We start from the raw sequence: 117,583 nt of genomic DNA on the forward strand, positions 1-117,583 counted from the left end.
CCTGATCCAGAATATAAAGATTCTTTCTACTGCGGACAGCCAGCTAAAAGGAACGTTAGGAATGTAGCAAAAATATTTTTTTATTATGTGTGTCTTTTTAAAAAAGTTACTTCATTTTTCTCCATAATCTACCAGAGAATAAACCTTTCTCAGCTTTCGGTTTGGGGAAATGACTAAGAGTCATTTTCTGATTCTTCTGTTAAAAAAAAGAAAAAGGGGGGGGGGGGGCACTTGAAGTCAGCACAGAGTGAGAGAGCACTCACAGGAAGACACGTGCCCTTCAAAGGCGACTGTCCCAGCGCTGCTTCTGGAGCGAGTCTGGCAGAGCCTCGCAGACCTTCCTCAGAGCCACGTGCAGACGAGCAAGGTAAGTGGGGTGGACGGGGCCATGCTCAGGGCTCCAGGCCAGGTGCTGGTTTCTAACAGGTGCCAGGACTTTGGAGGCGCTGGGAGCTGCCAGCCGCTCACCCAGTCCCATCACTCGGGCATCTTGGTCAGTCTCGTGCTCACATGTGGCTCCTGTCTTGGAGGTCACACGCGATCTACCTGGACCCACACCCTCGGAGCCCTCATCTGATCAGTACTCATTTTTGCTCACATCTGGCCTAGGTCCACATGCTTAGGCTACACAGACAATGTTCATTGGACATATAAACTTCTCTGCTTCTCGCTTTTTTGAAGACTCCCAGGCCAAGAAAGACCTCACAACTCGGGGCAACGGAAGAATTTCAAACATTTACCAATGGTGTTTGCTCTTGTGTGTTCTCCTGATGATAATTTCCTAATTTCTCGGCCTCTTTTACTGTATCTCTTCAATTTTCACTGGTAAAATGGTGCAGAAAGACTAGAATTGTTTAAATGGAGTTGCTATTCATTTAATACTTTTTTTTTCCTGGAGACCCTGAGTGCACCAGGTCTTCAGCTTTTGTTTGCTGGAGTAAATCAAAGTCTCTCTCTGGAGAAACACAGAGTTTAGGTGTTTGGGTGTGTGGTGGTGAGGGTGGGAGGCAGGGCGTAGCTCTGAATTACTAAACAATGGGAAAAGGGTGTGTTTTTTTTGTTTTTTTTTTTTTAAAAGGGTACGGTCTTTTATTTCAATAGTTTTATTCATTTCAAATGGGCCGGGTCTGGCCCGCGGGCCGTAGTTTGCCCACGGCTGCTTTAATTCTTGGCAAATCTTGTCTTGCAAAGGGAAGTATCATGAAAGAGTGTTGGTCTTGGCTTTTTTTTTTTTTTTTTAATATATTTTATTGATTTTTTACAGAGAGGAAGGGAGAGAGATAGAAAGTTAGAAACATCGATGAGAGAGAAACATCGATCAGCTGCCTCCCACACATCTCCCACTGGGGATATGCCCGCAACCCAGGTACATGCCCTTGACCGGAATCGAACCTGGGACCTTTCAGTCCCCAGGCCGACGCTCTATCCACTGAGCCAAACCGGTTTCGGCGGGAAAAGGGTTTTAATAAGAGACATCAGGGTGCCAATAAGAAGGAAGTGAGAGGCGCTGGCCAGGTGGCTCCGTTGGTTGGAGAGTGGTACACCAAAAGATTGCGGATTTGATTCCCGGTCAGGGCACATGCCTAGGTTATGGGTTTGATTCCCCATTTAGGGTGCATATGGGAGGCAACCAATCAATGTTTCCCTCACATTGATGTCTCTCTCTCAAATGAATAGAAACATATCCTCAGGTGATTTTTTAAAAAGAAAGAAAGAGCCCTAACCAGTTTGGTTCAGTGGATAGAGCGACGGCCTGTGGACTGAAGGGTCCCAGGTTCGATTCTGGTGAAGGACATGTACCTGGGTTGCGGGATTATCCCCAGTGGGAGGTGTGCAGGAGGCAGCTGATCGATGTTTCTTTCTCATTGATGTTTCTAACTCTCTGTCTCTCTCCCTTCCTCTCTGTAAAAAATCAATAAAATATATTTTAAAAAAATAAGAAAGAAAGAAGAATATAGCCAATAATATTGTAATAACTATGCATGGGGCTAGGCAGGTACTTGAAATACTGGGAACCACTCCGTAATGTATATGGTTATCCAATCACTATGCTGTACATCTGACACTAATACATAATAATACTGAATGTAAACTGTAATTGATAAAAAAAAGAAGGAAGCCAGGGGAATTGGCCTTGAGTCAGAAAGCCCTCATCCCTGAATTGCTCTGATTTACACATGAACATGTGTGTAACTTTAAGAAGGTTTTAACCTCTTCATCTCCCAATTTAGAGAGGAAACACAGTAGTTGGGGAGATAGAGATTTTATTTCTGGCTTTGATGTGCCTTTTCTAGATCTGTCATACCAATTCCCATTCTGATAGGATTGATTTTCATATATGGCTTTCATGAAAAGACCAAAAATTTCCCCCAGTTTACACAGCTAAGTACTGTAACCTTCTGAGGGGCCTTGAGAACAGATGTGGTGTGATAGTGTCAAACTGGCCGGGGAGGCTAGCCACCCAGGCCTGGGAGGCCAGGCATGTTCCCACCTGGGATGATGCTCTAGAGCAGCGGTTCTCAACCTGTGGGTCGCAACCTCTTTGGGGGTCGAACGACCCTTTCACAGGGGTCGCCTAAGACCATCGGAAAACACATATATAATTACCTATTGTTTTTGTGATTAATCACTATGCTTTAATTATGTTCAATTTGTAACAAGGAAAATACATCCTGCATATCAGATATTTACATGACGATTCATAACAGTAGCAAAATTACAGTTATGAAGTAGCAACGAAGATAATTTTATGGTTGGGGGTCACCACAACATGAGGAACTGTATTAAAGGGTCGCGGCATTAGGAAGGTTGAGAACCACTGCTCTAGAGCGACCATGAAACTTGGCAGTGGTGCTCTGGAACCCACTTGCCCCAACTCTCACGAGCTGATTGTTAAACGGGAATTTTGTGAGGCAGGCGGTAGCTTGACCTTGGCCATGGTGGGAGTATTTGCATCATGCATGGAAACCAGCAAAAACCATAAATCAGAGCCCTCCCATCTCCAAAACCCCCAGACTTCCTTTACCAGCATATCACTGGGACTTGGAACCTGAAGAGTAAGTTCTGTTCAAAGCTGTGTGGCCTTCAGAAGTCACTTAACCTCTCTGAATCTATCATGAGTTATCTACGCCATGGCTCAGTATGCTTGATTGGCTTAGAGTGCCAGATTTGTGTTGGGATGGTGGGGTGCTGGGGACAGGAGCATTGGAGTGGGATTAAGTGGTCAATACCAATGAACATGGTTTGAAATCTATAAAGTGCGAAGTATACAGGAGGAATTAGAATTTTTATACAGCCCTGGCCAGTGTGGCTCAGTTGGTTGGAGCATCATTCTGTCCACCAAAGAGTTGAGGGTTCAATTCCAGGTTGGGGCACATACCTAGGTTGTGGGTTTGATCCTGGTCAAGGCTTCTATGGGAGGCAAGTCATTGACGTCTCTCTCTCTGTCTTCCTTCCCCTCTCTGCAGATCAATGAATATGTCCTCGGGTGAGGATTAAAAAAAATTATTTTATATGTAAAGGCAAGTGACCAACCTGCCTTCCTTTTAGCTTAATGATTACCTGAGCAATTACTGAATTTTTGGAGTTACAATCTAAAGGGGCAACGTGGGTAGATTTTTAAATCTCTTTTTTCTTCTTCCCTTTTTTATGTGGGAAAGGCCCTCGGTGCAGTGCTGTTGGGGATAGCTGCTGGTCTTTTCCTTCCTGCACGTGACTTCAGTAACCCCAGACGATCTTTTAGCAACGTGTCCTCAGCAGAGGGGTAAGAACAGTGGCGGGGCTGGAATCTGGAATCTGCCTGACTCCGAAGGGCAGGATTATTTCATTTGGCTACGCTGCCCTCCAAGGAACTGAGCCCTTCGACTTGGGAAGGTTGGAAAGGATGTAGGACGATTGGGGCAAAATACGAAGCCGGTGTTCTCTGCATTCAGCCATGTTTTGATTTGCTTTTGTTCTTACCAAGCTCTTGTTTGCCCTTCTCCTCATTAGCTTCGTCTGGTTGGCCTCAGGTCTGCCTTGAGGAGCCTGTCGACTTGAAAATGAACGTCACAGGTACAACAGACCCCACCCTCACGGATGAAAGTATCTACAGCATTTACTATCATGATGACAATTTCCCCGAGCCTTGCACCAAAGAAGGCATCAAGAAATTTGGGGGTCTCTTCCTGCCTCCTCTCTACACCTTGGTCTTTCTGTTTGGGCTGCTGGGAAACTCCATGGTGGTTCTGGTCCTGTTCAAGTACAAGCGGCTCAGGTCCATGACGGATGTGTACCTGCTCAACCTTGCCATCTCGGACCTGCTCTTCGTGCTCTCCCTTCCTTTCTGGGCCTACTACGCGGCAGACCAGTGGGTTTTTGGACTAGGTCTCTGCAAGATTATTTCCTGGATCTACCTGGTAGGCTTTTACAGTGGCATCTTCTTCATCATGCTCATGAGCATCGATAGGTACCTGGCGATCGTGCATGTGGTGTTTTCCCTGAGAGCCAGGACCGTGACTTACGGGATCATCATCAGCTTGGCCACGTGGTCAGTGGCTGTCTTCATCTCCCTGCCAGGCCTTCTGTTCAGCACTTGCTACACAGAGCGCAACCATACCCACTGCAAAACCAAGTACTCGTTCAACTCCACGCAGTGGAAGGTCCTCAGCTCCCTGGAGATCAACGTTCTAGGCCTGGTGATCCCCTTGGGGATCATGCTGTTTTGCTACTCCAGGATCATCAGGACCCTGCAGCACTGCAAAAACGAGAAGAAGAACAAGGCGGTGAAGATGATCTTCGCCGTGGTGGTCCTCTTCCTGGGGTTCTGGACGCCGTACAACGTGGTGCTCTTCCTGGATACGCTGGTGGAGCTGGAGGTGCTCCAGGACTGCACCTTGGAGAGGCACCTGGACTACGCCATGCAGGCCACAGAGACGCTGGCTTTCGTCCACTGCTGCCTGAACCCGGTCATCTACTTCTTCCTGGGGGAGAAATTCCGCAAGTACATCATCCAGCTTCTCAAAACCTGCAGGGGCTCTTTCGTGCCCTGCAAACACTGCGGGCTCCTCCAGAATTACTCCCCCGACGCCCCCAGCTCATCTTACACGCAGTCCACCATGGATCACGAGCTGCACGACGCGCTGTAAACCATGGAAATGCACCACCACCAACAAAAAAACAGAGTTAATATCCTTCCCAAGTTAAAAGTTTACCTACAATTGTATCCTAGGAAGAGTTCCCTGAGCGAGGGTGAGGGAGAAGATGTACATCCACTGCAGAAAGTGGGGCCTCTCGCCCTGCGGTCAGCTGTCCTCTTGCCACGTACAAGTTCAATGCGGCAAGAGTTCACGCGGCCCGCAGCAGGCTAGCCTGCACGATCGGTTAACCTGAGGAGATTTCTGAGCAGCGTTTCAAAGAGAAACAATATTGGAAGACATTCATTCCCTTCTGACCTGGACAGATGGGGTTCTCCTGAGGGAAGAGAAGAGAATTGACTGGTGGCGTAAATTGCTACTTTCTGCTGAGGGAAATGGGCTCTTCCATGAATTTCTAGCTTTTGCAGAAAAATATAGAAAACTTTGACAGGCTGTGCCAGGGTTTTTTTTCCTGATAACATATCTGAAGCCAGGTATATGTGGAAATGAATAGCGAAGTAATGAACGGAGATCTTGATTCTTTGAATGTAAAGGATTGTTTGTTAGTGGAAGCCGAACTTTTTACGCTTATTCCAAGTAGAAGGAGATGAAGGCATTAGCATGGTCTGATTTCTAAACATGAAATCCAAGGCCATAAAAAATCCAAACATACCTGTGGAAATTCCAATGTTTTGGTTTAATTGTAACAGATGAACATCCAAATTTTAACAATAATACCCAGTCCCTGATACTTTTATTTGCGGTCATGTACTTGTTTACAAACAGTGCCTTCAAAACTAAAAACAACAAGAACCACTGAGGTATGACGGTGCTTCCTTTGTTCTCTTGAGGTGCCTGCCATCGAGGGAGGCAAGAAGAATCAACTAAAAGTTATTGTTGATGTGACACCAAAAATGACTGTCAAAAAACAGTGAAATTTTGCAAAGTGTCATCCTCTCTTTTAAAATATTAGCCCTGGTTCTTACATTTTGCATGACTCAAAAGTTAAGTCATTTCTTAGGTAATTTTAAGCATGTAATTAGTCATTTTGCACCATGAAGAGAAATCTCTGTTCTTACAGCCTTACTTAACCACAATTATGGAAAGACTTCAACAAAACCTGGGCATAATTGTAATATAGGGATACTTAACACCCTTCCAGAAACAAAGGCCTATCTTGCAAACCATTCACTGAATGACGCAGTTCAAACCGCTTCTGTAAGTTGACACATTATCGCATGCTCTGCATTTAGAAAGAATGCATTTCCAGATGATTTATTTTCAGGAAAGTGATTTGAAAAGGGTACGTCGATGTTGCCTTCATAGAAGAAAATAAAATAAAGTAAATGTGTACGTAATCCCACAGAGCCTCTTTTCCTGGTCATGTTCGGGCTTGATCTGATGTGGATGAGGATCCAAGCTGCTGAGGTCCCGTTGCCTCATCCTCCCCTCATCAGCCACACGCCCAGGATGATATGGACGTGTCCCTCCCGGGGGAGCAATCAGAGGGTTTGCTGCTCAGATCGCCCCTTGGGGTGGGGGGAGGAGTTGCTTTCTTCTTCCAGTGCCCTTGGAGATCAGTGTGGGTAAGAAGGGAGGGCGGGCCAGGTTCCTCGGTAAAGTTTCCTTAGAAAACCTCCACATGGTGTGCGAGGACCTGCCAGATCCCAGCTTGGCATTCACTTGATCTCGGTGACAGGAATTTCGGGACACCCAAAGACAAAGACTGGCCATAGCGGTTTTACTGTCCCTTCACCCCCCATCACATGCAGTGCTGAGCAAGGGTGAGAGGCAGACCGCACAGCTTCCAACCCTCCACCTGGGGTGGGGCCATCCATCACCTCAGGTCACTCAGGGCTTCCCCTGTTCCAGAGCTGGGGGACATTTCCTCAGGATGGGACTGTTGAACCTCTAGTGCCACCCAAACACGACCCCCTCGGAACACGGGAAAGAACGTTCCTTCCCATTCAGTAAGAGAAACCGGGAAAAGCAAGCCGCCATGATTTCTACACAAAGGTGGGTTACACCGGTCGGTTTTCAGACATTGGATCCCTTCCTTTCTTTTTTTTTTTTTTTTTTTTTTTTTTTTTTTTTAATATATATTTTATTGATTTTTTACAGAGAGAAAGGGAGAGAGATAGAGAGTTAGAAACATCGATGAGAGAGAAACATCGATCAGCTGCCTCCTGCACATCTCCTACTGGGGATATGCCCGCAACCCAGGTACATGCCCTTGACCGGAATCGAACCTGGGACCTTTCAGTCCGCAGGCCGACGCTCTATCCACTGAGCCAAACCGGTTTCGGCAAGACTAGGTTTAATTTGTTGAAGAACAGTAAGAGCAGGTTTGCTTTGGGGGTGATGTAAAGGTTTTGGAACTGGATAGAGATGATGGCTGCACAGCGTTGAGGTGAATGTGCTAAATGCCATGGAATTGTACTTATTTATTGATTTTTAAATATTTTTTTATTGGTTTGAGAGAGAGAGAGAGAAAAAAACATTGATTGGGGATCAAGCCTGCAACCCAGGCATGTGCCCTGACTGGGAATCGAACCAGCAACTTTTTGGTGCATGGGATGACACTCCAACCAACCGAGCCACACCAGCCAGGGCTTGTACATTTTTAAATGGTTATTTTTATACTATGTGAATTTTACCTTAACACCACCACTAACAGCAATAAGAATAATAGGAAATTGCCCTAGCAGTATTTGTCTCAGAGTAAGCACTCAAATGATTTTGAATAAATAAATAACATCTCCTAACCGGTTTGGCTCAGTGGATAGAGCGTCGGCCTGTGGACTGAAGGGTCCCAGGTTCGATTCCGGTCAAGGGCATGTACCTTGGTTGCGGGCACATCCCCAGTAGGGGGTGTGCAGGAGGCAGCTGATTGATGTTTCTCTCTCATTGGTGTTTCTAACTCTCCCTCTCCCTTCCTCTCTGTAAAAAAACAATAAAAATATATTTAAAAAAAATAAAAAATAAATAACATCTGTTTCCCCCCAAAATGTACACAATAAAATAATCCCTAAAAAAAGAAGAAACAATCTGTTTCCCATGAGAAGAGAAATACAGGGTGATGCCAAAGGGTCTTCAGACCTTTAGGGAGATTTTTCCCAAGAACCTCTCATAGCAATTTGGAACATTTGATGTAATTAATTCAGATGTGTGGAGTGTCTGTTTTGTGCCAAGCAGAATGTGAGGCTATGGAGAGAATAATAGGATAAAGGAGGAAGCTCTCCACTCACTAAATTTACAGTCTAATAAGGGAAACCACAAACACAAGGTCCACTCTTATGCAAGCCGGACGGATATGATATAAGAATTGGGAACATACTTTGCGACCCAGAGGAAGGAGAAATTGATTCAGTTTCAACTTTTTATAATACAATTATCTTTTGAAGTAGGCCTTGTTAGAGGAGCTTGATTAAAAATATTTTTTAAAATTGATTTTAGAGAGGAAGGGAGAGGGAGAGAGATAGAAACCTCAATGACAATCATTCATTGGCTGCCTCCTGCACGCCCCACACTGGGGAATGAGCCTGCAACCCGGGCATGTGCCCCAACCGGGAATCAACTGGGAATTGAACCCTGACTTCCTGGTTCATAGGTTGATGCTCAACCACTGAGTCACACCTGCCGACCTTTTTATTTTTAATTTTTTAAAATATATTTGTATTGATTTCAGAATGGAAGGGAGAGGGAGAAACATCAATAAGGAGAATCATTGCTTGGCTGCCTCCTGCACCCCCCCCCCCCCCACTGGGGATCAAGCCCACAACCCAGGCATGTGACCTTGACCAGAATCCCCTCAGTCTGCAGGGGTCGATCCAGTGAGACAAACCAGCCAGGGCTTTTTTTTTTTTTTTTTGAGAGAGAGAGAGAGAGAGAGAGTGGGAGGGAGGGGGAGAGAGAGAGAGAAACATCAATGTGAGAAAGAGACATTGATTGGTTGTCTCCCACATGTGCCAGGGCCCGAGCCTGCAACCGAGGTACATGTCCTTGACTTAATTGAACCCAGGACCCTTCAGTCCTCGGGCCAAAGAGGAGCTTGATTTTGATGAATGGAAGGGAGGAAGGACAATCTATTCTAGACTAATGAAATAGCATATGAAAAGGCAGGGTAGTGAGAGCATATTGTGTGTCCAGGGAGTCCTGAGTAGGTTTTTGTAGTTAAAGTGATAATGTGCAGGGCGGGGAAGAGGAACAAAGTAGGGAAAGATGAGAGAGACCACAGAGGCTGCAGTTCTGAGCTACTGAGTCAGCGGCCAGCCCATATTAGGCTTGAGAAGACGTTAGTGACTGCTGAGGTGTGCTGTCCTTACGCCCTCTGTTAGGACTGGAGCATGCATTCTCCAGCTCAAGGAGCCCTGACGGATGACACTCAGCTCCTCTCCTTTCCAGACTATCCTCTCCGGGTGCAGCTCACATCCAGTGACCAGACCGTGACTGGAACAAAACATTTTCCTTCTTGCCTTAATTTGGGACAACTCTGAAGAGCCCTTTCTACTCCAGAGCCCCCCATAAGATCAGCCGAGACCTCTGCTGTAATGACCTTGCCGTTCAACTTTGCCTGCTGTCTAGTCCTGCTTCCTTCCTGCCCTACAGGTGCTGTTCCCTAGAGCAGTGGTCGCCAGCCACTAGTGGACCACTGGTGGTCCGTGAGGTCCGCAAGGTTGGTGACCGCTGCCCGAGAGGACTCCCCATCAAGTCTCCTGGATGCTAAGCTTGTCTCAGAGTCTGTTTCCAGGAACCCCAATCTAAAATGGGGCTTTTGGATCACACAGGGGGACAAGTGGGCGCCTAATATAAATGGAAATTGACCTCAAGTGTGGAAAAATGAAGAGGCATAATCTTGGCATTAGGGATGTCCTTCACTCATTGCCCTCTGACCATCAACCCCAATTTGACTCTTGGTCCCCATGCTTCCATTACTCAGTCTCACGTTTGCTTCCATAATTTGTCTGCCTCAAGCCCTGAGGCACCTACACACTCTCTTTCTGTCATGTCTCCTGTTGGTCATGCCTCGGTCACCGGACATCCTATATCCTTCACCGATCAGTGACTTCCTCAGCTTAAATGAATCAGACACAGCTCTAGCCATTTTTGGGGTCACAGTACTCCATACTCCTTAAAAGTTTACAATGGGCCCTAACTGGTTTGGCTCAGTGGATAGAGCATCGGCCTACGGACTGAAGGGTCCCAGGTTCGATTCCGATCAGGGGCATGTACCTTGGTTACGGGCACATCCCCAATGGGGGATGTGCAGGAGGCAGCTGATCGATGTTTCTCATTGGTGTTTCTAACTCTCTATCCCTCTCCCTTCCTCTCTGTAAAAAATCAATAAAATATATTTTTTAAAAAAATTTGACAATGGCTCCAGATTACCCTTTTATTTTTTATTTTTTTTAAATATATTTTATTGATTTCTTACAGAGAGGAAGGGAGAGGGATAAAGAGTTAGAAACATCAATGAGAGAGAAACATCGATCAGCTGCCTCCTGCACGCCCCCCACTGGGGATGTGCCCGCAACCAAGGTACATGCCCTTGACCGGAATCGAACCCGGGACCCTTGAGTCCGCAGGCCGAAGCTTTATCCACTGAGCCAAACCGGTTCTGGCCAGATTACCCTTTTAGACAATAAGATCACTAAGTGCATTCATATGTTGAAACTCATTTCAGCCTCTTCTTAAAGTAGATTAATTTGGTTTCATTACCCCCAAGAAACTGAGGTCCAGGGGAAACTATATATATATATATGTTTAATCCTCGCAGGAGGATATTTTTTCCATTCATTTCCAAAGAAAGAGAAAGGAAGGGAGGAAGAGGAGAGAGAGACAGACAGACAGACAGACATCGATGTGAGAGAGACACATCGACTGATTGCCTCCCACATGCACCCTTACTGGGGGCACGGAGTGAACCCACAACTGATGTATGTGCCCTTGACTGGAATCAAACCCCCGACCCTTTGGTCTGTGGGCTGACACTCTAACCCCTGATAAAAACCTGCCAGGGCAGGGGAAACATCTTAATCATAAATTAGACTAATTCCTAACTGCCTATCCCAAAGCAGTTTTTCAATTGTTCTTTTTACTGAATGAGTGACTTTCCTTATCTCTTAATCAAGTTCTCTACACCGGCAATCAGGTTTCTATTTCAGCACGCAAAGTTCACCAGTCCTCGCTCCAAAATCCCCATTATATTTCTAATAAAACTTTATGTGACAGAGTTCAAAGACTGAATTGCCCCCTAGTTCCAGAAATTAGTGGGCGGTCTTTGGGTCAAAAATTACTTCATTAAGACTTTTTATGAGCATAGCTACAGAAGTCTACATTTTCACCTTCTCTGGGAAACTGTAAAATAACAGCAAGAAGAATGAATTTGAAAACCCACAAATTCCATTCCAATGAATGCATAAGTGGAACAACAAATCAATGTTTCTCTCGCTCCACAAAATAACTTGTTTAAGAATGGTCATAACATCAGACTTAATGGTGAAAGGCTGAATGCGTTCCCCTGAAGATCAGGGACAAGACAAGGACCTGTGTTTTTGCCTCTTCTGTGTGTGTTTTACTCAAGGTTCTTGTCAGGGGGGAAAAAGGCAAGAAAAACACACGTCAAGATTGGAAAGGAAGAAGTAAAACTATGTCTATTTGCCAACAACATGACCTTTTATGTAATGAATTCTAAGGAATCCATTAAAAAACTATTAAAGCTAATGAATGAATTCAGCAGGGTGCAGAATACAAGATCAATATATAAAAATCAATTACATTTCTCTAGAGTGGCAGTGAATAATCCAAACATGAAGTTAAGAAAACAATTCCATTTATAATAACATCAAAAATAAAATACTTGGAAATAAATTTAACAAAAGAAGTGCAAGATGTGTACACTGAAAGCTAGAAAACATCACGGAAATAAATTAAGGCAGACCTAAATATGTGGAAAGACATTCTGTGCTCATTAATTGGGAGATTTGATATTTTAAAGATGGCAATACTCTCTAAATTCATCTCTAGATTCAATAAAATCCTTGTCCCAATTCCAGCTGGCTTAAAAATAATTTTTTTTTCTTTCAGAAATTGACAAGCTGATTTTATATGGAAGTAAAAGGGATATAGAAGAGCTCAAATGATCTTGAAAGAGAAGAACAAAGTTGGAGGAACCACACTTGTCAAATTCAAAACTTACTGCAACGCTACTGTAATCAAGACAACGTAAAATGGCATGAAGATAGACACATAAATCAAGGAAATAGAATTGGGAGTCCAGAAATAAACCCTCATGTTTATGTCCAATAGATTTTTTTTTTTAATATATTTTATTGATTTTTTACAGAGAGGAAGGGAGAGGGATAGAGAGTTAGAAACATCGATCAGCTGCCTCCTGCACATCTCCCACTGGGGATGTGCCCACAACCCAGGTACATGCCCTTGACCGGAATCGAACCTGGGACCTTTCAGTCCGCAGGCCGACGCTCTATCCACTGAGCCAAACCGGTTTCAGCTCCAATAGATTTTTGACAAGGGTGCCAAGAGAATTCAATGGGGGAAAGACTGATTTTTTCAGCAACTGATATTGGAGCAACTGGGTATCCACATGCAAAGAATGAAGGTGGACCACTACCTCATTCCAACCCAAAATTAAAATGGATCACAGAACTAGTAAATGTAAGAGCTGAAACTGTAAAGCTCTATGATTAATACATAGCTATAAATCTCATGAGCTTGGGTTAGGCAAATTTATAGAGACAAAAAGTAGACTAGTGGCTGCCTAGGGCTGGGAGAAGAAGGAGACGGGGAAATAACTACTAATGGGTATAGGGTTTCTTTTTGGGGTAATAAAAAGGTTCTAAACTTAGATTGTGGTAATGGTTGCACAGCTCCGTGAATATACTAAAAACCATTGAATTGCACATTTTTAACAAGAACATGTTATGGTATGTGAATTATAGAAATGTTTAATATTGTTTGTATTATTCATAATCACCAAACAATGGAAATAATCCAATTGTCCATTAGCAGGAGAATGGATAAACAAACTTGGTGTATTCATGCAATGGAATCCTACTCAGCAAGGTAAATAAAGGGATCACTCGCATCCGCAACAACATTGATATACCTGAGAAATGTTATGTTGAGCAGAAGAAGCCAGACACAAATGGGCACATATCGTATGATTTTATCTATCTGAAGTTCTAGAACAGGCAAAAACTAACCTAGGGAGAAAAGGATTATAACAGCAGTTGCCTCTGGTGTATGGTACAGTGTTAATTGTAGAGGCATACAGAGGAATAATCTGGGTGATGGAAATTTCTTATATCTTATTGGGTGTGGGTGACCTAGGTAGACATATTTATCAAATTTTATTATACGCTCACAAATCTGCATGTTTTGTGGCATGCAAATTATACTCAATAAAAGAAGATAGTATTGCAGAAAATAATAGGATTAAGCATCTGTGAGGAAGAACCACAGTTGGGAAATAAAACCAAAGGGGTGAGCAAAGCTGAGACCTCAAGTCTGCTGGGTCTTGGGGCCTGAAGCTGGTGGCAATCTCCAGCAGTTTAGATCCTGTGGGGTAACTGCTCCAGACAACATGGAGGGGGCAGGGCAGGGCTACCCTACCTCTGAGAGGAGATGGAAAAACTGCTGGCTGGAAATTGTAGGCCTCATTAGGTGGGAAGATAAACAAAAACTCACAACTAAGATTTGAACCATGATTCAATGATCAGATCTGTGATACCCCAAAATCACTACAGGACTCGAGATCCAAACCACCAACATCAGCCTTATTTACAGGCAAAAGAAAAGTCCATCATTCAAGGAAGAAATGTAATTCTATCACAGTGAACAAGATTAACAATCAGAACAAGAGCTCACTTGAGGTGAACTCAATATAATATAATAGTGTGAAAAATACTTTAATACAAATATTCTGATCTCTTTTGAGGAAGTAATAACACCCACTAACAAAGAACAAAATATTTACTGACACCAGGCAGGGCTGATTCTACCCAAAGGTGTTAGGAGTGATATTACATAGGTGTCAACAATCAAAATTTTCTCCTAGAACTGATCTTAATTTTTTATTTTTAAAAAAATATATTTTATTGATTTTTTTACAGAGAGGAAGGGAAAGGGATAGAGAGTTAGAAACATCGATCAGCTGCCTCCTGCACACCCCTACTGGGGATGTGCCTGCAACCAAGGTATATGCCCTTGACCGGCATTGAACCTGGGACCCTTCAGTCCGCAGGCCGATGCTCTATCCACTGAGCCAAACTGGTTAGGGCTTAATTTTTTATTTTGAAACCCTAGTTCTCCCAGGAATAAGAAACTGAATCTTAGTCAATTCACTGTTTTACCCACTTCCACTTCCCCTTCCCTCAGTAAATTTGGTGTTACAATTTTGGGAGAGGACTCTGGTCTTTGTCATCCTTGATGTCAGCACCTGCTGACAAGCATCTTGCCCTGTGTGGGTCACAAGCACCAGTCCAGGAAGTGACCTGCTGAGTTGATCCACGCTCACATACAGGACTTCCACAAGGCTACTTCTCCGATCCTATGGCACTCCTCAGGACACAGGACACCATGTATTGTCTCCTCTGTGGTCTCCAAGGGCTTAATGGGGTTCTCTAGAGCCTTTGCTTGCTTCATAATGCTCTAGCTGGTATGAGAGACCATCTACTGCTCTCCACCCCATGTCTGCCTCATGGGAACCCTTGGTCCATGTGCCTACATCCATGTGTGCTGTCTCTACACTTGCATCCTGATGGGGAATTCAGGTATCTTGCTTCCTCCTCAAGCTTGACCTTGGGAATAATGGCTCAAAAGCCCTATCTCCTTAGATCGCAAAACCTTAGTGGGCATTCTACTGTGCTTCCCAATCCTGAGGGCTAGGCCATGGGACTTGTCTCGAGGGTGCTCACTCTGACTCCTCTCTGTTAGCCTCATGCCTCTCAGGGCCCCTTCCTAAGAAGTTGGACCCGGAGGAGAAAGACAAGCATGTATCATTTCAGAAATACAGATAAGACATGTTTAATTTAAAAATGATTAGAGCCCTAACCGGTTTGGCTCAGTGGATAGAGCGTCGGCCTGCGGACTGAAGGGTCCCAGGTTTGATTCCGGTCAAGGGCATGTACCTTGGTTGCGGGCACATCCCCAGTGGGGGGTGTGCAGGAGGCAGCTGATGTTTCTAACTCTCTATTCCTCTCCCTTCCTCTCTGTAAAAAATCAATAAAATATATTAATAAAAATGATTAGAAATTCAGGGGAGGGAATGGACAATGAAGAGAAGCGAAGATAAGAGAATGGCCAAGCAATGTTCATGATGGTAGAATGTCTTGTAAAAACTGGGATATCTGATAGTTAACACTATTGAGCTTATGCTGTTGCAATGTAGACCGCCCCTTGCCCCAACCTCTTCAAAGCTTCTGTAAAGTTCTAGAGATAAACGGCCCAATGTGGGTGAAGATCTTATGAAACTCAAGGGACTCAGTTCCACATTTCAGTCAATCTACTGCAAAGAATGTGTGGGATGGTGAGATCATGAACTGAACAGTTCCGTGGAAGCAGTGGCAGAATGTCTAGCCAGAGGAAACTGAGAAAGCAAGCCCCATCGGAGTTCACAGAAATCTTGGGAAGGGTCTTAAAGACAGATCTTATCTAGATTTTTAAAGAGAAGGACACCTCAGCTGAAATCTGTGTTAGACATGTCTAAAAGAATGCGGGAAACACATGGACCCACGCTCACTCTGTGAATGTCACCACAGAAACATTCTTTCATGCAGGAAGCATTGATTGAGGGCCTCCTATGGGCTAGATGTAGTAATTCAAGGAAACGAGAATTAAAATTATATGAGACTTGTCATGAATTCTCTCTGCGTCCGTGGTAAACAAATAACTACAATATTATGAGCTGAGTGCTATAGAGGGGGATATAACCTGAGAAAGAATTAACAGCCCCGGCACTAATAAACATCAGGAGAACGTAGCTCTAGGAGGCCATGGGAGAGTTTGCTCTCTGTCCTATCCATTTCTTCTTCTGCCATCAAGACTCTCAGAATGTTTTATCAACATGGTCCTATTCCACAAGTCTGAATTTCTGACACAGTGTCCTTGGCCTAATTACAAAAATGTAAGTTTCTCTTTTTAAAAAATTATTGTTGTTATCATTAACGATTGCTTTGTGAGCACAGGCCTACACTGCAGATGCTCCACCACCACCACTTTAAGCTAATGAGAGCGTAAAGGTATCACAACAACAGGAAACTGCCCATTATCTCAAAAACCTTTGGGTGAGATTACTGCCTTGTCTTGATTTGCATTTTCCATCTTTTAACTTTCAACTTTTTGGTATCCTTATGTTTTCATTTGCTTTCTTGCAGACAACATGCAGTTAGGTTAAAAAGACTCATTCTGGTGATTTTGCTCTTTTAATTATTGTATTTAGCCAGTTTATAGTGTGATTACTGATATATTTGTGTGTAAATCTTATTTCATGGATTCTACTTATATTACCTATTACAGGTTTCTTTCCCCCTCATTTCTTGCCCTTTTTGGAGAGTATATTTAAAATTCGAAAGTTAAAAAGAAATCATTTACCTTTGCCCTTATTACAGATATTACCCCAAAAAAAACCTCCAGACCAACCACAAAACTAGAAGACTTTATTTATGTTGTTCCTGTCTTATAATTCTTTGTTTGTGTGTATTGTAATTCAATATTGTGAGATTCACTAGTCATTGTTATTTGTGAGTTTAATATTTGTGTACATTTATGAATGGATTTAGCACTCTTTTTTCTCTTTGCTCTTTTTTACGTTCTAGACTCACCTTCTTTAGTCACTTTTCTTCTCCCTCAGGTATATGCCTATATATATATTATTGATTTCAGAGAGGAAGGGAGAGGGAGAGAGAGATAGAAACATCAATGATGAGAGACACTGGGGATCGAACCCGCAAACCGGGCATGTGCCCTTGATAGGAATTGAACCTGGGACCCTTCAATTCACAGGCTGATGCTCTATCCACTGAGCCAAACTGGCTAGAGCTGGTTCTTTTTAAAAATATATATATTTTTTAAATTTATTTCAGAGAGGGAGAGGGATTGAGAGATAGAAACATCAATGACGAGAGAGAATCATTGATGGGCTGCCTCCTGCACTCCCCAAACTGGGGATTGAGCCCACAACCAGGGCATATGCCCAGCTAGGGAATCACACCGTGACCTCCTGGTTCATAGGTTGGCGGTCAACCACTGAGCCACGGCCAGCTGATAGCAGCTTCCCTTTTCAAAGGAACCTCCTCTTTCATCTTCCTGTCTGTGTCCATGTTTCACAGCAGACTGTCTCCTTCACCTTTGCATCCTGAGCCCTGCACAGCGGCTGGTCAGGAGAAGAACCAAGTTGTTGAACTGAACGGAAGGGGATGCGGGGAAACGACGGTGTGTCCTGGTGGTATTTCTTCTCCCTTGGTCCCTCAGGTTCCCTCAGGACCCCTTACCTCCTTCTGTGGAGGAGGGTGACGGGGAAGAATCACACTAGCATTCGGTAAGCACCTCCTAGATGGCTAGGTGAGGTGCTTTCATGATTCATCTATTTGATTTTTTAAAAACACACACTTAGGAGATCAGGAAATTGAGGTTTATAAATGAGATGATGCCAATGGTAAGTGATGGAGCAGGAGCAGGAGCCTGCTTCTGTCCCCAAGTCTGTCCTGTTTCACGTGGAGACACAAGGCTGCTGGCTTGGGAGCTGAGAGGACTGAAGCTGTGGGAGGCTGCCTCACGCGTGGGAAATCCCCTGGGAGTGGAAGTAGAGCAACTGTCTAGTGGGTAATCAGCGTAGGATCTTCACTGGGCCCTTACAGACAACCAGACGGCTGCCGGGTGTCCAGTTAACAAACCCCGGGGCCAGAAGGCTGGAAGGCAAGGGACAACCCAGAAAGGGATGCTCAGTCAGACCAAGAGCAGGGGCTGGGCTCCCACCCACGGCAATGACCTGGACACTGACCGGAATTCCCTCTCAGCCCACGAGCTATTGGTCTCCGCTAGCTGTCTGTTCTGCCACAGACCAGACAGAATCCCTCACACTGACTAAAAGAGTGATTTCAGAAAATGACTTTTTTTTTCTCATAAGGCAAGAAAACAAAGAACATACAAGATCATTTCCTAGTGGTGTCATCTGACAGACTAATATTGCTTGTTGGGGAAACAATGAAAAAAAAACCCAACTCAGATGAGTGGTAAACAATTTCATTCTGAATAAGCTGGATTTGCTGAGAAACAAAGATCAACAGACAACTGACAAAAAGAGAGAGGCAACGAACAGCCTGAGGCAGGGCAGGAAAGAGGAATCGAGTGGGCTCTGCTCACTCGCGGCTCTTTCTTTCCTCAGAAAAGATGTTCTGAAATTGTTCAGCAGTTTCTTCAAAAGTTAAACATACAGCCTGGCCGGGGTGGCTCACTGGTTGAGCATCCTCCTGTGCACCGAAAGGTTGCTGGTTCAATTCCTGATCAGGGCACATACCTAGGTTGCAGGCTCAATCCCCAGTCTGTGCGGGAGGCAGCCCATCAATGTTTCTCTCTCACATTGATATTTCTCTCTCTCTCTCTACTTCTCCCTTTCTCTCTCTCTAAAAATCAATAAAAATATTTTTTTTTTAAAAGAGAAATCTGGAGGGACTAAAGGCACATCGTATTTTGAGAATGACATTGTAGAAGGTATGTCCCTCAGAGGGAGTATTAGATAGCTGACGGGTTGGGAGTAGAGCCCAGGGTGGTATTTATGTATTAAAATCCTGTTTTCCAGAACATGACATCCTGGCCGAGGGAAGTCATGGTGCTGTAGAAAGTGAAGAAACCCAAAAGATTGCCTCACGCTGACAAGACAAAACACCCTGGCTTTGGATGGGGACAGACCAGATTAGAACCCAGCTTGCCTCTTGCCGAAGCTTTAAAAGTTTCCATCTGTTGAACGGAGTGGATCCAGAGACATGGAAGCATGGGACAGAGTGCGGGATCTCGGCGGGAAGGCGGGGCAGGGTGGGTGGGTGGGAGGTAATCAGCCAAAGACCTTGTATATATAAGTGCATAACCCATGGACACGGACAATTAGGTGATGGAAGCCTGGGGCGGGGGCGAGGCGGGCTCGAGGGGATTAATGGGGGGAAAGAGGGGACATATGTAATACTTTCAACAATAAAGATTTTAAAAAAGTGAAGTTTCCATCTGTAAAATGGGCTTACTGCTGCCTCCCTTACGGTGGTCCTGAAGATCAGACGAGAGCATGAAAGGGAAGTGCGCACTCGACGTGGTGACCCCGCTCCACTGCCGAGCCTTCCGGAGACTCCGCGCCGGCCTCTGAGTCCGGGGAGGTGCGGTTCACCTGCATACTTAATGCTTTAAAAGGAACCATCTCTTTCTTTCCAAAGCTATTCCTGCACACAGTTCTTAAGCATCATCACTTTCCACATTTCTGGTAATTTAGCAGTGGAAGGAAGAGTAACGAAATGAGGCCTGGATCTGTGTAGCGCCTCCTTGACCCAGGTGCTGTGGAAAACAGTCCTTCATCAAGTGTCTGTCTGTCTCCACTGCTGAGCTGGCACACCCAGTTTCCAGACTCCCTGTTGACCCCCAGATCTTCGTTATTGATGTCTATGAGACAGGGAGACATATACCATCATGAAAATACGTTGTAGACCAGCCTCAAAACCTTTCCTCTCTCCCTCCCTTAAAAAAATGTACATCTTCTCTGTAAAGGATTTAAAACACAGGTAAGCAAAGAAACAGTGAGCAATCTCTTAACACCCAGATAGGATTGTATTAACATTTTTGTTTATGTAGTTCCAATCCTCTCCTATGGGAACATAAGCCTGTATTGATATATTATGTATGCAATGCGTGTCTGGACACTAGAACCAAACAATCGGGGTTCAAACCCTGTCTCTACCACTTACTGCTGTGTGTCCTGGCAAATCTGGGAAGATGACAGTACATTCCTCAGAGTTTCTTTCGAGGGACAAGTGAATTAAATATGTAATACTAGAGACCTGGTGCACAAAATTCATGCACGGGTAGGGCCCCTAGTCTTGGCTGGCAATCAGGGTCCATCGGGGCCTTCTGGCTGCTGGCCGGGGCCTTCCTTCATTTCGTACCGCCCCCTGGTGGTCAGCGCACGTCATAGTGAGCGATCGAACTTCCAGTCTCCTAGTTCAGTGGTCGGCAAACTCATTAGTCAACAGAGCCAAATATCAACAGTACAATGATTGAAATTTCTTTTGAGAGCCAAATTTTTTAAACTTAAACTATATAGGTGGGTACATTGTTATTAACTTAATTAGCGTACTCCTAAGCTTAGGAAGAGCCACACTCAAGGGGCCAAAGAGCCGCATGTGGCTCGCGAGCCGCGGTTTGCCAACCACTGTCCTCGTTGAGCTCCCGTGGGGACACTTTGCATATTAGCCTTTTATACATATAGGTGCCCCCAACTGGACATGGAATAGGACAGTGCTCAGCAATAGAGTTCTACCATGCTGGGCAGGACATGCAGATTATGCAACACCTTGTCCCTGCACATCCATGTGTGTCCATAGCCCATGCACATATGCGTGTCTACAGATGTGTACAGGCCTATGTTGGTGTGTGGATAGGTGCAATTGCTACATCTAAACACACAAAAAGAGATCGACCTTTACATAGGGATCTGAGGAGCAGCAGTCCACTAGATCAAACCAAGATGATTTTCCATGCCTTTGAACCTCCAGTGACTGAAGTGGCTTCTTCAGCCCACTCAAGTCTAGTTATGATTTAAATCAGAACCTGTAAATTAATATCTGCCCAACGTCAAAAACAGTAACATCATGAATGCAAATTTTATTTAACAAAAAGACATGATTCTTCCAAAGTAAAAATCAGAAACACCTCGAAAGCTTCCGTTCCAGCTCTGCAGGTACACCGGTGTGCTACTGGGCTACCACCCCATCACACAGCCACGGCGGCCCTTGGCAGGGGAGGGCCCGTCACTGCAAGGCTACAGGGAAACCTCAGGTGGAAACGCACAGGCGGAATCTGTTTTCCAATCGAGCGCTGCAGTGAATGTTGTCACTGCAAGGGGACATGTGAGGTATGTGAAAGGCCAGGTCCCGGGCTTGAGTCATCATTCATGGTCCTGTCAGGAGTCTGGATCGGGCTGGTGTTGGAGGAGATGGCTGTAGGTCACAGCTGAACTGATAACCGGCTTGTCCACGAACTCCACGGTGCACGGTTCGGGGGGATCGGCACTGCAGGGCGCCCGCTCCAGTTCCAGGACTGCGATGGTGTTTGGGGCTGATGTCACCAGGATGTGCCGTGGCACAAACAAGGTCACCTGGGGGCCCCGTGCTGGCCAGTAGCGACCAAGATTAAAGCCATTAATCCACACCTGACCCTGGAGAGAGAGACAAAGAGAAACCATCAACCCCAGCTGCCCGGATCCTGGAACTAGGAGCCTTGATGCACGTGGGCCAGCACGTGGGCCAGCACGTGGGCCAGCACGTGGGCCAGCACGTGGGCCAGCACGTGGGCCAGCACGTGGGCCAGCCGCCAGCCGCCAGCCCGCAGTGGCGCTCTCCCTCCACAGCCCAGGCCTGACAACCAGGCGCAGGCCAGCCTGGGTCCCAGCATTCGGCTGGGGTGACTAGCCAAGTGGGGCAGGGGCTGGGTGGGAGAGATAACAAGTTGCCCAAACAGCCACTCCTGCTTCAGGAGAATCCATGTTTGGCCCCTCTGACTGGCTTCAGCAGCCACTCATCAGTGCTGGACGACACGGGGGGCAGTTTCGCCAAGTTTCTGCATTTCGTCCTGGGCCCTGGAGGACTGCCTGTCTCTCCACGCCAGCCTCTCCCCGACTCTCCCGCACACAGAGAACTGCCAAGCGGCCCCTCGAGGAGGTGAGCTTTCCTTCTATGTCCTCTGCTTCTAGAGGTGGGTCTTGACCACACTGTCTTCACACACCAGGTGAGCACAGGCCTGCAGCCTGGGAACACACAGGTCCTAGGAGCTGTCCCCAAACAACCGCCCCCCCTCCACCCCCCCAGCCTGGCTGGCGTGGCTCAGTGGTTGAGCAGTGACCTATGAGCCAGGAGGTCAGAGTGTGATTCCTGGTCATAGCACATACCCAGGATGTGGGCTCGATCCCCAGTAGGGGGTATACAGGAGGCAGCCGATCTATGATTCTCTCTCATTTGATGTTTCTATCTATCTCTCCCTCTCCCTTCCTCTCTGAAATCAATAATAAAATATATTTTTTTAAAAAACAAAACAAAACACAAAACAACCCCCTCTCCTCGAAGGATGAGGGGCTTGTGGGAGGGAGAGATAGGGGCCCGCCCAGTAGGGTGTTTACTGCAAGTGTTTGGATGGTTTTCACACCAGCATCAGGTGTGCTTCAAGGAGCAGAGAGGGCCCTACAAGCTGCAGAGGCAAGTTCTGTGAGTAGCAGAAGCCGCTTCCGCTACAAAACGGAGAGCAGAAGAGAGCCTCTACCAGGAGGGCTGGCGCTGGGTGTGGCCACAGCTCCCCGCGGGCGCTAGGCCTTCCCAGGTGGCTGGGCAGATGGAACCTTCTGCCACGAAGAACGAGCAGAGGCGGGGATATCACATCCAGGAGAGAGAGGCTGTGTGGGAGAGGAAAGAAGGCATAAAGGGAGAAGGAAGGAAGGGAGGAAGAAGTAAGTAAATCATTCCCCACCGTGACCCAAATACAGACGGTCCCCAACTTAGGATGATTCAACTTTAGGATTTTTCGGCTTTACGAACTGTGCAGAAGCGATACATACCATAAATTACCCAATATATTATTATAAAATAGGCTTTGTGTTAGATGATTTTGCCCAACGGTAGGCTAATGGAAGTGTTCTGAGCTCATAGGTTAAGCTATGATGTTCGGTCGGTGAGGTGTATTAAATGCATCTTCCACTTACAATATTTTCAACTTACGATGGGCTTATTGTACCCGCATTGTAAATGAGGAACACCTGTATGTTGGGGGAGACACCCTGGAGGAGGCTGGACCATGGCTGTCACCTGCTGAGCCCCGATCCCCAGCATGCTCCATGTCACAGCTGCGGTCACTCACCTTAGAGCGACTCAGTGGCTCAGCTTTGAGTATTTTTTCAGCCTCCAGGTGTCCCCTTTATTCAAGCTCCCTCTGAATTTCCTCGCTGGGTTCCAGTCTTAGACCCACCCCTTACTGGCTCCTCCCATACCTGTGTAAGGCTTACTCCTAGTGGCCCCACCTCCCAGACTACACTGTGGCTGATGGATGTCATCTCAAACGGTCGCCCCTAGTTATTGATCAAAGTTGATATGATCTTTCTCCTAATTACTGCCTTAATTCTGGACACTACATAATCTGTTGTGGTTGTTTTTTCCTTCCCCCAAACGATCACCCGCGGCCCATTTTGAGTTTTTGGCTGCCATACGGACTCTGCCTCCTGACTCACCTGAACGAGTCTCCAATATGGAGGTGGCATGTCTCTCACCGTCCCTCTAACGTGCCCCAAACTCACGGTTACATCTTCTCAGGCCTCGGTTATGAACTATGACATTATGAAGCTATAAACTTCTTCAGGGCAACATTTCCCCCCACTCTCAGCTTTCTTTTTTTAAGGTCGTTTTTATTTATTTATTTTTTTTACATTTGTTATTGATTAAGGTATTACAAATGTGTCTTTATCCCCCCATTGTCCCCTCATCCCCCCAGTTTTGCCCTCACCCCCTGCTGTCTGCGCCCATCGCTTATGCTTATGTGCATGCATACAAGTCCTTTGGTTGGTCACGCCCCCTTACCCCCACCCTCCCCCGCTCTCAGCTCTTAACAGAATGTGCATTAAATGATGTTTATGGCAGTTTGGCTGCCCTTCCGAGAGAGGGGGGTGAAGCATTTAGAAAGAACAGGCCATAGGCCCATAGCGTGGAGCCATCACCGTTCAACAGAACTTTCGGCAATGAAGGAGTGTCCTCTGCTGCCCAACAGAGCAGCCGAGTGCGCTTGAGAGTGGCTACTGAGCACCTGAAATGTGGTTTGTGGGAAGAAGGAATAGAATTTCCCCTTTCAACTGATTTAAATTTGAAGGTAAATAGCCACAAGTAGCTGGTGGCTACCATCCAGCTGAGGTATGGTGAAACGCATGTCGTTTCATGATCAGACCACAATCTCTCCGCTTCTCTCCACCCCCAACTGCCAGCCTTCTAGAGCAAGTCATAACCAATGCTGTCTGAGTCTCCTCACCGGTCTCCCGACTTCCTCTATTAACTGTAGAACCCCAGGCTCCCCACAGCAGCCAAGTGAGAATCGGGGGATTTCATGCGTTCCTGCTTCTTACCTCCTTACCATGGCCCTCAGACCTGTGACTTCTTCCTCCCCACCCTGTCTCTGCCCCTCTGCCCCTTGCTCACACAGCTGCCCCTGAACTTGTCCCCATCCCTTTTACACACCAAATGCTCTCCATCACTGTTCCCCCAGACCCGAAGCCTTCTGATGGCTCAGGTCTCCATCCATCACCACCTCTTCAGAGAGAAGGGTCATGGACACCGTCCTTAGGACTGGGCCTCCCATTCCAAGTCACTCACCACCCCTTTACTCTCTTCTTTTTTTTTTTTTTTTTTCTTTTTTTTTTTCCTAGTTATTGTCACTGTTGGGTATTTGCATCCTTTGTTTGAGTAGTGGGTTATCAGCTATTTCCAGCATGGGCTCTATAAGGGGAAGGCTTTGTCCATCTTGTCCAAGGGGAGATTCTCAGCACAGTGATTTCCATCGACACCTAGCGGCACTCAGTAGATAACACCCAGGCTGATCATTCCTCCTGAGAAAAGACTCACCTACAAGGAGACACGAAGCCCTCCTGAAAGAATGCTTCATGTTCCTCTGCTCCTGGCTTAAGAGTTTTAGAGAACAGTGTTTACTGGAAGGAAAATGAAATATCTGCACTCCTTGACTAGCACTGTGTTTCTAAAAAAATATATACATATTCTGACTTTTGTTTCTCTTTAAGAAATGATGCTGAAGTTACTGGTGGAGGCGGGAGTATGCACATGTTGGTAAATGCCATTTAAAAGTAGACGCACTCATGCCTTAGCTGGTTTGGCTCAGTACATGGAGCATTGGTCTGTGGACTGAAGGGTCCTGGGTTCGATTCCAGGCAAGGGCACATGCCTGGGTTGCAGGCTCGATCCCCAGTAGGGGCCGTGCAGGAGGCAGCCAATCAATGATTCTCTGTCATCACTGCTGTTTCTATCTCTCTCCCTCTCCCCTCCTCTTTGAAATCAATAAAAAAATATATTAAAAATAATAAAAGTAGACACCCTCGGAAATGAATATAGTGAGCGCACAGGGGCCAAGCCTTTGCAGCGTGAACCTGGGTGGCTTCTGGGGCTTCCCGGGGCTGTCCCAGCTAATATTTCCATGACAATGTCTGACTTTCTCTGACCATAGCTTGACCCTTGGCAGACTTCCCCTCTTTGCTATTATTACTAAGGTGATAATAGAATAAATGTTAGGTTCCAGGAAATGGTTGACCTACTTCATTAATCAGACAGATATGTGTCTGTTTTAAATTCTTTAGATAAATCAATCCTCTCATACAAATTTAAAGCGAATGTTCAGTGCTGTTTTAAGTCACAGTTTAAAACTTTTCTAATTTGGCTAAGAGTTCATTTAAAAAACAACAAACTCGGATCCAATGTTGATTTTGTCACACTCTGAGAGAAGACCTGCAGACCCTCGGAGAACTTAAAATGGGAAAGACACAGGTCCATTTCTCAAGGTTAAAGGACCCTCACCACACACAATTCATGAGTAACTGTCATGCTAACTTGGGAGAAAGAAAAACATTTTTTAAAAAGGAAAAATAGTGAAGGGCTTGCTTAGATAAGATGTTAAATAAATGTCACTGCAGTATACAGGGAAAAAAATGAAAAATCTTCTTCCCTCCAACCCAAGGGGGTCTGCAGCTGATGCAAACCACACCTCTTGGCTTCCTCTTTGATCTCACAGTAATAACGTTAAGTAGCTTTATGGTTTCTCTGTATTTTAGACCTAAACAGAACGGAAGCCATGGAAACCTAAAGCATTAGCATAAAAGATACATCACTTCCTCCCCTCACAGAACCCCAAATATAAATTCCTTTCCTTCGCAACTCCCAAAAGCCCCATTTCTAGACCCCTTCTATGGAGTACCTTCCCTAACAGTCATTGTACCACCTCACATATCTGGACCAAAGCTAAGAACTGTTGAGGGAAAACTGCCTCCCGGCAGCCATATAATATGTGTTACAAAGTCCATGCACTAAAAACTGTGGGAGACGCTCCTTCACTCAGAGCCTACTTACTCCTGCTTACACACCATTTTCACAAGTTTTAGCTACTAAATTAATATATACATTTATAGAAATCAATCTGATTATCTAGTTTTCAAGTTCACAGGACTTGTGACAAGAAACAACAAATTAGATGGAAATGGTAGGGGGTAAGAATAACTAAATCAGGCCAGCGAAGTTTAAAAAGCATACCAAATTCAGAATGAAAGTAGGGTCAAAGAGCACGAAGACCGGTGGCAGACTGCAAAAATGACCACAATTCTCTGCAGCTCCTCCTGTCAGGAGTCAGAATCTGCTTCTCCATCCCTTGGGCCAAGACGGTCTAATGACTTGTACGGGCCCAAGAACATGGAAGACGTGGCATATGAATTCTAACCTGAGCCTTAAGAAGCCGCACACATTTGTAGTCTTTCTTTGAATCCTGCCAGTCACCAGGTGAACAAGCCTCGAATGGCTCACAGGACTCAGGAGAATATTTTACTTACATTCATAGGTGTATTATAAAGGATCATCTCAGGGATGGCCAGATGGAAGAGATGCACGGGACAAGGGGGGTTGTGGAGGGGGCGGGGGGGAGAGTGTGGAGCTCCCAGCCCTCTTCAGGTGCACCTCCCAGCACCTGCATGTGTTCACCCACCCAGAAGCCCTCCAAATCTACCTGTGCTAGAGTTACTATAGATTTCCATCTCCGGCCCCCCACCTCAACCCGACCCCAGAGGTTGGAGGGATGGGGCTGGAAGTTCCAACCTTCTAATCACGTAGTCTTGCAGGTGACCAGGCCTCAGGATAGGACATGGGATTTTTGTCAACTCTTTGTTATAAATTCTTTTATTTCATGATTTTTTAGAATTTTTTTTTTTTTTTACATTTTGAGAAAAGGTGATGTTTGCCTTTAAAAAAATAAAACTGGTTTTAGTTGATATTTTGATTCTTCGCTTTTCAAAGCATAATTCTGGTTGAGGAAAAGTGGGACAAGCCTACAAGTGGCTAAAAAAATGCAGGAAGGCTGCAGAGCACATTCATATGCGGTTTATCCACACCCAGCTGAAGGAGAGATAAGCAGTACAGATGCCACTGCATTGGCAGAACACCATCAACGCCTGGCCTATCTTAGGGAGGTTGTGGTCAGATGAGAGTTCTGGCCTGTGTCTCTTGGATACAGCAAAATATGCCCGATTGCGTCCCACCAAAATCCCAGCTGACGTTCAGGCATTTAACCAGAAAGCCACATCCGACGTAAGCAAAGCCAAAGTGATCAGAAGAGATTTTTTATCTCATGAATCACTCTTACCAGTGACTTCATTCACTAAATCAAGGTAGTTTCTTTACAGCAAGTGAATAGCATAAGCCAAGAGGCTGGAAGAAAGAGCCTTGTCAGGGCCGCCCTGCTGGAGGAGGGTTGGCGTGCCTGGAGATAGAGTCTTAGAAATGGTCATTGGGTCCATCCTCATCCCACCCGCCCACAGCTGCCAAAGTGGTAGTTCTCCCAAAAGTCAGCACTCGGCGCCTGGTGCGGAGTGGGATCTGTCTGTTCTGCGCATGCTGATCAGGAGCTGGCCAGGGGTACCCTCAGCACCAAGGACCACTGCTCGCCAGAAAATAACAGCAAACACAGAGATGCTCCATTTTATGTCTGTTGTAGGTATGGCCTCTCATCTCAGACCTGCACAACCAGGTCCACGAATCCTGTGGATGGGCGTGCATGTGCGTGTGTGTGTGCTTGCAGAAAGCCTCATTTTGATATAATTCACAGCCATACAATTTCACTCATTTAAACTGTATAGTGCAGTGGTTTTTAGTATACTACAGAGCTATGCAACTGTCACCACAATCAATTCTAGAATATGTTCATCACCCCAAAAAGATACCCTGCACCCTTGAGCAGTGAGTCCCCATCTCCAACCCAACACTCCCTTTCTCCCCTTTCCCTGCTCCAGGCAACCAGGAATCTTCCTGTGTCAATATATTTGCCAATTCTGGACATTTCATATAAGTGGAATCATACCAAATGTATGGTTTGTGACTGGCTTCTTTTATTTAACATGTTTTCAAGGTTCATCCATGTTGTGCCATGTATTATTATTATTTTTTAACTATATATATATCGATTGATTTCAGAGAGGAAGGGAGAAAGAGAGAGAGACAGAAACATCAATGATGAGAGTGAATCATTGACTAGCTGCCTACTGCATGCCCCTTACTGGGGATGGAGCCCGAAACCCAGGCATGTGCCCTGGACCAGAATCGAACCTGGGACCCTATCCACTGAGCCAAACCAGCCAGGGCTGTATCATGTATTAGTACTTCATTTCTTTTTATTGCTGAATGATAGTCCATTATACAGATATACCACATTTTGTCTATTTAGTCATCGGTTGATGGACATTTGGTTTTTCCATCTTTTGGCAATTTGGGATAAAGCTGGTGAGAACATTTGTGTACTAGTTTTAGAGTGGACAAATGGACTAGATGGACTTTGGGGTTCTGAACCCTCTGACACATTCAATAATATTGTGTATATATGTACTTTTCAAGCATGAAGATGCAGACCATTCGTCAGACTGGTGAAACAAGTCAAGAGCCTAGAGCAGCGGTTCTCAACCTGTGGGTCGCGACCCCTTTGGCGGTCGAATGACCCTTTCACAGGGGTCGCCTAAGACCATCCTGCATATCAGATATTTACACGACGATTCATAACAGTAGCAACATTACAGTTATGAAGTAGCAATGAAAATAATTTTATGGTTGGGTCACAACATGAGGAACTATATTTAAAGGGCCAGAAGGTTGAGAACCACTGGCCTAGAGCAATGGTCGGCAAACTGATTAGACAACAGAGCCAAATATCAACAGTACAATGATTGAAATTTCTTTTGAGAGCCAAATTTTTTAAACTTAAACTATATAGGTGGGTACATTGTTATTAACTTAATTAGGGTACTTCTAAGCTTAGGAAGAGCCACACTCAAAGGGCCAAAGAGCTGTATGTGGCTCGCGAGTCGCAGTTTGCCGACCACAAGCCTAGAGGATTAGCACAGGCTCTTCATTGGTCTTTGAGGCCTTGTTCAATGCTGCCTGCCTTTTCACGTGAGCCTTCAAATCAGACAGACCCGGGGCTCAGGGAGCTGTTCCACCACCTACTTCCGTACCTCATACCTCTCTGAGCCTCTATCTGCTCATCTGCAAACTGGAGACAATGATAGACATCCTACCGCATGTACCACTCTTGATGTTTATGGAGATAGCATCTCTAAAGTTCTGGGCAGAAGGCCTGGGTCTGTAACTCTTGGGCATGACACCTTTATGACCTGGCCAAGATGAACCCCCTCTGACCTCCAAAACGTCCCCTGCTTTTCCATTTCTGCACCTTAGCTTCTATTATTCTCCCATCTGAAAATCCCTTCCCTGACAAATTCTGATGAAGGGCCTTCTGTCCTTCAGGTCTGTTTCAAGCTCCATCTGAGCCACCCAGCCCTTCTGATAATCCCTGTAACAGACATGTCCTTTTTCTGATTTGCATCTCTGCAGAATTCTTTCTCTTAAGGCACTAAATTGATACCACTTGGTGAGCAGTGATTTGTGTGTGGGTCTTCTCGTTTGCTTTAGCCCTGTATCCAGCAAAGTCCCTCCTCACTCCCATCTGCTTTCTTCCCAGGACTCAGCAACACAGGCATTTGTGCACCTTTTTAATCTAAAAGCAATTATAGCCCTAGCTGGTTTGGCTCAGTGGACAGAGCATTGGCCTGCGGACTGAAGGGTCCCGGGTTCGATTCCAGTCAAGGGCACATGTCCAGGTTGTGGGCTCGATCCCCAGTAAGGGGGTGTGCAGGAGGCAGCGGATCAGTGATTCTCTTTCATCACTGATGTTTCTATCTCTCTCTCCCTCACCCTTCCTCTCTGAAATAAATTTTTAAAAATATAAAAAATTTTTTTAAAAAAGAAGCAATTACAGAGTGCCCAGGCCCAGGAGGAGGGCAGGGTGGTGAATAAGCAGGGCACTTAAAAAATCCCCTTCATGAAGCGATTGACTCAGTGGGTGAAATCGAGGTCCTGACCTACGTGTGATGAAGCATCATGATGGGGTCCAGGTGGGGCACAGAGGACCTCAAAGGAGGATGGGACCAGTCCTTTCCTAGACTAAGGGTCTAGGAAGGTTTCATAGAGGAGTTCATGTCTTCTTGACAGATGAACATGTGATGGCTAGGTGGGTAGAGTGAGGGAATGAAAAAGCACGAACAAGGGGAATATAAGACACAGCAGAGCATCAAGAGGGAGAAGGGAAGAAAGAAGGAAGGGAGAAAAAGAGGGAGCAAGGGAGCAAGAACAAGCCTGTTGGCTAGAGACTGTACATCCAGGGAGGATTCTACTTTGTTTTTTTGGGTCCTGGAGACCCTAGATATCACTTCTTGGCTGCAACACAGGACTTGGTAGAGGAGAGGGGAAGGCTGACAAATGCAGGGGGAAGTATGAGAAGGGATCTTGGCCTGGCGGAAGGTGGGGAGGGGATTCAGAGCTTAGACTTCCTCCTAGAGGCCACTGGGCAGGAAGTGAGGGTGGAGGCAGAGAGATAAGAATGACAGGAAGCTGAGGGAACAAAGGAGTCACACCTGATAGTAGACAAGAAGGGTGAGTCCTCCGTGGAGGAGGTGGGAGGAAGGACAAGGTGGCCTAAGGAGAGTGGTGAAGGTTAGAAAGGCCAGCTGAGGAGGGGGAAGAGACTGACCAGGGACTCCAGAGCTGAGGGCCTCCAGAGGCAGGAGAGAGTGAGAGGACCGTGGCCCTGATGAATGCACTGGAGAGGTCCCCAGTAGTCCCCCAATTACTGTGAACCAGTAAAGGCCAATGGTAGACCCAGTCAAGATGGAGGATGAACAAGGAGACAAGGGGGGCCAGTGGGTTGATTGATGGCTCTTAGAAAAGGATAGTGGTGATGTCTGGACTGGATAGAAAGCAATTGCAGCCTTAATGGTGGAGAGTTTCAGGTCACCAGTAAAATCCAAGAGCAGGCTTGGGAGGCATGAGAGTTTGGGGGATAGAAACATGTGGCCAGAGAGAGGATATTAGACCTTAAAATTCCAGAGCTACGCACACCAAGATATACCATATGCTGGATCATAAGACAAGTCTCCATATATTTAAGAAGATTGTGAAACCATCACCACAATTTAATTCTGGAACATTTTCCATCACCCCAGAAAGAAACCCCATATCCATGCTGTCCCTCTCCATTCACACTATCAGCCCCTGGCAACCATTAACCTACTATTTGTCTCTATCGATTTGCCTTTTCTGAACATTTCATAGAAATGGAATCATGCAACATGTGCCTGGCTTTTATGCCTGGCTTCTTTTACTTAGCATAATGTTTTTCAGATTTATCCATGCTATAGCATGTGTCAGTAGTCTGTTCCTTTTTACTATGAAATACTATTCTATTGTATGCAATGTGTTATTTATCCATCCATCAGTTGAAGGACCTTTGAATTATTTCCAGTTTTTGGTTATTATGAATAATGCTTCTGTCTTCATTTCACTTCTCCTCTCAGCAGCATGAACGCCTGTTTTCCTCCTACTTCTTTGGTCTCTCCCCCTCATTCTCTGTCATATTTGTGTCTCTCAAAGATCAGCCTTAGATCCTCTTTCCTCCTTCTGCATCCTCTTTTTTTTTTTTTAAATATATTTTATTGATTTTTTTACAGAGAGGAAGAGAGAGGGATAGAGAGTTTAGAAACATCGATCAGCTACCTACTGCACAACGCCCACTGGGGATGTGCCCGCAACCAAGGTACACGCCCTTGACCGGAATCGAACCTGGGACCCTCCAGTCCGCAGGCCGACGCTCTATCCACTGAGCCAAACCAGTCAGGGCTGCATCCTCTTTTTAGAGGACCTCATCCATCCCACATCTTCAACAACCACTCATACGCAAATGATCTTGTATGTGTATTTCCAGGCCAGATCCCTCCTCTGAATTCCCAATACTTGGACCCAATAGCTCTCCTCCAGTATCTTCTCAGAGCTGTTCTCAAAGGCTCCTCAAACTCAGTTTGTCCAAATACAGACTCATGAGCTCACTGTCCCAGCCCAAGTCCTCTTCTGAAATTTCTTCTTTTGGTAAATGGTACCATCTGTTCAGCTGCAAGTCTAAAACTAAAGAGTCATCTGGGATATGCTCTTCTCTTTAAACCCCCATGTCCAATCTATCATTACATTTTATTGACTTCAAACATCTCTTGAATAGCTGATGTCATCTCCATCTTGGTTACCACCATCCCAGTCTCTCGAGGACACTGCAATCCCACCTCCTGGATAGTTTCCCTGGATTCACACATACCCTCACCCAACCCATTCTGCACACTAGGGTCAGAGAGGCTTGGCACACCACAATCATGTCATGTCACTCTCCTGCTTCAGTGGCTCTCAGCATAAAGACAAAACTTGAATGTGATTTAATTGGCTAATCCAATCTGGTCTCTACCCACTCCCACTTTCTAGCCTCTTCTCTGAGCCACACTCCCTTTTCTCTGTGTTTCATACATTTGGGTCCTTCCTCACACTCGCCATTTTCCCCTCTAAGCACATGGCCTTGGCACATGTTACTTCCTCTGCCTGGAATATGCTCCCTTCCCCTTTTTGCCATGTTAATTCTTACTTATCCTTTATATTTCTCAAGCATCACTTCCCCAAGTGAGACTTTCCTGACCTCCCTGACAAGGTCAAATGCCCCAGTTATTAACTCCCAATAGCTCCTCTTAGCACCCATTGCAGCTACAGTTTTACCACTTAATTTGGATTATTACATAATTTGGTTTTCCTCCCCAACTAGACTATAAGTTCTATGAGGGCAAGGACCATATCTGGTTTTATATACAGGGTGGGGCAAAAGTAGGTTTATAGTTGTATGGAGAATAATTAATATATAATAATACAAAATAAACTGTTTTATATACTCACAATTGCAAACCTACTTTTGCTCCACCCTGTAGTATATCCTTAGTGCCCAGCACAAAGTTTGACATGTAGTAGCCACTGAAAAAAGCTTTGTTGAATGAATAACTGAGTGATGGTTAGGTTATTTAAGATGAAAATAGGACTTGAAGTAGAGAAAATGACAGTGAAGGAAGACACACTAATATCTCCAAAGAATGAAGGAGAGTGACTGGGTGGTAGAATAGCCAAGAAAGAGTTGAGGATCATGTAGACTAAGGTGGGTGCCCCAGGGCATGGGCTGTATGAAGGTGGGGCATTATGGGAGTATGAAGTTAGGCATGGACGAAAGAAAAACAGGCTTTCCCAGAGATTCACCCCTTTGCCTGTGCCATATTTTCTTCAGAATAAAGAGGAAATACCCATCATAATCAGTATCCAAAGGCATGAAGTTTTCTTAGAGAAATCAGAAAAGCCATCATTCACTAAAGGAAGTCAATGAAAATGGAGCAGATGGTGCCACTTCCAAGCTGGCCATTGAACCCTGCAGATCTGCCATGGTCCCACTTCTAAGGAATGGGCAAACTAACACAGAAAACCCTCCACTCCCCAAACTGCCACATGGCATCTCACAAGCAGCTCTTTTTTTGTTTGTTTTTTTTTTAAATCCTCACCTGAGGATATTTTTCCATTGATTCTTTAGAGAGCATAGAAGGGAGGGGAGAGAGAGAGAGAAACACTGATGTGAGAGAGGCACATTGGTTGGTTGCCTGCCACATGCCCCGACCAGGGGATTGAGCCTGCAACTGAGGTACATGCCCTTGCCTGGAATCAAACCTGAGACCCTTCAGTCTGCAGGCCGATGTTCTATCCCCTGAGCCAAGCCAGCCAGGCATGAGCAGCTCTTTTTGACTCTTTATTAAACACTAAAAACCAGATACTTGAGGCTTGAATTCAAACACTCTCTATGAAGACACGTACCTTGGTCCACCCAGGAAACTGGATAAAGGTATCCTGGGGCAAGTCTGGGATTCCACTGGGAATGGAGAAGTTTCCCACATAAAAGGCCGGGAGTGTATAGTTAGATGAGTGGGCACAGGCATCGTTGCGGTAGCTTCTGTCGTTGCCATGCCAGGCACCCAGGTGGTACACAGCTTTCTCAATGTCCAGCGGGAAGATCATCCAGTCTGTGAGGATGCTGGAGTTGAGGGTCAGGTTAGAAATCAGACCCTGCAAAGGAGAAGCAGAGCAATGAGCTGGGGTGGGGAGGAAAAGGCATTAAGTGTCTGTGTTCCAGACCCGAGTTCCTGGGAAAAGCAAACTGGGATATGAAACACCAACAATAGTAAACGAGACTCAACCGGTGCGTACATCCAAGTGACACCGATCTGGGAAGAAGCGCATCTCCTTGGAAAGATGTATGTTTCCCAAACCACAGCTTTCTCTCTCCTTTGCAGGCCAGATGTCCCCGCAACAGGCCCTGAAAGGGGGCTGAGCTACTAGAGCTTTTAACCCCAAACCCCCAATCTGCAGAGTTTGATTCAGAGCCACTGCTAGGATGGAAGAGAAGGTGGAATCTGAGGAATGCAAAAGAACATGCAGCTCACTGTGGACTGAGGGAGGGGACAGACTCTGCCTCTGGCATATAACCTGGAGTAAGCAAGTCTTGACCTTGGGCTCCTGAGCAGCGCCCACAAGGATGATCACAGCTGAGTTCACTCACCAGGTGTAAGGACTCAATGAGATACTATACATGAGAACACTGTTCCAAGACCCCCAGCAGATGCCTGAAACCGTGGGTAGCACTGAACCCTATACATACATATGTTTTCCCCTACAGATACATATATACATACATAGATACATACATACCTTCTCACTTAAAGAAAGCACTTTAGGGCTTCTCTTTGGCAAATCAGAATTGCCAGCATAAACACTTTGTGCTTTGGGGCCATTATTAAGTAAAATGAGGGTTACTTGAGCACAAGCACTGCGATACTACAACAGTAGATCTGATAACCTAGACAGCTGCTACGTGACTAATGAGCTATAGGTGCACAGCGTGGAGATGTTGGACAAAGGGATTGTTCCAGGCAGGATGGACTGGGACAGCATGAGATTTCATCACACTATTTGCAATTTAAAACTGGAATTGTTTCTGGAATTTCCCACTTAATATTTTTGGACCATGGTTGACTGTGGGTAACTGAAATTGTAGACGGGAAACTGTGGCTGCTGGATCCGTCAAAGCAGAGAAAGAGCAGCGGTGATGGTGGCGAACCTCAGAGGTGTATTCTGAAGTTGCTCTGTTTGTCCCCTGAGGGCAGGGGGCAGGTGTCGCTGGCACTGGCCACCGCATTGAAGCCTCTGCTCACAGTGCACCTAACTTCCCCTTCTTGGCCTTTTATGTGGGAGAGCACCCCCATTCCCCGTGAGATCCCAAATCTGTCTCTGACATCTCTCAATAGCAAGCCTCAATGACTCACAGAGTAATTCAACAAACATTAGCCAGGCATCGGTGTGCCAGGCTCTCGGCTGGGTCCTGGGGAGCCAGAGACTACATTAGCCGTCCTGTCACTCCATGTGTCAGTGTGGCTGCCGAGAGCCAGGCAGGAAGGCCACTAATTATAGCCTCTAACAGGGTTATATTTTATTGATTTCATAGAGAGAGAGAAACATCAATGATGGGAGAGAATCATTGATCAGCTGCCTCCTGCAAGCCCCCTACTGGGGACTGAGCCCGCAACCTGGGCGTGTGCCCTTGACCGGAATTGAACCTGGGACCCTTCAGTCTACAGGCCGATGCTCAATCCACTGAGCCAACACGGCTAGGGCACAGGGACATTTCTACTGGAGACAAAGGTGGCCCCAGCATGGCCATTCCCTAAGGCTATAATTGCCTTCCCTCTGAGCCACATAGAGAGATAGGAAAGAGCCTCAGACACTTGTTCTGTCCTAGACAGGGTGGTGCTATCATTCCCTCCATGCAGGCCTTCTCTCTTCTAGCACACGGTGAGATAGCAGAGGATGTATCTCAACATCTTTACATTCCCAAAGCACCTTGCAGAGTGTGAGCTTCACAAAGATTTGTTAGGTAATGCTCTAAAAATATGAGTAAGAAAAACCTGGACATGGTAACCAGCAGAGGCGAGAGGCAGGGCAGCAAGGTTTTGGATGGTTCAAGAGTGTCATGGATCGTCCACACCCAGAAAACAGGGCAGACCCAATGCTAAGCTGACTTTGTTGGCAAGGGAGTGCCCTTCGAAAGCCGGGTGGGTTTCATAAGCAAAGGACGAGCACAGTGCAGTGGTTTCCTCCTCCTGTTTCTTTCTACAGGATGACTGAACTCAAACACAAGGGAAGGGTTCTGTCTGCAGAGGAAAACAGGTCTGCAAAATAACCCAACTTCTAGGTTGCAAAACAAATCAGAGCAGGTTCATTCATCCAAGTTGACAAAGTGTGTGGGCCTGTTTGTTTTTTCAGTTGTGTGTTTTTTTGTTTTTTTTTTTAGAGAGAGGAGAGAGAAAAACATCAATATGAGAGAGAAACCTCAATGGGCAACCTCCTGCACACCCCCTTCTGGGGATCAAGCCAGCAATCCGGGCATGTGCCCTGACTGGGAATGGAACCGGCATCCTTTTGGTATGTGGGACAACACCCAACTGAGCCACACTGGCCAGGGCCAAAGTGTGTGTGCTTTTTTTTTTTTTTTTTAATCCTCACTTGAGGATATTTTTTCATTGATTTTTAGAGAGTTGAAGAGAGAGGAAGCCCTTACCGGTTTGGATCAGTGGATAGAGCATTGGCCTGCGGACTGAAGGGTCCCAGGTTCAATTCCTGTCAAGGGCATGTAGCGTGGTTGCAGGAACATCCCAAGTAGGGGGTGTGCGGGAGGCAGCTGATCGATGTTTCTCTCTCATTGATGTTTCTAACTCTCTATTCCTCTCCCTTCCTCTCCCTTCCTCTCTATACAAAATCAATAAAATATATATTTAAAAAAAAAGAGAGAAAGACAGAAATATCGATGTAAGAAAAACACATCAATTGGTTGCCCTCTGCACATGCCCGATCAGGGCCTGGGCCAGGGAGGAGCCTGCAACCAAGGTGCATGCCTTTTGACCGGAATCAAACCCAGGACCTTTCAGTCTGCAGGCCGATGCTCTATCCACTGAGCCGAACCGGCTAGGCCAGTGTGTGTGCTTTGAAGAACTGCTTCTATGTTAACGGAAGGGAAAGAATGTGAGAGCATATTTAAATAGATTTACAAAAATTTCCTCAGGTGGCTTAGGCACAGTCCTGCCAACCTTTGAACCTCACTGCCAACAGCAAGGCTGGTCCTACCTTATAATCATTGATATAATAGCCGTAGTTCACACGCCCCATGTTCTCCACCAGAAGGTCCAGGGTGGCTCCAGCTTTCCCCGTTATGTTCAGAGTGGTCACATAGTTCCGGTCAAGGACTCCCTGCGGGACCTGTGGGTTCAATGCCAAATGAGGATTACCTAAGGTGAGGGGATCGCAGAGAGGCAGCTCACTCCGTTAATTCAGCAGCATTTTCCTGCCTTGATGAGCCACCGGACTTGGGAGGAAACGCTTTGATGGCCCCTTAGTCCAAGTCACCGGCCAGGTGGCCAACTTCCTCCAATCACTGCTTTCTTTCTGAACAGCTGTGAGCCAAGGAAGGTCTAGACTGGTTTCCTCTGCTCTGGAATGTTTCCCTTCGTGTCTATTTTTAACAGAAAGGGAATGGCGGCAGAACATTCCAGGGGAGGATTCCCATCACAGGAACCTCTTCGTGTTCTCATAGCGCAAAAGGCAGTCATAAAAAACTAGCTTCTAAACAACATGGTGAGTTGAAACAACATCAGATAAACGAGATAAAAATCAGAGAGTTAGGTGGGGTGTTCTCACCTCAAAATACCTGATACCACGAAAATTATATAATAGAATGAACGGAAACAACAGGCATTTTAGCAACAACATATTCCTAATTTTTAAAAAAACGAGATTTTAAAAAATTGATGTTACCGACCATAATTCACTAACATGACGCCTAGATTGAAATCCAAGAAACAATTGCCATCAGTGTACACATAATGACTTAGAAACTTGCTCCCACTGAAAATAAAGCCGCGGATGACACTGGAATGGAAATATTTTAATTTGAAATCTTCTGAACCAATGTCCTTGGTTAGGAAACTCTCTGTGTCTTCTTTCACATGAATGTTTCACTGAGAGGAATGGAAACCCTAACATATCTTTGTTATGAAACAAAGTTCTTTGTGGATTGTAGCTGTAACGGTCATGAGCAATCCTTCTTCAGAATGTTATTTTTCATAAATGAGTCACCCCTCTGGTGTATACAAAACGGACCCCGTCCTCCAGAAGCCGAGAAGACATGGGATGGCCTTGGGCTGGGGAGGCCAGAAAGGTTTCCGAGAAGGTGGGGCCCTGGGGAGGGCCCTCCAGGTTAAGAAGGGTGAGGGCGTGTATCAGGCAGATGGAGCACGAGGGAGGCCATGTCAGCAAATGAAGGGCACAGTTGAGGGGCAACAAGAAGAGGGGCAGAACCTAAGGCTGAAAAGGAGGACAGAGGTCTCCAACGCCATGATACCCAGTGCAGACCACACATCCCCAGTGGGGCAGACACACCGTCCGGAGGCCACTCTTACCCCATCCACGGAGACGTAGGCCCGGTCGTGGACGCCCCTGCGGGGTGAGGAGAGAGGGGTTGGCTCGCTGCAGTCTTCAGGAAGTGTTGTTCGGTACAGCACAAACCCAAAATACTGGTGAGAAAAGGATGAAAGACAAATCCATCACTTTTGCAATTCGTTTTAGGAGAACTTGGTCACCCTCGATCTGAGTGGAAGTGATGCTCCTAAAACCATAAGGAACTGAAATGCTTCCTCCGCCTCTGGGGAAAATTCAATCTGAAAGAAGGGAACTGGCTTGAGTTGTTTGTTTGTTTATTTATGTTAATTCTCACCGAGGATATTTTTTCCATTGATTTTTTAGAGAGAGTGGAAGGGAGGAAGAGAGAGAGAAACATCGAGGTGAGAGAGACACATTGGTTGCCTCCCGCGTGCACCCTAACCAGGGCCGGGGATCGAGCCTACAACTGAGCTATATGCCCTTGACCGGGAATCAAACCTGAGACCCTTCGGTCCATGGGCCGAATTTCTAACCACTGAGCTAACCCAGTTTTTAGATCGCGGAATAACTATCACAGAAGTAAACTTCAGGGAACCCTGAAGAGTCTTTCATCCAACATCCTTTTCCACATGAGGGAACGGGACCCTGGGATGTGTTCAGTGATTTGCCCTGAATCACTGAAGGGAATCCTATCCCATACATCGAAGGTTACTTATGGAATCTCAAAAAACAAACAAAGAAGACAAATAACAACAACGCCAAGAATGTTCGGTAAATCATTCTCCAGGTTCTTGGGCTAAATCTGCTCTAACATACAAAACAAGAGTCAATCAGAAACTGTGTAAAGTGGAGGAGTAGGGGAAACGGAGATAGTGAGCAATGGGTGCAGCCTGCTGCTAAGTCAGAAAAGACTTTTAGGTGCTGGTATCCCTGCTCCAAAGGGAGGCCCCAGTCAGCCTCGGCGGCAGCAGCACCCAGGGCCCGGAGGGACCTGCCTGCTGTGGACATCAGCCAGGGTGAGCTGGACCAAACCCTAGGTCAGTGGAAAGAATCCAAATCCAAATCCTTCATGGACCAGAGACAAAGTGCCTCACTTCCAGGGCCCAGCAAGCAAGGACGTGCACCTCGGGCAAGAGGAAAGGTGATTTGGAGGAGCTGAAAACAGTGTTAACCATGTTCCTGTGTTGCAGGAAAGGCCTGAACTCAAGAAATGCCCCTGGTGTCGCCACTGAACCTTCAAGAACGCCTCCCTCGGACCCCAAGTCTCCATCTGCCTCTTGTAAGTCGTAACTCCGAGGCTGGGGAAAACGGGGAGGCTTCCTAGGGGGGAGCGGAAGCTGCGATGCTCCCCACAAAGGTGGAGCGGAGGCCTCCGAGGCTGGGGGTGGGGGTGTACCAGGGTGGCACCCCACTCCCCGCAGCTGTGGCCTCCATGGGTTTCGTTGGAAATAAACACGTGTGGGCTTGCCCCAGACCTGAAACAGCCAGGGCTCAGGGCACCCCACCCAATCCGAGAGCACTGCCTTGGTCCAAGATCAGAAAGTAGAGGGGCCTGAGAAAGAGCACAGTGTGAGTGTCTATGCATTAACCCGGAGCTCACGTCCCAGGGGGCAGCTGCTCTAGTGTCCATGTCTTCTCCTATGGGCTCCACGCCCTGCCAGGTGGAGAAGGCATGTTCTGATTTATAGCTGGAGACATGACCACACAGCCAGTGCGTGCTCAAATTAGAGAAAGAACGCTACTCAATGTGAATGAAAAACAAGGGGGTGGGGGACCTTAATCATTCACTTTATTTATCACACACCAGAGCGGTTGGCATAAAACATTCTTGTAAAATTTCACACGTGTAAAAATAGTCACCTGTAAGACATTCTTGTAAAACTTGTGAAACGTTCCAAGTGTAGGAATAGTAATTGAAGGCAAAAACACACTAGACTAAGATCAGATTTGCTATGATTCTATCATCTTATTGTTCAGACACCTTCCAGAAGGCAATCGATACAGAAAATCAAAAGGGCAGACCCCATTCAAAAAATAGGGCTGAGATCCTAACTGAGTTATCAAACTTAGCAATTGTAACTAAGGGACAAGTTGATGTTATGGGCACCCTGAGGACACATCACCTTTGTCGTGTTTGTGCCAAAAAATGTTTTCCTGAATCGAATTAGTGAAGGGCAGTCTACCAAGCAACTGGTCTGAACTCTTCAGAAAAGTTCATGTGACGAGAGAGAAAAGAAAGACGTAGGAATTGTCCTGATAGGACTAAAGAGGCTTTGTCACTAAATGTAATGCATGATCATGGATTGGAAACTGGACTGAAAAAAGATAAGCTATAGAGGACATTATTGGAATAACCAGGGATACTATGGAAGGTCTATTAGAAAACTGGATTGCATTAATATCAAATTTCTTAAGTATGATCATTATGTTGTGGTCCTGTAGGATAATATCCTTTTTCTTAAGGGATACATGCTGTAATATCTAAGGGTGAAGTGTCATGATGGTGACAACTAACTCAAATGGTAAAAAATAATAATAATAATAAACAAAAGAAAACAATCAAACCAGCAGTTGATGACATACACACACAGAAAGATAAAGCAAGCGGAGCCAATGTTACTACCTGGTGAGTCTGGGTGGAAGCTATATGGGTGCTGGTTGTACTATTCTTGCAACTCTTCTAGATATGAAATTTTCCAAAACAGAAAGTTGGAAAAGCTCTTAAAGATGGGGCAGCGCCTAGAGATTAGACACACATTAAGACACACACACACACACACACACACAGTGCCTGCTTTCTGTTCTCTTCAAAAGCCAGAAAAAGAATCTCAAAGAACCTAATCTAGTAAGAACACCGTCCTTACACTTCGCTAACTAAGGACAAATAACTAACTTGTCGTTTCTGAGTATAAAATAGCGGTTTCTGCCCTAACCGGTTTGGCTCAGTGGATAGACCGTCAGCCTGCGGACTCAAGGGTCCCAGGTTCGATTCCGGTCAAGGGCATGTACCTTGGTTGTGGGCACATCCCCAGTAGGGAGTGTGCAGGAGGCAGCTGATTGATGTTTCTCTCTCATCGATGTTTCTAACTCTCTATCCCTCTCACTTCCTCTCTGTAAAAAATCAATAAAATGTATTTAAAAAATTAAAAAATAGCGGTTTCCTCACTGGTACCTAGTAATAAATATTAATTAGATGAGAAGTGCACTCAATATATAGCTTGGGCAGAATCATGCTGAAGCAGGTTAAGCTACAATTTATTTGAGTGAGAATAAGAAACAGGGGGAACGTAGGACAGATCGGGCTAATGTGCAATATCACAGCTACAGAGATCCCAGGGCTCTGCTGCTCGATTCCGTGGGTCGGATTTAGCCGCTTACTATTTTGGTCCCTGTGCTCAGAACAGACACTGCAGGGCAGGGCAGAACACACATTTTCCCAAGTAGAAGGAAGGTGAAGCATTACCTTTGAAGGCCTACCTGTTTCACCTGGATAAATGTCAAGGGATAAAGGCTTTTGACAGGCCCCGCGGGACACAGAATGTTCAGAGCTTCCTCCACTGTCTTTAACTGAAAAGAAACAAAAGCAGCGTTCACTCACTGCCGCCCCTCCCTGGTCATCGGAATGGAGAATGTCATTTGCAAATTATCCAAGTTACCAGTGGGGTTGGCCAAACCCCGAAATAAACCTAAGTGGTTCAAATTCCACCCAGTCCTCCTGTTCCCCAGTCACCTTTAATCATCTCTCGCAGTTCCCTAACTTTTGATGGAAAGTAACTGATAGGAATCTTAAGAAGCGTTTCAAACATACCTGCTTGCAAGTACAACCTCCTGTATAGAAAAGGCCCTTAAAATAAATGAAAACCCAGGCTCGAGGCTGCCTCCTCTGAAGCCTCCCCCGGCACTCCTGAGGGAAGTAACCCGACTGCGCCCTCTGAATTTGTCGACAGCACACCTTCGGTATCATTTGCCAGTTGGATCCCTTTACAGACTATCACCGCCCCAATGCCCAGGACAGAGGAGCCACTCAATAAATACACACATTCAATCCAAACGATTGTGTATTCTTGCAACGCAGGATGCTCATTCAGGTGCAAGAACAACAATGATAACAGCTACCCAACAACGGGTGCCCAGCGAACTCCAGGGGAGGCAGGACCTGACCCACACACCTCACTGAATCCTCACAACTACCCAGTGAGGCGGGCATTCTTGGTAGGGACTCAGAGAAGCTCACTGGAGCAACGGCAAAGCCAGGATTCGCAGGTAGGTTTGGCTCCAAACCCGGGACTTTGCATGGCACGGCACTGGTTAGGAATTGTATAAGCACCTCCCATGGTTACCTTGCTGATGTGCAGCACCGAGGGAAAAATATCTTCAGTACAATTCTATCCATTCCGCCACTCACAAGGACGTTTTCCCACTTGGACAACTCAACTCACGGTCAAAGGTTTTAGCTTACATAACTATGTTCCACATACATTTAATTCGGTGAGATGCAGGTTTGCTCTCTTCAGTATTAACAAGGAAAAGCCATTTCTGCTCACACAATTTTCTTTCACAGAATGTGCTTTGGGTACTGAGCTAGATCTGTTTTAACGACGTTGTATGAAACAGTTGCAGTTATTTTCTGTTGTATTTAAAAAAAAAAAATCCTCATGGCTCTAAACCCTACAAACGAACTTTTCCTCAAGTAGCAATGGCAGTGAAGGAGCAGAAGATGCTCCCTTTACAAGTGTGATTCTCGTTTGATTAATCTAACGAAAGATGCCTATCAGGCAGAGAGACCGGCCACGTCCTCTGTAGAATGTAACACACGCGTCTGACGCTAGGTGGAAAAAGTTACAAGAACTCAACCCACCATAATATCAAAGGGCTTCATGAATGGAAAAATCATACAATCATGTTTGGTATTTGGCTTAAAGATAAAAATGTATGATGCTATTTTAGAATATCAAGATTCTTAAGAAATATGCAATTGTTCATGTTTTTTTTCTCTCTTGCTTGTGAGTTATCACATGTAGGAGTTAGGGATTATAAAAGGGGAAAACCTGAAGACAGAGATGATCAAAACAAACTGACTTGCCTTAACCGGTTTGGCTCAGTGGATAGAGCGTCAGCCTGTGGACTCAGGGGTGCCGGGTTCGATTCCGGTCAAAGGCATGTACCTTGGTTGCAGGCACATCCCCAGTGGGGAGTGTGTGGAAGGCAGCTGATCGATGTTTCTCTCTCATCGATGTTTCTAACTCTCTATTCCTCTCACTTCCTCTCTGTAAAAAATCAATAAAATATATTTTAAAAAAAACAAACAAACTGACTTCGGCTTACGTCAGTCCTGACTATTAAACGTAACCTCTCTTCCTTTTCTCTTTTCCTGGAATAAAATGTCCCTAACTCTTATTTATGATTGATTTCTGGCTTTCCCCCGTGATGTCTCATTTACCATATAAACTACAGATTACAAAAACTGATTCTGAGATGGGAGTGTGTAATTAGGGCAAAACCCTACCAAAATGTCTGTGGCTTTTGAGAACCCCCTAAGATAATAGTGAATTATAAAAAAGAATCTCACCAGCCATAACAACAAGGTGCCATGTTATTCCCACAAAGGATCCCAAGACTGCTTTGGGCAACTGATAAGGGAACCAAAATCACTTGTATGATCTAGAACACCTCTCTACTCCTGCTCATGCCCATTTGCTCACCCAGTCAGCACGCATACATCTCCTCTCGCCTCCACGTCCCCGTTTTCTCAGAAACACCATCTTCCCCATCAGTCTCACAGAAAACAAATTCACAGAAAAATAATGAACCGGCTCCCCAGCGTAACACTTTCACTGACTTCTAAATTCCATTTCCTCACTTTCAATGTTTCTGTTATTTTTTTTTCTTACCTTTGTCAGAGCAACTTTTCCATATGCAAACTTTGGTGTGGACGGAGGGATAGGGCCTTCTGGTACTTTTTCAAACTGTAAACCAGAGTGAAAAAAAAGAAAAGAAAAGAAAAGGAGCTGTTAAGCCCTCAGAAACATATTTAATTCATTTTTAAATTAAAATTTTAATTCATTTAATTCATTTTTCCAAAGGAGGGTCAAAGATGGAAACCACAGTGCCAGTGATGTTTTGGAAAGGCAAAGGAACAAAAGACTTTCTTCCAGGACAGGATCCGGGTAAGGTTTTACTTCCAAGTGTGTGTCTGTGTATGTCTGTGTTTTCAGCTCTAGGAATCATTCAAGTCAATACAGAACAAAGACTTCAAAACAGAGAGCAAAAACAAGTAGAGAGAATGAGGGTGGCGGCAGAAAACTGGAGTTGGGGAAGAAAAGGAAAAAGGGACAGCATCTGAAGGGAGGGAACCTAGATAGAGTAGGACAAATATTTTTTGTAGATTAAATCATATTGGTAGGTTAAAATTTTGTATCAATGTTAAAATTGCCATGGTTATATAAAAGCATATTCCGACCTATTCTTATGAAACATACACTAAAGTGTTTAGGGATAAAGGGTCATGATAGATGCAATCCTTCAATGGTTTAGAAAATGTAAGAGGGAGGCGGGGGTAAATGATGAAGCAAATAGAGTGAAATGTTGACATGGGTGAATCTGGGTGAGAAATACACAAGTGTTCTCTGTACAATTTTCATTCTTGAAACTTTTAGGTAAGTTTTAAAAATTTTATGAAGTTATTTTTAAATTAAAAAAAACTAAAAATGACAAAACCCTATTAAATATGTGTGCATGCACACATATTAGAGTCGGGAAATATGGGTGTAAATCCTAGGTCTTAGCAAGGTCTAGGTACATCTGGCATCTCCAAGTCGATTGTATTATGATCTTTCAGGATCCTTACATTTCTTTCTTTCTTGCTTTCTTCCTTCTTGTTTACCTTTTTAAATAATTTTTTAAAAAGAAAAGGATAAAAGACTGGTTAAGGAAAAGCAATAGTCTCCTGACTCACTACTTTCTTAGTTATATTTTTCAGAGGAAATCATTTACAAATCATTTACTTGTACCTATTTTTGCTTCTTTTGGTCTCTAAGTAATATACTTATCTGCAATTTCTTGTTAGATGCATTTTTTAAATGTGTTTTTTTAAAAAAATATATTTTATTGATTTTTTACAGAGAGGAAGGGAGAGGGATAGAGAGTTAGAAACATCGATCAGCTGCCTCCTGAACACCCCCTACTGGGGATGTGCCCGCAACCAAGGTACATGCCCTTGACCGGAATCGAACCTGGGACCCTTGAGTCCACAGGCCGAGGCTCTATCCACTGAGCCAAACCGGTTAGGGCTTTAAGTGTTTTTTTTTTATTAAATTTGGAGAGAGGAAGGGAGAGGGAGACAGAAATATCTATGATAGAGAAACATCAACATCCATCAGCTGCCTCCTACACGCCCCCTGCTGGGGATGGAGCCCACAATCTGGGCATGTGCCCTGATCAGGAATTGAACTGGCAACCTCCTGGTGCATGGGTCGATGCTCAACCACTGAGCCACACCAGCCAGGCCTGCTAGATCCCTTTAAAATATCATTTCTTCAATACATGAGAATTTAGCTCAGTTGTACTATTAACTCCTCTTAACTCCTTTTCTTGTCAACATGGCTTTATCACCATTTTCAGTTTCTTTACTGGTTAGCTCTGCAGATTTAAATAACATCTATACCTTTGTTTCTTAGTTCCATCAATTAAGATTATCCTTTGCCCTGACCGATTTGGCTCAGTGGATAGAGCATCGGCCTGCGGACTGAAGGGTCCCGGGTTCGATTCCAGTCAAGGGCATGTACCTTGGTTGCGGGCGCATCCCCAGTGGGGGGTGTGCAGGAGGCAGCTGATTGATGTTTCTCTCTCATCGATGTTTCTGACTCTCTATCCCTCTCCCTTCCTCTCTGTAGAAATCAATAAAGTATATTAAAAAAAAAAAAGATTATCCTTTGTGTCCACACTTTAAGGCTATTTACATCCTTCCCTGAGCTCTCCTCCCTACTCCAGTCTCCAAAACCATCAGCTATACTTTCACATTGTCAAGGTTAAAACAGTCTGTGCGGTGGCCATAGGTCCTCGCTTTATCTGTATACTGACTCAAAATTCAAAATCAATCATTCTTTTATGACTCAGTCATAAAAAAGAATGAAATTTTGCCATCTGAAACAACATGAATGGACCAGAGGGTTCACCCTCGAGGTCAAAGTGTTAACCATGTCTGGTTGAGTTTACCCACACCAAAGAGAATAACTTACAAAATGCAAATGTCATGAGCTTTGTCATGCCTTCAAGAGTCATATGCAGTATGACTTCTGACTCTCTATCCCTCAATTAAGGGGATAGAGAGTTCCATCAATTAAGATTATCCTTTGCCCTGACCGATTTGGCTCAGTGGATAGAGCGTCGGCCTGCGGACTGAAGGGTCCCGGGTTCGATTCCAGTCAAGGGTATGTACCTTGGTTGTGGGCACATACCCAGTAGGGAGTGTGCAGGAGGCAGCTGATCGAAGTTTCTCATCGATGTTTCTAATTCTCTATCCCTTCCCTTCCTCTCTGTAAAAAATCAATAAAATATATATTTTTTTAAAGAAAGAGTCATATGCAGCCGAAACCGGTTTGGCTCAGTGGATAGAGCGTTGGCCTGCGGACTGAAAGGTCCCAGGTTCGATTCCGGTCAACGGCATGTACCTGGGTTGCGGGCATATCCCCAGTAGGAGATGTGCAGGAGGCAGCTGATCGATGTTTCTCTCTCATCGATGTTTCTAACTCTCTATCTCTCTTCCTTCCTCTCTGCAAAAAATCAATAAAATATATTAAAAAAAAAAAAAGAGTCATATGCAAAGGGTCCCTGAAGCTTCTACCACTAAGCACGGGCTTGTTCAGCCTGGTGGGAAATTAACATCCCTGGGAGTCCAGGTCAGGGAAAGATATTGTCCATCACCACCCAACTAACTCTGGAAATGGATTAAAGAAGAGATACATTCCACTTTGTAAGTCTTTGGTAAAGGAAAGAGGCAGAGAGAGCTAGATATGGGGGTACTTACAATCCCATAGTTTCTCTCGATGCAAGCAAATATTTTGAGTATTGTTTAACAAACCAGCTCACTGCCCATCTACAAAATCTCAGAAGAAAGAGCCCACTTTTAACGTAGTTTATTTCTCTCTCCCAAACTTAAGTATCCAAGAGGAAAGGGGGAAGAGATGACTAGAGGTTAAGCTATAATTTATGATGAACTATTGAATTACATTAATTTCTGAAGTCTTTATGTCCTTCATGGGTTCATCTTGCTGGGGCCCCTGGTTAATATGATTGGGATCCCCGGGTTTGTCTTTTGCTTGGCCCACCACCTTTCTTGCTCAATTCTCCATGTCCAATCACAACCTTCCCTGGACTTGAGCCTCCACTTCCATTGCTGACCCCAGAATCTGAGCCTGTCCTAACTACTTCTTTCTGGAAGTTCTGGAGAGACACTTCCACCTGGATGTCACCAGGGGCATCTTGAGCTAAACAAGCCCAGGACTGAATTTGCTTCCCCTCCCCATCCCAGCCTGTGCTTCTCTGCAATCCTCTATCTGAGTTGCTGACTCCAATACCCACTCAGTTATCCAATGAAGGTTATAACCTGGACAAATCAACAATTCCTTATTCTTTCTCATCTGCATTAAGTTAGTTGCCAAACGCTACTAAATTTAATTCCTAAATATATGTATTTTTTTAATCCTTACTTGAGGATTGTTTTTACTGATTTTTAGAGAGCGAGAGAGAGAGAGAGAGAGAGAGAGAGAGCCAGCCTGGCTGGTTTGGCTCAGTAGATAGAGCATTGGCCTGTGAACTGAAGGGTCCCAGGTTCGATTCCAGCCAAGGGCACATGCCCAGGTTGCAGACTTGATCCCCAGTAGGGGTTGTACAGGAGGTAGCCAATCAATGATTCTCTCTCATCATTGATGTTTCTATCTCTCTCCCCCTTTCCCTCCCTCTCTGAAATCAATAAAAATATATTTTTAAAAATAGTGGAAAGAAAAGAAGGAAGATGTAAGAGAGAAACATCAGTTGATTGCCCCCATATATACTCCAACAGGGGACCGAACCTGCAACCTGGGCATGTGCCCTTAACTGGGAATCGACCTGGTGTCCTTTTAGTGCATGGGGCAATGATCAACCACCTGAGTCACACTGGCCAGGGCATCCCTTTTGTGTTCTTTTTCCTCCCCTGAGGTTTCGAATTGCCTTTTTTTTATTGTCTGCATTTAGATTAACACCTCTTTAGGTGGGGCAAATGTAGGTTTACAGTTTTTACAGGTTTTTTTTTTTATATGAAAAAATATAATAATAAATAATAATACAAGAATAAGCTGTTTCACACAACTGTAAACCTACTTTTGCTCCATTCTGTATATGATATCATACAGGACTACTTGCTCCAAACAGATGCAAATATGTTAGAAAACAACAAACTAGACAATTGTTTAGTGTGTAATAATTGAAAAACCCACTTCTAAACATTTCAAGGGTCAAAGAGAAATCAAAATAAGCATGTTTAGAAGAAAACTATGATAAGTATATTACATCTTAAGATTTACGAGATGGAGCTATAGAAGTACTTGAAGGAAATGTATAACCTTGAATATTTATAGTAGGAAAGAAGAAAGGCTGAATTTAAAAAGCTAAGCTTCAAATAAAGGAAGGAAATAATAAAGATAGGAACAGAGAGCTCGAAAGGGAGCAGACATACAAGAGAGAGCTTGGGAGTTATCATTACAAATTCTACAGTGATCGAGCCCATAATAAAAACACATGAGAAACATTTTAACCAGACACTCGAAAGTTTAGATGACATAGACAAATTCTTACTAGTAGATAAGTATAGAACACATTTTTCTATATGTTTAACGTATTACATAATATAGATTTTACTATGTGGGCTTAAATGGAGACAGCATACTGAAACAAAAAAATAGTCCATACCATTTATAGGCAGAAAACCTGTGTTTTTTTAATTTCAAAACTCAGGTGACTGAGCAGAAAAACTGTGGGTTTTTTTTTTTAACCCACAGTAGAGACAGGAAACCCCACCTGGGGCTTTAGATGCCTCAAAAGGTCACAGTGTTAGCAGGACTAAGCAGTTCAGGTGCCAGGCCAGAAGCAACAGCATACACTGTCCCAGACAGAACAAGGACGGATTGCTGACAGCTCACATTTGAACCTTGTTTCCACTGCCCACGGATTTTCTCTATGACACATTTTAGCGATTTATTTGGACATACATTTTCTTACCTTTAGTGTAAATAATAGTAATGGCTACCTCTTAGTGGACCACATGAGCCATACCTAGGTTCTTTTTCATCCTGACACCATACCCAAGTGCTAATGGTCCAGTTTTACAAATGAATAGACTAGTGGAGCAACTTGTCTGTAGGCTCATTCTCCATCAGGTTGGGGCCAGGACTCAAGGCCAAGTCTATCTGATGTGTCCCTGCATCCATCCTTCGAAGTCGTCTGTAGCAGCGGTCGCCAACTGGTGGTCCATGAGGTCCGAAAGGTTGGCGACCACTGGTTTAAGAAAACCTTTGGAGCAGCGGTTGCCAACCTGTAGTCCGTGAGGTCTGAAAGGTTGGCGACCACTGGTCTACAGAGCACAGTGAGTCCAAGGCAGGCTCTGCTCTAGACCAGCCCACCGCAGTCCGTACAAAGCACCCACCTTCCGGATAACATCTCGCACAGCAAAATACTTCTCAGTGAGGTCCCCTGCCTCACTCAGGGGGGCGTCATAGTCGTAGCTGGTGGGCTGTGGTTGGTAGGGCATGTTGGCTCCTAGAAGACAAAAAGGTGCCACTGGTTACTCCTGGAGGCCCTGGGCTGGGGCAAACTCTTTGGGATTCATGAGCTCAGCATTATGGAAGGAGGAAAAATAAAGGACATGTTTGAACCAATTGCTTTCTCTTTAAAAAAAAAAAAAGTTTTTAGTTGATTTTTAGAGAGACAGAGAGAAACATCAATTGGTTGCTTCCTGCATGCACCCTGATTGGGGATCGAACAGGCAACTCCATGGTTCACAAGACGACGCTCAACCAACTGAGCCACACAGAGGTGGCCTTCTGGATGCAAGGGTTAGAGAAATCAGTTTCTTGCTACAAGAGACCATTGCCAAGCACCGTGGAGTCTACAGAGCGCTTTCCCCATCTGCTCTCAACAGAGCTGACAGTTGCGACCCCAGCGATCTCAGTGCCAGGGGACAAGCAGAGAGAATCTGAAACTCTCTACAAAACTTGCTCAGCACAATCAGGCATGGCAGGGCTTATGGCATGACCTGCATCTCTGACTGCTAACCTGTGGTCTTTTGCATAATCTCAAACTGTGTGGCCGAGAAAAGGTCCGTGGGGGAGACACAGGTGACTTGGCCACGGACCGGCAGAAAACAACGGAGGGTTATCAGACCAAACCAAGTGGGAGATGACTGCACACAGATGATGAGCCCATAGAGATTCTAACGTGACCCTAAGGCTTCTGCGGAGACTAGACAGGATGCCCGGTGTGCCTCTCCCATTGCTCTCCAGGACTAAGGCACTCACTTGTTCCCCAGCTACTGGGAGTGTTGGCTGCTGAGGGCTCTCAGATGGGCTCCTCGCTGGTCATGGCCTCTGCCGGGCTGCCCTGCTTACAGTTACAACCCTCCCAGGAAAGCCCATATCTGACAGCTGCCCAAGTGGGGATATAAACTCAGTCCCTTTGCCATCCTAGCTCCAGGCAGAGCTCCCTCTAGAATCAGCTAAGCCACTTGTGAAACCACATCACAGCCTCGTGCCGCCCTCAGCTCAGTCCTGCCACCTTGTCACACATGATATTCACAGGTGGGAGATTGTGTGCAGCTTTGGCCGGGACCATATGCCAGTACTTAGAAAAGTCACCCAAGCACGAAAGTCACATGGAGAGCTTGTTAAAAGAGACTCCTACACCCCGCCTGGGATTCTGACTCAGCAGGCCTGGGGTGGGACCTGACTCGGCACTTCTAACAGGCTCCCAGGTGACAGGGACCCTGCTGTCCCAGGACCAGCCAGACTCTGCGCCTCCCCTTTCTCTTCTGCTTTAGAGAGCAATTTGCAATGTAAGTGTGAGAAAATAATGTTATTTTTAAACAGTCTTATATCCAACCTAAGTGTTAAGTAAATGAGGTCCCAAATCTAAGAGTTCACCTATGATTTAGTAACAAAGTCCTTCGAATGGTTCCACAGATCACCAGTGATGGATCTGTCCTGGGTGATCCTCTGGTGGTGGAGTTGACACATGGCACGAACCAGGCCAAACTAGTTCTCATTAGTTCTCTGCACAGAATCTGCATTTGGAACACCTAAACCAACTGAATCGATCCCGTCATGTTACTTTCCCCCATTTCTTTCTTTTTTAAATATGTTTTTATTGATTTTAGAGAGAGGACAGGAGAGAGATAGAAACATTGATGAGAGAGAAACATCCATCGGCTGCCGCTTGCACGCCCCGTACTGAGGATGGAGCCAGCAACCTGGGCATGTGTCCTGACTGGGAATCAAACCAGGGACCTCTTGGTGCATAGGACGACGCTCAATCCACTGAGTGACACCGGCCAGGCACTCCCCTCATTTCTTATTAATCAGAGACAGCTGCCTGCCAACAGGTCTGCCCGCCTCTGGGGATACAGATGATAAAACACGTCCTTTGCCGTGAGAAGCAATGAGAAAGAAAACCACATCCCTTTTTGCAAGGAGCTCACCTTCTTTGTGGTCCCTTCTCTAGTTCTCAAGTGGCAGTGGTTGTGCTCTCGCTGCACAGGAGACAATGCGTGCACCTGAGAAGTAGGTGTGGCCTCACTGACCCGAGAGGCCTCCCCACCCTTCTAGGAGCGGGAGAGGAGCTCTATGGGTTGTCCAGCTGGGTTAAACAAGTGTGCCCTCCAGAAGCAAACTTTACAGGCCAAGGGAACCCAGGCTGGGAAGCTGTCTGGTGGGTTAAAGGATGGCCTGGCAAAGGAAGTCTTTGTTCCATTCCTACCAGCAGACTATTTCTCCGGATGTCTTCAGACCAGCAATGTGTCATAGAGAAACTGCTAATTCAAGCCCCTTCTCCACATCAGGGAGTGCGAGTGAGGAAGGCAAAGAAACAGCTCTCCACGTGGTGTGAGACGTATAGGACAGCCTGGAGCCCACAGGAGCCCCTCAGACAGATGGGGACACACACAGGCACATAGTGTGGTGCACATACTTGCACATGTATGTGCACCTATGTTGGGTAGGATGAACAGTGAGCTCATGACGTTCTTCTCTCATAGCTCTCCTCTGGGAGGCTGGCCTGAAGGACAGCGGCTAAGAAGCAGACTGGCTCTCCCTCATCTCCCCTACGAGACCAGGCCACACGGCAGGTCAGGGGCCTGGCATTCACGAGTAGGGCAAGGGCTTCGGGCTGCAAGGGGTTATCCCACGGGCACTGACCAGCTTTCCAAGACCTGACTTTGAGTCCAGGCTCCACCCTGCAAGCTGTGGGGGAGACCTGTGGACTCGCCGTGTCCCCTGCTTTTCTATCGATAAAGTGGGTCTGTAATCGTAGCCCCGCTGAGACTGCTACGAGGACTGAGTGGGAAGACAGAGGTGGAAAAGAGACTCTCATGAATTATGGCAGGGTGAGGAGCGAGGGCGAGGACGAAAGACAAGTTCCGTTTTTCTCAGTGGTAGTTTTCATGGTTTCTAATTTTTTTTTTTAAATATATTTTATTGATTTTTTTACAGAGAGGAAGGGAGAGAGATAGAGAGTTAGAAACATCGATGAGAGAGAAACATCCGTCAGCTGCCTCCTGCACATCTCCTACTGGGGATACGCCCGCAACCAAGGTACATGCCCTTGACCGGAATCGAACCTGGGACCCTTCAGTCCGCAGGCCGACGCTCTATCCACTGAGCCAAACCGGTTTCAGCTAATTTTTAAAACTGTATTGTTTTAAGCAGAACAGTAAGATATTTAAAAATATATCATGAATAGTAAAGTTCCCAAATATATCCGTCTTCATTCCTGGATTTGAATTCCACGAATGGAAGCGAGGTGGAATTACTAGCTACTGAATGAAAAAAGGATCCCGAAGTCTTACTGTTTCTAATGAGAAGACAGAGATACAGAGAGACGATCTAAAACTTCAACTACCAATCTTGCACATTATTGTCTTTCAACCAGCGACATTCGAGTTTTGCAACACCTCCACTTCTTGGCTCTAACAATAGTAATAACATTAATAATACTTGGAAGCTAAGCCTTCTCTTAGCCCACCCCACCCTGCACAAAAGACAGCAGTTCTAAGGGGGAAATTCATGAAGAGCAGAGGGTACACAATCAGAGATCTTAGGAGATTTAGGTCCAAACTAGCCCTTCAAAACTCAACAGTAGAGGATCCTTAATGATTCAGAGAGAAAAATACAGATACAAAGAGAGGTGGGGATTGAGGCTTAGAAGAAGGCCAATAGAGAGCATTGTATGTCTTTGTAAAAATTAATGGCAAGGAAGATAATTTTGTCATAATCTTCCTACCAAAAAAAAAAAAAAAGACCATATAGAAATGTAAAATGGTTCAGCCACTTTGGAAAACACTACGGCAGTTCCCTCATATAGAGGTACAGCCCGGCCGGTGTAGCTCAGTGTTTGAGTGGCAACACATGAACCAGTAGTTCAGTTCCTGGTCAGGGCACATGCCCAGGTTGCAGGCTTGATCCCCAATAGGGAGCGTGCAAGAGGCAGATGATCAATGATTCTCTCTTCATTGATGTTTCTATCTCTCTCTCCCTCCCTCTTACTCTCTCTGAAATCAATAAAAAAAACATAAAAATATATAAATGTATAGAATTACAATGTGACACAGCAATTCTGCTCCTAGGCACACGCATCCCCAAATTGAAATGGATTCAAACAAATGTTTATGCTTTAATATTCATACATTGTTCAGAATAGCCAAAAAGTGGAAACAACCCAAATACCCATCAGCTGATGAGTGAATAAACAACATGTTGTACATCCATACAATGGAATATTACTCAACAATAAAAAGGAATGAAGTACTGATACATGCTACCATATAGATGAACCTTGAAAAGATTATCCTAAATAACATAAATTGAACACAAAAGACTACATATTGTATGGTTCTACTTACATGAAATGTCCAGAATAGACAAATCTTATAGAGAGTAAACTAGTGGTTGCCAGGGGCTGGGAGGAGGGAGTATGGGGAATTTCTTGGGTATGGGGTTTCTTTGTGAACTGATAATAGAATTAGGCGGCAGAAATGGTTGCACAACTTTGTGATATACTAACTACCACTGAACTGTACATTTTATGGTATGTGAATTATATTTCCCCAAAACAAAATGTAACAAAAAAGACCACACCAGAACATATATGCCCATGTGAGCTATAGCCAGAGACTGTGACCAAGGCCTGCCTAGCCAGCCTGCTTTAAAACAATAAGGTTCCTAAATGCAGAATTTATGACCCTTAAAAATTTTTTTTAAAGAAAAATGATTTCTTAAGTTATATAGGCAATTTTTACATATTAGAAAATATAGACGACACACACAAATAGAAAATAAAATTGTCTGTAGGCATCCCCTCTCCCCCAAAATCAAGCACCAGAAAACATTTTAGCAGAAGCTTCTATAAACAGATGTTAAATTGCTCTTACCATTCCAATAGCCAAAATTGGTCCCACCTATAAACATGTACCTACAAGGAAACGGGAGAACAGACCGTACTTCACTGTGAGCCGACAGCTGTCGGGGGCGGGGTGGGGGGGGGCACCCTTCCCTCCGGAAATGAACACTCACAAGTTCACATTCGCCCCTCGGGCAAGTATATCCTGGAGGGAGGATGCTACCACTTCAGTCTTGACTGTTGAGTGAGGCTGGCCCCAGTGGTCCAACCAGCCAGTATAGAATTCAGAATTGATCTAAAAAGAGAAGGGGAGGTGGAGGTTAGGCTGGAGCAGTGATGGCGAACCTTTTGAGCCCGGCGTGTCAGCATTTTGAAAAACCCTAACTTAACTCTGGTGCCGTGTCACATATAGAAATTTTTTGATATTTGCAACCACAGTAAAGCAAAGATTTATATTTTTGATATTTGTTTTATATATTTAAATGCCATTTAACGAAGAAAAATCAACCAAAAAAATGAGTTCGCGTGTCACCTCTGACACGCGTATCATAGGTTCGCCATCACTGGGCTAGAGTCATGACCATCAAATCCTGGGGCTATTGCCCTGTAACTATTGCTCTAGGGTCCCCACTGAGGGACAGGTGGAAAAGGGAGTTGACATTCACTGCTTCACCTAGAAAACAGCATTGCCCAAACTCAGAACTTAGGCACGGATGAAATAGTATGCCCGAAAAGTTAGATAACTGCATCAAAATTTTATTAACCCGTCCCCCAGTTTAAATACAGTAGGAAAGTTTATTGGGCAAAAGAATTGGATGGGAAATATTGTTATAATCAGCTCCAAATGGCCCCTTCGCTTTTTAGATCTCAGGTTGACTTAAAGTGGGGTCAACTTGTCCAAGCATTCTGCAAAGCAGGCCCCAAGCCCTCATGCTTCTCCTGGGCATTACCCTGCCAAGCCCTTGGTCTAGAGAAGGGAAAAGAAATCTGGACATGTTCTGAGGCCTCCTCATCTCAGGAAGTAGCTCCACCCAGAGTCTGTGAGTGCAGGTTCTGCCCTGCTCGCTAAGCAGAGGCCAGTTTCAGAAAAGGCTGTTTGTACCACGGTCTGAACACAGGTGGGAACACAGACCTAAACTCAGATCCTGGCTCTGCCACTCTCCAGCTGTACAACCCTGGGCAAGTCACATGTTCTGTGAGCCTCACTGGAAAGGGCGACAATAATACTACCCAGGAGAGTTGCCATGAGGACAAGTGAGGTGAAGCTGGCAAGAACACGGAGCCCCGTGGATGGCAAGACAGTTGCGTTAGTCCCCAGCTGTTCCACTCCAGGGCAGGGCCTCAGTTCAAGCAGAAGCATCGCTGCTGCTGTCACTCATGTGTCCAGTGGGCTGTGTCCCCACAATCCCAGAGCCAGAAGAACCACGGGTCTGCTCCCCCGATCTACTGCATGTAACCTCTCCCTCAACAACGGTAATGAAGTTGGTACAAGCAGTCTCTCCACATTCACCCCCAATTCTTACCAAGGGTCCTTTGGGTTCATACTTCCTCTGGATTAGGAAAGCTTTTGTGATGTTGGCACCTGAACATGACCAGAGGGAGAAGAAAGGTCAGTCATGGGAATGACAAGAAGTTAGATAAAGAGCCCTGAGGTTCCAGAGTTTCTCAACACTCCCATGGGCCTGGAAGACCTGCAAGCTAGCTTTAGGCTGCACCAAGACCAGTGGATGTGTGGGGACCACAAAACGTTGCTTCCCCTCTGAACCAGGTCCCCATGGCCTTTCCTGACTGCACTGCCTGGGGAGTTCAAGTCACAGGCTTGACTTCTCCACCTGTCTTTCCCCACAGCCTGGGCATATCTTACGGGATTCTCTCTTCACATAGACATCTGGTTGACCCAGATGCTCCCCACAGGATGGGCCTGCTCTAAAGATACTTCCTCTACAGCAGCAGTCACCAACCAGTGGTCCGCAGACCACTCGTGGTCCGTGAGGGCCAAAAGGTTGGCGACCGCTTCTCTACAGTGCCACACACAATAACAGTGACACAAATATTTGCCAATTAATTAACGAATCAAAGGGATGAATGTGGTCTAATTGTGTCTATCCCTAAATAATGGGATATCCTCTGAATTTTAATTTGAACATCACCAGCCACTTGCTCTCCATCATTCCTTCTAAATATTCCTTAGGATGCCTGTGTCTTGTCCTCCCATGTCTTCGCTTCTCCCTTCCTCCTCTAAAAGGAGAAAGAATTCCACAGAGAGGTCATGGTTGCCTTACGTCAGTGAAAGAATGAGCATGGACAGTGTCTCTCCAACCAGAACAGAGGACACCCTGGTCCCAAACTATGACCCAGTGCCCACAGCAGGTGTCCCAGAGTGGAAGTGACACCAGCCAAGACCTCCACATGACCCCTTGCTCTCGAATGGTCTCTGTAAGGCCAGGTTTCAGAAGAGAATGTGCTGATCAAGAAAGATCACTTACTTATCGCTGTAAATTTCTCACTATGAAGCAACAGGTGGGATTCAGATCTTTTGTTTCTCTTCTCATGAGCCTCTGCCCAGGACCTGACCCTCAGCCAATGCCCTACTTCCACACAATGAATGAAGTTGCTATGAGCCCACCTGCCCCAGGTACACTGGCCTTGCAGTGGTTTGTCCTTCAACCCACAGTAGCAATCGTGCTGTCATCCCACCTACAAATAACGCTTACAACACACTCGTGACAATCTTCCATTTTTTCCTCCCAACAGAAGTCTATGCTTTTTCATCACTGTGATGGGAGGTGTGCCAGAGAAGGAGGAAACCGGCATGCCACTTCCTGTGCAGCTCTTTGCAGATGAGTTATCACCAGTTGCTCTGAGCAGTGTAGCAGTTTCTAGAAACACGCAATTCACTTAAAGCCTGTTCTTTTTTTGTTTTGGTAATATAGAAGAATCTCTTTAAAAACGCAGTTACACCTGACCAGTGTTGCTCAGTGGATAGAGGGTCAGCCAGTGCACCAAAGGGTCTCAGGTTTGATTCCTGATTAAGGGCTCGTGTCTGGGTTGCAGGTTTGATCCCCAGCACTGGCTGTGGTGCGTATGGGAGGCAACCAATTGATGTGACTCTCTCACATCAATGTTTCTCTCTCCCCCTCCTCCCTTCCACTCTCTCTAAAAATCAGTGGGAAAAATATCCTTGGGTGAGGATTAATAAAAAAATTTTTTTTAATACAATGACATCCTTCTTTGGCGAAGGCAAGTATTGGACATGCAACATGCATGGAGTGTCTTACTCCTTGGACAGAAGAACAGTGAGATCTTTATGCTACTTGAAGAACTGGTCTTTTTTGGGGGGTGGGGGTGGGGGTAATAACTTTTAAATATATTTTATTGATTTTTTACAGAGAGGAAGGGAGAGAGATAGAGAGTTAGAAACATCGATGAGAGAGAAACATCGACCAGCTGCCTCCTGCACATCTCCCACTGGAGATATGCCCGCAACCCAGGTACATGCCCCTGACCGGAATCGAACCTGGGACCTTTCAGTCCCCAGGCCGACGCTCTATCCACTGAGCCAAACCGGTCTCGGCAATAACTTTTAAAATAACTGCAAACTTAGAGTAAGGTTGTAAGAATAGTACCAAAAACTGATATTCCCTTCACCCAGATTCTCTAATTGTTAACATTTTACCGCATTTACTTTGTCAATTTATTTCTCATGTAAAAATATACATATTTTGCCCTGGCGTGGCTCAGTTGGCTGACTGTTTTCCCATGCACCGAGAGTCTACAGTTTGATTCCAGGTCAGGGCACATGCCTGGGTTGTGGGCTCCATCCCCAGTAGGAGGTGTGCAGAAGACAATTGATCAATGTTTCTCTCTCTCTCTCTCTCTCTCTCTCTCTCTCTCTCTCTCTCTCTCTCTTTCTCTCTTTCTTTCCCTCCTTCCCACCCTTCCTCTCTCCTAAAAAAAAAAAAATCAATTAAAATATTTAAAAAATAAATGACACATATTTTAAAAATTCATTTGAGAATAAATTGCAGACATGATGGCCCTTTACCCCTAAATACTTCACTGTGCTTTTCCTAAGAGCAAGGGCATTTTTTAAATAAACACAATACAAATATTAAAAACCAGGAAATTAACATGGATACAATACTACAATCTAATCTATGTATAATCTAATCACATTCAATGGTCATAATAACGTTCTTCATAGCAAAAAATAAAGAGAAGAAGAAAAGTTCAGTCCAGGATCCTTTGTACCATGTCCCCTACAAAAGCTGCTCTCAACCTAAATGAAGATTCTTTCGTTACAGCCAGAGGTATATTATATCCAGATGCATCCTAGCCACGCTGCCCCTGAACTTTCATTTGTGGAACCTCTGCAGCTTACAAGGCACTCATGAGTCAGGTAAGACGAGTTTAGTAGCATCCACCAAACCACCTCCGGCCCACGACTGTTCATGGGGTTATGAGTTATGCAGAAGGTAATGAAAGTTACTTTCCACACTCCAGGGCTGGCAGGCCAACACACCAGCCAGTGGCTGACCTCAGAGTTCACTGTGGCCACAACAGAGCCCAGAGCATCCAGCCACAACTGGGGGGACAGAGAGAGCAGAGAAGAGCAGTGTGTCCCAGTCGGAACCTGAACAGCTACTGCCTCAGGGTGGAGCTTCTCCCAGATGCAACAGCTGCTGGGCCAGCCAGCGCCTGGGAGGACAGTGCTCCAGGTTCCAGGCTAGGCCTGCCAGCGCTGAAACAGGGGTCCTGTCCTAAAGACCGAATCCACCGAAAGAAAATAATCTTAGCGCCCAGCCAGTGTGGTTGAGCACTGAACTATGAACCCGGTCACGGTTCGATTCCTGGTTGGGGGACATGCCCAAGTTGAGGGCTCGATCCCCAGTAGGGAGTGTGCAGGAGGCAGCTGATCAATGATTCTCTCTCATCATTGATGTTTCTATCTCCCTCTCCCTTCCTCTCTCTAAAATCAATAAAAATATATTTTACAAAAGAAATAAAATAATCTTAACAACTTGATAAAGGGAAATGTGAGGAATCTCGTTCAATAGGCCCCTGCCGCTCAGCACAACAGCCGCCCAGAGCCATCAGCTGGGTCAAAAGCCCAAGCCTGCGTGCATGGCCTCAGCTGGGTTTTCTGTTGCTACAAACACCAACCTGGTCCGAAGTCCACGGTGGCGTACAGCCCCTGCAGCGCCCCACACTGCATAAGTTTCTCCATTTCGCCATCGGTGGTGAACAGAACCACGTCATTACCCAGGTGCTGGTGGAAACGCTTCTGCAGGAAACGCAGGTAGTCATAGTCACAGGAAAAGTAGCTGCCATATTCATTTTCAACCTGCAAATAAAAAAGAGGAGGGTGAAAAGAAACCAGAGATCCCAATGAAGTCATTCTAATGCCACAAATACCCCCTACACTCAGTCCTCAAAAATCATTTTTAAAAAAATATATTTTTATTGATTTCAGAGAGGAAGGGAGAGATAGAAACATCAATGATGAGAATCATTGATCTGCTGCTTCCTGCACGCCTCTGCTGGGAATCGGGATTGAGGTTGCATCCCAGGCATGTGACCTCCTGGTTCATAGGTCAATGCTCAACTACTAAGCCACACTGCTCAGGCTCAAAAATTCATTTTCCAAAAAGCAACTCAGCATAAAAACGTACCCTGCCCAGGAATAAGAAAAAGAAAACAGAAATCACAATGCTAGTTTTTGGATTGTAGTGATGTTCTATACCAGTGATGGCGAACCTTTTGAGCTCAGCGTGTCAGCATTTTGAAAAACCCTAACTTAACTCTGGTGCCATGTCACATATAGAAATTTTTTTATATTTGCAACCATAGTAAAACAAAGACTTATATTTTTGATATTTATTTTATATATTTAAATGCCATTTAACAAAGAAAAATCAACCAAAAATATGAGTTCATGTGTCATAGGTTCGCCATCACTGTTCTATACTAGTGTAGATAATCCTATATAATAAAAGGCTAATATGCAAATTGACCAAACGGCGGAACAACCGGTCACTATGATGCGCACTGACCACCGGGGGCAGATGCTCAATGCAGGAGCTGCCCCCTCGTGGTCAGTGTGCTCCCACAGGGGGAATGCCACTCAGCCAGAAGCCCTGAGCCAGGCTCACAGCTGACAAGTGCAGCAGCGGGGGTGGGAGCCTCTCCTGCCTCCACGGCATTGCTAAGGATGTCTGACTGACGACTTAAGCCTGTTCCCCACCTAAGCCATCAGTCAAACATCCCCTGAGGGCTCCTGGACTGCGAGAGGATGCAGGCCGGGCTGAGGAGGCATGAGGTGTGAATACACGCCGGATGTGACCTCCTGGCAGCCAGGCAGAGGTATGGGGAGTGGGAGAGACTAGAGATACACCTGGGCAGGGATGAAGGTCACTAAACTTCCTCAAATGCTTCACAAATGGAGGCGCTAGCGGGGTGGCATTGGCCAGGTCACTTAATCTCTTTGAAAGTCTTCATTTAAAAGAGACAGTTGACCTAGCCGGTTTGGCTCAGATAGAGTGTCAGCCTGCAGACTGAAGGGTCCCAGATTCAATTTCGGTTAAGGGCACATGCTCAGGTTTTGGGCTCGATCACCAGTAGGGGCCATGCAGGAGGCAGCCAGTCAATGATTCTCTCTCATCATTGATGTTTCTCTTTCTCCCTCTCCCTTCCTTTCTGAAATCAATAAAAACATATTAAAAAAAAATAAAAGAGACGGTGGCTAGAATAATTGAATAGCATTGGCAGGACATCCAGGACAGAGTCTGGTACATAGCAGGCATTCAAAAAAGGTAATACCTCCCCCAAATGCAATTTAAATCAAAGCACCATCTATGGCATTGCCTCTCAGAGAAACAGACTTATGAAGCTCAGGCCTGCATCCCTCCTAAAAATACTGTGACTGGATAGAAGCCTCGTGTCCCGCCAGCCCATGCTCATCTCCATGGTTACCTGCACCGTTATAATCGGTCCTCCATTCTGATAGAGAAGAGGCTTCATCTTGGGCAGAATGACTCCCAACCACGTGTCCACAGCTGCCAGGTAGTCTGGAACACAAGACAGGTTTAACACCATCATGCACCTTTTAGCACAAATAGACACAACACAGCCTTATTACTCTGGGGCTGCCAGCAGAGATCAGAATATGCTGGATTCAACAACTACCTTCTGAAACGGGGCAGCGACATGCCCCAAGAGTCAGATGAAAGTTGTCTTGCAAGGAGCCATCTCCTCAGCTGAGCTCCCAGTGGACAAGGACCAGTATGCCTGGTATCTGCCACTGTAGCTAGGACAGAAAGCCTGGAGGCATCCTGCCAGTGTGTGTTAAGTGGAGAAAAGAGTGACTGAGCCCTGGCTGGTGTTGCTCAGTGGTTAGAGTGTTGCTCTGCAGATTGGAGAGTCAAGGGCACATACCTGGGTTGCAGGTTTGATCCCTGGCCCCGGTTGGGGTGCTTGCAGGAGGCTACCAATAGACGTGTCTTTCTCACATCGACAGTTCTCTCTTTACTCTCTCTCTGTCTCTGTCTCTCTCTCACCTCCTCTCACCTTCTCCCCTCTCCCATTCTCTCTAAAAATAAATGGAAAAAAATATCTTCTGGTGAGGATCAACAACAAACAACAAAAAAGAAAAGAGTGGCTGAATGGTGTCTCCTCCTCTGTCACAGTAGGTTTTTTTTTTCTTTGTACAATTAAGCTCCAATGAATTATAAAGGGTGTCCCAAAATTCCCGCAAGAAGTAATTTTGATAGAAAACACAAGCTTATAATTAAAAATTGTAAATTTTTTATTGATTCATAAAGTATACAGTATAGGGTTATGTATGGAATAGCATATCGGGTAAATGGCCTCCACGGCTTTGCTGGCACATACGCATAATCTGGACGGCCAATTCTGATCACCAAAACGGGAAATTAAACGACCAGGAAATGACTCACGCAGTAATTGAATTGTTTCTTGGGCTGTATGGCATGTGGCACCGTCTTGTTGAAACCACATGTCGTCCACATCCATATCTTGCAATTTAGGCACAAAAAGCTGGATTATCATGTCGCGATAGCGAGCACCATTAACTGTTATTGCCTGAGCAGCCCCATTTTCGAAGAAGAATGGTCCGATGATGCCTCCAACCCAAAATCCGCACCAAACAGTGACACGTTGTGGATGCATTTGTTTCTTTTCTTTTTTTTTATTATGATTTTTTTTTTTATTGCTTAAAGTATTACAAAGAGTATTACATATGTCTCCTTTTTCTTTTCCCCCCGCCCTTGACAATCCCCTGGCCTCCCCTACCCCCCAGTGTCTTATGTCCATTGGTTTGGCTTATGTACATGTATACAAGTCCTTCGGTTGATCTCTTCCTCTTACCCCCTCCCTCCCCTACTTTCCCTCTGGGGATTGATAGTCTGATCGCTGTTTCTCTGTCTTTGGATCTGTCCCTGTTTATCAGTCTATGTTGTTCTCTATAATCCACAAATGAGTGAGATCATGTGGTATTTATCTTTCTCCGACTGGCGTATTTCACTTAGCATAATGCTCTCCAGTTCCATCCATGCTGTTGCAAAAGGCAAGAGTTCCTTCTTTTTTACCGCAGCATAGTATGATGCATTTGTTTCTCAACAATCACTTGTGGATTTTCTGAACCCCAAATGTGACAATTTTGTCGATTAACCAAGCCATCAGGATGAAAATGAGCCTCATCGAAATTCAGCCACATTTATGCAAAACGGTCATGGAAAATTTCAACAAAAGAGTGCGTATGTGCCAGCAAAGCCGTGGAGGCCATTTACCCGGTATGCTATTCCATACATAACCCTATACTGTATACTTTATGAATCAATAAAAAATTTACAATTTTTAATTATAAACCCGTGGTTTCTATCAAAATTGCTTCTTGCGTGAATTTTGGGACACCCTTTATATTTACCTTGTCTGATGGGGATAATATAAAGTTGCTGGCCATGTTGCCGGATTAAATGAGATAATACATACGAAAACACTAATCATATACTAAGGGTGCAAAATGTGAGGGGAATACACTCAGAAGGAAATATGTCCACAGCATCAAGCACTGGCCTTTTCCACAGTAAACTTAATCGGTGTTAGCTGCTTTTATGACCACCTTCACCACCACCACCGCCACCACCAAGAGAAACTGAAGTCGTCAGAAGATAGAAATGCAGTGAATCAGGGCTTACAGCTAAAATGATATCTAGTGGTTTAAAAAGTCAAGAACAAAGACCTATCATTTACATCTGCGAACGGAGATAAAGGGATAGAAAGCATCTTAGCTACCGAGGAATCCAGTGACACCTTTCCAGCTACTGCGCCTGCCATGGGGATTAGCTAGAAGCTAGATGCTACCCCCCGCCCTGCAATAGAATGCAGGAGGGGAAAGCATTGAAGTCACTCGGTCAACCGCAAACAGGGCCCATTGCCAATTCAAAGAGTTATCAGTTTGTCAGCAAGATCTGGTCAAGTTCAAGAAAGCCTATTTCCTACACGTGCAGTGCCCGGCGTGCTGCAGTGGATAATGATAAACACTTTCACTAAACTTTCAGAGGTGTCTGCACAGAAGTCCCCCAGCCTTCAAAATACCTGATTCTCACGATATAAGCTGTCTACGCGTTCATAAGTTCTCTCAAGGCATCTGCCACAAGTTACCTGGATCAGACGAACGAAGAACAATATTTTCCTTCTCTAAGAGCCACGCAGGTAATCCTCCCTAGGGTAGGAAAGCAAAAATAAATAAATAAATAAACCAATGTCAGGTCCATTTTGTGAAAGGCACCCAGGGGAGATAGAAATTACTGCTAGCAGTGAGGGAAGAAAGGTCCCATGGAGAAGGGGTATTTTGAGTTGGGCTTTCTAATCTGGAAACTTCCAGGGAACGTAGAAATTGTAACGTGGCAAAAATAAGATCACTCTTTATGAATACAAATGGTTTGAGAATCAAAGCCTTAGCTGTAGATTAACTCCACTTAGCTTCCCAGCTAGCCTGTGGGGTAGACAGAGCCCCCACCATTACCTGCTTTTTTTCAGATGAGGAAACTGAGCTATGTGAGGAGGACCCACCCCTCTGACCCTTACCTGTTCCCCTCTGCTTAGGCATCTCCTAAGGGAAAAGACACCCGTGTGGCTACAGTCACAGGCTCCATGTTATCTGGAACTAGAGACTTACTTAAACTGCTTGAACTCCCTTTCCCCTGGCTCCCTGCCTGCCAGCCCACCCGGGTCACACACAGCAGGCAGGCAGAGCCCAGCCTCGCCACACTCACCATCTCCCACTCCGCACAGATGTAGGGTCCAGGCCTCAGGATAACCAGCAGCCCCAGCTCGTGCGCCAGCTGAATAAAATGCTCCACGTCATGCTCCTCGGAAAACTGGTACTGTCCTGGCTGGGGCTCGTGGAAGTTCCAGGGCACGTAGCTGCCAAGACACACACAGCCCCTTCCTGGAAACGGCTCAGAAACCCAGATGTCCTGCGTGAATTTCTGCAGAGCTATCAGCTTGCAGGACGCACGGGCCTCTCCCTGAGGCAGCCTCTCGGGAAATAGGCCTTGTTTCGAGTTTTCACAGCGGCTACCCAAGCGAATCAAACGTGTGTGTGTGGGGGGGGACACTTTCAAGTTTATGACCCACAAAGAGTGTCCATTCCTATTTACTGTTTGACTTTAAGAAAGATACAGAATTATATGAGCACGAATTATTGATATGTAAAAGTTATATATACCTGTGAAAAGCTTAGGAAAAATGAAAATATCTGTGCTAAAGTAATAACATATACATATACATACATACATACATACATACATAGTCGGAGCCACTTAATGATGGGGATAGGTTCTGAGAAATGTGTCATTAGGCCATTCTGTCGTTGTGCAAACATCATAGAGCGCACTTATAAACCTGGATGGTCTGGCCTACTGCTCCGAGTACAGCAAAACCACGTGTCACTAAATCAAGCAGGAGAGAACATGAAGCAATCAAGAGACACGGTAGCCCTAGCCAGTTTGGATCAGTGGATAGAGTGTCGGCCTAGGACTGAAGAGTCCTGGGTTCGAATCTGATCAAGGGCGCATGCCGGGGTTTGGGGCTCGATCCTCAGTAGGGGGCATGCAGGAGGCAGCTGATCAACAATTCTCTCTCATCATTGATGTCTCTCTCTCTCTCTCTCTCCCTCTCCCTTCCTCTCTGAAATCAATAAAAACATATTTTTTTTTAAAAAAAGAGAGAGACACTGTAAACACGAGATGGATGAGGCTGAGGCTGGAGTAACATGGCATACTGTTTTACAGCAAACTCTTTTTTTTATAAAGTAGAAATAGTACACCCTAAGATAACACTAAAAAGTATAGTGTAGTAAATACATTAACCAGTAACATGGTCACTTGCTATTGCTATCAAGCATTAGGTACTGTACATACTAGTAATTGTATGTGCTACACTTCCGACTGGCAGCACAACAGGTATATTCACACCAGCATAACCACAAACACATGAGGAATGTGTTGCACTTCAATGTTGCAATGGCTATGATGGCCGTGGGTGACAGAAATTGTATAGTTATATCTTATGGGACCGCTATCCTACAGGAGGTTTGTCTTTGAAACGTCATCATGCATGACTACATGTATTTTTTGAAAAGTACTTTTTAATAAAAATGAAAAAAGCTTCAACCCCTTTGTCCTCCTGACGGAAGACTTTGTCAGGAACACGACGCAGGAGATAAAAATGACAAAAGTCCCTACCGGCATCCCTGACTGCCTACAGCATGGAATATAAATTTAAATACGAAGCCACCCATGGACACCACAGAGGTCTCTCTGATGACACTGGCTGTGTCCTTCTTTTTAAATTTTTAATATTGTTATTGATTTTAGAGAGGAAGGGAGAGGGAGAGAGAGATCAAAACATCAATGATGAGAGAGGATCATTGATTGGCTGCCTCTTGCATGCACCCTACTGGGGATCGAGCTGACAAACGAGGCACATGTCCAGACCCAGAATTGAAGCGTGGCCTCCTGGTTCATAGGTCGATGCTCTACCACTGAGCCACATGGGCTGGGCTGGCTGTGTCCTTTTTCCACCATCCTAAGCTTTCAGGGTCGCCTGGAACAGAGAGTCTTGGTCCCCTTGAACACAGGGTTGAAATTACAGACAGACCCCAGTGGCCTTACAACCAGAAAAACAAGTGGGGTTCCCCCTAAATTATCTGTCCCGGGAATCTGCCTCTGGGTTTTTCTCACCCTTTAGTTTTGCAAAGTTATCGGCAAGTCACATCAGCAGTGCAAAAACCAGAGTGGCCAGCCACCCCAGTTCTTCCCAATTAGTCACCTTGCAACAGCATGAAAGGAGATGAGGAGAGATAGCTCCTGGGGTAATTCTATAACCCCAGGCGATAGCATGAACTCAGAAGAACCCTGAAAACAGACTGGGTTTCCGGAATCTACCTAACAAGGAATATTCCCCTAAGAGCTGAGAGACGTTATAACTACTTACAAAAACCCTTATCTTCAAATCCTAGATGGATCTCTGGCCAAAAACTTGTGCCTGGGCAAATTTCAGTGTCACCAGCTGTACATGGGAATGGTAAGACCTTGAAGAAATGGAATCATTCATGTCAAGTGCCCTGCACATGGTGAACGCTCAATCATCGATACTTCCCTTTGCCTTTTTAAGCTGATACTGGTATGATTTCTAGCGATGATGTTCAAGATTGGAAGAGGTGATGAATTACCCCGAGAAGCGCCTCCCAGAACACCGGACAACACTATTTCCCATCCTGAGCAATGAAACAGCTGCGCTGAGAAACGTAGCTGAACCCTCTCTCCAGGTGTGGCTGCCCGGGCCCAGGTGAGGGCCCAGTGCCCTCCAACTTACATCTGGATGGCGTTCAGCCCAGCCATCTTCATCTTCAACAGCCGGTCCTGCCAGTAGAAGCGGGGCACACGGAAGTAGTGGATGCTGCCCGAGATGTAGCGGAACGGCTGGCCATCCTTGCGGAAGCAGTTGTGGTTGTAGTCGATCTCGAACGTCTTCTGGGAGGCATTCTGCAGGGCAAGGGTGAGACCACGTGAGAGCCTGCACCTTCAGCATTTTGGGGGGAGACACTTGGAGCGTCGCAGGTGACTCCCTGCCTATTCAATTTGCATAATGTGTTGATGGAGGGAGTGTTTGGCTTCTGGGCTACAGAACAAACCACAGCTAAGCCAGGTAGGCACTCAGGTAACAGAATCACCAAGCAGGACCCACGTACAGGATTCCACAGGGCTCACCTTCCAGAGTCCAGCACCGATCTGACAGTCGGTGGCTGAGATGCAGGAGTTCTGTCTCCAAAGGGAAAACCCTGCTGGCGGTGATTCTTCTCTTGGTGTAGCAAAGCCCAGTAGGCCAGGAATACAGCACACAGACACACACACACAGACACACACACACAGACACACACACAGAGACACACAGACACACACACAGACACACACACAGAGACACACACACAGACACACACAGAGACACACAGAGACACACACACAGACACACACAGACACACAGAGACACACACACACAGACACACACACACAGAGACACACACACAGAGACACACAAACACACACACACACGCATCCCTCCCTCCCTATGGCTATGACCTGCCGGGGCACTGGATGTACCTCAACAGTAATATCACTGGGCTGAAAGCAACAGATTAGAAGTCCTGCCGAAACCGGTTTGGCTCAGTGGATAGAGCATCGGCCTGCAGACTGAAAGGTCCCAGGTTCGATTCTGGTCAAGGGCATGTACCTGGGTTGCGGGCATATCCCCAGTAGGAGATGTGCAGGAGGCAGCTGATCGATGTTTGTCTCTCATCGATGTTTCTAACTCTCTATCTCTCTCCCTTCCTCTCTGTAAAAAATCAATAAAAAAAAAAAATGTTTAGAAGTCCTGAAGCCTCATCCTAGGTGTTGCTCTAAGTTCCACCTGCGTGGAACCTGGGCAGGTCCTCCTCTACTGCCTCCTTTCATCCAAAAACATGCCGAAACCGGTTTGGCTCAGGGGATAGAGCGTCGGCCTGCAGACTGAAGGGTCCCAGGTTCGATTCCGGTCAAGGGCATGTACCTGGGTTGCGGGCACATCCCCAGTAGGAGATGTGCAGAAGGCAGCTGATCGATGTTTCTCTCTCATCGATGTTTCTAACTCTCTATCTCTTTCCCTTCCTCTCTGTAAAAAATCAATAAAATATAAAATAAAAAATAATAATAATAAAAACAACAACAACAACAAAAAAACCCCAAAAACATGCAGGATGTCAGACTAAGTGAACTCTAACGCAGTATTTCTCACATTGTGGGCTGCGACCCCGTTTGTGAGTCATGCACTCAGCTTGGGTGATGATGGGCACCTTTTGCTAATAAGAGAGACTAGAAAACAGAGTGTACTGCACGTCGTAAAGACAAGTATTATTTTATGGAACTTTTATTATACATGTATATATATATAGAATTGCATATGCACGTAGGTCTCTGCGTGGTTGCAATGTAACATGTATTTCTAGCAGTCAAATCAAATTTTGAGGAACACTTGGCACGACTTCAGAAACTAGAAATGCTAGGATTTGAAAGGGAAGGTCTCAAAGGAGAGGCCAACAGGCAGAGGGAAATACTGCCCCCTGGTGGGTGAAAAAGGTAGCAACAGGCCACAGGTGCCACCAGGACTAGGTCTTCAAGAAAAGTTGGTAGGATTCCTTGTGCATTTTTAGGCTTTCAAAGGTCACAATATGAATTTTTTTAAAAAAATATATTTTATTGATTTTTTACAGAGAGGAAGGGAGAGAGATAGAGAGTTAGAAACATCGATGAGAGAGAAACATCGATCAGCTGCCTCCTGCACATCTCCTACTGGGGATGTGCCCGCAACCCAGGTACATGCCCTTGACCGGAATCGAACCTGGGACCTTTCAGTCCACAGGCCGACACTCTATCCACTGAGCCAAACGGTTTTGGCATGAATTTTTTTTAAAGCTTTTTTTTCATAGCAGCATCACAATCAGTAAGAGCTTTTGGGGGGAGAGGGCCTTGATGTCATATCTGAAGCCAGGGTGACAGCACGTGTTCCAGACCCAACGTGGTCTGAAGTCCAACAAGGGCATGGAACACTGTGACTGTAAGTGAAAACACCCCAAGTAGATTGCTTTGGGACAAATGGGAAGCTTTACTGTATGTGAATTACATCTCAATAAAGCTACCCCAAAAATAAGGACACATAAATAATCATAACATAATCATTTTAATGACAATTTATTCTTCTAGTAAACCAAGGCTTTAATTTCCATTCAAAGGCAAGATACTCAAACTCACAAAATACAAAAATAATTTCATATACCGATTTTTAAAAAAGATATTTTTATTGATTTCAGAGAGGAAGGGAGACAGAGAGACAGAAACATCAAAGATGAGAGGGAATCACTGATTGGCTGCCTCCTGCAGGCCCCCCCACTGGGGACCGAGCCTACAACCCAGGCATGTGACCTTGACTGGAATCAAACCCTGGACCCTTCAGTCCACAAGCTGATGCTCTATCCCTTAAGCCAAACCAGCTAAGGCCAGATGCCCCAATTTTGAAAACCTTTTCAGTGCATGTATATGACAGTGTCAAATAAGGATTTCTCACAAGTTCTGTGAGTTCAAGGGTGGCCTAGGAGTTGGGAATATTCATTGAACAAACAAGCCTGAAGGAAGTAAGCAACTTTGGCAGAATGGGGGAAAAGGAAAGGGTTGTTTGAAGTCCACATGTCTAGGAGAAGGGATTCAGAAAAGCCAGGCAGGAGTTGGTGAGAAATTATGTTGGCGGATGATAGAATCTGGCTTTCATCCCACACAGTGGAACCTCATCCTGTATTTAAAACCTCAAAATCCAGCCCAACTAGCTCCCTGCCATCTGTTTAGAAATATTACCAAGTACCTACTGTGTGCTGAGTAAGCACAGACCACACAAATGTGACCACAGCCCACATGCTTCCCTCTAACAAGGAAGAAACCCAAGGGTTAACCTAGTGAGGCCTAGATGATAAAGATAAGACCATCACGTTGTGCACCTTAAACTTACACAATGCTATCCATCAGTTATATTTCAATAAAGCTGGGGATAAAAAGGGATTTGAGCAGAATGTTACAGCAGTACTCAATGACATGTAACCCAGGCATGGGGGTGGGGGGCAGGGAGTGGCAAGGGAAAGTTTCCCAGAGGAAGGGACACCCCAAACTGTGGTTCTCAACCTTGGCCACACGTCAGAATCACCTGCAAAGTTTTTAAAATAGCGAAGTCAGGCCTCACTCTCCAGACATTCAGATTTTAATTGATCTTAGGTGGAGCCCAGGCACTGGTATTTCTTAAAACTGCCCCAGAGGATGTAATGTGCAGCAGAGTTGAGAACTACTGGCCTGCCGGCCGGTGTAGCTCAATAATTGAGTGTCAACCTATGAACAAGGAGGTCACCGTTCTTGGTCAGGACACATGCCTGGTTGTGGGCTCCATCGCCAGTAGGGGGCATGCAGGAGGCAGCCAATCAAAGATTCTCATCATTGATGTTCCTATCTCTCCTTCTCTCTTCCTCTCTGAGATCAATAAAAAAAATTTTTTTTTTAAAGAGAGAACTAGCCGAAACCGGTTTGGCTCAGTGGATAGAGCGTCGGCCTGCGGGCTGAGGGGTCCCAGGTTCGATTCCGGTCAAGGGCATGTGCTGGGTTGCGGACACATCCCCAGTGGGAGATGTGCAGGAGGCAGCTGATCGATGTTTATCTCTCATTGATGTTTCTAACTCTCTATCTCTCTCCCTTCCTCTCTGTAAAAAAATCAATAAAATATATTTAAAAAAAAAAAAAAAGAGAACTCCTGGCCCTATCTTGTTTGGCTCAGTGGATAGAGCATCAGCCTGCAGACTAAAGGGTCCGAGGTTTGATTCCCAGTCAGGGCACATGCCTGGCTTGCAGGCGATCCCCAGTGGGGGGTGTGCAGGAGGCGGTCAATCAGTGATTCTCTCTCATCATTGATGTTTCTATCTCTCTCCCCCTCTCCCGTCCTCTCTGAATCAATAAAAATATATATTTAAAAAAAGAAAGAGAGAGAGAACTACTCGCCTAAATGAAACCCTAGAACGAAGTAGAGTTGACCACAGGGAAAGGTGATGTAGGCAGAGGAAACTGTGTGAGACTGGCGGAGAGGACAGGCTACAAGGAAGGGGAAGAGCTGCAGACATCAGTACAGATGGAGCATGACAGCTGCTGAAACAGAGGTGGGCAGGGGCCAGATGGAATGAACCCTGAACTTCAAGTTCAAGGGCCTGGACTTTATGTCAAGAGCTATGGAGAGCAATTTAAACAGAAGAATGGTAGGATCCAATGTGTGCTTTCAAATATTCAGGACACTGGCCTTTTATGGAAGTGGCAAAACAGGAAGCAGAGACCTGGATCATGGTGGTGACGGGGGTGGGCAGTGGACAGCAGGGAGAACCCATAGGACCAGGGGCTTGGTTAGGTGTAGGTGTAGGACACAGGGGCTGAACTGTAGAGGCTCCACTGCCCCCAGGTGGAAAAATTTGAGTATTATTATTTTTTTTTGAGAGAGAGAGACTTAAGGGACATATCAACAGGAAAGAAAAAAAAGATTGCATGGATATTAACAGCTATGAAATTTTTTTTAAAATATATTTTATTTATTTTTTACAGAGAGGAAGGGAGAGAGACAGAGAGTTAGAAACATCGATGAGAGAGAAACATCGATCAGCTGCCTTCTGCACATCTCCCACTGGGGATGTGCCTGCAACCCAGGTACATGCCCTTGACCGGAATCGAACCTGGGACCTTTCAGTCCGCAGGCCGACGCTCTATCCACTGAGCCAAACTGGTTTCGGCAGCTATGAAGTTTATAACAATATACAGAGTGGGGGAAATTCAGTTGTCATCTTTGGAGATCGCTAGATTACACATTACTCTGAAAAATGATCTTGGCAGAATCATGGCTGTTGCGTAGAATGAGAACCACATTGCTTCTTTCCACCTGTCCCTCATTTCTGCGCTCTTGAGTTGCTTCTCAGACCATCTGCACTGGAGCCCCTGTTTCATGTTACGCTTCCAGAGGAACCCAGATGAAGGTGTGGCCTACACAGCAGATGCTCAGGATGTGAGTCTGTACCTGGATGTCTCATACATGTCAAACAGCAGCAAGGACCCTGCAGCTGGTGCTAAGCGGGTGGTGAGGCAATGCAAATACTAAGGCCCTCACCTGTGCTGGACTTGGAGGAGGTACAGGCAGAAGGGGAGGGGTGGCATCTGCATTAGCTCTACCCCTGGAATGGGGTGTGTTACTGGTCATTGTAAGCACTGTACGTTGCCTGGCTTTTGTCACAGACTTGAAAGCTTTGAAGAAAGAGATTGGCTGACAGGCTCATGTAAGCCACCCGCTCTGAGCATTCATTCTGTGAACACCAGAGGCTTCCATGACAATAATTAGAGACCTACATCTCCTTCCAGAAAAGTAAGGCTCAGGACTTAATCATGGAGACACTGATAGTGCATCTGGAGGGGTCAGAATAGAAAGCTGGATAGAGGGAAGTTTGCTGGCATGGTGCACTCTCCCATGACATGTGAATTAGCATCTTAACCCCTCCCCGCCCCCCCATGCTGTTAGAATGGTTCTCCAGAACCTGGACCTGATACTGGCCTGCAGGAAATGAGCTGGAGATGCCAGGACTGCGTTGGCATCCTGAGGAAGGTATGAGATGGCTCGCAAGCCACCATCTGACTGTACTTCCCCAGGACACTCCCTTCAGTGAGGAATGCCCAGGGAGGAGGAACCTGGCATTTCTGAGAAGCCGATGAGCGTGTTGTCCTCTGTAGGGAAAGGGTGATAGAAGATGCTGCCTTGGCCCTGGGATCCCTAGTGTTTGAGGATTATGAGATTCTGACAATCAAAGAGAGACCATTTGACCATCAGGAGTAGGTGGGGATAATGACAACAATGACCAGCAAGGCCAGAGTGGCAACCAGGTGTGCTGGCCAATAGCCATCTTAAGCAATTGCTCATAAACCATAGCGTTCCTAGAGGGTGAGATGGTTGGGCAACCAGCGAGGGAGTTGCTTGATGTGTCTAACAAGAAAAAACAAATCAAGAACTCATGAGCCAAAGGCTGGTATCAGCTCCTGCAATGGAAAATTCATATCTTCCCCCAGTTGCCAGCTCTGACAGCCAATTGACTGAACAAAGGGCTGGGTGGATTCCCATCAGGGAGGGCCCTGCGATGCCACTCCAAGTACTATACACGCAATAGTTCCCAGTCCTTCCCCAGTGGGACTTAGGGTACCTGAGTCCTAAGGAAAGTGGCACCCCCAGACCTTCTGAGGATTGTTGGGTATGGTCTGAGCTGATACTGACACCAGAGGACCTGAAATGCCATCAGTCTCCCTTATTGGGCCGGGGAGAGAGGGAGTCTTGGCGCCAAGTCCTTCTCAACAAGTCAGAGGATCCACCTGATGGCTATTTCACTGGTCCTGAGTGCACCTTGGGATGGTTTTACCTAACAACCCCCAGAGCCCTCACCATGGGTGAGAGCCACTACGAAGGACAGGGCTGAGTGGAGGTCCTGGAACTGGACACCCCCTCCACTCAAGATGAATCAGAAGCAAGACCACAATTCCTCCTGAAATAGCAGGTATCGTGTCCCCTCCACAAAGACTCACAGGACATCCTTTGTCACACCCCATTCAAATGACCTGTGAGCCCCAGTGAAAAACAGATCCTGGTGGATGATGCGGCCACCCACCCTGTGGGTGCAGAGAGGATTACCAGGAACAGTCAACAGAGCCTTTGGCATTTCATTTGTGGCTAATGTTCTAATCTTTTCAAAGCTATCAATAAAAAGGATCAAATGCAGTTTGTTTGTAAGTGGGCAGGACAGAAGTACACATTCTCTCTTGCCCCAGGGCCCTACTGACTGCTCCACTTTCTCCCAGAGGCCTTGACTGTGAGGACATTCCATGGGCTGTCCCTCTGGTCTGATATATAAATGACAACACGCTATTTGGACCTGGGAAGCAGTGACAAGTCTCTGAAACTGAAGCTTCGGAAAGCAGACAGAGCCCTAGCCAGTTTGGCTCGGGACAGAGTGTCATCCTGAGGACTGAGGGGTCGCAGGTTTGATTCCCAGTCAAGGGCACGTATCTAGGTTGCAGGCTCAATCTCCGGCATTGCATGTGCAGGGGGCAATCAATTGATGTGTCTCTCTCTCTCACATAGATTTCTCTCTCTCTCTCTCTCTCTCTCTCTCTCTCTCTCTCTCTCACATAGATGTGTTTTTTTTTCTCTCTCTCTCTTTGCTCCTCCCTTCCACTCTCTAAAAATCAATGGGAAAATATCCTTGGGTGAGGATTAGCAAACAAACAAAAAAAAATAGAAAAGCAGACAGAGAGGATGGATATGGAGAGCCACAGAAGCAGCATCACCGAAGAGACAGTTTCCAATTGGTGACTGACATGGTCAAGGTTAACAGGGAAAATCCACTTCATGGCTCCAAAATGACCTTCAAGGATAGGAGAGGATCCAGCCTGAAGGAGCCAGCATTCTTCATATCTGTGCACTGTGGCACCACCAACAGAAGGTCAAGAAATGTGAGGGAGGAATGCAGAGTCTATTCCCCCCCCAAATGAAAAGAATGTAAACTTTGCCCTGTGTGCAAATTCCACCCCTTCTAAATTAATTAGCACTGGGACAAAATGCTGACGAGCCAGTTTTATTTCACACTTGCAGGGGTGTGGTAGCATCAGTACTTACAGTGCATGAGATCATAAAAAACATGTAAAATAAAATCAATCCCAAGCAAGGCCAAGCCCACATCTTCCCAGGGTCCCTCATGGACATAATACATCTATTATTGGAGGTGAAAACAATAACACAGCAGTATAAACAAGATACCCTCAAGACCAAATACACATTAGGGATTTAATACTGTCCAACATAACATTTTTAAGTTATTCATTGAGTTGAGATTATTACAGTAGTAAATAAGCATTAAAACCAAACCAACCATTAATCATAACACTGATATTTACACCATCAAGTAATGTGAACATCCCCCAAGTTTCCTAACCCTCGGGAATAACAATCTTATATTTGCATTACTTGTGCACATTCCTCAACGAGAATAAAGAAATGAAAGTAGCTCTGTGATACCACACGTTAGGGGTCATGCCAATTATGTGAAGATGTGTCCTCGGGTACCTCCCTATAATGCTGGTAAGCACTTACTCAATGGATCTTCAGCCCTTAAACTAGCGGTTCTCAACCTGTGGGTCACGACCCCTTTGGCGGTCGAATGACCCTTTCACAGGGGTCACCTAAGACCATCCTGCATATCAGATATTTACATTACGATTCACAACAGTAGCAACATTACAGTTATGAAGTAGCAACGAAAATAATTTTATGGTTGGGACACAACATGAGGAACTGTATTTAAAGGGCCAGAAGGTTGAGAACCACTGCCTAAACCCTTTCAACTCACCCTAAAGACTCAAAAGCCTACAGAATTCCTGACATGAACTGTTCAACTCTAAGGTGACAGAGCCCTAAGCCTCCTAGACTGTTAGCACCTACAGTTGACAGGAGAGGGATTAAGGAAAGGGGAGAAGATAGAGGTGGATGAGTCTTTGTATACCATGGGCTTCCCAGGCCCTTTAGTTCACAAAACAAAGAGAAAGAGGAGGAATATTTCAGATGACTAAACTTGAATTATTTCAGATCTATGTATCTTTCACACATGAAATGTCATGGAAACACCATTACATAAGTCAGGCTAGAGAAGCAAAACCACCACAGGGAATGGTGAGAATCGATATAGAGCTGGAAAATTTGTAGATGAGCTGCTACATTCTATTTTTATTAATTTTGTTTACTAATTTATGTCTGTCTTATTCTGTAAAGATTTTTGTTGAGTATCCCAAAGGACTGTGGGTAAAGAGCGTAAATTACGATGGAAGAGGAGGGGCAATGACAGATGGAGGGGAAATGGGCCCAGTTGGGACCATTTCCCAATCCTCTAGGACTCACAAACATTTGCAGTCTTAATTCTGCCCCTTCATCTCAGAAAAAAGTGTATAGTTTTTTATTTTTAAATAAAAAATTTAAATATAAAGTAGTTCTCAAATGATCTTCCACAAGGTGCCAAGACCATTCAATGGGAAAAAGACAATCTCGTTAACAAATGGTGTTGGGAAAACTAGATATCCACATGTAGAAGAATGAAGTTGGGCCCTTATCTTACATCATATATAAAAATTAACTCAAAATGGATCATAAGCTTCATGATATTAGACTTGGCAATGATTGCTTGAGTACAACAACAAAAGCACAGGCAGCAAAAGCAAAAATAGACAAATGGGGCATCCTTAAAAACTTCTGCACATGAAGGGCAATAGAGGGAAAAGACAATCTATGGATGAGAGAAAATATCTGCAAATCACATATCTGATAAGGGGTTAATATCTACACAAATAAAAGAGAAACATGCAAATTGGTGTCACTCCGCTACGCCCACCAGCCAATCAGATGAGTATGCAAATTAACCCAACAAAGATGGCTGTTAATTTGCATATGCAGGTGAAGACTGAAGACAACATAGAAGGAAGCCAAGTGCTGCAGAAGGGAGTGAAGCTGCAGAGAAACAAGTGGGCGGGGGGGCGGGGGGCAGGGTGCGGAGTCAGGAGCGAAGCCCGCCTCAGTGGGTTTCGCTTCCTTCTCTGCTTCGCTCGGGCAGCAGGAAGCCCTATTCTTGTAGGAATCTTCCTGCAATGGGCCTGTACTACAGAATATAAAAAGAACTCTTACAACTCAACAACAACAAAAAGTCAAATAACCTGATTTTAAAATGGGGGAAAGACTTAAATAGACATTTCTCCAAAGATGATATACAAACATGATCGACAAACATATAAAAAGATGCTCAACATCCCTAATCATCAGAGGAATGCAAATCAAAACCACAGTAAGTTATCACCTCACACTAACAAAAAAAACAAACAAGCAGTAACTAGTTCTGTGAAAATGGAGAGAAACCAGACCCTTTGTCCATTGCTGGTGAGATTATAAAATGGTTCAACTATGGAAAACAGTATGGGAGTTCCTCAAAAAAATGAAAAACCAGAACTATATAATCCAGCAATCTGACTTCTGGGTATTTTTGCAAAAGAATAGGGAGCAGGGTCTTGAAGAGATATTTGCACTCCCATGTTCACAGCAGCATTATTCACAGTATACCAAAAAAAAAAAAAAAAAAAAAGGTGGAAGCAGCCCAAATGTCCACTGATGGATGGATAAACAAAATGTGATATATACATACGAAGAAATATTCAGCCTTAGGAAGTCTTGTCACGTGCTACCACATGGATGGACACGGAGGACACGATGCTAAGTGAAACAAGCCATCCCGAATAAACAATGCAGGATTCCTCTTATATATGGTACCCAGAGGAGTCAAATTCATGGAAACAGAATGTCAAATGATGGTTATTAGGAGCTGAGGGAAGGGGGAAAGAGGAGCTATTGTTTAATGGGTATAGAGTTTCAGATCTGCAAGATAAAAAAGCTCTGGAGACCTGTTTCACAACAGTGTGACTAGACTTAACACTACTGAACTCTACCCTTAAAAATCATTAAAATCATAAATTTTATTCTATGTGCTTTGTACCAGGTTGGGGGGAGTTGGGGAACAGACAATGGGGATAGGCAGGAACAACTGAGTACTAACTCTTTAGCCAGTAAACTGTATTTGAATCCTGTTCCTCACCTGTAACAGATACAGTTGCTTAACCCTCAGTGGAAAAACCACACTTGTATTGAAAAGCAGAAGACCTGGCTTCGAGCCCCCAAACCTCCTACTAGATAGTAGATGATATTAAAGAATTACTGTTAGTTTCCTTGGCTATAATAGCAGTATACAGATACTTTTCTAGGAAGGATTCATAAGGAAGTATTTTTGGGTAAAATTATATTTTCTAAGGTTTTGTTTAATATTGTCCAGCCAAAAAAGAAAAACAGTGCGGGGCAGAGATAAATGAGAAAAGACCAGCAGAACAGTCACAGCTGTTGAAGCTGGGTGGTGAGCCCACGGAGGTTCAGGAGGTTGTTCTGTGTACTTCATGAAAATTTTAAAAATTTTCACAATAAAAAGTTCTCAACAAAGAGGAAAAAAGATGGAGGGATGTTTGGAATGGATGACAGTGGGACTAATGTACTGACCTTTTACAATAATAGGATCACACTACACATGCCATTGTTACTTTCTTAAAAACGTTTCATTTTAACTTGCATTTACAGATTAAAAAAATAATAATAAACTAAAATAAAACTGAAAGAATTTTCAAGCTCCAAGTACTTCTCTCCACCTCCTCTAGCCAACAACAAAAGAAGAAGGTAAACGGGCGAAGGGCAGAGGTGCAGACGGTGCCTCGGCGAGCGGCCCTTCAGGGCCCTGTCTGGACGGTAACGGAGAAGTTTCTGCTGGGAAACGCCCACCACACCATGGAACACAAGCCAAGCAGGACTATTCCTTGGACAGGTAAGGTGGGCCTGTTTTGTGTCTAATGGAGAGGAATCAGTCACACTGCACTGGCAGGAAGGCCTGCTGTCAACACTTTGGAAATAAGAAGGGTGGTCTTCAGGATCCCAGTATCCACCAGGCAGAGCATGCACAGGAGACATAACACAGGCAGAGGACACAGCAAACCCCCACAAATCACCGTGCCCAGCAGCAGGCGGCCCGGGACCCACTCACGTCCCCCAGGTTTGTCTGCTCCATAAACCCCTGGGGCACCCGCACCCAACACAGTTCCTTAGCAAGCCCCACTATGTTCACAAATTAACAACACTGAGTGCTTCTCTTGTGACTGTGCCACATGTAACTCCCACGCCAAGTCCCAGACCCTCCCCACGAGACAGACTTGAGGTAGACATGATAATTATCCCCATTTCAGGGTGAGGGAAACCGAGGCTCCGGGAGGTCAAGTCACCTGCCCAACCAACACTGCCTGGCGGGGAGCAGCAGGGTGGGCCTCTCCCGTCAGAGCGGTGCCTGTGGCGCCCGTTGGAGAAAGAATCTCGGTCACAAACATGTCAACGCTGAGCCCAGGTCCTCAGTCTCCTCAGAGAGGCCTTTCCTAACAGGACTGCTTATTGCTACCCCAGGGGCAAAGGGTCTCTTGGTTCTGGCACAAGGGCCAGTCACGGTAACCTCTGGTTGTTTTCCTGTGGGCCCACAGTGGCCAGCAGAGATGGCCCTATGGTTCTGTGGCCAGAGACCTAGGACAGTTCTACGGAGGTCAGGCCAGGGGACTGGAAGCCAGTCTGGTAGGAAGGATGCTCCCAGCACTCCACAGCCGGGGCCCAGCCGGAGGCAAGGCCTCAAGGCCCTGCTGGAGCACAGGGGCCTGCCATTCCCCATGCAACTTCCCCACTGGGAGAGAGGGAGCCTGTTTCCCACCAAAAAAAAAAAAAGTCAGACCCAAGCCTGGGGTGGGACTCCAGTTTCCTGACTCTTCCTCTAACATAACAGACATCCTACACTGAACTGAAACTAGCTCGTGTAGTTACACAAGTGAAGTGAAATTAGCCTCAAGCAAACCACTTTGAAAAGAATATCAGGTTCTCGGTCCTTGTTCTCTGACTTCTGGTAACTGTCTGAACCCTGAACCACCAGACAGTGGAGAGAACACTTTCTTTGGGAGGTAGAAGACGTGATTTCCACCCCAGAAACTCTGTCATGTTGCCAATGCCCTTTGCCTCCGTTTCCTCATCCCTAAATAGGGAAAAGCAGCCTGTCCCTAGGGTGACCTCACCCAATTGTATAAAAGGAGGCAAACACCCTCTGAGTCCCCAGGCAGCACTATTACCATCAGCTACCAAGGTGCTCTGTTTCTCCCCACCCCACCCCCAACCCCCAAGGCCCAGGAGAAGCAGACAGTAATAGCCATCACTCAAGGTCTGGAATAAGATGAGCTCTGTATTCCAGCAGGTTTTGCCAATTCTCTCAATAGAGGGGACTCTGAGAGAACCAAGGGGGAAATAAATTCTTCTTCTCCAGCAGCCAGAGGGGGCCTCCATCTCACCTGCTCGCCCAGATTACTAGCAACATACCCCTTACCCAGAAAGCTCTGCATCAATGATTCTGGCAACGGCCTAAGTCCCAAAGAGGGTTTGAAAGGCACTCAGAGTTCCTTCCCTGCTCTGCTTTCTAGAGGCATCCCTTTCAAGCAACCCCATGTTTCTTTCCGTTTATTCCTGGGAGTCCTGCAGAGAGGGGGGTTTACTCCACATCATCTCGACAATAAATGCCCGTTCTTATGCAGGTGACTTCAGTGGCCTCACAAATGCATATAAGAAAGCAACTGGCCATCTACAGAGCTAACCTGCCAGGCAGCCCCACCACAAATCACTGTTCCAACCAGCCTGTGGCCAGGGTGTGTCAGCAGGGCTGGGCAGGAAAGGCTGGAGGGCGTAAAGCAGGCAACCCACCCTGAAGAGGGACAGAGAATGAGGGCAAGGGCAGAGGATGAGGGCGGGGCCAGGTTCAAGGAGCCCGCTGCAGGATGAGCTCTGTGATCTCTGCCCTGCTCCCCAATCTCATGGGGATCCCATAGTAGGCCGTGCCTGGGCTGACGTATACAAATGTGGTCTGAGCCACCTGGTAGAGACCAGCAAAGAAGGGGTTCAGGAGATAGGCCGCCACATTCAAGGGGAAGATTTGCCCAGCATGTGTGTGCCCAGAAAGAATCAGGTTAATATCCGGCCGAGCCTGAAGGGCTCTCTTGGCAGCCAGGGGCTGGTGAGCCAGCAAGATGGTGGTATGGTCCAGGCTGCAGCCCCCCAGCGCCTTCTCAAGATCCATTCCGTGGCCAGAGTAGTGCAGGATGTCTGCTTCAATGTCATCCACGCCGGCCAAGCAGATCCAGTCATCATCCTCGCCACCACCACGCTGGGCCCGGGTGGCGGAAATCTTCACGTTCTCATTGTGCAGCGGCCTGACATTCAGGGACTCCAGCAGCGCAAACCAGTTGCTGACATCTGACGTGTAGTATTCGTGATTGCCGGTGACGAAGTACGTGCCCAGGCGTGAATGCAGCTGGTCTAAAGGAGCGACAGCCGTCCGCAGGATCGAGGCTTCTGAATCGCAGAGGTCCCCCACGATCACCGTGACATCCGGTTCCAGCAGGTTCACCATCCTCACGAACATCTCCATCTTGGTCCTGCCCACGGTGGGGCCCAAGTGAATGTCTGAGAGGAGCACGATCTTGAGGTTGTCCATCGAGGTGGGCAGCTGAGGGATGGGCACCTCCACGGTCTTCACCACCGGGGGCTGGGCAGCATTCAGCAGCCCCGCTATGCTGAGCACGGCGGTCACGGCCACTGCCAGGGCCGGCCTGAGCGCCAGCTTCCTTGTCTTGTCCAGGCTGCCCACGACCCGACCACTGCGCCAGGCCAAGAGCTGGTAGGCCTGCTCCATGCCGCTGAGGGTACAGAGGAAGAAGAGCATGATGATGTACGCCCCGAGGCAGGAGTAGGCGGCCAAGGAAAAGAGATAGGGCTCCTCGGCCACTAAAAAGAGCATGGTGAAGAAACTGGAGTGGGCCAGGGCCAGAAAGCCCAGGACTGCCATCTTCCAAAGATGAAAACAGGCCGACTGTGAGGCTGGGGCATGGCCAAGGTTGCTGACAATGCTACGCCAGATGTAGAGGGAGCCAATCAGCATGAGCGAGTTGGCAAACAGGGCAAGCTGCAGGCGGAACAGCCAACGCCAGGCCCTGACCTCGAGGCTCTCGGACAGGTAGGAGCGGGAGATAATCATGGACACAAAGACAGTGCCGGCAGCCAGGGCGGCCTTCCCGACCAGGGAGAGGTGCCTGAAGATCACCATTTTCTCAGCTCCTAAGAGGGTCTCCTGGCAGGTCTGTGCAGGTGGGCTCTGGAAGGTGAGTTCCTTAGAAAGGACAGTGGCCAAGGAGAGGGTTCCAGGTCAGGTCAGGTCCGCCTGCAACCAGGAACCCGCATCAGCTTTGTGGAATGTTAGCGCTTTCTGGTCCCCGTTCAAAACCTGAGGGTCACTTACGGGGCCCAACCTGCCTAGACTCCACACCACCAATCGTGGCCACACTTCATCACGGCAGTACAAACACAGTGGGTTGTAACATGACGGGCAGCTTTCATTTTCTTCTTTTCTGTTTTTTCCCCACAAGGAAAAACATTATTCTAAACCAGCGGTTCTCAAAGTGTGGTCTGCGAGACCCTTCCAGGGGTCCGTTTAGTTAAAATTGTTTCCATAATAATACTAAGCCATCACCGCCCTTCCCTTTCTCATTCTCTCAGGAGAGCACAGCGGAGCTTTTCAGATACTACGTGACGTATGCTATGGCAACACTGAATACAGGCGCAGTTAGGAGACTCCGACTGTCCTGGATTAAGACGGACATGAAAGACATTTGCAAGAGTGAAAACTAATATCACTCTTCACCCTAAAATTCGGGGAGAAACATTGTTATTTTCCCAAAAAACGTAAGTTTCTTAACATGTAATAGATTAATAAATTATTTTTAATTTTAATTCCTAGGACAGTTAAAAGTTTGAGAACCGCTGTTCTAAATAAATGTAAACAAGGGACCTAGCCGGTTTGGCTCAGTGGATGGAGCGTCCGCCTGTGGACTAAAGGGTCCCAGGTTCCAGTCAGGCTAAGGGCACATGCCTGGGTTGCAGGCTCCATCCCTCCACAGCAGGGGGCGTGCAGAAGGCAGCCAATCAATAATTCTCTTTCATCATTGATGTTTCTATCTCCTTACCTCTCTCCCTTCCTCTCTGAAATCAATTTAAAAAATATGTATTTTAACCCTTCGAGTGCCAACCAATATCCTAGGAACTATGCTAAAATTGCCAAGGCATTTTTGCTGATTTTACAGCAGTTTAGGTAAAAAAATCATGAATCGCAAGTAAATGAAGTTACATATTCAAAAACTTAAGGAAACCTTTACTACATTTGTTTTCATCTTTGACATATATTGTTTGCTGATTGTATTATAAAATACTAGTAGAAAAAACATTTGAACAAAACATATGTTAAAATAGAATTAATGTTGACTTTGAATACATGAAGATATTGTTTAACTTTTAATAAGATTTTGATAAAAAATCTAAAAAATTTAGATAATAAAAGCAGACTTAGAACTGGACGCCATTTCGAAGCTTTAGGGCTACAACAAAATCTGAGTAAACTTCATAAAAATGCCAAAGGCCAATTTTAGAGCTGCAAACACTCGGCATCACAAGTAATCTGCACTTAGGTGCCATCTGTCAATAAAGAGTGAACTACTAGCTTCTAATAGTGAAACTGCAGGAAGAGCGCCATAGGGCTCACGGCACTTTTGGCGAAAGACGGGGAACGCGATCGTGCTCCCCGGCACTCAAAGGGTTAAAAAAGATAAATGTAAACAAGGGAATCACAGAAAGCTGTCCACTGGTAGCTTTCTTCAGCTCCAGGTCCAGGGAGGGACACTTAGACATGAAAGAATTCCTGGGGGGAGGCCAGCCTCCCAGTGTGAGCCTTGGCACGGCAGCTGGAGGGGGCTGCCCTGCCCACCAGCTCCTCATCTATAAACCCATCTCTCTCCCTTCCCACAGCCCACCCAAATATAAAGATCTGTCTTCCCCCCACACATCTGTCTCTGCCACTGTTCCCATGGTCCTCACCTCCGGCTAGCTCTCACCTGGGGGGCTCCTCCAGGCCTCCTGGCCAAAAAATCTGGGGCCCAGGAGCCACAGGCCCCAGTAGTCAGGGTAGCAAATACTTCATGTGAGCTGCCGTTTTCCCAAGAGGAACTCTAAATTAAAATATGTTCAGTAGGCGTTTCCAAATACTTAAGATTCTTACGCTCTGGGTTTCATGGAAATGTGTGACTTTGCTCTAGGCAAGTTATTCTAAGCCTTTGATCAAAGGGTATGATTTACAGGTCAATGGGCCCGAATTTCACCACTTCTACTTAAAACGTGCCCCGAACTCAGCCCACCCAGACTCTGGAGGAACCAGAGTTGGTTGGCGGAATGTGCAGAGGGGCTGGTGCGGTTTCAATTCCCTGCGGTTCTTCTCCCACCAGACGCGTCCCCCCTCGCCTACTCGCTCCCGCAGACCGCCCTCCAGCAGCTCTGGCTGCCACCTGCCGCCCGCCTCCAGCCCGCCCTCGGCCTCGACCGCCAGACCCGGAAGGTTTGGAAAATCCAAGTCAAAAAGAGGAGGCGGCGGGGAGCGGCGAGAAGGGCACGAGATGTTTGGCAAGAGGACGTCTCGAAAGCAATGAACCCAAAGTTCCCATTGCGGGGGGGGGGGGGCTCTCCTGACCCCATTTTCTCCTTCCGGAGCGCCCCGCAGAGCACACACTGGGCAAGGGAGGGCGCCCCAAACCGGAGCCCAAGACTTCCTCCTCTCACGCGCGCTATTTAGAATCCCCCCCATCTTGGAAAACTGCGAAGCTGGAAGGGTGTGGGCGCACCTCATCTCACCCCCCTCGTGGCACCTTTGGGGACCTGGGTCCCAGCGAAACCGGCGTCCGGAGCGGAACACACCAGCGACCGGCTACCGGGAAGGACGCGCGCCCCGCCGGCCCGCCCCCGACGGGAAGGCCAGTCTACTGCCTGCGCTCCGCAGGCTGCCGGCCAGCGGCGTGCACCCCGGGAGCCCAGGACCACCGCCCCGCAGGACCCCTCTTGGCCGCAGCCCCAGCCCCGTCCTTCGCCAGCATGATCCTTATCAGTGCATCCCCGCGTGGAGATCCTGTGGACTTACACGAAAGCTGCGCGCAGTCCCTGGCAACAGCGACACCAGCCACAGAGAAAGGATGCGCTCGACCCCCAGCATGTCCACCCTCCAGCTTCCCGGCTCCGCCACAGTCGGCGCCGGGGCCAGCCGCTCAGCGTCACTAGACTGAGGACCCGCGGCCTGGCCCCGCCCCTCGCCGGTCCTGCCCGCTGTCCCGGTTCTGCTCCGCCCCGTGCTCCGCCCTGCAACAGCTGACCCGGGGGCGGGGGAACCGGCGCAGGACGAGCCTGGAGGCCACGTGCAGCCTTGTGACACTAGGATAGTGTTATCTGGCCCTAGTCGGCCTCAGACCCTTCGCAGAGGCAATCCGGAGGCCCCGCTGTCAGCAGCTAGATAACTCGCCCTGGGGTTGGACTTTAACCAGGGTCTCCTTGCCCCCTGGCTGCCTCAGAGGACAGAAGGGGGAAGCTGAGACCAGATAACCCTGAGTGCAGGAGACAGAATCCTAGCCCTAGGATTCTCAGCAAAACTCTAAACTAGGGGTCAGAAAATTGTAGTCCCTGGGCCAACTGTATACCTGGAACTTGTTAAACATGCAAATCCCAGGGCCTCACCCCAGGAACTTTCAATCAGAAACTCTAAGGATGAAGTCCAGAAATCCATATTTTTACACCCCCCGCAGGTTTTTCGGTGCATGCTAAAGTTGGAGAACCATTCTAAGAAATGTAGAGATATGGTTCAGCTATGGTAAAATCATTCCAAATGCCAACCTTCAACGCACCAGGATCTGCAGAATTTGTATTTCATTGTTGGGTTTTGGGATGAGAGCAACACCTCCCACCTTTTAATTTTGCACTCGAGCTTCTCAAGAACCCTGTGATGTTGATGTAGGCAGAGCTGTCAAATCAGGACAAAGCACAGCCATGTGCCCCTTAAGGAAGAGATACAGCCTTAGAAATGCAGCATTAGCCAGCCAGTGTGGCTCAGGGGTTGAACATTGACCCAAGAACTTAGAGGTCTCCAGTTGGATTCCTGTTCAGGGCACATGCCCAGGTTGTGGGCTCCATCCCCAGTAGGGGGCATGCAGGAGGCAGCCAATCAGTGATTCTCTTTGATGTTTCTATCCCTCACTCCCTCTCCCTTCCTCTTTCTTTCTACTGTTTCTTTTTTTTTTTAATATATTTTATTGATTTTTTACAGAGAGGAAGGGAGAGAGATAGTTAGAAACATCGATGAGAGAGAAACATCGATCAGCTGCCTCCTGCACATCTCCTACTGGGGATATGCCCGCAACCCAGGTACATGCCCTTGACCGGAATCGAACCTGGGACCCTTCAGTCCGCAGGCCGACGCTCTATCCACTGAGCCAAACCGGTTTCGGCTCTACTGTTTCTTCAATTTTTTTTCTAAGTCTGAATTATTGCAAAATAAAGTTAAATTTTAAAAAATCCTTAGCTAATGGCAGAATCAACCTTTCCTACCTATATATATTTTTAAAAACTAAAAAAAACAACACTAAAGTCTTGGGCCTGCTGAAGTGGACAGTTGGGCTGTGCAGCAATTCCAAATCTTTCTTACGTCTTTGTTTTCTGACACACACAATCCTGACACCCGTGTTCAGGAGTTAAGTTGTACAACCAACTGATGGGTATGGTTATGAAAGAATAAAAAGATAAAATTGTGAAATAATCAGTTTCCTCATAGGTCCAATAAAAGTTAGCAGCATGCCATATGACAGTCATGAGTGTTAGGATGTCCTTGTCATAGGGACAAGAAATTCCCTTTCAGTTTCTAAAAACAGGTATGTTTTTGAGGTAAAATATAAAATATCCTAAGTGAGGCTTGCCAGGGGCGGGGAGGGGGGGGGGACAAAAACAAGGACTTTGCTTTTGTTTATTCTCTCCATAATTTTTTTAAAACCTTCACATGAGATGTTTATTGATTTTAGAGAAAGAGGAAGGTAACGAGAGATACATCAATGCGAACCAGCAACCTAGGTATGTGCCCTAACTGGGAATTGAACCCTTAACCTTTTGCTGTACTGGGCAATGCTCCAACCAACTGAACCCCAGTGACCAGGGTGAGGACTTTGTTTTAAACATTCTCTCCTATCTTCTTGGTATCACCTTGCTATCACCAGGGTCTCTCAGCCACATCTTTGCAAGGCTGTTGTTAATTTATTGTTCATTTCTGTTTGTGTGTCTGTTTTTGAATTGGGGTGTTTGCCTTTTTCACGTTCTCCACACATTCGGGATATCAAGCTCCAGGTAAGATGGCCATGGATTCTCTGGGCAGGAGGCAACCGGGAACCAGGTAAACTCTCCCCCGAACTCTGCCATCTCTACAGGCTCCTTCTCTCCATTCAGGTTTCTGCTCAAACATCACCCCGCATGCAACCTTTCTCCACTCCATCCCATTCCCTTGTTTTATTTTCTTTGTATCACTACTGCAATTGTTTCCCTAAAAATTGTTTTAACATAACAACTAACTATAAAATAATATCTTAAAAATACAGGTATGGGAAAATACATGTATGGAATAGAAAATGCTACAGTGAGTGTCCTCATACTCCCATTCCTTCTCCCCTAGGTGCACCCTCTCCCAATTCCATGCCCTTCCTTCCACCCTACAGGAAATCACTATCCGAAGTGTCTGTGTGGCTCCTTCTTCGTTACAGTTGGTATTATCCTGTGTGCTTGTAAGAGGTAAGACTACAGTATTTGCATTCCTAAATAATATTTTGTGTGCTTTGACATACTTTAAAACTTTAGACAAATGAAGTTATTCTCTATTTTTTTAGATTGAACTGTGTTATGTGTAGCTATGATTCTATCATTTTCCCCTGATGTAAAATATTCTATGTGCATATATTCTCACTTAAAAACAACAACAATCCAGCCCTGGCTGGTGTGACTCGGTTGGAGCGTCGTCCCATACACGAAAAGGTGACAGGTTCGATTCCCGGTCAGTGCACGTATCCAGGTTTCAGGTTCGATCCCCAGGCAGACGCGTGAGGGAGGCAACCAATTGATGTTTCTCTCTCCCCCTCCCTTCCACTCTTTAAAATCAATAAAACAAGCAAACAAATAAAAACAAAAATAACCTCATTTATGGACAGGTTATTTCTGCTATTAAGAAAAGTGCTGCTATTCACCAAAAACATTTACTAATTACAAAAATAATGAAGTGGGAAACCATGACCTTAACAAAGTAATCAACATTAACCTCACTGGTAAGAGGCAGATACTGTGTTTCTCCCTTGTGACACCAGCGAGAGATGCAATATTGCTTCTGTGGTTTTCTGGCCAAAGGAGCTTATCTGAATCTAATCATGAGGAAACATCAGAGAAACCCCAAATAAGGGAACTTTTTTAAGACAAAGGGCCTGTATTCTTTTAAAAACTAGACTATTTTAAGAGAAGCTTTCTTTGCAGCAAAATTGAGCAGAGCCCAGCTGGTGTGGCTCAGTGAATGACCTCTTATGAACCAGGAGATCACGGTTCAATTCCCGGTCAGGGAACATGCCCAGTTTGCAGGCTCAACTCTCATCACTGATGTTTCTTTCTCTCCCTTCCTCTCTGAAATCAATAAAAATATATTAAAAAAAAAATGTGAGCAGAGATTTCCCGTATGCCCCCTGCCACCACATGTACACAGCTTTCCCCACTATCAGAATCCCATACCCAGTGGTACATCTGTTACAACTAATTAACTTACACTGGCACATCCTAATCACCCAAAGTTCATAGTTTACATTAGGGTTCACTCTTGATGTTGTACATTCTATGGGTTTTGACAAATGTATAATATTTATCCACCTTTATAGGATTGCCCTAAAAATACTCTGTGTTCTGCCTAGTCATCTGGGTGGAAAAGGTGAAGGGATGAAGTACAAATTGCTGGTTACAAAACAGTCATAGGAATCTCAGCATAGGGAATATAGTCAATGATACAGAAATAACTAAGTATGGTGCCAGGCAGTACTGGAAATATCGGGGGGGTGGGTACATTTTATAAAGTATACTAGGGGCCCGGTGCACGAAATTTGTGCACTGGGTGTGTGTGTGTGTGGGGGGGGGGAGTGTCCCTCAGCCCAGCCTGCCCCCTCTCACATACTGGGAGCCCTCAGGCGTTGACCCCCATCACCCTCTGATCGCCTGATCGGCCCCTTGCCCAGGCCTGACGCCTCCGCCAGAGGTGTCAGGCTTGGACAGGGGACCCCCATCTCCCCCCGATCACTGGCTCTGGCCCCCGCCCAGGCCTGAGGCCTCTGGCCCAGGAATCATGCCTGGGCAGGGGACCCCCATCTCCCTCTGATCGCTTGCTCCACCCCCCGCCCAAGCCTGACGCCTCTGACCCAGGCTTCAGGCCTGGGCAAGGGGACCATCATATCCCCCCAATCCCCGGCTCCGCCCCCCACCCAGGCCTGATGCCTCAGCCAGGAGTTGACCCTCATCACCCTCCGATCACCAATCACCGGATCGGCCCCTTGACCAGGACTGAGGCCTCTGGCAGAGGTGTCAGGCCTGGGCAGGGGACCCCCAGCTCCCCGCGGTTGCAGGCTCCGCCCCTGCCCAGGCCTAACGCCTCTGGCCTAGGGGTCCGGCCCAGGCAGCGGGGACCTGCAGTGGCAGCGGGGGGCGCCGCGATCGTGGGCTTCGCTTTAGGCCCAGGCAAGGGACCCCTAGCTCCTGGGACTGCCAGCTTCGACCGTGCCCAGCTCCCATCGCTGGCTCCACCCCTACTTCCTGCTATCACTGGCCAGGGCGGCAAAGGCGCCTGATTCTCCGATCATGGCTGGGGGGCAGTGCAAAGGCGGCCCCAGGGCCGCCTTTGCACTGCCCCCCAGCTCTTAGCTCCCCCCTGGGTTTCCGATCACTGTCAGTGGCAGGGGGCTTCTTCCTGCTTTCCCTTTCACCTCCCTGCATTGTGCCTACATATGCAAATTAGCCGCCATCTTGTTGGCAGTTAACTGCCAATCTTAGTTGGCAGTTAATTTGCATATAGCCCTGATTAGCCAATGAAAAAGGTATCGCTGTACGCCAATTACCATTTTTCTCTTTTATTAGTGTAGATGATTGTCTAACCTGAAATGAAATACAAAATTATACTGAATGCAAACGGTAATTGAAAAATAAAATTAAAGAGATTAGAATACAATTCTAAGTCATAACTATATATAAAAAAAGAAATGGAAAGCCTCAGACTTGCTAAGTCAGAAACTCTGGGGGTACAGCCCAGGCATCTGCATTTTCACAAGGCCTCTAAGTCAGTGGTTCTCAACCTTCCTAATGCCGCGACCCTTTAATACAGTTCCTCATGTTGTGGTGACCCCCAACCATAAAATTATTTTCGTTGCTACTTCATAACTGTAATTTTGCTACTGTTATGAATCGTAATGTAAATATCTGATATGCAGGATGTATTTTCATTGTTACAAATTGAACATAATTAAAGCATAGTGATGAATCACAAAAACAATATGTAATTATGTATGTTTTCCGATGGTCTTAGGCGACCCCTGTGAAAGGGTCGTTCGACCCCCAGGTTGAGAACCGCTGCTCTAAGTGACTGTAAAGTTTAAGTGGCGCTAATCTATGACCCGTTAGGACAGCGTCTGGCTTGCAGACCGCCGTCCCCCAACCAGTGAACAGCAGAGCCCCAGCACCGGTTGGACAGTGTAGGAACCTGAAGGCAGCGGGCTCTTCCCGGGGCACCATCCCCACCCGGGCAGCTGCAGGGACCCTCCGTCCGGGTGGGGAGGGGCGGCCGGACGGGGCGGGTCAGAAGTTGGCGTCCCCGCCTCCCCGGCATTCCTCCCGCTCCCTCGCGCCGTCCTCCTTCCTCTCCGACTTGCTCCTGTCCTTCCTTCCTTCCGCCCGGCGCGATGGAGCCGGGACGCGGGGCGGCCGGGGCGCTGCTGGTGCTGCTGTGCGCGGGCTGCGCGCTGCGCTCCGGGCGCGCCCAGTACGAGCGCTACAGCTTCCGGAGCTTCCCGCGGGACGAGCTGATGCCGCTCGAGTCGGCCTACCGGCACGCCCTGGACCAGTACAGCGGCGAGCACTGGGCAGAGAGCGTGGGCTACCTGGAGATCAGCCTGCGGCTGCACCGCCTGCTGCGCGACAGCGAGGCCTTCTGCCACCGCAACTGCAGCGTGGCGCCCCCGCCCGAGCCCGCCGCCGGCCTCGCCCGCTACCCCGAGCTGCGCCTCTTCGGGGGCCTGCTGCGCCGAGCGCACTGCCTCAAGCGCTGCAAGCAGGGCCTGCCAGCCTTCCGCCAGTCGCAGCCCAGCCGCGAGGTGCTGGCCGACTTCCAGCGCCGGGAGCCCTACAAGTTTCTGCAGTTCGCCTACTTCAAGGCAAGTCCTCCCGGCGCCGGGCTCCGCCCCTTTCCCGCCCTAGGCCCCGCCCCCGGATCAGGCCCCGCCCCCTTCGTGCTGGGCCGGGTTCCACCGCCCTCTCTGGACCCAGCTCTCAGACGCCCAGCCTTGGCAAAGGTCGCCTCCAAATCACGTCGCCCTTACTCATCTCAGAAAAGGAAATACCTTTCCTGAAGGGTTGTTCTAAGGCAGAGAATACGTGCATAGGACATCTAGCGCAATGCCTGCCACCCAACCAACTGCCTGGTCGGTGTGACCTATTATTGGAAGACAGACTCCGCTTTTCAGTATGTGCCATTAAAGTCCCTTTCAGTAGCAGAGGGCCTGAGGCGCTGCCTGGTCCCTTTTAAAGAGGAGGAAATTGCCGAAACCGGTTTGGTTCAGTGGCTAGAGTGTCAGCCTGCGGACTGAAGGGTCCCAGGTTCGATTCCGGTCAAGGGCATGTACCTGGGTTGCGGGCATATCTCCAGTGGGAGATGTGCAGGAGGCAGCTGATCGATGTTTCTCTCTCATCGATGTTTCTAACTCTCTGTCTCTCTCCCTTCCTCTCTGTAAAAAATCAATAAAATATATATATATATATATATATATATATATATATATATATATATAAATAAAATAAAGAGGAGGAAATTGAGGCCAGGAAAGGGGAGAACACATCCCTGCCTGGAGGAGCAGACCCTAGCACTGATTCATCAGGGCTGGCGCTCTCTGATGTGTGTCTGTCCTCTAGAATTTAATTTAACACAGTTGTCTTGCTCCTTTTTGCGGCTGCTTTGATTCTGTCTGTGATTGCTGGCTAAAAATAGCCTCAAATTGCAGTTCTCTATCCTTGGAGACCCACAAGTTTTAAGAATGGGCTGAATTCCCTGTTACTGGATAAAGAGGCTTTAACTTTGCAGGTCTTCTCTGGGTTTTGCCAAGAGAGCCCCGGCTCTACTTTATCTAATTGGAAACGATTTTAAAAACAATATAATTGCGTTTATTTTAATGACTGCAAAATTAGATACATGACATTTGCCAGACTCTGGAGTGGAGAAGTTGGTTGTTTTGTTTTGTTTAACTTTGCTTTGAGTCTTTGGCCTGCAAGATCTGTTTTTCATATTTCCACTGAAACAGCCACATGAGCAATAAAATAGCACTAAACCCCAAATAGAAGGAGAGTTGGGTTATTATTTTTTAATATATTTTTATTTATTTCAGAGAGGAATGGAGACGGAGAGAGATAGAAACATCAATGATGAAAGAGAATCATTGATCCGCTGCCTCCTGCACACCCCCTACTGGGGATTGAGCCCACAACCCGGGCATGTGCCCTTGACTGGAATTGAACCCGAGACCTTTTAGTCCACAGGCCAACACTCTATCCACTGAGCCAAACCGGCTAGGGCGAAAGCTGGGTTATTTTATGCTCAAGTATAGTTTTATATAACAGTAGAGGCCCAATGCACAAAATTTGTGCAAGAGTAGACCTTCCTTCCCCTGGAAGCCGGCACCGGCTTCCCTCTGGCACCCGGGACCTGGGCTTCCCTCGCAGTCCCCGCTTCACCCGGAAGGTCGTCCGGAAGGATGTCTGGTCTAATTAGCATATTACGCTTTTATTATTATAGATATGAGTTTTGTGACTGTTTGTCCTGGCAATAAAAAAAGTTTTAAGATGGAACCAGGGATAAGATTAATAAATTTACAGGACATTGAAAAATGACGGCTGGTTCATTCAAGCACTATTTTTTAAGCTAAAAATGACTTGTTTAATTCTCTCTCTTTTTTTGGATAGCTTTTGGCAAATGCAGTCAGAACCAAAATTGAAGCACATAATCAAAAGGGGAAACACTTTATTTTTAAGACTTGAGAATAGCAAGATCTCTGATTTCTTTAATGTATAGATGAAATGGAATCAAGTGATGTAGGGAGGAAGGGAAGAGTATTTTACTCAATGTGACCCCTAAGGCCTGGGTTTTCTCCTTCTTCGTGGCATCTTCAAATGCTATGGTGAAGTTCATAGCTTCTCTTCAAAACCCTTTAATAATCTTGTAACAGTCACTTAAAAGTCAGTAAAATACCATCTGTCTTAGTATTTTGAGATCTCTTCTAGGGCAGAAAAACATTAAGAATTTTATTAATAAATATGAAGAATCTTCCTTGCTTCAACTGAAAATCACAGATTTTAGGTGGTGATACTGTATGGTGGTTTTTTTTTTTTTTTCTTAATGATGTTTATATTTTCAAATTTTGTTTCTGGGTAGAGAGAAAATGACTGTTGGCAGACACATACATTGTACCAGACACCTAAAGGCTAGAGACAGGATTTGGGTGGATGCTTCTGTGCCAGTCTGATTTGTCACTGTTTCAGTGATTAAGGACGAATGTCTGATCTGAACACAGGGGGAGGGATGGTGAGTTCAGACTGTCAGAGAGAGGTGAGGAGGCGTGGATGTGTGATCTTACAGAGAAGGGGCCACCCTCCAGGTGTGTAGCCCTCAAGTCCTCAAGCCCACTACAGATTTCATGTCTCCAGCCTGCCTTAGGGTTATATCACTCGCTGTGGGCTCTCTCTGTGGCCACCATCTCCTTGGAATGCTCATCTTCCGGCGAGGCTCAGTGGTTGAGCGTCAACCTATGAACCAGGAGGTCACGGTTCCATTCCCAGTCAGGGCACATGCCCAGGTTGGATCCCTAGTAGGGGACGTGTAGGAGGCAGCTGATTGATGATTCTCTCTCATCATTGATGTTTCTCTCTCTCTCTCTTCATCTCTGAAAGCAATAAATATATATATATGTATATATATATATATATATATATTTTTTTTTTAAATATATTTTATTGGTTTTTCACAGAGAGGAAGGGAGAGGGATAGAGAGTTAGAAACATCGATGAGAGAGAAAGATCCATCAGCTGCCTCCTGCACGTCCCCCACTGGGGATGCGCTCGCAACCAAGGTATATGCCCCTGACCGGAATTGAACCCAGGACCCATCAGTCCGCAGGCCAACGCTCTATCCACTGAGCCAAACCGATTCGGCTAAAAATACATTTTTAAAAAAATGCTTACCTTCCCCACAGGCCAAGGAAAAAGTGGGCTGCAGTGCTTTGTCAAACCCTTAATGGCTCTGAACTCTGAGCAGAGAGCACTGGCCACCTCGCAGGCACCACCCTTTCCCAAACTCAGAAGGCCTGCCGCCACACCGACTTAGGAGTGGCTCGTGGGGCAGGTAGCGGGGGTCCTCTCATGCAGGTGGCTGTCCCTCTCTTAGGAACCCATGGCAGGGGAGGGCTCCCACCCACCTTCTCCAGGGTGTGGCCTGTGGCCCAGCTGGCAGAGCTGAGTTAAAGTGAATGGGCACCCTTTGCTCTTCAGGAGGGGGTTCCGTTTTGTGAACTCAGGTCCCACGTGAGAGGCCTTAAGAAGCCCCCTCCACGCCCCTCTTTCTAGGTGCTCTCCTGAGAACGAGAGCCTCATTCCACTGGCACACGCGGTACAAGGGCTGCATTCCGACCCCCCTCCTTCCCTCCACTGCCAGGCTGGCCTCCTTCCGGCCGGGACTGTAAAACTCTCAGAACGCTTCTCAGCGCCGTCCCACTGCCGGCCACTGACTGGCGTCCTCAAACCATCACCACCCGGCGCTTCGCTATTACAGCCACCACCGTTGTTTCTAAACGACTTGGCTCCAATTCGGGGGGAATTTCGTACAGATATGTGCTACCCTTTGATTCTCAGAAACGCAAGTGTACCAAACACCCCTTTATTTTCTCTCTCTCCAACCCCAGTTCCCTAATCCCTGCCTCCGAGTGTCCCTTCAGATCGGCTGGAGGACTCTCTGGGCACATGTACGGGTGCCTCCCCTGCGCCCACCACGATTGTGCCATGATTCCAGGGGAGGCCAGAGCCAGGACATCAATGTGGGGGGCTCTCTGGTTGTTGGTCACGTGTCCACACAGAGAGGAGTCCATACGACTATTCCTGCCGTCGTAAGCACCCTTCCCCGCAACACATCATTCCTCCCTGAAGACTTCTGCCCACAAGGGTGCCACGCTGCAGCCCCAGGCCACACACCTTGCTTCTGCAGATGCCAAGGGGGAACTATTTTCCTGGTCTACGGGATTCTCTCTTTGTCCTTCTTCTTCTTTCAGGCCAGCCAGCTTCTGCCCACAGCTTCTGCCCACAGCTCCCTCTCCCAACTTCCTTCATTCCTCACACTTGCCAAGGTCTCTCATGAGCACAGGGCTTTTGTCAGATGAGTCATTTCTGCATTCTGACCAGAAGTTACCTCCCATGAAGCAGTAAAACTCAGAATCAGGTGGCCACTGCCTAACCGTGGAGAAGAGAAAGGGAAAAAGAGAAGAAAATGGGAATTGATTTTATGACAATATTATGTGGTCATAATCAGCTGAGCCCACACAGAGGCGTGAAAGGCGGGAAGACAGAACACAGGCAACATGATAGGCTCTTAATCGAGGATGCTGGGAGATAAGGAGAACTTATTTAAATGTACGGTACATGAAGACAGGGACTCACCCCCCCGCCCCACACCCCTGTTTTGCCCCTTGTTACTTTCCAGAACAGTGCCTGGCATGTAGGAGGCTCTCAGAAAATGCTTGTTGAGTGAATGGACGAGTAAGTGAGCAGGTGGTGACAGTCATTGAGAATGGCGAGGTCCAGCCAGTGTGGCTCGGTGGTTGAGTGTTGATCCATGAGCCGGGAGGTCACAGTTCAGTTCCTGGTCAGGGCACATGCCTGGGTTTCGGCTCAATCCCCAGTGGGGGGCATGTAGGAGGCAGCCGATCAATGATTTTCTTTCATCATTGATGTTTCTATCCCTTCCTCCATTCCTCTCTGAAATCAATAAAAATTATTTAAAAGAGAGAGAGAGAGAGAGAGAGAGAGAGAGAGAGAGAGAGAGAGAATGGTGAAGCAGAAGGTTCTGTGAGAGACTTAGGAAAATACTGATGTGTCAGAGACTGGCAGGAAAGATGTGGTGTAGACATTTGGGCGATTGGAGGAACATGTATTAATAAGGCAGTTAGTTACAGAGGCTGGTTAACAGTGGAGTGTGACCATTCCTAGGCCAAAGAGGCAAAGGAAAGAACCTGGAAGGAGAGAGAATGTATGTATGGAAAGGGTCACCTTGAGAGGAGCTATGACCTTCAGTTAAGGGACAACAACAGCCCAAAGTGACTAGGCAGGGAGGGAGCCAGGAGACTAGATAACCCAACCTCACTCTTCCCTTTCTTTAGTCTCCTATTGGAGATCCTCATTGATGAATCCCACTGGGATCTAGAGGACAAGGGAGTCTATTTTTGTTTTTTATTATTATTTTTTAAAATATATTTTTATTGATTTCAGAGAGGAAGGGAGAGGGAGAGAGAGATAGAAACATCAATGATGAAAGAGAATCATTGATTAGCTGCCTCCTGCATGCCCTCTACTGGGGATTGAGGCTGAAACCTGGGCAAGTGCCCTGACTGGGAATTGAGCGGTGACTTCCTGGTTCATAGGAAGACACCCAACCACTGAGCCACACCGGCCAGGCAGGAGTCTATTGTTATGGTCCATAAAGGCCAGCCTTTTGGGTATGGAGCAGGATGGAGACAGGGGAAGTAGATTGTGAAAGGCCCACAGAGGCCATCTAGTCACCTTCAGGGAATAAACACCCACCCAGAGGAGCTGGACCAAGTCTTAATGGGCCATGGAAGTCACTGGACCCTAAACTGGGAACATTGTGTAGAAACACTAAGTTGCTAAAGATCCAACAGCCCTTCTAGTTTTGCAAAAGTCATTGCTCACCATCCATTGAGTGGCTTTCATCTTTCTTCTTTCTATTTTAGGCAAATAATCTTCCAAAAGCCATAGCAGCTGCCCACACCTTTCTACTGAAGCATCCTGATGATGAAATGATGAAGAAAAACATGGCTTATTACAAGAGCTTGCCTGATGCCGAGGACTACATCAAAGATCTGGAAACCAAGTCGTACGAGGTACATTTGGGGTTTTACACACTGGTCAGTCGCAATGTGAATTGTTGAAGAAGTGTTCTCATTGAACAACTATAGACATCTAAGGACTTCTAGTGACTTTGGATGACATTTGATGAATGTCATGACAATAGAAATGGTTGATTTTTTAAGCACAAATCTGATCCATTTACGAACAAGGTTTTACATTCCATGATGCTTTTATTTATTTTTTTTTAAATTTTTTTAAGTATTTTTTATTGATTTTTTACAGAGAGGAAGGGAGAGGGATAGAGAGTTAGAAACATTGATGAGAGAGAAACATCGACCAGCTGCTTCCTGCACCCCTCCCACTGGGGATGTGCCTGCAACCAAGGCACATGCCCCTGACCAGAATCGAACCTGGAACCCTTCAGTCCGCAGGCCGACGCTCTATCCACCAAGCCAAACCGGTCTTGGCACCATGATGCTTTTAAAGCCACCTTTCCTTTCAGTGCTACATTTTAGAAATATGGTCAGTTGACTATTCAGTTTTAAGACGGTAAAATAAAGACACGTCTTGGAAATCATCCAAAAAAATGACCAAGACACAAGAATCAGAAACAGAAGTTTCCATTCCTGATGAAACTAGGAGACATATTTTTAAACACAAACACATACACACAACATATATACCTACTAGAGGCCCAATGCACGAAATTCGTGCAAGAGTAGGCCTTCCTTCCCCCGGCTGCTGGCATCGACTACCCTCTGCAACCGGGACCCGGGCTTCCCTCGCAGCCCTGGCTTCATCCGGAAGGATGTCCGGTCTAATTAGCATATTGCGCTTTTATTATAGATTAAAGTGGGAAGGGAATAGCGAGGCTAGGAGGACAGACTTGACAGGTGAGAAGCTACTTAGATCTATGCATCTGCAAAGAGGAATTCTGCTGAGAATTAATGAGGACAATGAGAAGAGGAAGACCCTAACCCCTCTCACCATTGCACTTACCATGGTCTGGGCCTGTTGAACTCAGGCACTGGGGACATGAATACCAATGAAAGGCAGGGCAGGATTGGAAACACAGGGATGTGTTGAAAGTATCCAGGGTGAGACAGGGGAGCGCAAGCTCTGACTACAGGGTTTCCTCCCGTGTGACCAGCCTGCCAGCTCACTTTTCAGTAGTGGTGACCCTCACAGGAAGTGTGTGAAATCTCTTTCCTGGGGTCCCTTTAGTTTTCCAGGAGAGCATGCTGAGGCTGTCCTGGCCCCTCCAGGTTAGCAGGTCTGGGCGTGTATCCGAGATCTGTATTTATTTCTTGTGAGACCACGCTGCTTCCTCAGCCCTCGTTATTGCTCTTTTACCGGATCTGGTCAACAGTGAGCAGAAATTCCATGAAGTTTCTTCTGTGTGGCCCATGGCTGGCTGCCCTCCCCAGGAACTGGGGCTGGTGGAAGGCCTCCCTATTTATTACTGCACGGTTAGGGGACAGGTGTTCGACACCTGCTCTCAAGCTTATATCTTTTCCTGGATTCAATTTTTAAGATCAGCTTCATTGAGGTATAATTTATTTAAATTTTAATTACAGATTTAAAATGTACAATTCAATGAATTTGGACTAATATATGCAGTCCTGTAACTCCCACCATCATCATGACATAGAATATTTTCACCTCCCCTAACATGTTCTCTCATGTCCATTTTGCCTTTGCCCCAAACCCTGACCTCCTGGGGACTGCTGCTCTGATTTCTTTCACTATAGTTTCCTCTTTATCCTTGACTCGAACCTAATTTTATTATTCAGCACTTGCTACATTTTGAATTAAATGAAATAAGAAGCGTACCATTGGCCCGGCCAGTGTGGCTCAGTGGGTTCGATTTCTGGTCAGGGTACTTGTCTAGATTGTGGGCTCAGTCCTCAGTAGGGGGGCGTGCAGGAGGCAGCTGATCAATGACTCTCTCTCATGGATGTTTTTTACTCTCTCCATCTCCCTTCCTCTCTCTGAAATCAATAAAAATATATTTAAAAAAAAAAGACGCGTACCACTGTACACAGGGTAGAAAAAGCTAGACAGAAATAAGTCACTAGCCGAAACCGGTTTGGCTCAGGGGATAGAGCGTCGGCCTGCGGACTGAAGGGTCCCAGGTTCGATTCCGGTCAAGGGCATGTACCTGGGTTGCGGGCATATCCCCAGTAGGAGGTGTGCAGGAGGCAGCTGATCGATGTTTCTCTCTCATCGATGTTTCTGACTCTCTATCTCTCTCCCTTCCTCTCTGTAGAAAATCAATAAAAATATATTAAAAAAAGAAAAGAAATAAGTCACTAACTGAGGGGTCAGCATGGTTTCTTCAGAATGAATGAGAATGGAGCCCTGTGGTGGTCTGATTCCTCTGGGTGGACAGGGCCCTCTCCCGTAACTTCTGGGAGTTTCATTAGCTTCTCCTTGCTTTCCAGAGCCTGTTCATTCGAGCCGTGCGGGCGTACAACGGTGAGAACTGGAGGACGTCCATCACCGACATGGAGCTGGCCCTTCCCGACTTCTTCAAAGCCTTTTACGAGTGTCTCGCAGCCTGCGAGGGCGCCAGGGAGATCACGGACTTCAAGGATTTCTATCTTTCCATAGCAGGTTGGTCGGGGTTCCTGGGAAAATAAAAATGGGCCCATGAGTACCGCGTGCCTCACGTTACTGAGACCACGCTAATACTGGAAATGCTTCAGCACAAACAAAGGCAGAACGAAGCGTATGCCGAGCCTCTGAGTAGTTGTCACTAAGATGACTTTTGGAAAGAAATTGTCTGATTATAAAACAATGCATGTTCATTATAGGAAGCTTAGAAAACACAGGAGAGAATGAAGAAAATTTACATCATGCAGTTAGCTCAGATTTCCCGAGGTTTTCTCTTTAACCTCTAGTGGGCAGCATCGCTCCAGAAAATGGGAAATGGCCATAAGAAGATTTCCCAAGTTGGTTTGGGGACACTGAGCCTAGAACTGCACCTCATAGAAAGGGTGCCCTGGTCAGACAAGTCTGGGAAAGAGCTGAGCACTGTCTGCCTCTTGAAAGTCACTGTGCACTTTAGTGGTTAAAGGCTCGTAGAAATCTTGTAGTCTGGTGAATCTAGAGTTTTTTTAAATCATTTTCTTGTGCTCAGGTATCTCTTTTTCCACTGAGTACCTTTTTTCCTTTCTTTTTTTTTCCTTACCAAAACTTTTTTGTTGCGGAAAATTTCAAACATATACAAAAAATAGAAGAGTATAACAATCCACTATGTACCAGGGATCGAACCCGCAACCCAGGCATGTGCCCTGACCGGGAATCGAATCTGCAACCTTTCCGCATGCAGGACGGCACTCCAACCAACTGAGCCACACCGGCCAGGGCCAGGTTCACTCATTTTTGACATTGAGTGTGCTGCTTTTTCATTCTCTCCCAATGTGTGTGTGTATAATTATTTTTATTTCAGGACCAACTGAGAGTAGGTTGCATACATCATGACCCTTTAACCCATAATACTTCAGTGTATTTCCTAAGAACAATAATATTCTCTACATATCCACAGTACAGTTACTAACCTCAGGCAGCTGAATCTTGGTACAGTGCTTTTATCTACAGTCCATTTTCAAATTTTGTCAACTGTCCCAGTGGTATCTTTTCTGGCAACTTTTTTTGCCTGGTACGTTCTAGCCAAGGATTATGTTTCCTAATTATTTGTTTCTGTCGTGTTTTTTCATCTAGAGCTGTTCCTTGGCCTTTCTTTGTTTTTCTTATGCCACTGGTATTTTCTTTTTTTTTAAAAAAATATATTTTATTGATTTTTCACAGAGAGGAAGGGAGAGGGATAGAGAGTTAGAAACATCGATGAGAGAGAAACATCAATCAGCTGCCTCCTGCACACCTCCTACTGGGGATGTGCCTGCAACCAAGGTACATGCCCTTAGCCGGAATCGAACCTGGGACCCTTCAGTCCGCAGGCGACGCTCTATCCACTGAGCCAAACCGGTTAGGGCGCCACTATTTTCTAAGAATGTAGGGCAATCCCTTCAGAGAATACTCCTCAGTTTGGGTTTCTGTGATGTGTCCTCACAATTACATTCGGGTTATGTGTGTTTGGCCGGACCATTACAGAAGTGTCCTCCTCAGTATCGCATCCAGATGTGGGTGGTGTCTGCCCCTTATTGATGATGCTAATTTTTGAGCATTTGGTTAAGGTTCTTTTCAGCTTCCAGTGTCTCCACAATATAATTACTATTTTTCCTTTCGAGATTAATAAGGAATTTGTGGAGAGGTACAACTTGCTGTCTATCAAAACTCTGTGTCCCCTACCACAACCCCACTCCTCTGACTTAGCCTCTGTTGAGGATTCTTGCCTGAATCATTGTTTTTCTATAAAGGTTCTGTGTATACAAATCTATTTCCTTCTTATTTTTCTGTCTGCTTCTTTCATAGAGAATGAGTGCCATATTTTATACACTGTTCTGTTCTTAGTTTTTTCCACTTGACAATGTACCCTAAGGAGTATACAGAGATTGTGTCATTCTTTTTTATTGCTGCCAAATACTTTCATTGGCGTGGGAAGGGGGGCGATATACTACAGTTTATTCAGTTATCTGATGGACATTTGGGTCGTTCCAATCTTTTGCTATTTCATATAATATACCACAATGGGACATTTTAGACTTTTTATTCTAATTATGGAGGTGTGTTTTCAAAGTCAACTTAAGTGGGATTCATTGCTCAAAGAGTAAATGTTTCCATAAATTATTTAGTATTTTGTTACCATTTTGTACACCTACCAGCAATATAAGAGAGTGCCTTTCCAACAAGATGTGTACCATTTTTCTAGAGTCTTTGCTTGTCATTGCACGAAGGGAGGAAAGGTAGGGGGCCAAGTATTATTTGGAGGTTTTGGGGAACCAGGCCCAGTAATAGCGTTTTTTCGTTGTCGCTGTTCACATATCATTGGCACAGCTAGTCCTATAGCCCCAATTCAACTGCAAGGGAGTCTGGGAAATGTAGTCTTTGCTATCGTTCTATGTTATTATATTTAGGTCCTCCTAATCTCTTTTAAAGTCTATGTAGATTTATATGTACCATAATTTATTAATCACTATCCTGTTGATTGGCATTTAGGTTATTTCCATGTTTGTTTGCTGTTTTGAACAGTGCTTATGTGTGGCTCTGTCTAAAGAAAATTTCCCGGAACTAGACCACTGGGTCAGAGGAAATTAACCGTTGATAAATTTTGCCAAATTGCTCTCTGAAAAATTTGTTCCTGTTTTGCTTCCACCAACAGAATATGAGAGTGTAAGCCTCACCATTCTCTCCCTAACACTGGGGGTCATCATATTGTTAAAATTTTGGCCAATATAACAGTTTAAGTGATCTTAGGTGGGCCTATATTTCTTTTTTTTTTTTTTTTTTTTTTAAATATATTTTATTGATTTCTTACAGAGAGGAAGGGAGAGAGACAGAGAGTCAGAAACATCGATGAGAGAGAAACATCGATCAGCTGCCTCCTGCACATCTCCCACTGGGGATATGCCCGCAACCCAGGTACATGCCCTTGACCGGAATCGAACCTGGGACCTTTCAGTCCGCAGGCCAACGCTCTATCCACTGAGCCAAACCGGTTTCGGCATATATTTCTTAATTATAAATGAGATTCAGCATCTTTTCACAATGTTTATGAGCCTTTTTTTTTTTTAATCATTTCTTCTCTCTTCACATCTTTTTGACCATTTTTACATTGGATATTTGTCTTTTTCTTGTTAATATTTGAGAAACTTGACATGTTAAAGGTTTGAGTCCTTCATCATAAGTGTTGCAAATATGTTACCGTCATCATTTATCATTTTTACCTTTATTGGTTGGGAGGTGGGGCAGAAGGACCATTAAGAAAGTAATGAAAGAAACGAAGTAATGCGTTCATGGCTTTGAACATTTTTATCTGTTCTTTCAGATCATTACGTAGAAGTTCTGGAATGCAAACTCCAGTGCGAAGGGAACCTCACCCCAGTTATAGGAGGCTACCCAGTGGAGAAGTTTGTGGCTACCATGTATCATTATTTGCAGTTTGCTTATTATAAGTGTAAGTAATCCTCTTCTGTGGAGATCTTGCGCAAGGGCCTTCGTCCTTCTAAGACTCGGCTTCCCCCTCTGTACAAGAGAGGTAATGACCCATACCTGTGGTTTTGGGAGAATCCATCCAGGTCACATCATCAGCCCTACCGCATGCTTTGCACAAAAAGGCAGCATGCGTGGTGACTCAGCCCACAGACCCTGGAACCAGACTGCCTGCGTTCAATTTCTAGCTTTGTCACTTACTTCTCTGTACTCAGTTTCCTCATCTGTAAAGTAGACATAATAGCCCTAACCTCATACGATTGTGGTGAGGATTAAAGCAGTTGCCAGACATGGAATGCTGAGGGTATTCACACGCTGGCACAGAGCAAACTCTTTATAAAGGTGTTTGTTCTTTTTGTCGTTAACTCCCCTTCCTCCCCGTCATGGGCCTTACTTTTCTGACTGTTACAGTTTCCTTCCCGTTGGTCCTCCCTTAGCCTGGACGTTATCCGACAGAACATTTCAAGGGGACATAATTTTACCTACTGCACTAATTTCTTGAGTGCTGGTGGTGTTACTTACACTGGACCCCTTTCTGGGCCCTGTGAAGAAGTGGCTCATAAAAGCCTGGTTTTAAAGTTGTCGTTACCAGAAACAGCCACTAGGCGGCATGATTTATTCATACCCAGAGCTTCAGCAAAGGTCCTGGAAGTGTTCCTGGGTTGTAAATTGGGTGGAATGTGCCTTCTTCCTTGTCCCCAGCCCTAAGACAAATCCCAACCTCTCCGAAACTCCTATGCTAATAAAAGTGCTGTTGTAGGTGGGGCAACTCTAAGGAGGGCGGCTGGAGGGAACCTCACTTCCAGGAGATGAAAAGGCCAGGTGACTTTTTAAAAAATATTTTATTGATTTTTTTACAGAAAGGAAGGGAGAGGGACAGAGAGCCAGAAACATTAATCAGCTGCCTCCTGCACACCCTCACTGGGGATGTGCCTGCAACTGAGGTACATGCCCTTGACCGGAATCGAACCTGGGACCCTTTAGTCCGCAGGCTGATGCTCTATCCAGCGAGCCAAACCGGCTAGGGCACTTTTTTTTTTTTTTAATATATTTTTATTGGTTTCAGAGAAGAAGAGAGAGGGAGAGAGAGATAGAAACATCCATGATGAGAGAGCATCATTGATCGGCTCCCTCCTGCCATGTGCCCCACCTGGGGATCAAACCATGACCTCCTGGTTCATAGGTTGATGCTTATCCACTGAGCCACACTGGCCGGGCCCAGGTGACTTTTCAAATCTCTTCCAGCCTGGAGAGTCCACCGTCCTTTTGGGGTTTTCTAGGTTTGGTTTAGCTATCGGAGAGCCCACCTGAATCTGGAGATTGTGGTTTCATCCAAATGGGACCCGGGCACTTGAGGACCCCAATGGAGAGGCTCACTTGCTAAGCACATCCTCCCTCACTCTCCTCAACCCCACGGCATTCTAGGCCTTGGGGCCCAGGCTTCTCTGGTTCCACGGGTGTGAGACCAGCTCAGATCAGAGCCTGAGGTGGAAGATAGTAGGCATTTCTGCAAAGGCATCTGCCTAACAAGGAGCTTCCAGGTTTCCAAACTCCAGGCTGCCATGGAGACCCTGTCTGTGACCTGCCCACCCAGGGATGATCCTGGTTGGTTGCGGGCTTTCGGAAGGAGGGGCTGCCGGAAGGGGCTCATGCACCACCTTTTCCTGTAGGAAGCTGTGCATTAAGGAAGGGTGGCAGGTGAGAGCAATGGATGTCCTGTTCCTCTTTCTCCCTAACCCCAGTGAGTGACCTGAAGAACGCAGCGCCCTGCGCGGTCAGCTACCTGCTCTTTGACCCCAACGACAAGGTCATGCAGCAGAACCTGGTGTATTACCAGTACCACAGGGACAAGTGGGGCCTGTCGGACGAGCATTTCCAGCCCAGACTAGTAAGTGCCAATGCACCGGCCATCACATTCCTTTCCTCCTTTATCTATCTATCTATCTATCTATCTATCTATCTATCTATCATCTATCTATTGTTAATCCTCACCCGAGGATATTCTTTCCATTGATTTTTAGAGAGAGAGAGAGAGAGAGAGAGAGAGAGAAACATCCATGCAAAAGAGACACATCAATTGGTTGCCTCCCTGCAGGCTCAGTGACCAGGGCTAGGGATCGAACCTGCAACCCAGGTACGTGCCCTTGACTGGGAATTGAACCCGAGACCCTTTGGTGCGCAGGCCGATGCTCTAACCACTGAGAAAACAAGCCAGGGCCTTTCCTCCTCTTCATTCTCAGGAGACTGCTTTGCACCTGAGGAGATGGGGTTATTGGGAAATGAAAGGAAACTCATTTTATTTTCTGTGTTTTGCTCGCTAACATTTTACTGCTGTATTCTGATGTTTAAGCCAGTGAAAATTCTACAGATTTCAAGCCATTGCAGAAACATTTTACTCAGAAAGTAAGCGTTCCCTCGTCACTCCATACTTTCTCTTTACCCCCTGCCTTATAGCTGCACATTTAGTCATCTCTACCGCCCGTATTTATTTATTTGGACGGAAACAGGCTCACACTGTACATACTGTTTTGCAGCTTGCTTTGTCTTCCTAGCAGTTCATGAACATTTTCCATGTCACACCGATACACCTGCTTTGTTATTTATTATTTTTAACAGCTTCGTGGTGGGCTCGTTTACTCACGGACCATCATTTAATCCCACACTGGACAGACTCAGCTTCAAACTGTGTTAGGGAACTCCATGGATTATATATTATGTTCAAAAGGTTTTTTCTAAATGATCTTTGTTCTTAACTTGTACTTTCATTGGAATTTACCGGTATGTATGTGGTCCTGGTTTGCCATTCATACATCTTCCTTCACACACACACACACACACACACACACACACACACACACATTCATACATCTTCCTTCACACACACACACACACACACACACATTCATACATCTTCCTTCACACCTACACACATATTCATTTTCCTTCACTCCTACACACACACATACAATCTCTCTCTCTCTCTCTCTCTCTCTCTCTCTCTCTCTCACACACACACACACACACACACACACAGTCATACATCTTCCTTCACACCTACACACACACTCACACAATCATTCACTGGAGGTTGGCTGCTGTTTTTTTTTTAATGAGATATAACTTAAATACAGTAAAATTCACCCTTGGGAGGGGCACCAGTCCTGGTTTTAGTATATTCACAGAGTGGTGCAGCCATGGCCACTACCTCATTTTAAATATTTCTATCACCCCCAAAAGAAGCCCCATGCCCTATTCCTCCCACTCCTGGTCCTAATATTACAAGGTTGGTCCTGTAAACCGTTCCCTGTCTGTGTCTGAACAGGAAGCGGTTCAGTTCTTCAACGTGACGACGCTCCAGAAAGAGCTGTATGACTTTGCTCAGGAGAATATAATGGATGATGATGAGGTAAGTTTTCATGTTTAGCACACGTCTGGCTAAGAGAAAATATTACTCACATCTTTGCTAAAATCACTGGGAGGCGAGTCATCCCTGAAATAAGAAACAGAAGGGGACCTTGAGACATGCGGCATCTGTGGGCGTTTTAATGGGAGTCGGTGCTGGCATGGGCAGAGCGGCTTTCTAGGAACCCAGGCTGCAGCGCCGCATTTCCCCGCGGAGCGCGGAGCACGGTGGGTGCTCCAGGACCCACGCTGGGAGCCTCCAACCATCTTTTTTTTTTTAAGGGGAGATTGATAAGCCTTTCTTTTTTCTTTCTTTCTTTTTTTTTTAAATTTGTTGATTTGAGAGAGAGAGAGAAACATTGACTTTTCGTTGTTCCACTTATTAATGCAGTCATGTGTTGATTTTTTTTTTTTTAAATATTTTATTGATTTTTTACAGAGAAGAAAGGAGAGGGATAGAGAGTTAGAAACATCGATGAGAGAGAAACATCGGTCAGCTGCCTCCTGCACACCCACCACTGGGGATGTGCCCGCAACCAAGGTACATGCCCTTGACTGACGGGAATCGAACCTGGGACCCTTGAGTCCGCAGGCCGACGCTCTATCCACTGAGCCAAACTGGTCAGGGATGTGTTGATTTTTTTTTAAAGAATAAACATTTTTTTTAATACATTTTTATTGATTTCAGAGATAGAAACATCAGTGATGAAAGCGAATCATTGATTGGATGCCTCCTGCATGCCCCCCACTGGGGATCGAGTCTGCAACCCAGGCATGTGCCCTTGACCAGAATCGAACCTGGGACCTTTCAGTCCGCAGGCCTTTGCTCTATCCACTGAGCAAAACTGGCTAGGGCAATAATAAACATTCTTTTTTAATATTTTTATTATTTTTATTTTGATAGTGGGAGGGAGGGAAGAAGTGGGGGTGTAGGGGAGAGAGAGAGAGGAGAAACGTTGATGTGAGAGAAACACATCATCTGGTTGCCTCCTGACAGGGGCTGGGGATTGAACCTGCAACCGAGGTACGTGCCCTTAACTGGGAACCAAACTCACAACCCTTCAGTCCGAGGGCCGAGGCTCTAATAATCACTGAGCCAAGACCAGCCAGGGCCATGGGTTGATTCTTGTATGTACCCTGACAGGGGACCAAACCCACAACCTTGGTGTATCAGGATGATGCTCTAATCAACTGAGCTACCTGGCCAGGGCAAATTTTGTTATTCTTTTTTTTTAAAAAAAATATATATTTTATTGAGTTTTTACAGAGAGGAAGAGAGAGAGACAGAGAGTTAGAAACATCGATGAGAGAGAAACATCGACCAGCTGCCTCCTGCACACTCCCCACCGGGGATGCGCCCGCAACCCAGGTACATGCCCTTGACCGGAATCAAACCTGGGACCTTTCAGTCCGCAGGCCGACGCTCTATCCACTGAGCCAAACCGGTTTCAGCAATTTTGTTATTCTTGATGCTAACTGAATGGAATTGTTTTCTTATTTTCATTTTTCCATTACTTATTGCGAGTGTCTAGAAAGACAGTTGATTTGTCATATTGATATTGTCATCCTGCATGTCACTCTAGCTTTCTGAAGTTGTTTTCTCCCTGTGACATGAGAGAGCCTCACTGAACCTCCATGATAAAAATACCCAACAAAGTAGGAATAGAAGGGGGACTTCCTCGACTGACAGAGGGCACTACAAAAACAAAAACACGAAAAACCCCACAGCTAACAACATACTAAATGCTGAACCAATACTTTCCTTCTAAGATTGGGAGCAAGACAGGGTGCCCACTCTCTCCGCTTCTATCTGACATTGTGGTGGAGGCGTTTAGCCAGGGCAATTAGCAAAGAAAAATAAGTAAAAGACATCCAGATGGAAGAAGACGTAAACCACCACTATATTCCTGGGAAACGGGATCTCGGCGCGCCCTTGTCAGGTTGAGGAACCCCCCTTCTATTCCTACTTTGCTAGCTGCTTTCGTCATGAAGGTTCAGCGCAGCTCTCTCATGTCACCGATGAGGAAACGTTCCGAAACGTAACCCAGGTCTTGGTCTCAAAAAGCCCGTGGTCTGGTGATCAAGGCAGACAAGGAACAGATCGAAAGTGTTCCTGTGGGGCAACAACTCACGGGAGAGGGTAGAGGTGGGAGGAGGCACAGCAGGGGGGTGCCAGCAGGGTCTTTTGGAGGGTGGCTGGACTGCCCACCTCGCACAGGGCATCTGTGGGGGCACTTGACTCCATGTTCACATGGAGTGGGAGCCAGGTCCCCTTCCAGGGAGAAGCCAGGTCCCCGGGCCCCAGGGCAGGGGCGAAGGGCTGCTATGGCCCCAGCAGGGGGCCCGCAACGACCTCTTGGGAAACAGCCTCTGCTCCCCGCACTTTAAAGCCAGGCAGCCCGCTCAGCAGAGGCGTCTTGTTGTCTCTTGCAGGGAGAGGTGGTGGAATACGTGGATGACCTCTTGGAGCTGGAGGAGACCAGCTAGTCCACAGGAGACAAGGACACGTCCCTTCGATGTTCAGGAAACACAGATTCTTTGCCTTCCTTTTCCCAACTGCCCAAGTGGTTGATACCTCAAAGCCTTCTCCTTATTCTCTGAAGTGAAAGGGAAGCTCCGTCTCTCACTACATATAACAAGGGGTGAGCCTGCCTTCCCTGTGACCACACCTGCTTCCCCTGTGTTCACACCTGCTTCCCCTGTGTTCACACCTGCCTTCTCTGTGTTTGCACCTACCTCCCCATCTTCACACCTGTCTTCCCCATATTCACACCCACCTTCTTCATGTTCATACCTATCTTTCTCACCAGTCTTCCCAATTTTTCCCCCCAGAAAAACCCAATATTATTTTTTAAATAAGAAAAATACTAAAAGATGATCACCGCGAAAACCTACTTTGACCTTTCTGCTCTTCCAGATTTTAATCTTTTTTTTTAATCCCCATGAGCAATGAGAATCCCACCAGGAGGACTAACAAGGAGCCACCTTTGAGGTCGGAGAAAAACAGGAGAGTGTGGGGTTCTGAAATCTGAGCTCTTTAAATTCAACCTTATTCCCTCCTCCGATAAGCCATTTAATCTAGTTGGGACACACCGGGGATGGAGGCAGGAGACAGGACTTTCCCCACAATGGCCTGGAAAGGAATGAAGGGACATCGAATTTGGGGGCTTTAGTATGAGGATGAATAACTGGTGGTGGGAAACAGGTTTTTGCTTTTCCAGCTTCCTTTCCCCCCATCTCACTGTTCCAGCCTCTGGGAACGTGATGCACCTTATTTCTCGTGCGGTACTGTCCTTCCCCATTTCCCTTCTCTTGAGAGCACTTCCTTTTTTACCCACGTGAAGTCCTCATGCCAAGATCTAGGCTACTCAGCTCAAGACAATAACCTACTCCTGTGGCTTTGGCTGAATTTGCCCACATCAGCGGAGTCTGTACTCCCAGGGGGCAGCGTGGCCAAAGGAGTCAGTGTTCTTGGCATCATTGATGGCTGCACCCCAGCTCCTGGGATGCGGGGTTCTCCTTTCTTCCCTTGTCCCACCCTCTACTCCACCAGAAAGACTTCCTTTTGAAGTCCGTGGGGAAGAGGGTCATAGGACAGGACTACAAAGTAGAGGGGGACCCAGGGAGCGGACACCCAGCCCCAGGGTTCCTGAGTCATGGGGGTGGGGCACCCAGCAGCTGTTTAGCTCCCCCGAAGCTCCTGGCTGCAGTTGACCTCCCCAGTGTGTGAGGAGATGCACAGAGACCACCGCAGGGCCAGGGCTGGGCTGGGGGTCTGACTCCTCCATCTTTGTGGCCTGCGGAGCTTCCGCTTGGTCCTCTGCCTTTGCGTCCGAGTCTGGGCGGAGCTTTGTGTGGGCGATGTTTTTCCGCACAGGGTTGGGCGGCGGTGGTGGTGGTGGTGTCTTCATTCACTCTCTGAACTTGGCCTCTTTTCCCTGGGGACTGAAAATCACCTCCACCCCCATCCTAGCCATGTCCCCTGAGGAAGAAACCCCAGGGATGGTATGATCCACATTGTCGGCACCTTGCTTTGATGGAAGGCTGTAGAACCGAATTATTAAACTGTTTCCTTCAAGGGAAACAACACCAATCTTTAAAAACAAAGAGGTGAGCTGATGTCTCCAAGCCCACCACGAAACCCCGGTGTCCGGCTGCACGCTGTGACTTCCACCCAGCGCCTCCCTGAACGGGTTTCTTATATGGGCCTAGAAGATGCCTGGATTGAACCTCATGGGTTCAGCATCGGTCTGCTCTGTCTTTGAAAAAACAACAACAACAAAAAACGAACACATTTGTGAGCTGTGTGAATTTCCATACTTGCCCACGATACCTCACTTGCCCTCTGACCCACCAAACGGTTCTCTGCTTGGTGTCCTCAGGCTGGTCCGCCCAGGGAGGCCGCCCACCCAGGGGCTGGGGTGGGGGGATCTGTCCAGCCCCATCGCTGGTCTGGTAACCTGGGCAAGGGCACCCATTGGGCAGGTCTGAGGCGACCCGCTGCGGCCCCTGTTCATGTTCGGACATTGGCAGTGAATGGCTGAGGGTGTGTGTGTGTGTGTGTGTGTGTGTGTGTGTGTGTGTGTGTACACATAGGTTTCAAAGGGACTAATTGTCTGAAAATGTCTCAGATATCAACATATTCAACGTACTAATATCTTTCCGAGTCCTGAGACTTTCTATTTACTGCCACGAACCTGTTGTCCTCACCTCTGGGATCCCGGAGAACCACTGGGTCCATCGGCCACAAAGGCCGCCTTAGGAAAGGTTGCTTTTAGGGCTTCTTGCTAAGGGAATGTTAAGAGCACAAAAATTGTATTGAACCGAACTCGGTGGCAAACAGAAAATGATCTGTTAGATTGTCAGCGGGAAAGGGTTTATTATGACTGCCGGTGGGATAAACAGGGGCCGGTTTCTGCCAACATTTATGGAAATAACGTTTTTAGGTTTTAAATGTGAGCTGTAAACCTAAGCGCCTTCAGTTAAAAAAAAAAAAAAAAATTCAATGCTGGAGCTGTCGGGAGGAGGTGGATCGGTGCCAGAGCAAACATTCTCATTTAATAGTGTTTGCACATGGAGCTACAACACCGTTTGTAGCGAGGCCCTGAGAAAAACCCACAACTAATCCTTCATCGCAGCTGTCTGAACTCTTGATCATCTGCCATCCCCCAAACAGCGCCTTCTTTTTTCTGGTGGCTCCAGGCTTGAATGACTTAGTGTGGAGAGTTTAAACTATATGCAAGGCGGGGAGGGAAAAGGGAAGGGAACCTTAAATAAGCCTCAGCCAAAGGTTTTGTGCATTGCACTTCCTGTGCTTGCAGCCGGGGTAGGGCTGTTCTCCGCCCCGGGCCATCTCCCCGAGAGGGGAGAGGCCACGACAGCCCAGCTTCGCCTGGACTGACCCTCTCCTACCCCAGAAGTGAGTCAGGAGCGGCTGGGGTTTGTGCCACAGTAGGATGCTTCTCTCCCTAGGGCAGGCCTGTGAGCCACCAGACCTTCGCTCTTAACATTGCCCCACAGAGATCTGGCTTTGGGGCTTGTTGAAAAAATGAATTGGCTCACTACCTCCTTGCAGCTGGTAGGGTAAGATACTGGTGCCTCATTTTACCAGAAAAGAAGAGGAAGAAATTAAGAAATGGGGCCTGGCTGGCATGGCTCAGTGGGTGGCATGGCTCCTGGGAGAGCCAGGAGGTCATGGTTTGATTCCCGGTCAGGGCACATGCCGGGGTTGCAGGCCGGATCCCCAATGTGGGGCATGCAAGAGGCAGCCGGTCAATGATTCTCTGCCATCATTGATGTTTCTATCTCTCCCTCTCCTTTCCTCTCTGAAAAAAAAAAAAAAAAGAAAGAAAGATAGAAAAATGTGGCCAACAGATCCAGGAGCAACCACAGAGCTTTACTGCCCACTTTAGGGTAGCGGTCGGTAGGCCAAACTATGAAGGTTGCTGATGTCTTTCCATCCCTCCTCCCTTGGGTAGGGCAGTTAAGACCATCTCGCTCTTGTGGGAAATTTAGAGCCTGGAAGGTTATTAAAAACAGTGATGAGCCATGACTGGTTTGGCGCAGTGGATAGAGCGTCAGCCTGCGGACTGAAAGGTCCCAGGTTTGATTCCAGTCAAGGGCGTGTACCTTGGTTGTGGGCACATCCCCAGTGGGAGGTGTGCAGGAGGCAGCTGATCGATGTTTCTCTCTCATCGATGTTTCTAACTCTATTCCTCTCCCCTCCTCTCTGTAAAAAATCAATAAAATATATATATATATTTTTTAAAAAGTGATGATTTAAAAAAAAAAATCACATTAAATGTCTCATTTTGCGTATTCTTTACAGTTTTCATTCTCTATCTGCTGGATGAGACTGCCTAACCACACCCGGTCATTCTGGGCTGCCTGTTCTAATGAGCTGTTTGCTCAGGCCCGTGAGATTTCTGACATTGACTTAGCAAAGCAGAGCCCTTTCCCCAAGGACTTCTGGATCTCTCGCAGCAAGTGGTCCTGGTTAGAGCCATGAGCAGGCCCAGGGCCTTTCAGGAGCTAGGGGTTCATTCTCCCAAGGAAGGTTCTCTCTCAGAGACCTGGGGTCACATTAGGAAAAACTTTTTTTTTTAATTGATTTTTAGAGAGAGGGAAAGACAGAAATATCGATGTGAGAGAAATACAATGATTGGTTGCCTCCTGCATACACCCTGACCAGGGCCCAGGCCGGGGAGGAGCCTGTAACCGAGGTACATGCCCTTGACCGGATCGAACCCAGGACCCTTTGATCTGCAGGCCGACACTCTATCCACTGAGCCAAACCGGCTAGGGCAGGAAAAACATTTTGAATCTAGGGCTTGCTTTGGATCTGATGAGTTGGTCTGAGAAGTGACAGAAGAGTCACTATTGCACGCAAAGGACCAACAACATCTTCGGGCCTGACTGCCAACAGCCACCATGGCCCATGCCTGTCACTACAGGCCAAGCAAGGAGAAAGGAGAGCATAGAACAGCCGTGGGCAAACTACGGCCCGCGGGCCGGATCCGGCCCATTTGAAATGAATAAAACTATTGAAAAAAAAGACCATACCCTTTTATGTAATGATGTTTACTTTGAATTTATATTAGTTCACACAAACAATCCATCCATGCTTTTGTTCCGGCCCTCCGGTCCAGTTTAAGAACCCATTGTGTCCCTTGAGTCAAAAAGTTTGCCCACCCCTGGCATAGAAGGAGGCAGGTGGAAAGAGAGAGGAGCCAGCCAGTGCAAAAGCAGACCCACGGTAGCGAGAGTTCAAACACCAGCTTCTAGAAGAAGCGGAGGCAGACACAGATTTCATTGATGCCGGCCCAAGAACTGTAGAGGATCCAGTGGGAAAGTTTGGAGTGAGGAGTGGCGACATGGGAATAAGAGTTTGCGCGTTGACAGATGTCTTAGGTCTGGATCCCTTGAAGTAAAGCCTGTGAGAGAGGTGAGTAATCTCTGGTTGGGTGAGGAAGGGGGAGGAGGATGCGAGGACCGGGCAGGAGCTCTGCAGACTCCCCTGAAACCCTGCTGCAGGGAGAGCTAGGCTTAGAGGCATAGCTTAGACACAGCAAGTATTAAGACACTATTTTCAAGCTAATCTTTTTTTTTTTTTAAAGCCATTGTGAATGTAACCTAGATATAAAATACACTAAACAACTATTTAGGGAAATCTTTATTTTAAATATCGCAGAAGCTTTGTGTTAATAGAACCCCTCCCCCAATTTTCATGAACATTAAAACATTTACTAGTCTCAAAACATGCATAATGACAGCGTTTTAATCATTCGCTTTCTACATGCTTTTTAGATCCTCTAACATTCATTTAAATGACACCAGGCCAATGAAAACTTAAAAACGTATGTGTTGGGCTTATTTTGAAGTTCGTGTCTAGAAAATAATACATTTACATGTGTTAATATATTTGTAATAAATGTATTAATCCACCTGTATTAATATTACCCATTTTGGGGTTGCTGTTAAGTAAATGTTCTTGGATTATTACATAGATGTGGATAACACAATCCCAATGCTGAGACGGAGGTTATTTTACATAGTTAAAAAATAGAAAAGCTATCTTGTAATAGATTAGAAAAGAGTCTATAAATATATACAGTCTCTGGCTTTTATTCTGTTGTGTTTTGCTTTGGCTACATGCAGAAGGCATTTCATTCCCATTGTTCTAGATTTCATCTGACACATGGGTAGGTGTTCCATTTGGTACCTTCAGGTCTTGGTTTTACCCAATATGGAGACGAAGGTCTTTCATTTTGCTGTGCTGCCTTTATAGCTACTTAGACTATTATTTTTCCAAAGCTTGTGCTGAAAAGAGGTGGCAGGGTAGAAAACACGTTGCAGGAATTCTTTTTATCCTCGGGTAAAACACCACCACCAACTTTTCACTTGTAAAGAAGTTCAGGATCCCTCTTATGACACACACAAACACTCAGACTCTCAGAGTCTCAAAATACAGGTATGCCTTCATCACTTTCTACCAGTGAGGACGATTTCTAAGAAGGTGATTCATATGAGAAAAATGTGATGTGTTTTGTTTCTGTGCCAATACTAGGAAACCGCTGGAGATGGTATTGCAGGAGCTTTGAACGCTGCCTTAGTCGCACATTGACTTCCGTGCAAGACAAACCACAGGTGTTATTCATCTTCTGGCCTCTAAGCTTCAGCGCACCTCAAAGCACCCCAAATGGTTCTCAAACTTGAGTTGCATTTAAATCACCCATAGGGCTAGTTAAAACACAGAGCCAGGCCCACCCCCAGGGTTTCCGCTTCATGGGTCTGGGCTGGCACCAGAAAATTTGCAGCTCCAGCATGCTTCCAGGAGAAGTTGATGCCTCTGGTCCAAGGACCACGCTCTGAGAACCACTGTCATAAACAGTTCTTGCTGAGCCACCAGAAGATGATCTAGATGCTATGAAATGGGTGGCTCTACAGCCAGATGAATCCATCCTGGGCTCACGCTGTTTCCATGGAGCTCACAATTGTCACAACAGAGTGACGACCAGGTGGGCACAGGTCATTTCACATTTTCAGTTCCTATGTCTCGCCATCAAGTAGGTATCCACACCTGATATCCTAGTCCTTAGCCCTCTTAAAACTTTTCTCCCCTCCCATGTCATTCCCTCTTACTGGAGTTCAGAGAAATGGTTAATCCGGAGAGAGGAAACCAAGGACTGAGCTCTG

At 46.2% G+C, this 117,583-nt stretch overlaps 4 protein-coding genes across 4 annotated transcripts; 2 read left to right on the forward strand and 2 right to left on the reverse strand.

The window, feature by feature from the left end:
- Positions 1–4,040: 4,040 nt before the first annotated feature.
- CCR4 (C-C motif chemokine receptor 4) lies at positions 4,041–5,126 on the forward strand (the record flags this gene model as incomplete). Its single annotated transcript, XM_081106367.1, has 1 exon — positions 4,041–5,126. The coding sequence occupies one exon, from the start codon at positions 4,041–4,043 to the stop codon at positions 5,124–5,126; it is 1,086 nt and encodes a 361-aa protein (XP_080962493.1).
- A 15,850-nt stretch (positions 5,127–20,976) lies between these two features.
- Positions 20,977–86,770, reverse strand: GLB1 (galactosidase beta 1). Its single transcript, XM_081106204.1, has 16 exons — positions 86,577–86,770; positions 68,600–68,769; positions 65,995–66,145; positions 65,381–65,441; positions 62,672–62,766; positions 60,863–61,043; positions 57,223–57,281; positions 55,873–55,994; positions 55,731–55,771; positions 50,739–50,851; positions 44,950–45,024; positions 42,536–42,625; positions 39,079–39,192; positions 37,748–37,879; positions 34,388–34,636; positions 20,977–21,549 (listed from the first exon to the last, which is right to left on the reverse strand). The coding sequence occupies exons 1-16, from the start codon at positions 86,646–86,648 to the stop codon at positions 21,295–21,297; spliced, it is 1,980 nt and encodes a 659-aa protein (XP_080962330.1). The 5' UTR covers positions 86,649–86,770; the 3' UTR covers positions 20,977–21,294.
- On the reverse strand, positions 82,323–83,666 carry TMPPE (transmembrane protein with metallophosphoesterase domain; the record flags this gene model as incomplete). Its single annotated transcript, XM_081106205.1, has 1 exon — positions 82,323–83,666. The coding sequence occupies one exon, from the start codon at positions 83,664–83,666 to the stop codon at positions 82,323–82,325; it is 1,344 nt and encodes a 447-aa protein (XP_080962331.1).
- Positions 86,771–92,426: 5,656 nt separating the features above from the next.
- Positions 92,427–113,372, forward strand: CRTAP (cartilage associated protein). Its single transcript, XM_081105560.1, has 7 exons — positions 92,427–92,907; positions 98,755–98,904; positions 101,317–101,488; positions 104,823–104,951; positions 106,729–106,874; positions 108,309–108,392; positions 110,822–113,372. The coding sequence occupies exons 1-7, from the start codon at positions 92,437–92,439 to the stop codon at positions 110,873–110,875; spliced, it is 1,206 nt and encodes a 401-aa protein (XP_080961686.1). The 5' UTR covers positions 92,427–92,436; the 3' UTR covers positions 110,876–113,372.
- The last annotated feature ends 4,211 nt before the right edge of the window (positions 113,373–117,583 follow it).

Source organism: Myotis nattereri, assembly GCF_964212035.1.
Source record: "Myotis nattereri genome assembly, chromosome: 14".
NCBI classification, from domain to species: Eukaryota; Metazoa; Chordata; class Mammalia; order Chiroptera; family Vespertilionidae; genus Myotis; species Myotis nattereri.

Excerpts from the sequence above, each read along its gene's own strand:
- CRTAP (XM_081105560.1), top strand. The coding sequence starts at position 92,437 with ATGGAGCCGGGACGCGGGGCGGCCGGGGCGCTGCTGGTGCTGCTGTGC. Across the intron at positions 98,905-101,316 it reads TGGAAACCAAGTCGTACGAG|AGCCTGTTCATTCGAGCCGT; the intron begins GTACATTTGGGG and ends CTTGCTTTCCAG. Across the intron at positions 108,393-110,821 it reads ATATAATGGATGATGATGAG|GGAGAGGTGGTGGAATACGT; the intron begins GTAAGTTTTCAT and ends TGTCTCTTGCAG.
- GLB1 (XM_081106204.1), bottom strand. The coding sequence starts at position 86,648 with ATGCTGGGGGTCGAGCGCATCCTTTCTCTGTGGCTGGTGTCGCTGTTG. Across the intron at positions 42,626-44,949 it reads GAAAAGTTGCTCTGACAAAG|TTAAAGACAGTGGAGGAAGC; the intron begins GTAAGAAAAAAA and ends GTTTCTTTTCAG. Across the intron at positions 21,550-34,387 it reads AGTTTCCTGGGTGGACCAAG|GGTCAGGTGTGGATTAATGG; the intron begins GTACGTGTCTTC and ends CTCTCTCTCCAG.